A 118,360-nucleotide genomic window follows, 5' to 3' on the forward strand; every position below is an offset into this window, starting at 1 on the left:
TGCCCCAACCTGGGAGATGAAGGGTAAGGGTTGACATTTGTGGAAAATAGAAGCTCCTACTGTTTGCCTGGATGGAATTGTGATCTGCCCTTACCAAGCACTTGGGAGGTGGGCATCCTTGTTATGCCCACAGTATTGCAGGAAGGGGGCCTCCTTTCAAGGCCTGAGAGTGAGGTCTTGTCTAACATTCAGAGATGAATTGTCCAAAGGAGAAGACATGCTAACAAAGCAAGAGACTTTATTGGGAAAGGGGTGCCCCAGCAGAGAGCAGTAGGGTAAGAGAATCCAGGAGAACTCTGCCATGCAGTTCACAGTATTAGGTTTTATGGTGATGGTATTAGTTTCTGGGCTATCTCCACCTTTTTTTTTTTTTTTGGCTGCTCTGGGTCTTAGTTGCTGCATGTGGTATCTTTAGTTGTGGCATGTAAAATCTCAGTTGCAGCATGTGGGACCTATTTCCCTGACCAGCGACTGAACCCCAGCCCCCTGCATTGGGAGTATGGAATCTTAGTCACTGGACCACCAGGAAAGTCCCTCTGGCTGATCATTCTGACTCAGGGTCCTTCCTGATGGCATGCACATTGCTCAGCCAAGATGGATTCCAGCGAGAAGGATTCTGGGAGGTTGGTAGGACATATGGACTGGCGTCTCCTCTCTCCTTTTGACCTTTCCCAACTTCTTCCTGGTTGGTGGTAGTTTGTTAGTTTCATGTTCCTTCCCAGGACCTCCTGTTGTAAGATAACACATGCAAGTGGTTATTATTGGGTCTGGCCAGGGAGGATGGTTTCGGTATGGTTTCGGTCAGAGCTTCCCCTAACAACTGTACAAATAAAAAAAGAGGCTTAAGAGAGGTTAAGTGACTTGGGGCCCAAGGCCACACAATGAATAAACAGCAGAAGCAGGATTCTCCCCCAGCTCTTTCTGATTCTGGTTGGTGAGGAAGCATAGTTCAGTGGCAGAGCAAGTGAGTTTTGGAGACAGGAATGCTTCGTTTTGAATCCCATACTGTTTGCTGATAGTAAATGGATGGACGTGTGTGCTGAGTCGTCTCCGACTTTTTGCGACCCCATGGACTGGAGCCTGCTAGGCTCCTCTGTCCGTGGAATTGTCTAGGCAAGAATACTGGAGTGAATTGCTGTTTCCTTCCCCAGGAGATCTTCCTGACCCAGGGACCGAACCCTCATCTCTCATGTCTCCTGCACTGGTGCCAGATTCTTTACCACTGAACCGTCTGGGAAGCCCAGGTGTTTGCTAAGCTTTCCCTAAAACAGTCCAGGCTTCAGGGCCATCCAGTGAGTGTGAAGCTTGGACAACTGCCACAGTGTTGCTAATTTTCATAGGTCCCCTGAGGTATCACTGAAAATGAAACTTCTAAATTGAGTTTTATTGATGTTTAGAAAAGAGAAGTAAGTCACAACATCCTCTGGCCCCTTACCCTCAGGCAGAGTGGTCCGGAATGTGTGACTTCAGGGAAGTTCCTAAAACTCAATGAGCCTCAGTTCCTCATCTGTAAATTGGGGAAAACATCAGATTAAATAAAATAATATCATTAAGACAGTTTCTGGTCTGTAGGAAGCGCTGGAAGCTGACTAGCTATTATTATTACAATTCTGGTAATTCTTCTGTGCCACCAGGGAAGCCCCAGAGTATTGGAGCAGGTAGACTGTCCCTCTCCAGGGGAACTTCCCAGAGTTCCAGGAATAGAACCAGGATCTCCTGCATTGCAGGCGAATTCTTTACCAGCTGAGCTGCCAGGGAAACCCAAGGCAATTCTTACCTTCCCGATTCAGTCAGGCGCCTGCCTTTCACTGCTCCTCTGAGCACTGGAGTGAGATCTTTGCTTCTTTGGATCCCAGATATATTCTTACTCGGCATCAGGTTAAAATCATGAAACAGATAATTACTGCGACCATCTCTTTCCACAATGGAATAGCTGGTGTTTTCCCAGGTTCTTTAGTGGGGAACTGATTCTTCCCACTCTCTCTCTCTTTCTCTTCGTTTCGGCCACATGGCATGGCTTGCCGGATCCTAGTTCCAGGACCAGGGATCAAACCTGCGCCCCCTCTAGTGGAGCCCTAACCACTAGACCACTAGGGAATTCCACTTCCCATTCTTTTAAAAAATTGAGTTAAATTTTTAAATTATTTGTCAATTATACCTCTTATCGGAAAGAAAAAAAGTCACCAAGTAGTGAACTGAAAAAAAAAACAAAAACCAACAAAAAATTGTATCACATGCAGTTTATATTCAGATAGTACCAAGTGAAGTGAACTGGTGATGAAACACGAGGACTCTAGCAGCTCCTTGCCCCAGACCAGGTCCTTGCCCGCCTTCCTGAGCCAGCTCACTGGGCCTAGGCACCTCTACGGAGCAGGTTTTAGATGAATCTTCTGCTGCTTTTCTCCATTTCTCTTTGCACATCTAGTTCTTGATTTATCCATTTTAGACCCTGTCTATTGAATTCCTAGTTGGCACTGGCAAGGAGTTGCCACCCCCAAACTATTCTTGAGACTTAATTATGTCACTGTCTCCAGATAATAGTGTTTACAGGGAATTCCATGGTGGCCCTGTGGCTAAGACTCAGATCTTTCACTGCCCAGGTTTGGTTCAATCCCTGGTCATGAAACCATGCGACTCAGATTGTGATTTGAACTCAGTCTTTTAACTGATATCATACACCTCATCTCAGGACTTCATGAAGCTCAGTTTCTTGATGTCATCACAGAAAGAATTCGGTGAGAGACAAACTGATAGGTAAGAAGTGAGTTTATTTAGAGAGAAACCCACTCCACAGACAGGGCCATCTCAGAAGGGGAGAGTGGCAGCAGAGTATGGGGTTGTCAGTTCTGTAGGGCTGGGTACTTTCATAGGATAATGAGTGGGAGGAGTATTCCAGCTGTCTTGAGGAAGGGGTGGAGATTTCCAGGATCGAGGCCGCTGTCCACTTTTTGACTTTTATGGTCAGCCTTGGAATTGTCATGGTGCCTGTGGGTGTTTCATTTAGCATGCTGATGTGTTGCAATGAGCATACACTGAGGGTCAACTTCTAGTGGAAGTCAATTTGCCTGCCATCTTGGGCTTAGTTGGTTCTAACCAGTTTATGTCCTGTCCTCCCACTATGTCATTCTTTTAAAGATTGTTCCCTGCCCTCTTCCTGGCTGACCCCCATTCCCTCCTTAACTGACCTGGATGCAGGTTACAAGCAGGATCCCTGTTCCGTGTTACACCAGTTCTCAGATTCATTCGGGAGGCAGGGTGTTTGTAAAACAGGAGGGACGGGGCAAGGCACAACCTTTCAAAGAATGACATCGCTCTTTGAGGGCTTATTTTCCAAAATGACCACATGTCCTGGAGGGGAGTTCATGCCTTTTGAAACATTCTGTCTATGGAATGTGTGTCTCTCTAAATAAATCTACTTTTTACCTATCACTTCGCCTTTCACTGAATTCTTTCTGTGATGAACATCAAGAACCTGAGCTTCGTTAAGTCCTAAGGCCAGTTTTGTGAACTCAACTCAAAGACAGTGGGTTCAAGTCCCAGTGTAGCTTCTGGCTGGGTTCAAGTCCCATCTGAGTTGTGTAGTTTCAGCTGGCAAGAGCAGCCCCAGGGCATGGGGCCATCTCAGAAACTGAGAGCAGCCACGGGAGAAAAACCCCACACAGAGTGTGGGCCATCTCAGAAGGCAAGAGGCTCGAGGTCTACCAGCAGTCAAATCTTCTGCCATCTTGGACCTCACTGGTTCTAGCCAGTTTGTGTCGTATATTCAGGGACTACGTTATTCTTTCAGAGATTGTACCCTGCCCTCTTCCTTCCTGTCTCACTTGGAAGGCGTGCATTGTGCAGAACAATTCTTTCTGTTATAGAACTAGGAATGACCTTATCAACAGGCGCTGTGGCTGCTGTTTATTGATGCAGAATAAAATCATGATCATTCGAATTTATTTCTCAGGAAAAATAATACTGCCAACCAGTGCTTGACAGTAGGCTGTTTTTCCTTTAACATCCCCTGGCTACTTCACGTTGTTGTCTATGAGTTCACAAGAGCAGAGAGATGGTGGCAGGAGCTAAATATTTACACTGTGAAAAAAAATTAAATGTGAAATCATAACATCTATTAGCTTACTTTGTTTTATGCTGATTGCAAAGTAATATCCTGACAATCACTGTCCTGGTATGGTGACCCTATGGTTGTTGCTAATCCCCAGTGTTTGTTGTAGCTTTTAATATAAGTGCTTCATAGAAATACACGACAAAAAATTCAAGAGGTACAAGAGGGAATATGCTGCTGTAGCCTCCAAGTTTCCTTCTCTGAAAGCAACTACCATCTCCAGTTTCTTCTGTGTGTTGGACCTATTCTGTCCCAGCATCATCCAAAAGAACCATGATGATGAAAACAGTCTACCTGTGATGTCCAATATGGTAGCCGTTAGCCACATGCGACATTGGAGCCGTGGGCTCTGATGAACGATCTCATTGTTCTTAAAATTGTCCTTAAGTCCATGTGGATCCCTTTTGTATTATTGCGCTTTTGTATTTATTTATTTGGCCATGTCTCGTGGCTTGCAAGATCTTAGCTCCCCACTCAGGGATTGAACTCTGGGCCCATGCCGGCGAAAGCACAGCCAGGGAATTCCCTAGGGCTGTGCTATTTTTTTTTTTTTCAATCTTCGTCATAATTTAACCAAGGCTCGGCATAACTAGAAATGTACTGTTTTATTTCTTTTTAAAGATTTTTTCATATGGACCATTTTCTTTCAAGTCTTTATTGAATTTGTTACAGTATTGCTTCTGTTTCATGTTTTGGCCCCGAGACATGTGAGATCTTAGCTCCCCGACCAGGGAGTGAACCTGCACCTCCTGCATTGGAAGGTGATTTCCTACATTACCTCCTGCAGTGGACCACCAGGGAAATCCCCAGGATTGTGCTTTTAGACAGTCTCCCTCTTAGGATATCTGAGGCAATGAGCATCTACCCACTTTCAACTGGCATCTAGAGAAAGACATCTCACTACCCTGTTTTAATGTTTACTCTGTACAAACGCTTTCTTCTGTGAGGTCTCTTTGGGCAGCAGTGGATATAGAATTCAGTCTCAGCCAGATCTGGGTACAAAACCCACTTCCAAATGGCATAGTCCCTTTGCAGCTTGTGGAACAAATACGTGCTGACCTTTAGGAGCGCAGTCTGTATTTCACAAGGAAGCATATGGGGAGAGTGAAGAAATGATCTAAAAGTCACTCAAGAATATCCCTGAATCATCGCTGGGGGCAGGGCCTGCTCTTATACATCGGGGATGGGAAGAGGATGTGATTCTTGCCTTGTCAGGGTTCCTGACATAATAGAGAGTGTTTGGGTCTGGACAGTGACTTTCACAATGCTCCATTTATAGGTGACACCTTCGAGAGTGGAAGGTGTGCATTCTACAAAACTCTTCCTTCTGCTACAGAACCAGGACTACCCTTACCAACAGGTCCTATGGCAGCTGTTTATTGATGCAGAACAAAATTGCAGTCATCTGCACACATCCCAAACCGAGACTCACCGCATCCCGGGATGGATAGAATCATTAGCCCTGATCCCTTATCCCTCACTACATCTACACTCATCTCACTGTGGGTGGAGTGGACTGTCCAGTCCCTGGGTTTGGGCTTGGTCATGTGACTTGCTTTGGCCCATGGAATGGGCATACATGAGAGTGTGGCAGTTCCATGCCAGGTTGGAGAAGGCCTGGTGATGCTTCCTCTCATATACGTCACTCGGGCAGCTGCTGCCTCTTCAGCCCGGGCCCCAGGATAAACACGCTTGGAAAAGAGCTACCTCATCTGGTTTGCAGACCAGCAGTGAGGAGCAGAGTGGACCCAGCCAGCAGAGCATTAAACCACAGCTGCATCAGCCAAACTGCAGACTCATGAGAATTGCTATCTTAACCCACTGAGGTTGGGATGGGTTTATTACATAGCATTATTGTGGCAATAACTAACAAATACATATGCACATTCTTCTATTAAATTATAAGTTAAGCCACTGCAGTAAAGACCCTACACAATAGTGAGTTAAATAAGAAAGACGTTGATTGATCTTTTGTGTAAGAATCTTGGTAAGCAGCCAGGGTTAGTTTGGCGGCTCATGCGTTGGGGAGCCAGGCTCCACCATTCTCGCTGTGGCCCTCTCCCACCTACAGCCTTCGTATTGTTTACAGATTGGTCGCAATTTCCCTGCAAGTCCAAACACACCGCAGTGCGGCGCCAAACCCTCTTTCCTACATCACCCTCCAACACCTGAAGCCTCACCCTGAACCATGCTTCCACTTCTGCTCCAAGCCTCGGGGTCTGTCTTTTTCTTGGATGGGTGTGCTCCCACCATGTCTGCAAGCTGCTGCTCCACTGCCCTCCCCCAGGGGGTCTCAACAGCATCTCACTCTCACCAGAAGCCAGGCCTGGTGCTCCCCAGGAGTGAGAGGTCCTGACCTCCCTGGGGAGTGGGATGGGTGGGCAGAAGATGTCCATTCTGCCTCCCAGTCATCCATGCAGCTGACCTCTCCCACCCTCAAATTCCTGCTGACCTCCGGCCCTGAAGAAGCCAGAGAACCTCTGTATCCCACACCTCCCTGGCTCCCTTGCTTCCATATCTCAGCACCTCAGTGAACACTAAGAAGCAGGGGTCCCCCTGCTTCAGAGGCTGACAGAGGCTGGAGGGGTGGGCCTGTGGGTTTGGACAGTGACAGACTCTCTCCTGGACTAAATTCTAGCCAGGCTCCTCTGAACCTCCCTCTAGATTTAACCTTGGCCCATAGAGACTTGAACAAACACCAACATAGTTTCTACCAGTTCAAGGCCGCAGCTCTAGGTTGATGCTAGCCCCGCTTAAAGTGCCTGCCTGGAAAAACTCCAGGCTGCCTAAAGAATTTGCTGTTTGTTCCAGCCAACACCTGAAGCTAGGGGCTTGTCTCCCAGCTGCTGGGACAGGGTTGGAGCCCACCTCTGATGAGCGCCAGTTAGCCAGCACATGTGGGTGTCACATACGAGACCAATCTTTCATCCTTAAAACATAAGCTCTTGTCCTTTCAGTTCTTACTCATCTGCACCCACTGCACAAGCCCTTCAGTTGCATCAAAACCTCTGGTCTGGTGCCCCATTTTCTTCCAGTTCCTACTTGGTCTACACATCCCCATGTGGCCACCATCAAAATACTCTTAATAGAACTCAAGCTTGGTCATGTCTCTTTTCTCTGCTTAAAACATTATAGTCTGTGCTGTTTGGTCAGGCCCATGTGCCTTTGCCAGGCCCTTCAGGACTAGTTCCCTGCTCACCTGCACAGCCTCATCTGCTGCCCTTTCCCCGTTGAGCTCCACGCTTGGGAACACCAGATTGCACATGCTTCAGGCCCACCCTAGATCTCATGCTTCTGACCTCTGTACTGTCCTCCATCGAGAATGCCCTTCCCTCATCTTGTCCTCCTAAGAAGCTTCTATGTGGCTTTCGTCCTCTTCCTCTCCTCCAAGCCACCCTTCACATCTACTCCTTTCCAGTCAACCAGGAACTGAACCACTTCTTGGTCCATCGCCATTGTCTTGCCAACACACTGTCTTCTGCGTGTATCTTCAGGTGTCTGGGCCTCCTGTTAGGCTTAGGGTCCCTCACGGCAGTGACTTTGTCCTAATCAACTCTCTCCCCAGCACCAGGAGCAGTGTCTGGCTTATAGTCCAGGCCCAGCTCAAGTTCTCCCTTTTTCATGGACTCTCCCTAGCTTCCTAATCTTCCCTCCTCTGAGTCTTACAATTTTTCTGTATCTTTTTTGCCCTAATCATACACTGTCTCATTTCATTATCTTTTTAAAAATGGCTAATGTCTCTGACAGATTTCATCAGAATCAGTGAGAATTTTCATTCATTCGGTAGCTATTGGCCTTGTGTCTCCCTCTCTCCTTCTGTCACTCAGCTCTCAATAAGGAGCTGGGCTCTGTGCTGGCTTGTCCATCATGTGATGGTGGCAGAGGCAGCCCTGGGCAGACAAGCTTTGTACCACCTGACCCTGGGCACTCTTCCCACTTTCAAGCTCTCTCCAGGGATGTGTCCTTGATCCAAGGAGAGACATCTCACTCACTCATAGGCTGGCCAGGTGATGTCTCTGGGCTCTGGGAAAAACACTGCCCAGTCTAGGTCACAGGACGAGATGGTTGGATGGCATCATCGACTCAATGGACATGAGTTTGAGCAAGCTCTGGGAGAGGGTGAAGATCAGGGAAGCCTGGCATGCTGCAGTCCATGGGGTCACAAAGAGTCAGACATGAGTGAGCGGCTGAACAACAGCAACCTTTAGGTCAATTTGGGCAAAACAGACCTTAACTCTTGGGAATTTTAATTTAGAAAACTGGTGGTGTAGCATGTGAGACCAATATAAAATTGTGCAAATTTGAGGTAGTGTGATACAAAAAAATGATATCTAAACCTCACTTTATGTACCAACTTTGAAATAATGAAAATGTTCCCAGATAGGAACCTGGAGCTACCGGGAATCCTGGTCCATGCTTTGGGAAGCCCAGCAGCACAAGGATCTCTACCCCTGGTCTTGTCAACTCCCTGTCTTTGTGTCTACCTCTCTTACTGAAATCAACCTCCCTTTCATTACAGAGTTTTGAGCGGACATGGGGACTTTCTGCTCTTGTGAACTAATAGTGTAACCAAAGCCCCTAGGTATAGTACCTGGCACATAGCAGGTGCTCAATAAACAGCAGCTGCCTCTTCCCCCTAATTATTATTGTCATCACTGTTATTGACTCTTCGGTGGCAACCAAAGTTTCCATACTTCTCTCACTCCTATTGGAATCTAGCAGTTCTGCGCTACAACCCCAACACACTTCTGGATGTGTGGCCTGGGGCACTTGAGCAGGTAACCTACGTTCCTCTTTGTTGAATTTTACTTGTTTTTGGCTGCACTGGGTTTTCGCTGCTGCACGTGAGCTTTGTCTAGTTGAGGTGTGTGGCTTCTCTTGTTGCAGAGCATGGGCTCTAGCACGTGGGCTTCAGGAACTGAGTGGCGCACAGGCTTAGTTGCCCCCCAGCATGTGGAATCTTTCCGAATCAGGGATTAAACCTGTACCCCCTGCACTGAGGGATGGATTGGACCCTCAGGGGAAGTCCAGGTTACCTACATTCTTTAAACCCTGTTTCCGATCTGTCAAATGAGGATAATAAGATATGTTTCCATGGATTGTTGGGCTAGATAAGACCATAAACTGCCTAACCCAGGGCTGGGCACCACACAAGCAAATAGAACATGCTAGCTGTTGCTGCTTCCTATTATTAGTATTATTGGTCGTGCACTTTAAACAAAGTAAATACTCGTTGGCTGAAGTCACCGCCCGGAGAAAACATTTGTTTTTCATTCTTGGTGAGAAACTTTGGGAGATGACCTGGGCAGGCACTGGGAGAACAGATGTCTTCATGCAGCATCAGGGAACTCATAAACCAGAAGAAGCGGGTGGGCTGATCACTTTGCTTGAAACCCCACCCAACTAGCAGAACCTGCTGGGCTGTCCCTCAGGCCCACTGCTCCTCTGGGGGACTGTGCGCTCTCATCCCATGGTTTGCACCATTCTTCACCTCGTATAATTAAAGCTCCGGGGCTATCTGTGGTCATTTTGGTAGATTATCAAATCTTGTTCATTCAGAATTTCTGTTGCTTATTAATATATTTCTTTCTGACTTACTAAATGCGATTGATTAGCGATTTTCTTTGCAGGAGGACTGGAAGAGCCTTTGCACTTTCCCCACATGGCACTCCATTACATCATCACTTGGGATCAAGGCAGCCCTGGGCACGTGTTGGGTGAGGCAGGAGTGGGTTGGGTTTGGTGCTGGAAGGCGCCGAGCAGCACCTGACTGACTCTCAGAGCGGTCGAGAGAGGCTGGGGCCTGAGGAGGACCATCTTGGGTACTCTCACGTGTTTTTCTTTATCCTGCCCTTCTGGCTCCTCCCTGCTAGCTATTCAAAGGCTGAGATTTTTTATTTTTAAAGAAAAAACATAACCCAATGTGCGTTTTCCACCAGCTTGAAGGGGTGGAGAACCCCCTGCCAAGACAGGGAACACATCTGTACATGAGTTTGAGAGCTTGGGAGAAAGTCAGGCCTTGGTCCTGTGGTGGAGGGAGACCCAGTGATCCAAATATTCTGTCAGCCCCAGTGACTTACAAGAGGGGCCGGAAGTGGACGGTTCTCCATGAGCAGGAGGTCAAGTGTGTGCTGTAAATAACTTGTACTTGATGAACCAGAAGAGAGAGCACCAGAGAAAACGGTTATTTGATTTAATGATCTATGCCCCCTGAGGATGACCTGTTTTCCAGTTCCCAGGGGCTGGTTATACGGGGGAAACCAGGGATGGAAGCCCCCCACCATCCTTGTATTTATCCTCTTCTGCCCACGTTTCCTCTGGTGGAAGTTCTGGCCGCCCTGAGGGAGTCTAGTTTCAGAGCTTTTTTCTTGCGGGCCCTTGATACTTTACATAAATACTCAACTATTGACATTTTAATTCCTTACCACATGGTTAGAATTGGTTATGGATTTATACATTTTAATATGAGAAAAATAAGTATTTTACAAGTGACGCTGAGAAGCCAGTATTAGAAAATAAAATCTGCACGTGGCTAGTGGCAGGACGGGGCTCACTCTGTGGCAGTGTCGACGGCTGCCTCGCTCTCCTCCCCCGTTGGCTCTTCAGCAGCCGAGTCTGTGCCCGGAGGAGCCTCCTCTGTCGGTGCTGCAGGGGCCCCCCTGGGATAAGAAGAAGAGTGCCAAGCGTTTAGTCTCGAAAGGGGCAATCACACTTTTCATTATTTCCTCATGAGTCAGGAAGTATAAACCGTCCCCTGTAATTTACCCTGCATCCTTATTGAAAATCTCATCCTCTTCTGAAGACTCCTTGTCGTGCAGCTTCTGCGCCATGTTTTTCTTGCGTGTGGCATTGAGAGGCCTGTACATGTCCCGAAGCCAAAGTGGCCGCCGCCTCCAGAAAAAGCCCTCCTGGGACACAGAGAGCGACATGTTAGTTCTGCTCCTCCCCTGCTCCCTCTGGCCACAGCACTTTATCCTTCCCAAACCTACCTGACTCTCACTTGTCCCTGAGCTCCTCTTACGCAGCAGGAATCCAAAAAAGCCCCTTGGAGGAAAGCACACACAGTTAGTGTCACGTGCCGCTTTCCATCTCTCACAGTGTATTTGCTCTGGTCTTACCAGGGCTAAATGGGACTTCAGTCAGCAATCACAGTGAGCAAAGTCACCAGAGACCTGGGCTCTTGAGAATCACTCCATGCATGTTGGCTTCCCAGAAGCTCTCCGGGTCTGTCCAAAATGGCCCCCCGCCTGCATCTCTGGGGAGACCTGCGCATGTGGCTTAGCATGGCCTGCAGGCATGACTGCAGCCCCACTCACATTTCTCGGCCCTCAGCCAATTGCCCTCGAGCAGAGAAAACACTGCACAGCCATGCTGGGCAGATGCACACTCCTTTCAGAAGCATTCCACGCTAGCCCCCTTTGGACTGAGTCTCCTGTGCAGCATTTGCTGGGGTGGGGGTGGGGGAGGGGAGGAGGTGCTTGTTTCCTTAGCTGCTCCATCTGATAAACTGCATCTCAGCAGATAAACCCCTAAGTCCAACTAGCAAAGTTATCTAGCAATCTGACTTGCATATGGCAGGTTGTCACTGCCATATGCAAGGTGTGAGTGAATCGTGAAATCAGTTTAAAGGTTATGACCAGCAGGAAAACGCAAAAGTATTCTTTTTGAAAACAAACAGAATTGAAAAACAAAACAAAACAAAACGGAGAGCACAATGAGTTTGTATCAGAAACCACTTCTCTCCATAAAGTATGTGTGTACTGAGCTGTGACATAAAATGGAGCTCGTAGCCCAAGCACAGTGTGATCATGAGGGGCCCCCGTTGGAAAGGTACCACCTTCTTTTTGATAATCGCTAGCAGCGTGACCATGGGGCCAAATGTTTTCTTTTTCTCCATTTTTTTAAATTATAAAAGGAAAACTACTGTCTAAAGTTTCTTCCAGTTAAAACTGCATGAGGTTTGGATAAAGGGAATACGGAGTTGGGGGCTGAAAACCAGGCTGATGAGAAGGGAAGCTTTCCTGCCCCTTTACAGGAAGAACACATAATTTGTTTTACTTTTCATCAGCTTTGAGTAAGGCTAGCCCTCAAATCTCTAACTTCCCTACCCCAGAGCCTCCAAGAACACCTCTGACCTGGCCTGATGCCTACCGCCGGCAGGACAACCGAAACCTCTCCCCATCCACCCTCTTTCCTTAAAGAACAAGTGAAACCGGATGAATCCGTCCCAGTCCTGTGCTAGGCCAGATTTGGCTGGGGAGCTAGTTCTGCTGATAAATAAATTAGCGTAAAGCACTAGGGTAAATAAAGCTTCTTCCTGCCTTTGGTGAGGAGACTAAAATAGATGAGTTCTCAGCTCTCTTCTAGTTCTGAAATTCTACTTTAAAAGACCAGTGTTTACCTTCTGCTTCCTTCTTCCTCTGATGTTGTTCTATGAGAATAAATCTGTTTTAAAAGAAAACATGATCACAATCATGACAGCCACTTCCAAATCTTTATTCATTACTTTTTATTTTCAGTCTTACCTACCCAGTGAGTTGACAACATTTTTAAGGACAGGAATTCTATCCTGTTTAAGAATCCTTTGACTCTCCCACAGTACCTAACCTTGGGTGTTGCATGCAGCTGGTGATACATTTTATGGACAGTTTTAGATCGTGTTCAACAGATAATTCCTAACAAAAAACTTTCAGAAGTAGGGAAAGAAAATAAAAGTATTGACCAGAAACCTAAGCACTGTTTAAAAATCAAGAACAGGTGGGAGATGCCTATCATTACTGTTACTATTGATCACTGTGGAGAAGGGGGGGTCCTAATCAGTACAGTAAGAAAACAGGAGAATTGGAAAGGAAGAGATAAACATATCAGCATATGAATGATGGACTTTAGAAGACCAAAGGAATCAACCAACATTTTAAGTACTGTAAGCAATACGAGAACTCAATAATACGGCTTATGTACAAAATCAAGAGATCAACATATAAGCTTTAATAGCTTTCCTATATAGCTCAGATAACTAGCTAAAAAATAGAAAAAAGATCCCACTTATAATAAGAATGCATAAAGTAACTAGGAATAAACTCAACCAAAAATGTGTAAGACTTATGTAATGAGAATATTAAAACCTTCCTGAAGGGCTTGGAGAAGAAATACATACATGGCATAGGATTCTATCTTCCGAGAATACTGTAAGGAGGTCAATTCTCCTCAAATTAACCTACAAATTCAATGCAACCTTATTTATATCCAAGGAAATTTTTAAACAAAACCTGGTGAGCTGACATTTGGTAGAGAGTATATGCAAGGACACTCATGAAAAATGCATGAAAAAGAAGGTCAAAGAGCAGGGCCTTGCCCTAACAGATATAAAATTACATGTTACAGAGTGACTGGGGTTAAGCGGTCTGATTTGAAAAGATAACTGGATCAACAGAATAGAATCCAAGTAAAGACAGTATTTTAGACAGGGGAGAAAGAATGAACCATTCAGTGGAAGATTTGAAAACAAGTGGATCTTCACGTACTGGGGAAAAAGTTAGATCCCCTACCTCAACCACACTAAAAATCAAATACAGCAAGTTCTGGGCAGATTATAAAAGTACTTGAAAATGATGACCAGAGATGATTTTTATGTCACGAGGTGACAAAGGCTTGGCTAGCAAAACCCGCTGCACGTGAGCCATGAGGAGAGGACGGCCCAGTGTGGTGGCAGACTGTCGGTGCCTCTCTGCTCTTCTCAGCCCTCACCCGCTTCTCTCCTCGACTGCCTATCTTCTCCCTGTTGATTTATAAAACCCCCTGGAGTTGCCTAGTGCTCCAGTGGTTAGGACTTGGCGACTTCACTGTGGTGGCCTGGATTTGATCCCTGGTCAGAATGAAGATCCTGCAAGCACAGCACGGCCAAACAAACAAAAACAACCCCCCACCACGAACCTCTTTATAATAAACAGAGTTTGGCTTTCATTGAATTTCAGCGTTTCGAAACCTCCCACTGTTTCTGTCTCGGAGACAAGACAAGAGAGCAGAGTAGCGAGCACAGGCTTTGCAGTTGGCTCCTGCTTTTAAAAACTGTTTAAAAGTTTTGGTTCCTGGCTCCTGCTTTTGGTTTGACCATTGGGGCCTCATGCTGATTTCCTTCCTCTATGAGAGCGCGACAGTAATACCATCCTCACAGGATTGTGGCGACTGAGTCAGACAATACACAGAAAATTCTTCATCTTCCACTTGGCATGAATCAGTGCTAAGTTAGTGTCACAGACCAGGTGGTCAGATTCATCAAAGACTCTGCTCGTGGTACCGGGCCCTGAAGCTGCTTTCCTGCCACAAGATTATTAAAATACTGCTTTTCTTCTAATACTTTTATGCAGCATTTTTTCACATTTATGGAAACATGTTTATTTAAGGTGATCTGCTATTATTCCTTCCCCCTCCCCACAAATAGTCAGGCAGCTTATTTGATTATCATTTATTCATTTTCTTCCACTGATTAGAATATTAAAACATGACAAATATCTTAAGAACACATGGGTCTATTTCTGGACTCTCTACACTACTTCAAATAAATATTCCGCTGCATTATTCCTCACTGTGGAAGTGGTATAATGCCTCATCTCTGTAACACCATTAGTGTCTGTCATGGGGAAAACATTGCACAGTCCCTGTCCTCAAAAACCTTGTAAGTGGGGAGAGGAAACAATGAAATAGTATAAATAAATACAAATGCAAGGGTAAACTACATGGAAATTAAAAACAGTAAAAAGAGGATGTTACAGGACCTCCCAGGTGGCACTACTGGTAAAGAACCTGCCCACCAATGCACAAGACATAAGAGATGCGGGTTTGATTGCTGGGTTGGGAAGATCCCCTGGAGGAGGGCATGACGACCCACTCCAGTATTCCTGCCTGGAGAATCCCAAGGACAGAGGATCCTGGAAGAGCTACAGTCCATGGGGTCACAAAGAGTCAGACACAACTGGCGACTAGCTCGCACATGGAGATATACTGAACAAGCAAAGGCCATATGCCACCTGGAGATGCAGAGGGTAGAGTCTGGGCAATGGCCAACTACTAGCAAGCTGACCCCATGCTAAGGCCCCAGACCCCATGCTAAGTCCCCAGCCATCTAGGCTCAGAAATTACTCTTCCCCGTAAGAACTGGTGACAGGCCTCACAGGACTATGGTCAGGAGGGCTGGATTATTCAGGGAAGTCTATTTGAAGAAAATGTGAGAGAACTCACATTTTCCTTTTGTGGCAGCTTCACTTTATCAATAATATCACAGGACTTATCAAAAATCAGAATGCCAAATTCTCACTTGACAACAAGAAATGCATCTGTTTTACAGACAGGGCACCTGTGTCTACACAACCAGAGAATTAAACTTCTGTAGAGACAGGCCTCCAAGGCACACCAAAGCACAACCACACACTCAAAAGGCTACTTGGTGAGAATAGAATTATAACCAAAGGAATCAGCTGAATCCCACATTAAATGGAAAGGCCTGCAGTAGCCAGATGCTCTCAACAGATGCTGCCCGGCGATGGGCCTGACTCTTCAGTTATGCTGCCTCGGGTGTCATCTCTACTCTTGGACAAGGTGAGGCTGGGCACTGCTGGTCCCTCTTCACCTTTTCTGTACGTTCACTACTGACCAGCCCTCCGGCAGATGGACACATTTCTCTTTAGCAGGTAACACATCATGTCAGGTTTTATTCAAGTCTGACAGACCAGGAAGCCATTGGTCCTTATACCGCTCTGCTCCCCTCCACGAGGCTCTTATGGAGCTGCCTTCTAAAGAACTGTTTACCACTTTTGTAAGTTCTGAGGTGAGGGGACTGCTTTGCTGGGGCCCATAAGAACTGGTGACAGGCCTCACGGGACTAGGGTCAGGAGGGCTGGATTATTCAGGGAGGTCTATTTGAAGAAAGATGAACTTGAGCTGGCTTTTGAGAGTCACAGGACTCCCACAGGCCAAGTAAAATAAAGGAATTTGTCTGTGCAAACACGCAGGTAAAAGAAGCAATGGGTACGGTATAACGAGCACATGGTGGGGGGCCGCTTTGGCTGGAATAGAGGGCTGCCAGGACAGAAGCAGCGATAAAGCATACTGACTTGGTAGAGTAGAATCAAGACGGTCAGCTCATTGAAATTGCCCTTTTGGACCTCCCTGGTGGCGCTGTGGATAGGAGTCCACCTGCCAACGCAGGAGACATGGGTTTGACCCCTGGTCCAGGAAGACCCCACGTGCCATGGTGCAGCTAAGCCTGCATGCGGCAACTACTCAGCTCCCACACATAGAACCCGTGCTCTGCAACAGGAGAAGCCACCACAATGAGAAGCCTGTGCACAGCAAGGAAGAGTAGCCCTACCACTTGTCTAGACCAGAGAAAGCCCACACAAAGCAACAAAGACCCAGGGCAACAAAAATAAATCAATAAATAAGGTTATAAAAAATAAAATAAACATGTTAAAAAAAAAACCCCAAATCTTCCTCTTAATGTTAGCAACTGCCTGTTGGGGAAAGTAATAAACCATTATGTAACTGAATGAAAGGTAAAGAGGCTAGCTCCAGGAAGATGCTACTCTAAACAGGACATACTTCAAGGTGGCCTAATACAGGATTCTAACTTGTAGTGCTCTAATGGAACCTGTTTACACAATGCCTAACACACCGGAGAAGACAGCTGCTGAGGAGATCTAAGGCACTTCCATCACCCGGGTCCTTATGGTACCCCACTCCAATACTCTTGCCTGGAAAATTCCATGGACGGAGGAGCCTGGTAGGCTGCAATCCATGGGGTCGCTAAGAGTCGGACACCACTGAGCGACTTCACTTTCACTTTTCACTTTCATGCATTGGAGAAGGCAATGGCAACCCACTCCAGTGTTCTTGCCTGGAAAATCCCAGGGATGGGGAACCCTGGTGGGCTGCTGTCTCTGGGGTCACACAGAGTCGGACACGACTGAAGTGACTTAGCAGTAGCAGGGTGACCGATAGCTACGTGAGGGTGGGAATGATGTATCTCTCATCACTGCAGCCAACAAGGAGAGAAATTGAGGTAGCATGAGACTGACTGTGAGTACATCAAACCCACATGGTGTTCTGAGTCCAAGAACTGTTACTATCATGTCAACTCTGGCTTCTTATAAACTTAACTGGTCAGAATAGTCTAATGGCTTGTTATCTTGGATTCAGTTCCACAGTTATCTCCTGGGAGTGGAGCTCCTATGAAAACCCTGGGAACATACATACCCTTCAGTAAAAGAACAAAGTACATCTCAGTCCTTGTGACTGAAGAGGAGTATCAAGTACTAGCAGGTGGAAAGGTGGCTTTGATTTTTCGGGTTGGGGGTTCTGAATCTGAATTAATAATTGTCCTTACCTCAATGAGACAGAACATTATAATCAAAAACATCACTACTACAGTCACAGATATTGCCAAGATGAGTTTGTTGTTATAGCCGTAACCTGGAACTTCTTTTGTGAGCTAAAAATAAATAAATAAATAACAAGTTTTTAAAAACAGGGAGCTGGAAAGGATGAAAGCTGAGCATTCTTAAACCTATTCTAAACAACAGCTAACTATTCTTAAACTACTAGAAGACTCTATCCTTTTCAGGCGGATAGCTTTTATCAGAAGAAACCAAATTTACAGTTATTGATCTCATCGTTAGCATTTTCTTCTACAATGTATTTATCTTGTGTGTTATGTCCTCTTCTCATCTACCCTAGGAACAGTGACACCTTCTCTGAATGAGCAGAACGGGAGGTTATTGTCTTAGCCAGCTTGGCCGAGACAAGATACAGACCAGGAGCCCCAGGTCTTCCTGCTTGGGCACTTTAGTGGCGTGTCCTGAGCTGAGTGCAAGTCCAGGTCCCATGTTTCAGGCATGACCCTCACCTCACTGGACTCCTGCTCTTTCTGTTCACTCTGGGCTTCTGTGCTCTCATTGATGTAGTTGTCAGTTTTCCACTGGTCCGTATCCCATTCTGCCTTGGACACCTTTATTTCTTGCTGCTCACTGAGAAGCTTCATCAAGAGGCCTGTTCTGGAGATGAGTTTGGCGCAGGCCAGCTGCACGTGGGTCTCAGAGCAGTCCATTTTCAAAGTCCGGATGACGTGAGCAATGAGTTTTCTCACGTCGTTGTTGGGGATGAGGGACCGTAGCTGCTGGTTAAGCTGACTTTCAAACTGATCGCCTGGAGAGAGCACTGGGAAACTGATGCTTGGGGGCTTAGAGGCGAACTCAATGCCCACGTTGTGGTACTCCCATTGTGTTTCGTTGGTGTGCTGAACAGGCGGCATGAAGTCCACAGCAACAGCAGCACGTGCACTGGAGACGTTACTATGGGCGGTGATTCTAGGCCTGGTTTCTTTGGGCAGAGTATTGTTTCCCGAAGAGATAACTGCTTCAGAAACATGTGGAGTATTGTTCACTGAACTAGAGTTTTCTTTAGGAGCGTCTGAAAGAGAATATAATTCTGAAAAACGATTTTCCTGAGGATCCAGTAATCCTGAAGATGAAAATGCCTCTCGTGGAGGGGAATTGATGAGACTCCTCACTGCAGAGAACAGAGGCCTTCTGGCCAGCATCATTCTACTGAGTGAACCTTTCTTTCTCAGCTTTCGGCTAGTTTTGGCCTTTGGTGTTTTGTGGGCCACCCGAGAGCGAGCTTTATGGAAGAGGTATTTTTTTCTGGAATGCGAGACTGGTTTGGAAGACTTCATGTTTCTCACTCTAGCATCGGCATCTTCTAAAATGAAAATGGTGTAGGATAAGTCTTTGGATTTGTTTTGAACCTCAGGTTGGGGTTTTGGAGGGAGGGGGTCGGAAGGCCTGCCCCGAGAGTACTGCTTCAGAAAAGAAGAGACTGCTGCCTTGTGTTCCTTTATGAACGAAGGCTCTGTGTTGAAGGAGTTCCCCACTAACTTCCTGGGCCTCTGCACCATGTCCAGCTTGTCCAGCTCCCTTGGGGACGGCCTCCTGAGCCTTCTTTCTTTGGCAATGTTCTCCACAATTGGCTGGGAATTGTGTTTCTTCTCGCTGCTCTCATCCCCCGCATCTTTGAAGTGCCTTTTCTGTAGGCCCCTCGGGCGCTTGAGGACCCTGTGCACTCTGAGCAGCCTTTGCCCTGGGTTCTCAATCTCAGCTAGGCTGTTTTCCTGTGATTGGGCTGTTTCCAGTTTCTTCGGAAAGATCTGGCGTTTAAATTTGGGACCCAAAAGGTTGGCATGGATAAGCATGGCCGTTTTTTCTTTCTTTTTAACCTCATCAATTTTTTCTTGAATTTCTGCATCTAACAAGTTTTCCAGAAAGTAGAGTTTCCTCAATTTATTTTTATAAGTCGAATTGTTGTATATAGGCTTAACAGAAGGGTTCTTTGTATTGTTTTTGAAATGGCCCAGTGCCATATCTCCCTCATGGGCATTTGTAAAAAGAAGCTGAATGAAGGGCAATAATGTTGACTCAACATCTTCTAGATTTCCCTCTGAGAAATAAGGCAGTATGTAGTTCAGTGCGCTGATCACATCACTTTCGTCGTTAAAGTCCAGCTGCTCATTCATGAAGGCTGACAGACTGACCGCACTTTTGTCTGAGGACGCCCTCTCAGGCTCAATGGTCAGCTCCGTGCTGGTGCTCTTCTTCCGGGCCTGTAACACCTTCATGAACGACCCTTCTGCACTCCCTATAGATGCGTTCTCATCTGTCGAAAGAGAAGAGACTGCTTTTGATAACTGAAGACTGATGGGAGAGCTTTTTGTCAGTCCACAGTCACGCATCCCAGACAAATAAATTAGGCATCAGCAAATGTTTGACGGCCGCTTGGAAGGGAGAGAAAGAAACCCAAACATAAGTCAATGATTGACAACAATTAAAGGTGAAAAAAGATATCTTTTGAAAAAGTGACCATCTACTCAGAAGATTCTGTGGCATGAAATATAGTAATTATATTTAGGATCACTCGACTGGCTCCCAAGGGACTGGCAGGAAGACAAAGAGTCCTCTACTCAGATCTACTGTGACTCCTCACAGGCACGTACCCCATCCTGCCCTGCCTCAGACGCAGAGGAGCATAAGGTCTCCCCTCTCCACCTCTTCAGTGCACTTGCGTTCTTATTGCTATCACAGATGATCATGACCACAACCATGATGGCCGACAGGTCATCATCCGACCGTGTCCTCCACCCACCCATCCTTTGCTCAGTCCCTGCCTCCATATATTCCAGCGCCTAGAACAGAGGGCTCTACGTCCAAAACTCTTACGTCACCTCGGCTCTTTGCTGAAATTCAGGCAGGGATCCATTAGCTAACGTATAGCCAGCCTATATGCCAGAGTGGAATGTTCAACAGATAATAGAATAATACTTGAAGTACTATAATGCAGAAGGGAGAAGCAACTTCTGTCAGTTGCCTACTTTGCTTTCATTTCATTTCACTTCTAATATTTCCAGTGTTTTGGGAAACCATCCAAAGCTTCTGACTGTATATGTACTGTTGTGTAGCTGGGCTTCTCTTCCAAAAGGATTAAAAATTTTAGTGGTGGTGGCAAGGGTCAAAGGAGGACATAAGGGTCATGAGAGAGGAGGGGCATGGGTGTGCAGAGAGCCTAAAATTGGGGACAGGAGATCTGGGTACTAGGCCATTGCACTGAATACCTCGGATCTTGCTTTTCCTCATCTGCAAAAGGAGATTAAAAATGCCTTTCCTGCCCCACTTCTGGGGGAGAAGGGAGTAATATAATTGGTAAAAACAATTGTTTTGAGGAGTTCCCTGGTGGGATAATGGTTAGGATTCAGTATTTTCACTGCCATGGCTCAGGTGCTATCCCTGGTCAGGGAACTGAGTGGCCAAAATAAACATTTTTTTGAAAAATAAACAAAAATTATTTTTATATAAGTAACAAAGTGTTATTATTAATGATGTATTTTAGACCATTGATAGATACCTGTATTCAAGCTATCTGGGCATCAAAGCGCATTTTGGAGGTTATCAAGTTAGTGCCAACAAATCTAATATATAGAAAAACAGTCAGAAGCACCTGAGGATTTTGTGGCTAGAAAAGTTTGAGATTCAGAACAAGTTCAGAGCTGGACAGTCTAAGAATAAAATTGCTCTTCCCCGGTAGCACTAGTGGTAAAGAACCTACTTGCCAGTGCAAGAGGTGTAAGAGATGCAGGTTCAATCCCTGGGTTGGGAAGAGCCCCTGGAGGAGGGTGTGGTAGCACACTTCAGTATTCTTGCCCGGAGAATCTCATGGACAGAGGAGTCTGGTGGGCAACAGTCCATAGAATCTCAAAGAGTCAGACATGACTGAAGCAACTTAGCACACACACAGTGCTCCCACCCTTTACAAGAGCTAGCTGGCAGCTTCTGGTAGTGGAACCAGAAACTCAGGCTCCAAGTAGGCCATAAGACAGCATCACTTATACTCTTTTATAATATTATAAAAATAGACAAAATATCAAAAATATGAAAAAAAATATGTTTACATCTATCCTATAAGACAAAGGATACTTGAGACCTAATGTATAATCAGTTTACAAACTGATGCACTGTATGAATAAGTTCTCATTTGCAGACAGCACAGAATACACTATGTGGCCATTCATGTTAATGCCCTTCCCCTTTTCCTTCCTTTTTCTTGTTATTTCATGTATGTATATCAGTTACCTTATTAAGTTAACAATGTAACTAAGCTATTATTAGCTTAATAATGTAACCAAGAGTCTGATTTTTAGTAAGAGTAGTTCTTAGATATTTAGGGATGTGGAACTCTGAATGAATAAAAATAATGCAATTACATTATTAACTTTAAAGTTTATCATCACTGGTTAAAATAAAAATTAAAGAATTAGAAGAAAATTTAAAAATTACCATCAGGCAATTCAGACTCACCACAAAATGTGACGTTCGTCAGGCAATCACTGTCACAGTGCAGTTTGACTGTCTTGCAGACAACCTCAATAGTATTTTTAAATTGGCAGAGGCAGCAGGCCATTCGGATAGGTAAGATCCTATAAATGGAAATGCAGAGAATCAAATTTGTGGTAAAGGAGTTACTCGAGTAGGTGGAGGAGGCAGGCCAAGGCCACCACAGGCCAGTGCATAAAGGAGTTAATTCTTGGGGCATATGGATTGGAGAACTGGATACAGATCAGTTGGCCAGTTGCTGTTTTTGACTGTTGAAAATAAATATAGAGGCCAGAGGTGCCTAACAGAAGGATTAGGGTGGCAGTGAGGATGGTATGCCTAGAAAAAAGGGAATAGGGACTAGAATTGGTCTACAATAGGGACTACATTGACCTGTAGTTTAATTCAGAAATATCTCCTTCCAACCCAAAAACTTCATTTTGGGTTGACAGTACACAGAAGTAGGCAGACTTCTAAGAAAAATCTGAATAAGTCCCCAACTTCTGGTGTCTCTTTCTCAATTCCTATCTATGAGTAATAAATACATTAGAAATGATTCTAGGAATAAAAAAAAAACACTCTGTGGTTAAAAAATAACAGAGATCTCATTGACCAAATCTGGACAATGTGAACAGTCAAAAGAATAACATTATCATTACAACAAGTTATACTTAAAGAAGAGTACATGGGTTTATAATGATATTCAAAAAGAAAAGTGAGGGAGCTTTGCTTTATAGAATAATAACAGGTAATAAATGAGACAGGAATGATAAAATTAGGAAAGTGTCATTTACAACTATCAATGTAATAGTTGATTCAGACAAGGATTATCACTGATGCACAGATGGCTGAAGAGTTGTCTGGAAGTAGGATCTTTACTGATCCCAAAGTTCAGCCCATATATTATTTATCAACTACCAAGGGGGAAAATAACTTTACAATGGAGACATATATAAGATATCACCTTAATGAAGTGATCAGACTTAGCAGTGGGCCACTTGAAGTGATGAAGTAGGAAGGATACATCACTTATATAGTATTCTACTCCAAAATGTTTAGTTTGAATCTAATGAGGAAACAGACAAATCCAGATTGTGGGGGAAATTACAAAACAACTGGCTTAGACTCTTCAGAAATGCCAATGTCATAAAAGACCAAAAAAAAAAAAAAAGCAGGGAGACATTCTACATTAAAGGAAACAAAGCCATGACATCCAGTGCCTAGTCTCTGATTGGGCTCCATATCAAAACAAAACAGACTTCAAGAATATGATCGGCTTCAGGTCAAGATGAAGTAGTAAGGACCAATTTAACCTTTTACCTGAAACAATGAAAAAAAATCAAACAAAACATATGAAAAACAGTTTTCAAGAAACTGGACCTCAGGCAATAAAATTCAGTGATCCCCAAGAGATGGGAGATAAATGAAGTGACCCCTGTGATTGCCCTAGCTTACTTCTTTAAGAGAATTTCCAGGTCATGGTACAGGGAAGAAAAACGCTGGCACAGACTGGTAGACTCCCCCGATGAAGAAACGGAGCTGAGAATCTGGGAAAACCAAGGTGGTGAGAGTTCGCACAGACTGGTAGACTCCCCCGATGAAGAAACGGAGCTGAGAATCTGGGAAAACCAAGGTGGTGAGAGTTCACCAAGCAGAGTAATAGAGGGTAAAGAAGTACGCAAAGAACTCTGGAGATATACAGAGGGAGCTCTTAAGTATTCAACAAAGTATTGGTCGCACAATATTTGTGTGAGGAATTAACTGATGCCAGGAAAAGAACCACACGAAAGGATTAATAAGAAGAACAACTGAGAAATTCTGGAAAGCAATTATCCTTCAATAAACAATAAATTTTAAAAAATGAATAAATTTTTTTAAAAGTAAAAAAAGAAAAGATTAACTGGATATCACACAGGTTTGGGTGTTCCTATAAATCAGAAGAGAAAACCTCATGGTACACAGAAAGGACTTGTCTCACTAGTTGCAAATAATGAATTCTAGACTAAAGGTTACTTGAAGTGCTACCCAATGAATCTTAAAAGCTAGACCTAAAAGAATAAAATTGTTTCGAGTAACTTAACCTTACCCAAAACAAAGCCCAAACGTTTTATAAAAATATATAGCACACAATAAGCTAAAATTTCACAATGTCTAGAATCATATGAAAAATTACCAGGCATGCAACTAAGCAGGAAAATGTGACCTATATTGGGGAAAAAAGCAATAAATCAAAACTAACTCATTATCTATACAGATATAAGAATTAGTAGAAAAGGACATTAAACAAATTATAATATATGAAAAAGCTGGCTGACTGGGTGACTGCTGGCTGGCTTAAAACTTAACATTCAAAAGACTAAGATCATGGCATGTGGTCCCATTACTTCATGGGCAATAGAAGGGGAAAAAGTGGTAGTAGTGACAGATTTTCTTTTCTTGGGCTCCAAAATCACTGCAGACAGTGACTGCAGCCATGAAATTAAAAGACACTTGCTTTTTGGAAGAAAAACTATGACAAACCTAGACAGCATATTAAAAAGCAGACATACCACTTTGCCAACAAAGGTCTATGTAGTCAAAGCTATGATTTTTCCATTAGTCATGTATGGATGTGAGAGTTGGACCATAAAGAAGGCTAAGCGTTGAAGAATTGATGCTTTTGAATTGTGGTGCTGGAGAAGACTCTTGAGAGACCCTTGGACAACAAGGAGATCAAATCAGTCAATCCTAAAGGAAATCAACCCTGAATATTCATTGGAAGGACTGATGCTGAAGTTGAAGCTCTAATACTTTGACCACCTAATGTAAACAGCCAACTCATTGGAAAAGAAGGATTGAAGGCAAAAGAAGAGGGTGACAGAGGATGAGATGGTTAGATTGCATCACTGATTCAATGGGCATGAATTTGGGCAAACTCTGGGAGATAGTGAAGGACAGGGAAGCCTGGTATTCTGCAGTCCATGGGGTCACAAAGAGTCAGACACAACTGAGCAACTGAACAACGACAACAACATACGTGAAAAAAGTTATAACAACTGTATTTCATTTGTTACAAACCCAGACCAAAGACTGAAGATGTTAGGCAGAGGCATGGAAGATGTAAAACTGATCCAAATTGAGCTTCTAGAGATTATAAAGACAATGTAGAAATGAAAAAGATACTGGGTGAGGTTGATGGCATATTAGACACTGCAGAAGAAAGGATCAGAAAACATTAAGACATAGTAACAGAAACAAACCAAAATGAAACACAAAGAGTAAAAAAAAAAAAAAAAAGGACAAAAATGAACAGCACAACAATGAACTGTGCAACTTCAAGTGACCTAATATATGTATACTTAGAGTCCATGAAGGAGAGGAGACATACAAAAATTTGAAGAAATAATAGCCAAATTTTCCCCACATTGCTAAACACTATAAACCCACAAAGTTGAGATCAGTGAACTTTAAGCATAAGAAACGTGGACAAAACTACACCAAGGCACAAATAATCAAATTGCTCAAAACCAGCAATAAAGAGAAAAATTTTAAAGCCATCAGAAGAAAAAACCATACACTACATATAGAGGAACAAAGATAACAATGACAGCAGATTTCTTGTTGGAAACAATGTAAGCAAATACTAAGTGGATTAACGTAATAACAACTCAAGTAGTGAACTGAATTCTATCAAGCTAGAATTCTATACCCAGATCTTTCAAAAATAAAGGCTATCTCAGACATACAAAAGCTGAAGAACTCATCACTAGTTGATTTTCATTGTAAGAAATGTTAAAAAGTATTTTTAAACAGAAGGAAAATGATACCAGATGGAATCATGGATCTACACAAAAGAGTAAAAACACTGTAATTGGTAACAACATAGGTAAATATATAAGATTTTTCTTATTATTTAAATATCTTTAAAAGATAATCTATTGTTTAAACAAAAAATAATATAGTGTGCTGTTTATGACATAAGTAAAATATATGAAAACAATCCCACAAAGGTCAGGAGGGAAGAAATGGAAGTACCCTATTGTAAGATTCCTATAGTATTAATGAAATTGTGTAATGTCATTTGAAGATAGACTGTGATAAGTTAAAGATGCATACTGTAAACTATAAAGCAATCATTAAAATCACAAAACCTGAGTTATAATGAATTAGCCAACAAAGGAAATAAAATAATAAAATGTACTCAGTCTGAAAGTAGGAAGAAAAAGGAAAAACAAAGTACAGATGGGACAAATAGGAAGCAAATGGCAAGACAGTAGATTTGAATGTAGTAATATCAATAATTACATTAAATGCAAATGCTCTAATCACCCTAATTAAAAGAATCATCACACTAGACAAAAAAGCAAAAGCCAACTATATACAAGAATCATCTTCAGTAGAAAATAAAAGGTTAAAAGGATAGAAAAAATTATCCTATGCTAACACTAATGAAAAGAAAACTGGAGTGGATATATCACTTTAAGACAAAGTCAATGTCAAAGCAGAGAATAATATCAGGGATAGAAAGGTCAACTGATGAAGAAGACATTACCTAAAAAGTTATCCATTCGGTAAGAGCTTCAAAATATATGAATGAAAAATGAGAGTGGCAAGGAGAAACCAAAAAATATCTACAATTATAGTTAGGGATTTCAACATTCCTCTCTCAATAATTAACAGAACAAGTAGGTAAAAAATCAGAAAGGACTAGAAGGCATGAACAACGCTATCAATCTACTTGACCTAATTGACCTTTATAGAACACAGCACTCAAATAAAGGAAATCAGTCCTGAATATTCATTGGAAGGACTGATGCCGAAGATGAAACTCTAGTACTTTGCCTATTGGAAAAGACCTTGATGCTGGGAAAGATTGAAGGCAGGAGGAAAAGGGGACCACAGAGGATGAGCTGATTGGATGGCATCACCGACTCTCTGGACATGAGTTTGAGCAAGCTCTGGGAGTTGGTGATGGACAGGGAAGTCTGGCATACTGCAGTCCATGGGTTGCAAAGAGTCGGACATGACTGAGCAACTGAACTGAGCTGAAGGTGTGTAATAAACCGTCACAATAAAGACCTACAGAAATAGTTTTTTTTAACTGCAAGAAATTAGAACCTGACCCCTTCCCTCACACCATACATGAAAATTAAATGGATCATAGATCTAAATGTAACTATACAACTTCTGGAAGAAAACACAGGAGAAAATCTTTGTGATTTTTGGATTAGGCAACGGGATCTCAGAAGATTTCTTAGGTAAGACACAAAAAAGCACAAACCATACAAGAAAAATTGCTAGAGTTCTTCAAAATTTTAAAACTTCTGGTCTTCAGAGACACTTTAATAGAATGAGGGTAAATCACAATCTGAGAGAAGATATTTACTAAACACATATCTAAGAGAAAGGACTTATTTTTCAGTGCTCTATAAAGTATTCTTAAAACTCGATATAAATATAAATATCCAATTAAAATAGATTTGAACAGACACTTCATTTTAAAAGATATCTGCACATGAATAGACACTCAACAGCATCAGCTATTAGAGAAATGCAAATTAAAGCACAATGAGATTTAACCACACACCTACTAGGAAGGCTTAAGGTTTTTAAAACAAATATAAGGATCAGCTGAAGATGTGGAGCAATCCCAACTCTCAGACGTTGCCAGTGGGAATGCAAAATGGAACAGCCACTTTAGAAACCAGTTCAGCAGCTTCTTAAAAAGTTGAATAATCACTTAACATATGATGAGCAATCCCACCCTTAGGTATTTTATCCCAAAGAAATGAAAATATACGTTTGCACAAAACATATGCTCACACATGCATGTGAATGTTTTCAGGGGTTTTGTTCATAATAGTCAAAACACAAAACAACTCAGCTGACGCTCATCAACTGAAAAATGCATAAACAAACTATGTACCCACACAACTAGAATACTACTCTGCACTATTGCTGAGGGATGAGCTGCCCACAGGTGCATCTGCATCAGTAAATCTCCAAGGTGACTGGCTAAGTGAAAGGGTTAGTCAAAACCAAAAAGGCTGCATGTCACATGATTTCATGTATAAGATACCATGGAAAAGGCAAAATTATAAAGACAAAAATCAGATTGGTGGTTGCCAGAGGCTGTAGTGAGAGGAGGAGACTGACTACAAAGGGACATGAGGGGTCTTTTAGGGGGCTGGAGAAGTTTTCTATATCTCAAATGTAATAGTGCCTACAGAACTATAAGGCCGTCAAAACACATCAAACTGTATATTTTTAAACAGTGAATTTTATTAAATGAAAATTATACATCAATAAACTTCAAAAAATAATAAAATAAACCTAAAAATACACAATCGAGTGAAAATAAATATAACAAAAATCAACTTACAGTGTTTCCAATTCAAGGGTCATCATGAGAATGCTTTCAATTGTTGTGAGTGACACTTGTGTTGTTCCCATGTCTCTGAAGGAGAAGCCCAAACATGCAAGATATAAACATATAATATAAACACAAATTCTAAACTTAAAATTTTTAACATGTGACTACTTCAATTCTGAATTCTTATATGCCCTAGATAATTCCGGAGAACTCTTATTGGAGAAATTTAAATTTGCATCATCAAATTAATGACCCTGGTGCTGAATAGTAAAATCTTTATTACCCTGACTTCTTATTTTCAATTGCATCTACCTCTCTTGATAACTTTTTTTTTAAAAAAAATAATGTACCCCTTATTCCTTTTTGCTTTCTGGGATAAATAATATTCCTACATGCATCTCCATGTCCCGTATCTGTGTGTGTTCTTCAACACTGCTCTCTTCCTCTGCTGGCTGTCTTACTCATATACCATCTTTACCTTTTTTCTTTGCCAATAACTCTTATATCAATAACCTAGTTAAAATTTAAATTATGGCTTTTTCGTCAAAATACTCAACCTGTAACAAAAGTAAGAAAGAGCAGAAATCATCTCAAGGGTCATGAAAATGCTGCAATACTCACAAATATTTTAATGCTGGCAATTTAAAAAGATACGAATCTTCCACTGCTGTCAAAGGATTACGATTGAGAATTCTGAAAAATGGAATGGAATCAAAATTGTCCACACTTTCAATGACATCCAAGAAAGTTTACATGCATTTTTGGGGCATATGGAACTTGGTAAAAAAAATAATCTTTTTCTGTCTTTACCTATAAATCACCCTTAGAATCCGTAAAGCACTATTCCTTTGGGAATTACCCGTGTCTCTAGATGATAAGAAGGAGAAGAGAAAAAGAGGGAAAAAATAGAAAAATAGTGGATAGTAAAGAAAAAATACGCCAAAGAACTTTTCAGGTCAAAAACCCTAGAAGTGGCTATGCTGGTAGGAGGCCCTTGCTCCATAAGAAATACTATTTCTAGAGTCCTCCATAATTCAAGGTGTTTTTCATTTCTAAAAAATTTTTTTATATTTCATAGTTTAAACTACCCAATTAAAGACAAAAATAGGACAGTTCCTTGATTTTGAAGCCAAAGAAGAAGAGATAAATACAAGAGGAACTGGTGAAAGTCATATTCCCATCACGTGGTCCCATGTGTATCCTAGGATCATAGCCTTTGCTACTGTGTATATAATCACCTGTTTGTCAGTCTCACAGGTTGTCAACAGTTTGAAAGCAGTGGCCGCAGTATATTGTCATTGTTATCCCTGTGCCTGACAGAGTGCCTAATATTTACTAGGTATTTAATAAATGTTTGTTGAATAAATAAATAACATTTTATTTATCTATCAAAAAAATGAAAAAATTAATTTTTTGGAACAAAGTTTTATTCCAAAATCCTAGAATAGATTTTCTTCTTAGTTCTTTAAAACAAATAAGGAAAAGGAAAACCAAGAAGAAACAGGAAGAAAGGAAAGAAAATCTGTCTTTAGGGTAACTCCACCCAAGAATCACTAGCATATTTTTGCAGAATATTGTAAAGTTAATTATCACAACTAACATCTGTTGGGTTGCTAGGCATCTGTGACTGGCATTTAACATTTAATCCTCATAGTAATCTTACATGATCGATTTATTACCCCATTTTACAAATGAGGAAACTGAGGCACAGAGAAGTTATATAACTTGTTTTAAGTCATCAAACTAGTAAGCAGAACTGGAATTTGTACTCAGTTCTGACTCTAAAGCCTGTGTTTAACCTGTATGGGAAAAAAAATGAGGGATTAAAAATATCTGTTATGTTAACCTTAATTGTGAGAGCACTAAATATAGAAATACCTTTTCAAACTTCATCTATCCATCTGGGAAAGCCTCTATGAGAATTATACTTTCTCTTTTTCTTTTTTTTCCCATGAGCAAATATTTAATTAGCCTATGGTCACTGAGATTTTAAACAATGTTGCAGGCAAATCAGTAAAACTGATGGAGTAAGGACATCTGAAAATTCGTCCCTCCATAAAAGTAACAACAACAAAACTGGCCAAAAAATGGTCAGAATCAACTTTTCCTGAACTCTGAAAATTTAACCAACAGGCTTGCAGCAAAAAGGACATCTGAAAATTCATCTCTCCATAAAAGTAACAACAACAAAACTGACCAAAAAATGGTCAGAATCAACTTTTCCTGAACTCTGGGAATTTAACCAACAGGCTTGCAGCAAACCAGGGAGCCATTTAGTCAAGGAAAATAAATTAATTTCTGTAAGAACAATGAGATCTGTGTTGCCCCATTTTACAAATGAGGTAACTGTTCACTTGTTCCAGACCTTTGCTCTCCATGCCTTGAAAAATAGCCCACACTTCTGGTACCAGAGGAAGCAGAATGGACTGGGAGGGCCTTCAAAGCCTCACTTCCAAAGCACTATCATTATTTTACATGTTTGGTGGTTCCCTGGAAGACCTTACTTGAAAGGTTTGCCTTTGACCTGACTGGAAGCTACCTAATGTAAAAGGCCTCTTCTCGGGTACTATTTTTGGAAAATATTTTCAGGTAAATATTTTAACAAGACAGTTGTATGAGGCCGTGGATAACAGTTTGAGGCAAAAAACAGCCTAACCAAAAAGCTTAAAAAGAAAAGCTGAGTGACTTCCCTGGTGGCTCATTGGTAAAGAATCCACTTACCAAAGCAGGAGACATGGGTTCGATCCCTGGTCCAGGAAGATCCCACATGCCATGTGGCAACTAAGCCCTGTGCCACAATTACTTAGCCTGTGCTCTAGAACCTGGGAGCTGCAACTCATGAGCCCATGCACCCTAGAGCCACCCTTGTGCTCTGCAACAAGAGAACCCACTGCAATGAGAAACCTGTCCACCACAACCAGAGAGTAGCTCCTTACTGCAACTAGAGAAAAGCCTTCACAGCAAAGAAAACCCACAGCCAAAAAGAAAGAAAGAAAGAAAAGCTGAGGAATGAGATGCCCACAGAGACTCTGTAATGTTCCAACACATTCCTGGGAAACTAGAAGACCACAGGACATATTCTTGGGAATCTAGAAATAACTATTAGCCTTAGTGAAAGAGTTCAGCAAAGTTACAGAATGTAAGATAAATATACAAAAATTAGTTATATTTCTACACAGCAGCAATGAATACTACAAACATGAAATTAAGAAAACAATTCCATAAATAACAGCATCAAAACAAATAAAATACTTGGGAAAAATTTTAACCAAATAAGTGCAAGATTCACACTGCAAAGTATGAAACATTGTTGAAAGAAATTAAAGAAGGTCTAAATAAAATGGATAGGTTTCACCACTTCCCAAATTGACCTAATGTTTCAGGGCAATGTCTGTCAAAATCCCAGTCGACTTCTTTCCAGAAATTGCCAACCTAATTCTAAAATTCGCATGGCAATTCAAGGAAAAAGAAAAGCTGAAACAATGTTGGTGGTATCAAAACCCAGCTTAAGGCTACTGCAGTCACAGTGTGGGGCTGGCATAAGAATAGACACGTTAAATCAACGGAACAGAATTGACAGTACAGAAATAAAGCCTTGTATTTATGGTCTATTGATTTTCAGCAAGAGTGCCAAAGCAACTCAATGTGGAAAGCGTAGTCTTTTCAAATAGTGCTGGGACAACCGTACATCCACACACAAAATAATGAAGCTGGACTCTTACACGTCACACCATATAAGAAAATTAACTCCAAATGGATCAAATATCCAAAAGTAAGAGCTAAAGCTATAAAACTCTTGGAAGAGAACACAGGAGTAAATTTTTATGACCTTGCATTGTGTATATGCTGTGTTCAGTTACTCAGTCAGGTCTGATTCCTTTTTGACCCCATGGACTGTAGCCCACCAGGCTCCTCTGTCCATGGAATTTTCCAGGCAAGAATAATAGAGTGGGTTGCCACTTGCTACTCCAGGGGATCTTCCTGATTCAGGGATCAAACCCACATCTCTCGCATCTCCTGCATTGGTAGGCAGATTCTTTACCGCTAAGCTACCTGATACCCAAAGCATAAACAATCAGAGGAAAAATAGATGAACTGGACTTTATAAAAATTAAAAATGTTTGTGCTTCAGAAGACACTATCAAGAAAGTGAAAAAAGATAGGACTTCCTTGGAGATTCAGTGGTTAAGAGTCCACACTTCCAATGCAGGAGACATGGGTTCAATCCCTGGTCCAGGAAGATTCCACATGCCCCTGTGGGCAACTAAGCCCCCATGCCACAACTACTGAGCCCACGCTCTAGGGCCACAGCTACTGAAGGCTGCATGTTCTAGGGCCCTCGAGCCACAACTCATGAGGCCCTGGGCCACAACTACTGAAACCTCCGCGCCCTAGAGCTTATGCTCCATGAGAGAAGCCTCTGCAATGAGAAGCCTGTGCACTGCAGCTAGAGAGCAGCCAGTCACTGCAACTAGAGACAGTCTGTGTGTAGCAACGAAGACCCAGCATAGCCAAAAATAAAGAAACAATAAATAAATAGAGCAGCGTGTACATGTCAGAAAAGGAAAAATGTGAGTGTCACATGTTTGGTGAGGCACAGTTCCTCAAACTTTTGAGGAGCTGAAAAACAAACTTTTGGCATTAAAACCTATCAGATCACTGACAGGCTCCTGTGACAGTGAATTGCTTCACTTTTGCATCTTCTCCTGTCCACTTTCCCCTAGTCATCACGAACGCCTATATATAAAAATGGAATGTCATAAAGCAATAGGTAGCCAAAACAGTTTGGCAAAGTTTGTTATCCTTCTCCAGAATTATCTCAATTCTCCAACCCTTCACTTTTTCTTAATAGCTTGCCCATGGGCTTGGTTCCATGAGCTCACTGTTTTTTCTTAACCAGGAAGCCCTTCTCTGAGATGAACATCCTTGTGTTCATCCCTAGTGACATAAAAGTGTGCAGCCACTCTAAGTTACCGTTTCTTCCTCCTGCCTTTAATGCAGCCTTTTGTTCACTAAGCTTGTGTCTGGGCAAAGGGGAGAATGAGTGTGAATGAGTCGACAACTCAATGTGGGGGCTCCTACAGCACCGACTTTCCCACAAACCAAAGGACAAATGGTTTTAGATTCCAGCGGACACTGTACTACAGATCATTTCCATTTTGGCTTGATTCCCTCATTTTACACATAAAAGGTATGCCAACTTCTAGTCCATTACCTTTTTGATTCATGAGCTTATCTTTATGGAACAAAACATGGGAACAGTTGTGGTTTTTTTTTTTTTTTTGGCAACTTTTTAAAAAGTTTCATTTGAATAATTTCAAACTTATAAAATGTTACAAAAACAAACAGATCAAGGAATATGTATATATTTTTACCCGGATTCCCCTAGGCAACAGTTTTTATTAGCCTCAAAGACCACCTCAGAGTCAAAGTTTAAGGAATGCTGTCCTAAATGGTTTTGAAAAATGTATCTTATTTGAAGAATAAAGTTCAAATGTTTTCGCATCAGCCTTCTGCTGTAGAACACAAAATAAGGGAACATTTCTTACCTGTTATTTTTTTCTCCAAATTCTTCTATACAGGTCCAGACAGATGGGCTACGTTTCCTTTCTATTAACTGAGGAGACAGAGAAGAATTGAGGACTGAAGCTTGTCATCACTGTCCTGAGTGTACTGAAATCCTAACAGCTTTAGCTGAAAAAATGTCCAAAGCAGGCAGTGAAAACAGATTTCAAATAGGACAAACTCCACAACTATCTATGCTAGAACCCCAAGGCAGGCAGGGCAAACTGGTTCCTTGGAGGAAGGCGGTCAAAGAAATGAGCAGAGTGACCTGGACCCTGTTCCAATATATTTGAAGTACTTGGGGATGGGCTGACCCCCTTTCCTTTATTCATCTACATAGGTCCATGAGCCATGAGAACATGACTCCCCACGTGAGGCTCCTCAATACAAGACCTCCAGCTGCACCACGTAAACCCTTTCTTGGGATGGGGTGGGGGCAGCCTAAAGAATTTGAAGTGGTGAATCTGTCTTTCCGTCCAAGTTCTGAGAATAGCCTTGTAGAAGAGTCCCTGGCAGGGAAGAACAGAGAAAGAAATAAGGGAATTGGGCAGACCTGAGTTTGAATTCTGATTGTCACTTTCTGGTACAGTGACTTGAATAATGAACATCTCTGTCTTACTTAGTACCATTTACCTTGTAAGGCAGCTTGAGGATTAAGTGAAAGAGCGTAAGCAAAGCACCCAGCATAGACTGGGCACAGAGTAGGTGCTCAGAAGTGATGATGTCATATTTGCACCAGCCAGAAACCCTGGGGATGCCCAGAGGTGGCCTGGCTAAGAGCTCCAGAAGTGCGGAATTATCACAGGGGAGCCAGAGCTCTCTGCTCTAAAGGCGCTATTCAAGTTAGAAGCCAACTTCAAGATGCAAGGTACAAAGAGCCAAATTGTCATCAGTTAGTTCTTACTGCAAGGAAATGAAGAGCTGCGTAGAAAATTACTTGCAAAGCTCATAAGCGGTTTTGCCTCTTATTAACAGTGTGAATCTAGGCAAGTTATCCAATGTCTCTGAGTTTCAATTTCCTCATCCCCAAAATGGGGATAATAAGAGTCGTTGGGAGAATAAAAGTGTGAAGTAATATGTATTTAGTATTTACCATGTATCAAGCACTGTGGTAAAAGCTTTAGGTGCACTATCTTACTTGTATAGTAAGTATAGTGCCTGGAACATAATACGTATCTAAGAGATGTAGGTATTAAAGAAATGTTATAGGGCAGAGGAAGAATTACTATACTTTTGACAGAGAGAAGAAACGTTGTAATATAGGTGGTAAGAATAAGATGTAGTTGGGAGAAGAAAAATAGAGTAGTTGCTAGGTGTGACAATCTCAAATTTTTGAACTATTACAAAAAAAAAAACAAAAAACCCACAACCAGCAACCCTAAATCATCCCAGATCCAAGTGAGTTCTTTTTCATTTTTAATGTCGATGCCATTCTGAATCTGAGAAGCTGCCAGGATTCCAGTACATACCAAAAAGTGATGACGACACCCTCCAGTATGCTAATTTTTGTGTGTACACAGCTATCTAAAGGAAACCAAGGCCAGCCGACTGGGAGGCTTGGTGACCACAGCTCAATTTGCCTTCATGGTATGACCGTTTGCCTTCATGGTATGACCGCATCCCTCTCATCAATATTCTCAACGGTGGGGTAAATAATTCAATAGGGATAAGGCTTTGGTTTTCCTCTAATTTTCTCATAATGCTTATGTTCTTGGTACAATATTGACGTACCACAGACAAGCCAGCATGTGAACATGCTCTGTCTGGATAATTAGATAGCCTTTCTACACTGTACAGTCCTTCAGTTTCTAAAATCATGGAGCTTGTATTGTTAAAAACAATGAAGTGACTAAAAGAATTTTAAAAAAAATAAGCCATCAGTCTGGACCTGTGTAGGTGAATGAAGGAGAAGCACTTTAAAGTCAGAAAAAAAAGTATACTTAACATTTAGGATTATCAACCACTGCTGGTGAAAACATTTCATTTCATTCCTGATTTCATCTGAAAGAAATATGATTATTACTGCCATTCACAAAGTTGTACTTAATTAAAAAGCCCTTGGTTCAACTTTGAGGTAAATTTCAGATTCAGAATAGACACTGCTAACCTGGTTATCTGGTGTTTGTCAATAACATACAGGCTTCATTTAAGAAATCTACTGTTATAATTACCTGAAAGCCAGTGAAGAATCAAGTTTTTGTAGGGCCTGAACCTTATCTACTTTGGGAAATTCTAATAAAAGCACACAAAGATAAGAATACAAAAATTGCTAGGACCACTCCCAAGACTTTGGAAGGGACTTATGCAAGTAAGGAGCCCTGAAGCTTAAACTTCATTTAATTCATGATAAATCCACCTCAACTGGGGCCCTTTACCAAACTTACTTAATGCAAGGGAAAATATCTTTTCAACTTATAAACACCCTAGTCATTATAAGTAATAAAATGACTTAACTCGAGGGGTAGCATCTTCTCCTGGCATCTTGCCTTTGGAAAGAGAGATGCAATAAAGTTTATATCTCACCATGGCAAATGTTGCCTCAAGCAAATTAGCTTTGTCTAGTAGAAAGACTTGGCCCCAAACCAAGAGCCCTACCCCCAGCACCCACTTACTGTATGGTGACAATCTTTTGATGGTAAAACTTTGAATGAGTTTTAGGAGTACAGTATTAATTTATTTCCAACACCAGATAGCTCAGATTCTTTCATTACCTTTTCCTGTCATTCATGATAAACACAAAAATTCAAAAGGGACGAGCTGGTGTCTCTTCCCTTACGAATCTTTTCGGACCCACCCCCCCATTTTCTACGTTGTTGCCCCTGCCCACCTTGTTACCCTGCTGCATAGACGCTAGCATGGCTCTCATATATTTTCCCATCAACATCCATCTTCCTCTTTCCAGTGTGAGAGCTTCTTGGGGACACAGTCCTTGTCCTATTCTTCTTTGTGTCCCCAACACAGCACTTAGAACAGTGCTGACACACAGTGGGCATGGCACTCTGTGAATGTTTTTGAATGAATTCATTAATTTTTGTCAACTGTGATTCCACAAGTTATTTTCCTGTTGCCTGCATAGCCACAGTGAAACTCTGATTCTTATCAGGGACTCTTAGCACTATAAAATGTTTAGAAAAGGTGGTGAGTTTAAGACAGTGTATTGACGCCACTGAAGCCTCCTGGTGGAGGGACCATAGGGCCTGCTCTCTGGCTCTCTGGCCAAAGGAAAACTGACCCTGGGTGCTCTTTGCCCAAAGTAGGAAACTCATGAGGGGCGGGGACGGGGGAGGCTACCCAAGGCAGGGATCTGTAGCTCTGGACACACCCTCAACACCTTCATTAACTGGAAAGGAACTGTGTGAAACTGGATTTCTGAGCCACACGACAGTAAGAGTCTTCACCAAAGCCAGGCGTAGACAAGGCTCTTTACCTTGACTCGAAAATCCCCTTCCGACCATGGATGTACTATGATTTGCTTGTATCACAGAGAAACCACAGAATTTTTGAGCAGAAGGGGTGTAAAACCCCCACTTGTTATTGACAAGTAGTCAGGAAAGGCTATAGCATTAGGCTACAGCAATGTATTTTCTTTATATTTTTCACACTACAGCTGAACAAAAACATCAACTTTTTCCATAACTGAAAGATTCCTACCGGCCACAGATCATTCACTTCAGAGGCATACTCTTTGGAAAACAAGGATCTGGGTGATGGGGGAGAGCCCTGTGGTGGATGTTCAGGAATTCCTTTTCCTTTACCGTTTAAAAGAAGCTAATGGTTGAGGAAGCATACACACCTTTTGTTCCATGAAGAAATGTGTGCTAAACTTAGATCTTTGCAGTTTCGCCTTGCATAGCTTTTAAGAAGTTAGGAACTTTGAGCATGAGCAGGAATCAAAGTTAAATTCAAAAATGGAACGTCATGGACCCTTCCCGTATTGGAGCAGGATCAGTGGGATTCCATGACAGTGCTAATTTGAATGTTTTTGCTTGGTGCCTTTTATTGCCTGTGCCAAAGATCAGTACTATGGAAACCAAACTGTTTCATACTTAGGAGTTAGACAAGTCTCTTGACCTCTTTGTACCTTAGTTTCCTCATTTGAGATAAAAAAAAAAAAGGATCTCAGGACATAATTTTCAAGATTCATACTAGGCTTACACCCAGGTAACCAATAACTGTATGATGTTTTTACACATAGTTTTATACATGTATTCATCTTCTATTTCACTTACAACTTGTGTAAAAACTGCATTCCATGCCAGGCCTGAAATGTTCCAAAGCTCAGTTCTGTGAGTAAATTGCAACCAAGATTTCTACAAAAAAAGACACAAGCAAAAGAAGAAGAAAAATATATATTCTTTCAAAACGCTTATCCTTTGGCGGTAAATCTAATTTATATATGATGAAAATAACACCAGTACTCCCTCCACACAGTAAAGAAATGTCAATGTGGAAGATAATATGATTTACACTTTAATGATTATATATGTGGTGCATTTAGCAAATGCTCAATAAATGCTTATGTTGAGTGATCTTTATTTCTCTAGAAAAGCAGCACTAGTGACATTTGAGACTGGATAATTCTATCTTGTCCTGGGGCTTTCCTGCACACTGTTGAATGTTTAGCTGCATCTCTGGCCTCTGTCCACTAGATGTCAGTAGCACATACAGTTCTAACAACCAAAAACGTCTCCTGCTGCTGCTACTGCTAAGTCGCTTCAGTCGTGTCCGACTCTGTGCGACCCCGGAGACGGCAGCCCACCAGGCTCGCCCTTCCCTGGGATTCTCCAGGCAAGAACACTGAAGTGGGTTGCCATTGCCTTCTCCAATGCGTGAAAGTGGAAAGTGAAAGTGAAGTCGCTCAGTCGTGTCTGACTCTTAGCGACCCCATGGACTGCAGCCTACCAGGCTCCTTCCATGGGATTTTCCAGGCAAGAGTACTGGAGTAGGGTGCCATTGCCTTCTCCGAAAAATGTCTCCAGACATTGCCAAATGTCACTTCATGCAAAATCACCCTGGTTGGGAACCACTGTTCTATAACGATTCACTCTGATCCGTGTAATAATTCTCACACTCAATATTTGCCAGAGACAAAAAAGACTTGTTATATAATTTTAATGATATTTTTAAATGAGTAACAAATTAATTTGATAAAAATTAAGTTTTCTAAAAATTCCAAATATAATGAAGTTATATTTGTAACTTACATAAACTGCAAAAAAGGAAGTGGTTCAAATGAACGTCTTTCAATAGACTGTATTTTATTGCAGGATAAATCTCTAGGAAAAGTAAAAGGAAAATATTGCCTCAATTAGCTATTAGATATCTATTTAATAGGAATAACTAGTAGAGGTTAGAATGATAATAATAAATACATAGCTTGGGTCTAAACTCCAAACCTTAGGAATTGTTATTTGAACCTTCCAGAGTCCCTAACCCTGCCTTCACCTCTCTCAAGAAATCTCTATAAATAAAATATATAACTATAGAACTTTTTTAAAGTTTATATCATAATCACCTGGAAGGCAGCTATCACTATGGACTGTTAGTCACTCAGTCATGTCCAACTCTTTGCGACCCCATAGACTGTAGCCTGCCAGGCTTCTCTGTCCATGGAATTCTCCAGGCAAGAACACTGGAGTGGATTGCCATTCCCTTCTCCAGAGGAACTTCTCAACCCAGGGATCAAACCTTGGTCTCCTGCCTTGCAGGCAGATTCTCTACCCTTTGAGCTACAACTATAGATCTTGATAGATTTTGGAGGTAATCTTTCCTGACAGCAGAATTGATTAGATTCCCACCTTTTGTAGTCTCTTCAAATTCTAGATTATGAGCTCAAAGTTTTTATTCTCTAATTACAATTTCTAACATTAAAAGTAATTTTCTTATATTTACACACCTCCCAATTTAGTTCTGTTTTTCTAGGCTAATTCAGTACTAGCAGAAATAAAAGATATATTTTCATACAACCTGAAAGGAAGTTACTCCCCTCATTGATATGTAACTTTACCTAATTCAGGATTATACTTTCTATCATACTGATTTTTATTTGAAAATACCCACTCTTGACTATAGCTGACTATCCTGTTTCCATTGATATCAGCTTGTGTCTCATTCCACCTGGATGGGTATAACTGTCTTCTGACTGGTGTTTCTATCTCTGCTCTCTCCATTCCTAAGCCAGCCTCTACACGATCATCAGTTTAACTCTTCAGAAAGTGAAAGTCGCTCAGTCGTGTCCGACTCCTTGCGAACCCATGGGCTGTAGCCTGTCAGGCTCCTCAGACCACGGCATTCTCTAGGCCAGAATACTGGAGCAGGGAGCCGTTCCCTTCTCCAGGGCCTCTTCCCAACCCAGGGATTGAACCAAGGTCTCCCTCATTGCAGGCAGATTCTTTACCATCTGAGCCAATTTCCAGAAGTAGTCCTTAAATACCAGCACCATTTGTGAACTTACTGAAGATACAAATACTCAGCCCTACTCTGGACGGATTGAATCATTAACTACAGAGGTGGAGCTTGTGTTTCAACAAGCCCTCCAGGTGACTAATTCTGCTGCAGGCTCTCTGTCCTAGAGCACTGCTGTGGTAACACAGTCGCTTGGCATGATATTATGGGCTTGGTCCCCAATGCCCTTGATAATCTGGCTCTCATCTCCTACTCTCCCCACTGGAACTTTATGGGTAATCAAAGTGTTTTTCCTGTGTTTTGTCTTTCTCCCAATTTTCTTTTGCGAGCTTATTCTTCCCAAGATGTCTATCTGATGATACCAATGGCCCTTCAAGTTTCCGTTTGAACGGCATTGCTTTAGCAACATCTTCCCTGATCCAGTTAGAAGTCTTTCTGCCCTCTTCTATGCTCCAACACCTACTTACAGCTCTCATTACCCTTATTCATTTCCTTTTTTAAAAAAAGAAAGCTATTTTTGCATCCCATTTTCTCTCAGCGTAAAACTCCTTGAATGCATGGGTTAGATCCTGTTTATGCACGTTGTCTATCATGCTTGCAGCCAACACATGGACATAAAGCAAACTCAAATATTTATAAAATCAACAAGTAGGGAGTGAATAAGAAGAAAATGACTGTCTTAAAAGAAATGTAGCTTTATTCCTGTGTGGCTCCCTCTTCTGTGCCTCTACAGCACTTTGTCGTTATGGTTTGAGTTTCTATGTTTATTTTCTCTGTGAGATCATGAATTGCTAGGAGGAATCCTAGCTTAACCACCTTTGTGTTTCCAACACTAGGCTAAGTTCTTAGCATATTCCTTTTTAGCTTTTTTATTGACTGGCACTTTTAAAAAAGAATGAGCATATGGATGCTAACATGAAATAATCAGCTTATAAAGTAGTAACGAAGGGCCACAATAAACTGTGGAGAGTTCTGAAAGAGATGCGCATACCAGACCCCCTGACCTGCCTCTTGAGAAGCCTATATGCAGGTCAGGAAGCAACAGTTAGAACTGGACATGGAACAACAGACTGGTTCCAAATAGGAAAAGGAGTACGTCAAGGCTGTATATTGTCACTCTGCTTATGTAACTTATACGCAGAGTACATCATGAGGAACGCTGGGCTGGAAGAAGCACAAGCTGGAATCCAGATGGCTAGGAGAAATATCAATAACCTCAGATATGCAGATGACACCATCCTTATGGCAGAAAGTGAAGAGGAACTAAAGAGCCTCTTGATGAAAGTGAAAGAGGAGAGTGAAAAAGTTGGCTTAAAGCTCAACATTCAGAAAACGAAGATCATGGCATCTGGTCCCATCACTTCTTGGGAAATAGATGGGGAAACAGTGGAAACAGTGTCAGACTTTATTTTGGGGGGCTCCAAAATCACTGCAGATGGTGATTGCAGCCATGAAATTAAAAGACACTTACTCCTTGGAAGGAAAGTTATGACCAACCTAGATAGCATATTCAAAAGCAGAGACATTACTTTGCCAACAAAGGTCCATCTAGTCAAGGCTATGGTTTTTCCAGTGGTCATGTATGGATGTGAGAGTTGGACTGTGGTGAAAGCTGAGTGCCAAAGAATTGATGGTTTTGAACTGTGGTGTTGGAGCGTCCCTTGGACTGCAAGAAGATCCAACCAGTCCATTCTGAAGATCAGCCCTGGGATTTCTTTGGAAGCAATGATGCTAAAGCTGAAACCCCAGTACTTTGGCTACCTCATGCGAAGAGTTGACTCATTGGAAAAGACTCTGATGCTGGGAGGGATTGGGGGCAGGAGGAGAAGGGGACGACAGAGGATGAGATGGCTGGATGGCATCACTGACTCGATGGGCATGAGTCTGAGTGAACTCTGGGAGTTGGTGATGGACAGGGAGGCCTGGCATGCTGCAATTCATGGGGTCGCAAAGAGTCGGACACGACTGAGCGACTGAACTGAACTGAACAAAGGGCCTAATCCACTGAGTAATTATCTTTGTTTTTCTCCAAACCGTGTTTGTAAGGTTTGGAGCCCAGACAGGAGAAAAGAAAATGGTTGCCCTTAAGGCTTTGAAGATTTGATAATTAAAGAACTATTGTTAGGGTGAGGTGAGATTCTTTATATACTCATCTCCCTTAACTCTTTTATATTTGCAAAAATAATCTACTTGTTAAACAGCATCATAAATTGGCTTAATAATGGTTAATAACATACACATCTTGGATGCCATGGACAAAGGACAAAAATTGAGCTTTTAAAGCAAAGAACATGGTATCTCCTTATCCCAAATAAACAAAAACATTATGCAAGCATTTCTTCTTGGATAAAGAAGCTAGAGAGGGTATTCCCTGGAGGTCCAGTGGTTAGGACTCAGCACTTCCACTGCCAGGGGCCTGGATTCAGTCCCTGGTGGACGAACTAAGATCCTGCAAGCCACACAGTGTGGCCAAAAAACAGAGGCTGGAGAGATTTTTGTTTTGTACCTAGTGAAGTTAGGGGCATTTCTTATATGTTTATTTCTGTAAACATTTCTAAATATACCACTTATACATCATCTTTAACATTTTTAATTTCATGCAATTGCTCCATGAAATCCTTAACAACAGTCTGTTCTTTTGATAACTTAATGTGTTCTTGACAAAGTACTGTTTACATAGTTCATCTGTTTAAATATTTAACATTTTAGTGTTTAAAGTTATATATTTAACATTTTCCTGTGTTTTTATCTTTCTCTCACTTTCCTTTCACAAGCTTATTCTTACCAAGATTTCTATGTGATGATACCAATGGCCCTTCAAGGTGCCATTTAAACAGCATTGCTTTAATAGCATCTGATAAACTATGGACAGAGGTTTGTGACATTGTACAGGAGACAGGGATCAAGACCATCCCCATGGAAAAGAAATGCAAAAAAGCAAAATGGCTGTCTGAGGAGGCCTTACAAATAGCTGTGAAAAGAAGAGAAGCAAAAAGCAAAGGAGAAAAGGAAAGATATAAGCATCTGAATGCAGAGTTCCAAAGAATAGCAAGGAGAGATAAGAAAGCCTTCCTCAACGATCAACGCAAAGAAATAGAGGAAAACAACAGAATGGGAAAGACTAGAGATCTCTTCAAGAAAATTAGAGATACCAAGGGAACATTTCATGCAAACATGGGCTTGATAAAGGACAGAAATGGTATGGACCTAACAGAAGCAGAAGATATTAAGAAAAGGTGGCAAAAAATACACAGAAGAACTGTACAAAAAAGATCTTCACGACCCAGATAATCACGATGGTGTGATCACTCACCTAGAACCAGACATCCTGGAATGTGAAGTCAAGTGGGCCTTAGAAAGCATCACTACGAACAAAGCTAGTGGAGGTGATAGAATTCCAGTTGAGCTATTTCAAGTCCTGAAAGATGATGCTGTGAAAGTGCTGCACTCAATATGCCAGCAAATTTGGAAAACTCAGCTGTGGCCACAGGACTGGAAAAGGTCAGTGTTCATTTCAATTCCAAAGAAAGGCAATGCCGAAGAATGCTCAAACTACCACACAATTGCACTCATCTCACATGCTAGTAAAGTAATGCTCAAAATTCTCCAAGCCAGGCTTTAGCAGTACGTGAACCGTGTACTTCCAGATGTTCAAGCTGGTTTTAGAAAAGGCAGAGGAACCAGAGATCAAATTGCCAACATCCGCTGGATCATCGAAAAAGCAAGAGTTCCAGAAAAACATCTACTTCTGCTTTATTGACTATGCCAAAGCCTTTGACTGTGTGGATCACAATACACTGTGGAAAATTCTGAAAGAGATGGGCATACCAGACCACCTGAACTGCCTCTTGAGAAACCTATGTGCAGGTCAGGAAGCAACAGTTAGAACTGGACATGGAACAACAGACTGGTTCCAAACAGGAAAAGGAGTACGTCAAGGCTGTATATTGTCACCCTGCTTATTTAACTTCTATGCAGAGTACATCATGAGGAACGCTGGGCTGGATGAAGCACAAGATTGCCGGGAGAAATATCAATAACCTCAGATATGCAGATGACACCACCCTTATGGCAGAAAGTGAAGAGGAACAAAAGAGCCTCTTGATGAAAGTAAAAGAGGAGAGTGAAAAAGTTGGCTTAAAGCTCAGCATTCAGAAAACGAAGATCATGGCATCTGGTCCCATCACTTCTTGGGAAATAGATGGGGAAACAGTGGAAACAGTGTCAGACTTTATTTTGGGGGGCTCCAAAATCACTGCAGATGGTGATTGCAGCCATGAAATTAAAAGACGCTTACTCCTTGGAAGGAAAGTTATGACCAACCTAGATAGCATATTCAAAAGCAGAGACATTACTTTGCCAACAAAGGTCCATCTAGTCAAGGCTATGGTTTTTCCTGTGGTCATGTATGGATGTGAGAGTTGGACTGTGGTGAAAGCTGAGTGCCAAAGAATTGATGGTTTTGAACTGTGGTGTTGGAGAGTCCCTTGGACTGCAAGGAGATCCAACCAGTCCATTCTAAAGGAGATCAGTCCTCGGTGTCCTTTGGAAGGAATGATGCTAAAGCTGAAACCCCAGTACTTTGGCCACCTCATGCGAAGAGTTTGACTCATTGGAAAAGACTCTGATGCTGGGAGGGATTGGGGGCAGGAGGAAAAGGGGATGTCAGAGGATGAGATGGCTGGATGGCATCACTGACTCGATGGACGTGAGTTTGAGTGAACTCTGGGAGTTGGTGATGGACAGGGAGGCCTGGCGTGCTGCGATTCATGGGGTCACAGAGTCGGACATGACTGAGTGACTAAACTGAACTGCTCCAGTTTTAGCTTAGATTAAATTATCAAAATCATGAGTTAATGGCATTCACACTAATGCAAGTGCTCCATAATTTCTTTCCTGTGGGTGACAATTTGAAGTTAACTTTCATTCCTCTCATTTTAGTAAAACAAGTTTTTCAAACCTTTTCCAAAAAGGCCAGGGAGTAAATATCTTAGGTTTTGCAGGCCACACAGCCTCTGTCACATATATTTCTTTCCTTCTCTCTTTTTTTTTTTTCATTTACAACCCTTTAAAAATCATTTTTAACTTACAGGCTGCATAAAAATGGACCATGGTTCAGATTTGAGTCATGAACAAAATATAAGCAGACAGTATATGAACATTTATATATAATGTTATAGACGTGGGAGTCTATAATTGCTCAGATCCCATTACCACTTTTCCTCTACAACTAAAGGGTTTTTTCCTATCTATAGCTTGCCTAAATAATTAAATTAAAAAATGATTAGGAGGTATTTAATGGTAGAGATGGGCTTGGGCCTTACACAGACTTACAAAATTGTAGAATTGTATAGGTGGAAGAAATTGAAGAGATTATGTAATTTGAACCCTGTAGTTATTTTATAGAGAAGTTCTCATCAATAAATATGATTCACTAATTAACTTACAAATATTGGAGGGATAGCAAGCCTTCAAATGAGTCCTTGTGTAATTCAGTCAAAGAATTTTCACTGAGAATTCTGAAAAATGAAAAGGTTATTTCTCAATCAAAATGCAAAATAACTATAACCATTTACTACATAGTACTCCTGTAAGTGGAGGAAGCTAAGTAATGGTGCCATCTAAACACCCTAATTTTTATTTAATTTAGGGGTGGCAATTTCTGTTCTGTTTTCATTTAAACCTTTCTCTTCACATCCTTTGTGTCCATCTCTCTCCATCTCTCTCTCTCTCTCTCTCACACACACACACACACACACACACACACACACACACACACTCTCTCCATCCACTCTTCCCACCAAATCACACAGATCATTTAGTTAATGCCCACTCTCTAGATCACAGGATTTCTCTTAGAATTCAACTCTGGGCAGCACCAACATTGCAGAGGTGTCCTTCCCTCTTCTCTTTTCCCAAACCTTATTGGGAAGTTCCACACAGAACTGTATCAGGGCTGCAAATGAAGTCATTTGATTTTTTTCCTCTAGTAAAACTTTTTTGAAAATTATTTGCATATTTTAAAAATATACATAAAATATATACAATTGTTCAGTTTAATAATTATGAAACAAATCCCTGTGTGATACCACTCATGTCAGAAAAGAATCCTGTCAACATCTGAGGAGTCCCTGGGCAGACCTTTCCAATCACAGCTCTCTCTCTGACTTTAGCACAGAAGAAAGATATCAGATTCTCTATAAAGATATCAGAGGTCAGTTTCTCTTGCCTGCAAGAATCCCCTTCCTTGCAATATTAACAGTGGTACATCCTTCAGGAGTCTCGGGGATCTGAACACATGCTATGTTGCCTTGTGAATATTTTCACTGAGTGCTGCATTTAAAACATTGTTTTTCACTCACAGTGTATCTTGGTCACATATTCATATTAATTCCACTTCATAGCTTGATTCCATCTCATAAATTAATTCTTTACTCATAGCTTATGAGAATTAAAGTATTACTACCTGGAAACTCTGCAACTCAGTTATAAGATGCTTCATATTATATAGAATACAGGCACATACATTTTTAAAGGCATATACATTTTTAAAGGATCACTAAAACAAAAACACAGAAGACTTCATTCCCACAGAATTCCCACAAAGAACTCTCGGAGTCCTGAAAATGCTTCAAAGATCCTGACCTCAATTTGAAATTCACCATGTTAGAAAGAACAGCAGTGATGGACAGGTGAAGGAGGAACGGTCAACAGCCGGTGCTAAGACTGACTACTCACCTCGGTTAAGTAGTGGTTTCACATTTCCATGGAAATGATTCAAAAAGAAAAAACAAATGGGTATGTCCAACGACGTTTATAGTAACCCTTTCCATAACTTTGAAAGTTGGAAAGAACTCTACCTCCCCATGTCACATAACAAAACCAAGTACACCATAGGTGATATACAAAAGTTGCAGGAAATAATGATATATGAAAAAGGTCAAGACAGAAGCGACTCTACAGACTGTAGGCCACCAGATTCCTCTATCCATGGGATTTCCTAGGCAAGAATACTGGAGTGACTTGTCATTTCCTCCTCCAGGGGGTCTTCCCAATCCAGGGATTGAACCTGCAGCTCTAATGTCTCCTGCATTTGTAGGCAGGTTCTTTACTACTAGCTCCACCTGGAAAGCTCAAATCAATATGCCCAACGACGTTTATAGTAACCTTTTTCATAACTTCAAAAGTTGGAAAGAACTCTACCTCCCCACATCGTGTAAAAAAAACTGTGTATACCATAGGTGATTTACAAAAGTCACAGGAAATAATGATATATGAAAAAGGTTGAGACAGAAGTGAAACTCGTATGTACTAGTTGTAAGTCTGAACACTGACAAGGACTCAATCAGGACAGTGAAGAGACGGGGCTGATCATCAACTCTTCACTGCACTGTCTTCTTTGATTGGCTGATGCCCATATCAGACTAGCTGGAGTTTGAATATTGTGGGAGGACAGAGAGTAACCAAGAATATGTATTTTAAATGAATGGGGTTTCTTTTTGTGGACTTGTTTGGATGACAGGATATTAAAATTTTTAAAAATAACAGTAATAAATTCAACCTAGAAGTAAAGTGTAGACTGAGAATGTCAGTCACCAAAAAGTACCCCCCAAAAGAGCTTCAAATAAGCAACTAACTGAAATAAAGTCTACTGATCTGTAGAACTCCAAATATTCATTCTGACTGAGGCAAGAAATCTAAAACTATAGGGAATCAAGAGTTAAAGCCAGATCGAAAACTTTCTCACACCATGAAAATATTAAAACCAGGCATGAAGTAACGTTTAAGAAACATCCATGTTTTACTTCTGACCAGGGTTCTTATCTAAGGCAATCTTCTAAGTTTCACATTCATTCTTGATTTTATATTTATAGACAATTATCCTTCTTTCCATTCTGCAACTTCTAGAAAACTGAGAGGGCTCAGTGTTTCTTTGACTCAACTATACATATAGTTGAGTGGCAGGCCAAATAGCAGGCCATTCTAGAAGTGATTTACTCGACTTTGTCTGCTTTCTTTCTCTCCAAAGTATTCATCAATACTTAAGATTATGTCTATTTATCTATTATACTTACTTACTTATTTTTATATATTTGTAACCCCCTTAAGAACTGGAATACTTGGTCTTTTTTGTTTTGAGGCCTGTCTTCCAGCATGTAAAACAGTTCCTGGCACATAGGAGACACTCAAAAAAATATTTATTGAATGAATTCAAAAAGTGACGGGTTATCAACTATCTGATACTTTTATTTAAAACAAATCATCCATTTACCATCATTCATGAGGATAAGTACAGGGAAAGAAATATCTTCTCCCCTACATTTGTGACTAAATCTTTTGAGATAAGAATCCGTTGAGAATTTCATTTAAAAAAATGTCCTTTTCCCTAGAAAACTGCACTGTCTGGAACACATGTAAAAGTATACGTGCAATTTTCCGTTTCTGGACCATCCTTTTAGGGCAGAGGTCTATGAACAGAGTAGACTGAATTCAGAGGGCTAAACTTGGATGGGAAACAAAATTACATCTCAATTTTCACAATCTCTCAGTAAAATCAGCATTTCCTTCCATTATGAATATAGGCAACAAATCACAGTAGATCAGCAGTAGTTAACTTGGTCCCCAATAGAAATCACAGGTCATTTCATATCACATGTACATTGCAGATATCTCAAAATATCATTTATTCACATCACTACCCTGAGGTATAACATTTATTGACCTACCACTATCTTGTTATTTAGTGTGCTAAGAGAAGCATGTTTATTACTATATCACTGATTTTTAAACTATTCTGAAAACTAGTCAGTGTTTCAATATAGTCGGTTTCCTTTGTTTTTCTATCTATTTTGACGTATTATACACTTAAAAACATTATCCCAAGAATATAAGCTTCTGTAGATTATACGCCAAAGAGACATACATGGGGGATCAGGAGGGAGATTAAAAAATTCTGCCCTGGGGAACCACTGACACCAAGTTAGGAACCTCTGTTTATAAGGTATAAACCTCAAGCTGGCTGAGAAATCTTCAAATCTTACCAGATTCATGTTATACTGTATCACTTCCCAAACATGGGCTTTTTAACAGTTAACTTTTTAATTCAAATTTATTTTTCACAAAATATGTAGTATATATTCACAGGGCTCAAAATCCCAAAGATATTAGTACACAATCCAAACTTTTTCTCTTACCTCTGTCCCTTAGTCTACCATTGCCCTCTACTCCTCAGAGGAAACGAATGTTAATCTATTTCTTGTGCCACATGACTTTCATTCTTCTTACAAGTTTGGGAAATAAAATCTCCAAGTTAGATACTATCATGGGAAATATAAACTACATTTTGTAGTTACGAAATCTGTAAATTTTAAAAAATTGCCTGGTTCTAGTAGTTTTTCCTTACCAATAAGATAGTCAAACTAAAGGAACATGTCTCTAAGGGTGGTCATAATCCCTATTTTCAGATTGACTGTTATGTCTTTTATTATTAATTCAGAATTCATTTATGACTGGTTTATTCAAGTTGAATGAATGATATGACCACAAACGGTCATGAAAAATACTAGTTAATTACTTTGAATGTTTTTTTTTTCCAAAATCACTTATGTATCTAAGCAGACTTTTTCTACAAATCAATTTAAAAAAACAGTAACAGAAAAATGGACTAAGGGCAGTTTAGAAAGACAAATGTTCAGTAAACATATACAGACATTTAAATTCATAAGTGATCAGAAAAATTCAAATTCAGATCAGACCTCTTTGATTCACCCATCAGATCAGACAAAAAAAGAGCAGGGGGGCGGGGCAGAGAATATCCAATGGTAGAAGGAATGTGGGAGAAATGAATGTCATCATGGCATGTTGATTGGAGTAGAACACGGTCAACACCGAAATCAGATTGATTATATTCTTTGCAGCCAAAGATGGAGAAGCTCTATACAGTCAGCAAAACCAAAACAGGGAGCTGACTGTGGCTCGGATCATGAATTCCTTGTTGCCAAATTTAGACTGAAATTGAAGAAAGTGGGGAAAACCACTAGACCATTCAGGTATGACCTAAATCAAATCCCTTATGACAATACAGTGGAAGTGAGAAATAGATTTAAGGGATTAGATCTGATAGTGCCTGATGAACTATGGACGGAGGTTCATGACACTGTACAGGAGACAGGGATCAAGACCATCCCCATGGAAAAGAAATGCAAAAAAGCAAAATGGCTGTCTGGGGAGGCCTTACAAATAGCTGTGAAAAGAAGAGAAGCGAAAAGCAAAGGAGAAAAGGAAAGACATACCCATTTGAATGCAGAGTTCCAAAAAATAGCAAGAAGAGATAAGAAAGCCTTCCTCAGTGATCAACGCAAAGAAATAGAGGAAAACAACAGAATAGGAAAGACTAGAGATCTCTTCAAGAAAATTAGAGCTACCAAGGGAACATTTCATGCAAAGATGGGCTAGATAAAGGACAGAGATGGTATGGACCAAACAGAAGCAGAAGATATTAAGAAGAGGTGGCAAAAATACACAGAAGAACTATACAGAAAAGATCTTCATGACCCAGATAATCACGATGGTGTGATCACTCACACTCACCTAGAGCCAGACATCCTGGAAAGTGAATTCAAGGGGGCCTTAGGAAGCATCACTACAAACAAAGCTAGTGGCGGTGATGGAATTCCAGGGATGCTATTTCAAATCCTAAAAGATGATGCTGTGAAAGTGCTGCACTTAATATGCCAGCAAATTTGGAAAACTCAGCAGTAGCCACAGGACTGGAAAAGGTCAGTTTTCATTCCAATTCCAAAGAAAGGCAATGCCAAAGAATGCTCAGACTACCACACAATTGCACTCATCTCACACACTAGTAGTGTAATGCTCAAAATTCTCCAAGCCAGGCTTCAACAGTACATGAACCATGGACTTCCAGATGTTCAAGCTGGATTTAGACAAGCCAGAGGAACCAGAGATCAAACTGCCAACATCCTCTGGATCATCAAAAAAGCAAGAGAGTTCCAGAAAAACATCTACTTCTGCTTTATTGACTATGCCAAAGCCTTGGACTGTGTGGATCACAATAAACTGCGGAGAATTCTGAAAGAGATGGGCATACCAGACCACCTGACCTGCCTCTTGAGAAACCTGTATGCAGGTCAGGAAGCAATGGTTAGAACTGGACATGGAACAACAGACTGGTTCCAAATAGGAAAAGGAGTACATCAAGGCTATATATTGTCACCCTGCTTATTTAACTTCTATGCAGAGTACATCATGAGAAATGCTGGGCTGGATGAAGCACAAGCTGGAATCAAGATTGCCAGGAGAAAAAAAAAAAGGTTGCCAGGAGAAATATCAATAACCTCAGATATGCAGATGACATCACCCTTAGGGCAGAAAGTGAAGAGAAACTAAAGAGAGTGATGAAAGTGAAAGAGCAGAGTGAAAAAGTTGGTTTAAAACTCAACATTCAGAAAACAAAGATCATGGCATCTGGTCCCATCACTTCTTGGGAAATAGATGGGGAAACAGTGGAAACAGTGTCAGACTTTATTTTTGGGGGCTCCAAAATCACTGCAGATGGTGATTGCAGCCATGAAATTAAAAGACGCTTACTCTTTGGAAGGAAAGTTATGACCAACCTAGATAGCATATTAGAAAGCGGAGGCATTACTTTGCCAACAAAGGTCTGTCTAGTCAAGACTATGGTTTTCCAGTAGTCATGTATGGATGTGAGAGTTGGACTATAAAGAAAGCTGAGGGCAGAAGAATTGATCCTTTTGAACTGTGGTGTTGGAGAAGACTCTTGAGAGTCCCTTGGACTGCAAGGAGATCCAACTAGTCCATTCTAAAGGAGATCAGTCCTGGGTGTTCATTGGAAGGACTGATGTTGAAGCTGAAACTCCAATAATTTGGCCACCTCATGTGAAGAGCTGACTCATTTGAAAAGACCCTGATGCTGGGAAAGATTGAGGGAGGAGGAGAGGGCGATAACAGAGGATGAGGTGGTTGGATGGCATCACCGACTCAATGGACATGAGTTTGGGTAAACTCTGGGAGTTGGTGATGGACAGGGAGGCCTGGCATGCTGCAGTTTATGGGGTCCCAGAGTCAGACACGACTGAGAGACTGAACTGAACTGAAAAATTTATATCTACATAGTCTTCACCCCAATAATCCCATTTCTAGATATCTATTCTACAGAAATACCTGACCAGATTCACAAAGGTGCCCGTATGAGGATATTCATTGCAGCAATGCATGCAACAAGAAAACTGGACATACAAATGTCCTTCAATAGGAGCATTATTAAACTGTGATACATTTATACTATGGAATATTATGCAGGAGTTGAAATGAATGTGTTAGCACTCTATGTACTAGGAATGAAAGAAATCTAAGACATCATGAAATGAAAGAATCAAGTTGCAAGATGTTTCATTTGTGTAAAAAAGGTAAGAAAATCATACAAGAAACCTATTTGGTTATCTGGAAATATATATGTATTCAAATGTATAGGAAAGAGTCTGGAAGGATATATACTAAACTCAAAGCAGCCTGAATGGGGTTTAGGGAGCAAGGAGGGTTTTTACTATACCTGTTATTTTTACATAATGAGAATATAATCATATAATACTCATATAATGGAAAATAAATTACTGACTTTAAATAGAGCCTGCCAAATTTAATCTTTAAAATAAACACAGAATTTCAATCAATAGGTTGCTTTGGGAGATGAAAGGGGAAATACCTTTTCTCACAGCTATTGACCTCAAAATTCTGGACCAAGAAGGATCTTACAAGACAGTTAGCAGTTTGTATTCACATTTGGACATCATATACTCACAGTTTCTCAGCCCAACGGTATGCCTTCCATATATTTTCATCAATGTAAGAAATATAGTTTCCTTGGAAATTTCTGTGAAGAAACACAGGTTATATCCTTGAACAGGCAGGAAAAGAATGAAGAGAATATGTAAAAGAACCATGGCCACCTTATGGGTAATATTCAAATGCAGAAAAAACCAGATTTTTAATTCCCACAGCTTCCCAGTGTGTGTGCTTAGTCCAACTCTGTGACCTTCTGGACTATAAACCCGCCAGGCTCCTCTGTTCATGAGATTATCCAGGCAAGAATACTGGAGTGAGTAGGCATTCCCTTTTCTGGGTGATCTTCCCAACCCAGGGATCAAACCATAAATGTTTAAAACGGAACTCATCTTCCTCTAACTAGCTCTCCTTCCCAACTGCTGTATTTCCACTTGTTATACCACCATCATTCCCCCCATCGCGCATGCATGCTAAGTCACTTCAGTTGTGTCCAACTCTTTGCAACTCCAGGGACTGTAACCTGCCAGGCTCCTCTCTCCATTGAATTCTCCAGGCAAGAATACTGGAGTGGGTTGCCATTTCCTTCTCCAGGGGATCTTCCCAAGCCAGGGAATCAACCCATGTCTCTTATGTCTCCTGCTTTGGCAGGTGGGTTCTTTACCACTAGCACCACCTGGGAAGCCCCATCAACATACGCGATTTTTCTCTTTCCCACATACCCAAGTCCACCAACGCTAGTCAATGACTACATCTAGTTGGTTTTGCCTTTGTCATGCTCTCATGATTTTCTTTCTACTCTTCTCACAACCACTCTAATTCAGCCCTTTCTCACTTTACCCCTAGATTTTCCTAGACCATTCTATTTGGTCTTAATAATTCTCTTGTTTTAATCATTTGTCTTTCTTGCTTGAAAACTTTCAGTGGCTCCGCATATCTCACATCATCACTTTCAAACCTCCATTAGGGTAGCCAAGGTTTTCCATAATCGTAGCTTTCATTGTTCTCTAACCCAATCTTTTGGGCTTCCCTGGTGGCTCAGCGATAAGGAATTCACTTGCCAATGCAGATGTGGGTTTGATCCCTGGGTCAGGAAGATCCCTTGGAGAAGGAAATGGCAATCCATTCCAGAATTCCTGCCTGGGAAATCCCATGGGTGGAGGTGCCTGGTGGGCTACAGTCCACGGGGTCAAAAAGAGTCAGATATGACTTAGCTACTAAACCACCACCACCAACCCGCTTCTTTTTACAGCCAGACTAATCTATGAAATCCTGATCATCCTCGCAGGCACACATTTGCCTAGACCGTGCTCTCTGTTTTTTCTCTAACAAATCACAGCCAATGTTTTAAGTCCCAGCTGAAATTTTAACTTATCCATACAGCTTTCCGTGACCTCCACAACCTAATGATTACAGGTCCTGGTGAACTACAGCAGATATCTGTATCTCTTTTAATGCTTAACTGCATATTATCTCCCTTTTAAAGCACATCCCCTTTCTTCTCACCTATCATTGCCATGTTCTGCAGACAATGTCATACTTCTGTGGTGCCCACAGTACTTAGCCCTGTGTTGGGCACAAAATGGGTGTTATACATAGAAATCAGGGGACAAAGATGAGTTCTAGATATAACTGAGGAACTAAATATAATAATAGCTAACACTAACATATATGCTAGGCACTGGTGTTTTACATGCATTTTACATGTATTGTGTGTGTTAGTCGCTCAGTTGGGTCTGACTCTTTGAGACCCCATGGAACCTGCCAGGCTCCTCTGTCCATGGAATTCTCTAGGCAAGAATACTGGAAATGGAAATTTCCTTCTCCAGGGGATCTTCCTGACCCAGGGGTAGAACCTGGGTCTCCCACATTGCAGGTAGATTCTTAACCATTTGAGGCACCAGGAAAGCCCATATATGTTAGGCACTGGTGTAAGAGCTTTACATGTATTAACTCATCTAAATCTCACAACAATCCTATGAGATGACAACTATCATCATTCCCACTTTACAGATGCAGAAATTGAGTCACAAAGCTAGCAAATTACAGACATGGGTTCAAACCCAGGCAGTTCAGCTCTGGAATCTCTACTCTTAACCATTTGTTGTTTCACCACCAATGAGGTGGGGAGAGGGACATGTTGCTGTAAAGAGGATGGAGCAAAGATGGGAGAAGAGTAGATGTTGAGGAATTAAATAATGGGGTAAAAATTAGAGAAGGAAAACGAATAGGGGTGATTATAAGTAAAAGACTGGAGAAGAGGCAACAATAGTAAGGAGGAGAATGAATATAAGGAATCGTTGACAAATGAAAGGTTAAAAATGGCAAGTCAGTCAGTATGGGTTGGGGAGATGAGAAAGACCCAGGAAAACCTGGAAGAGGGGCTGCCACATTAGGGAGAATGCAGAGAACAAATAAAGAAAGGCCGTTCTTACAAGATGGTGAAGGTGCCATTGTAGGAGTTGGGCCCTGGCTCAGGCACTCTGTGGAGCTTCTGCTTTGCACTCAGACCAACACATGACAGCGTCTCATCTTTGCAGGTACAGAGCTTACATACATTGATGGTTGTGGTGGCATTCTGTACTGGTTGCTTCTTTCCTAGGATATGTTTTATACCAGGGGGACTTCTGGGTACCGAAAATGGAGTCAAAGGAAAAAGAACCATCCGAGATATCATCTCAGATGACCTTGGTTGTTGAGATATGCTAACTCCCAGGTCCACAGTTGGGATTGTGGCTTGAGTCAGGTTTGGCAGAGGAAGTGTCACCTCTGGGGGAGCCGTGGTCTGCTGCAGGGTGGTAGAATATTCAGACACCATAGCAGGTTCCGGGGTTATGGTAAGCTCCAGGTTTGCATGATGAGTTGTGATGCTGGGTGATGTTGGAGGCTGACTTTGATCCTTGCTTGGGGTCTCCTGAAGGGTTGGAGGAGGTTCAGCCTCCGTATTATTCACTGCGGTAACGTTAACTTCCACGTCCATAGGCTGAATCGTGACTTCAGTCAGGTTTGGCTGGGCAAGTGTCCCCTCAGGCTGTTCTGGAGGAGGAGCTGTGGTCTGTGGCAGGGCAGTAGAATGTTCAGATGTAGCAGGCTCTGGAGTTACAGTAAGCTCCAGGTCCACATGATAAGCGGTGACGCCGGGCGACGCCGCCTCGAGTGCTGGACCTGTCACCTCGGAATACAATGGCGGCTGAGCTACAACTTCCTTAATGGGTTTTGGAGGCTGAGCTTGGGTCTGCTGCGCAGTTGGAGAAGGTTCAACCTCCACAGTGGATTCCGGAGTTAGTGTAAGTTCCAGGTCCAAAGATTGGAAGGTGACCCCACTCAAGGCTGGGCGCTGAGACTGAACTGGCTTTGGATGTGGCTGTGTTAACTCGGGGTATGGTGGAATAGCTGCAGTCTGCTGTAGGCCTGTGGAATATTCAGCCTCTGTCGTAGGTTCTGGAGTTGTGTTAGGCCTCTGGCCCGATGGTTGAACTGTGACACTGGGCAGCAGTTGGCTCTCAGCTGGCATTGGAACAGTCACCTCTTGCTGCACTGGATGCTGAGCTGGGCTCTCCTGCATGGCTGGAGAAGATTCAGCCTCATTCGTAGATTCTGGAGTTATGGTAAGTTCCAGGTCCAAAGGTTGAGCTGTGAATTCTGTCAATTGAGACTGAACTTGCTCTGGATTTGGAAGTGTCACCTCAGGGGGTTTGGGGCGAAGAGCTGTAGAAGATTCAGCTTCTACAGTAGGCTCTGGAGTTACAGTAGGCTCCGGGTTGAGAGGCTGAACTGTGATGCTTGGCAGTGTTGGATTCTGAGCTTGATACTGGCCTGGAGTTGAATCAGCCACAACCTCCTTAGGTGGCTGTACAGGCTGAGGTGGTAGCTCCTGCATGGTTGGAGAAGGTTCTTCCTCCTTGGTAGGCTCTGGCTTTATGCTCAGTTCAAGGTCCAAAGGTTGAACTGTGACCTCAGTCAAGGTTGGATGTTGAACCTGAACCTGCTCTGGATTAGGAATTGTCGCCTCCAGGGGTGTAGAAGGTTCTGGAGTTATGGTAGGCTTCTGGGCCAAAGGTTTGATGGTGGCACTGGTTAAGTTTGAATGAGTCTGATCCTGTCCTGGTGTTGAAACTGTCACCTCGTAAAGCATTGGAGTTTGTGCTACAACCTCTGTAGGTGGCACTGGAGGCTGAGATGGGGAGCCCTGCTGGGCTGGAGAAGGTTCTATCTCTTTAAGGGGTGGGGCTGGGAACTCCTCTTGGTTTGGAGAAGATCCTACATTCTGAGGGGGCTGTAGAAGGTGAGGAAGGGTCCCCTGAGGGGCTGGAAGTGGTTCCATCTTTGCAGGGGGTTCTGATGTCTGAGTCTGAAGCACCTGCTGTGTGGGAGAAGACACCACCTCCTTGGGGGGCTTGAGAGATACAGTTGAGCTCCCCTGGGGAACTGGAGACTGAGCTGGGTGTCCCCCCTGGGCTAAAGGAAGCTTGATCCCCCCAGGGGGATCTGGAGTATGAGCAGCATTCTCCAGCTGCACTGGAGAATGTTCAAGCTCTTTAGTGGGGCCTGGAGTTAGGGCAACCGCCAGATCCACGGATTTAGCAGTGATATGAGGTAACACTGGACCCAGAGGTGAGACTGTTACCTCATTCTCTACTAAAGTTTGAGTAGCAGCATCGTTGGTGTCCTTTGGAGGCTGAGCTGGTTGCTCATGCTGGACCACAAAAAGTTCATTTTCAGAGGCAGTCGGTGGCTGATTTGAAACCTCTTGCTGGACTGACAAAGGTTTTAACTGCCCAGGGGACACTGTAGACTGAGCTAAGGTTTCCTTTTGGGGTGGAGACGTTTTAACCTTATTAGTGAATGCTGGAGTGATGGTGAGTGCAAGATCCACAGGTTTGACAGTGGCGCTGGGCCGCTGCAGAAGCTGACCCAGAGAAGAAACTGTTGTCACATGATGTTCTGGAGAGAGAACTATAATTTCATTAGGGAGCTCTGGACGCTGAGCTGTGGCCTCCTGCTGGGGTGGAGAAGGTACAGTCTCATGAGCCTGTAGATCCTGAGCTGGGGTCTCCTGTTGTTCTGAAGGTGTAATTTGGGTAACAGCTTCTGGAGATGGGACTGGAGCTGGCACTTGAACTGGCAAAGGTTCAGCTTCCTCGGGCAACTGTGAAAGCAGTGTGGGGGCCTCTGGCGGGGATGCAGAAGATTCTGCATTAGTAAGGGGCACTGAGGACTGAGCCAAAGGCATCTGCTGACTTGGAGAAAGTCCTGCCACCGGAGTGGGTTCTGTGGTTACGGTAAGCTCTAGATCTGCAGGTTTGACAGTGACATTGGATATGCTTGAATGTTGAGTAGGTTGCTCCACCAGGGTTGCAGCAGATTCTGTCTCCACTGGAGACAGAGCTAGGGTCTCCTGCTGGGTGGGGAAAGATTCAGCCTCATTAGGGGACTCTGGAGACAGAGCAGCATCTTCCTCCTGGACTGGAGAAGATCCAGCTACTCCAAAAGAGTCTGACAGCTGAGTCAGGGTCTCCTGCTGGGTGAGAGAGGGTTCAACTTCCCCAGTAGGCTCAGAAGGCTGAGTTAGTTGCTCCTGTTCACTTGAAGAAGGCTCCACTTCCTCGGGGGTCTGGCCTGTGGTCTCCTGCTGGCTTGGAATAGCTTCAACTTCCCCAGTAAGCTCAGAAGGCTGAGCTGGTTGCTCCTGCTCACTTGAAAGTTCAGCCTCCCCCAGGGTCTCTGGAGGCTTCTGCTGAGTTGCAGGAAATTTAGTTTTCTTAATGATTGTAGGAGTGATGGCAAGTTTCAAATTATGAGGTTGAAATGTAACATTGTGCAGGTTTGAATGAACCTGATGTTGAATGCCATGTTGAACTATTACCTCATCGCTAATTGGAATTTGGAGTACATACTCAGTAGGGAACCCTGGAGCTTGAGTTGGGGTCTCTTGATGGAGCACAGATGCAACTGTCTCAGGGTGCTTTGCAGGCTGAGATAGGTCCTCCGGCTGGACTGGAGTTTCAACCCCTTCCTGTTGCTCTGGAAACTCAGATGGGCCCTCCTGTTGGGCTGGAAGAGGTTCAACCTCCTCAAAGTGCTCTGGAAGCTGAGATAGGACCTCCTGCTGGACTGGAGAAGGTTCCACCTCTTTAGTAACCTCTGGAGTCAAGGTAAGCACCAGATCCAGAGGTTTAACAGTGACATTATGCAAGTGTGACTGCTGAACTTTATGATGTGCTACTGGTCGAGCTACAGTCTCCTTAGGTGTCTCCAAAGGCTGGGCTAGGGCCTCCTCAGGGCTTGAGGTTTCTACTTCCTCAGGGGCCTCTGAAGGCTGAGACAGAGCCTCCTGTTGAAGTAGAGGTGGTTCTACCTCTTCAGTGGGCTCCAGATGCTGAGCCTGGGCCTCCTCCTGAAAAGATTCAGCCTCCTCAGGCGACTCTTGTTGGGATAAAGATTCCAACTGCTCGGTGGGCAATGGTCGGCGAGTGTGGTACGCCTGCTGAGATGAAGAAATTTCAGCCTCAGGGGGCTCTGGAGGTTGATCTGGGCTTCCCAGAAAATCCGTAGGTAGGCTCTCCTCAGGATAAAAGGCATCCATATTGGAATCTAAATAATCATCCTGCAGTTCTTCTAGACCCTGATTTTTTTTTCCAAGTTGTCTTGTAGTTCCAACAACAACTTTGGCAAGAGGTCGATGCTTAACAAGATCTTTCTTCAGGTTTGAGGGTGAAACAATAAACTTCGTTGGTTTTGAGCTCTTACTACCTAGAGGTGGAACAAGTATTTCAAATGATTGGTGATTTTCAGCCTGATCTAGACCTACAGTTTTAGCCTTACTTTTGTGTCGAGGAGGCAGAACCAAGGCTTGATTCTGGTCCCAATCTAGCACTGGAACCGCTGCTGGGAGCTTTTGATGCTGGGTTAGCTTGTCATCCAGATCCTCGTGTAGAATAGCAAAATTATCTGGCCCTGCCAACAGCTCTCCAGCTGAATCCGAGTCCAGGTATGGAACCAGAGTCTCACTCAGATCCTCATGAGGCAGGGCCAACATGTGGTCTGGAGAGGAGGAAGTCAAGTAATTAAAAACCCCCGGCTCTGCCAGGGGTGTGAGTGCATGGGGCGATTCGGGCGGGAGGTCAGAGGAGTGTGAAGACCAGGGCTCAGTCAGCCCTGGGGGGTCCGAGGTCAACTGGACAGGGCCCTGGGCCCACTCCAGAGGCTGAGCTGCCTGAACCAAAAGCCACAACGGTTGCCAGGTAAGGAGGAGCCAGAGGCGCAGCCGGGACATGACATGCGGAGGCTCCCGGGCGCAGCGACCCAGGCCAGTGGGGCGCCGGCGCCGCCCCTGAGCGGGAGCCGAACCGTTATGTGAGCCCACAACGCGCGCGCACCGTTAGCAACCGCGCGCCCCTCCCCCACCCCGCGTCCAGCCCTTTATTTACGACACCTTTAGTTACGCCACCTTTATTAGGTTCGAACCAATCTGCGCCATCTGAGTGCGCCTTTTTCCCAGAGTCACCAGGGCGTAAACCAAGCCATCCTTTCTCTCGCACAGGTGACAGTGACCTCCGGCCGGGCCCTCTCCCCAGCCTCCCCCAGCCCCTCCCGGGCTCTGCACAACCAGGCAGGATTTGGGCTGCAGACCTAAATGGCCCTGGACGCTGACAGCCCAGGGGTCCGGGGAGGAGTGGAAGGGGATGCGGAGCTTCCCAAGGAAGCCCCAGAGGCCAAGCATTCCGGGCAATTCAGAAGCGCTAGTCCAGCTATGGCACTGTAAACTCTTCCTCCTCAAAGCTGAAGTCCGAGAGGCATTCTTCCTCCCCCTGGCCACACGGCTTCCAGGAAAAGCAGCTGACCTGCAAAATGAGCAGCACTAGTTAGGCTGGCGGCAGGGGAGCACACCTTTCAATTTTAAAGTTATTCAAAAATGTTGCTCTTTCCTCTAAACTTTCAGTACCCAAGTCTGGTCATTAATTCACCACTTTGCTGTTAAGGGTTGCCACCAAATCAGTGATGACTTCAAATTTTTTGTAGGAGAGGCTTTGGGCAAGTGAGCAAGTCATTCTGGGAAAGAATGTCCAACCAAGTGAATGGCCCTTTACATTACCATGGGAAAACTTGCCCCATCCCACCTCGTTTCAACACAGCCATTAATCTAGAAAAAATTGCAGTGTCACAGAGTCCTGCTCTGTGTACACACCTGGAGAAAACACTTAAGATGTTAAAAGTCAGCACGTTTTAGTAATTTTCTTGAAATACTGTAACTAAGCACGCAGTTTACTTTCTTCACAGTCCTTTTAAATAATCTAGTCCCTTTTGTTTGGCAAGACCTCTAACGTTTAAACTCCAAGAGAAAAGAAGCTTCATCTTATTCCCACTGTCCAACCTAATGTTTTTTAAATGGAACTGATTCGAAGATTGGCCTCATTTGGGAACGGATTTGTTTCTATAATCAGGTTTCCAAAATCTTTAACATCAATACCGATTCCTTTCCTCTCTCATTTCATAGGAAGCTAGCCTTCTAAAAGCCCAACCTTGGATACGTTTGAAGTTTCTGTGACTTATTTGATTTAAATTGAATTAAAATAATTATTTTGTGAAGAAAAAACTTTCAAAACTTTTATGTTTTTCAGGACATAACCACCTCTTCTTTCTCTACTTTCTTCTCTTCAAAACAAACTTTGCAACATTGGGGTGGGTTAAATAATCAGAAATCTAGCCCCAAATTAAGTTCTCAATGACATGAAACACATTTTTCGCTTTTTTTTAAAAAATCCTATATGCAGTACATTAATGTTTTCTTTTAGAAATTACTTTGACAACTTAATCCCTGATTTGAGGCATTCATATAATTGGTTTACAGAAAGGTCCTTCAGCAAAATATTTCACACAAAATACATATGAGATCTGGGTAAAACACCTTATTTGAAAGGCATTAACACATTAATACAGTTTTCACACACTGTGGCATAATCACAACAAATTAAAGCCATAATTACTTTGTTCCCAAATGCCCACAATTCTGTTTGAGGGGAGTTCTAAGAGGCCTGTGTCTTCTCCTGTGTCCACAATTGTACAAGTACCTCATGGTCCTCACCCCTGCACTCCAAATTTCGTTTTGTTTTTTTTTTTATTTATGTAAGAAACGAAGTGCCAGTCTATCCAAATTTCAAATAAGGGGTCAGAGAGAAGGCTCGGACATCAGGAAAAGTCCTAGAAACTTCCTGCCTCAAAAGCAGTTTCAGAGTTTCACATTTCCCTAAGGATGATGGAGCTGAGCAGACATGCCAAGAATCTTCTGGCTGTTTTGAATTACGGCTACCCTGGCTTTGAATCCCTTGAGTCTTTCTCTCCACATACTTGAATTAAATCCTGTAGCTCCTCTTCGGTTCTAGCATCTGTGACCTCTTCACAGCATCTATACGCCACAGCTATTTTACCACTTTCTGAAACAGAGTTAACAAATATCAATTCAGAAATTTTGTTCCAAAACTTCCTGTACACAATGGTAGCATCCAATAATTAGACATTGTTTTTATTTCTAAACACAGAAAACAAGAGCATTTTCCTAGCAGTTCCCTCATGTGACACATATCATTACTATTTGTGAAAAAATATTTAAGAGAAGTATCAATTTTGGTTCAAAAACCTTTATGATCTTAAAAATAAGAACTAAGGAATGATGCAGTAAAAGCTGTGGAAACAAAAATGTTCAATCACAATATAATTAAATAGGAAGTCATTAAGGAGGGGTCAAAGTGAGTTCAAACCGGGGATAGATACCACTGGACTATACAGGAAATGTCTTATTAGAAGCGAGGCAAGTGTCTACTACTTGGGACCAAAATTCTACCAGATACAATGAACAAAGCTTTGGAGAGAGAATTTTACTGGCCTATGTACCTTTTGGACTACACAGCTTCCCTCAAGGCAAACTACAGCCACCAGGCTTTTCCGTTTAAGGAATTTTGAGTGCATATAAGGAACACTATTTGCATATTCAGTTCAGTTCAGTTCAGTCGCTCAGTCATGTCCGACTCTGCAACTCCATGAACCGCAGCACGCCAGGCCTCCCTGTCCATCACCAACTCCTGGAGTTCACTCAAACTAACGTCCATCAAGTTGGTGATGCCATCCAGCCATCTCATCCTCCTCTGTTGTCCCCTTCTCCTCTTGCCCCAATCCCTCCCGGCATCAGAGTCTTTTCCAATGAGTCAACTCTTCGCATGAGGTGGCCAAAGTACTGGAGTTTCAGCTTTAGCATCATTCCTTCCAAAGAACACCCAGGACTGATCTCATTTAGAATGGACCGGTTGGGTCTCCTTGCAGTCCAAGGGACTCTCAAGAGTCTTCTCCAACACCACAGTTCAAAAGCATCAATTCTTTGGCACTCAGCTTTCTTTAGAGTCCTACTCTCATATCCATACATGACTACTGGAAAAACCATAGCCTTGACTAGACGGACCTTTGTTGGCAAAGTAATGTCTCTGCTTTTGAATATGCTATCTAGGCTGGTCATAACTTTCCTTCCAAGGAGTAAGCATCTTTTAATTTCATGGCTGCAATCACCATCTGCAGTGATTTTGGAGCACCCAAAAATAAAGTCTGACACTGTTTCCACTGTTTTTCCATCTATTTCCCAAAAAGTGATGGGACCAGATGCCATGATCTTCGTTTTCTGAATGTTGAGCTTTAAACCAACTTTTTCACTCTCCTCTTTCACTTTCATCAAGAGGCTCTTTAGTTCCTCTTTACTTTCTGCCATAAGGGTGGTGTCATCGGCTTATCTGAGGTTATTGATATTTCTCCCGGCAATCTTGATTCCAGCTTGTGCTTCTTCCAGCCCAGCGTTTCTCATGATGTACTCTGCATATAAATTAAATAAGCAGGGTAACAATATATAGCCTTGATGTACTCCTTTTCCTATTTGGAACCAGTCTGTTGTTCCATGCCCAGTTCTAACTCTAACCCCTGAGCTATGGAGCCAACTGCATTTGCATATTAGGGATAGGCAAACAAGCTAGACAGTTAGTTTGGTTCTCAAAGGTTGTTACTGGAATTGACAGTTCATGGAGTTTCTGCCTGGTGACCAGGGAAGTCAAACTTCACTGGAACGACTGCCCAGGCTGGAAGGCTGACAGCAGTCCAAGGCCAACTCTGACAAGCAAATAAGGTCTCTGACAACTTAGCTAGCATTTCTCAGTCCCTAAGCCTGCAGGGCCGTGAAACAGGGGAGCAATTCTGTTCCAGGGATCCACCAACCATGAAGTTTCCTTTGGGCACAGCCTGTGACATTCTCACCCTATATAACTCAATAGGGTACATAATCAAGCTATTCAATAGCATGATCACACTCAAGGCTCACAAAAATGTATATAAGAATCGTATTCACCCAATATATCAGAAATGAAAACTGAAATTGAGTCCAAAAACATAATGCAATCAACTCTTCAATAAAACAACAATAATAATAACAGTCAAAACATTTTGTCTGCTTACTATGTTCCAGGCATGGTTCTAAGACTTACATTCATCATCTTATTTACTCTTACAATATCCCCCCACAAGGTAAGCTGAAATACTAACCCTACTTATAGATCAAGAAATTGCAGCTTAGAGATATTTAATACCTTCAAATCTCTCTGGCTAGAAAACCTAAAATTGCAACAACAAAAAAAATCTAAGAGACAAAGTGAGGACTCAAACACAGGTGTCCAAGGCTTATAGTCACTATACTATTCTGTATGATAAGTCAGCCATCGAGAAAGAAGAACCGGGTCAAACACTTTCTATATGAACTGAGGCAACTCAGTCTACATCTAAACAGTGGGGACAATAATATTTGTGTCATTTTTCTCATAAATGCCACAAAGAACAAATTTGAGACTGTTGCTGTGAAAGCATTTGGTAAATGAAAGAATATGTAGTGTTTTATTTATTTTTAAACATTCTTTTTTTTTACTTTTTATTTATCTATTTACTTGGCTGTGCCAGGTCTTAGCTGTGACATGCAGAATCTTTAGTTGTGGCATGTGGGAGCCACATGCTACTTCGCTGATGAGGGATCAAACCCAGGCCCCCTGTATTGGGAGCACAGAGTCTTAGCCACTAGACCACCAGGGAAATCCCTATGTAGTGTTTTAGATAACCATTATTTTCATCTAATTAACTTTTCAAATAAGTTTAATTGCTCATTGAAACTGAAGTACTTTAAGGACAATCAAAAAAAGTCTTACCTAAAACCACAATCTGCAGTTTCTGGAATGCATCTGCCATAGCCTTCTGAATAGCAAGCTTCTGGGTTTTTTTCCTTTTCATAAGGAGTGATAATGGCCCTAAATCCAACCAAAACAAATGAATTTAAAATGCTTATCTGGATAACTGATTTATAGGTTGTATGTTTAGAAATTTAAAAATGCACCTGTGATTCTTAGATCATTATCTTAGTGATTAAGGGTGAACACAACACTAGGGTGTGGTTGAATGACTATGATGTAGTTATATTCTGGCAGGGCACGTTTTTCCTGCTCACATCTATTCTTGAAGTTCCTGAAATACTGGATGGGAGATGCAAACCAAGAACGTGGCACAAATCTCTCATTACTCACAGATTCCACATGGACAAGCTACAGCCACGCTCCTGCAGACTCCTGCGTTGAGAGGGCTAGAGTCACACAGTGAGACAGATGCTCTGGCCTCTCTCTAGGCATCACTTTCAGGTGGATGGTGGGGCCTCCTCCACTCCCTTGGCTAACAGCCCTGCTTCTGACTGAAGCCCTAGTGCCAAGGGAATCCATACCAGTGGGAATCCCCTCTCCAGGGATCTACATTTGACTTTCTCCACTCAAGCCCCTCCATAGGAGGCAAAGGACTGAACCTTTACACAAGAGTTTATTGAAATCTTTAGACAATGATTTTGTTGGGATAACTGAAGGCCACAAGAGATTTGAAGGACTATTTTAGCAGAAAACACATTATTAACCAAAAATGGAAAAAGAAAAAGAAAACCACCTTAATTTTCCCTCCTCCTTGGCAGTCAGTCAGTTCTAAAACTCTGAAGTTTAAGGTTCTGTCAGGTATTGCCTAAGTTAAAAACCTATGTGGCAAAGGAGAAAAACTCGGCCCAGGACTTTAGCTGCTTGGCAAAGGTGATGATGTATCTAAAAAGGCGAGTTTCAGAAAAAAAGGAAAACAGACCTTCTTCCAAGTTATCCAGAGGTTCCTCAGCCATGCCAACTCCTGGACTTCTGCACTCGTAGGATGGCAACACCACCTCTAAAGCACAGAAGAACTTCAGGCTTTGCCTCTGAAGAGGTGCCACAATATCTTCATTTTCCCTTTCTTCTTCAGGGTCAGAAAGATCCTGAAGCTGTTAAGATTTTGAATTAAAGATTATACTTCAAAATATTCTGTTTTGAAAACTAAAAAACTCCCATCAATCCCAGTTAATAGTTGAGGTGTCCTATAGCTTCAAAATCAAGTGAGATTTGCAAATGAATTACTAGGTACAGAGAACTACTTTTTATTATACATCACACAAATACTGGAGAAAATTATGGACACCACCATTTAAGTCACTGAGATGATCAACGAGTTCTAGGTGGCATGTCCATGCTCAGATACTTCCATGAGGAAGTCTTTCCCATCTCCTCCCTGTAGCCTAGTTCTAGTTTTCTTTCTAAAGTGTAGGAGTTCAATGTTGAAAGGGGCCTGGTTGGTCAAAGAAAATCTACAGAGTTTACCTTAATGATCCTTTTTGACCATCCATTGAAACCAAAGTAGTAATTTGCCAATTCTTGGCATCTGGAGCTGTTTAGGGCAAGGGCGTTGTGTTGAACCGCCTTATGTTGGGTGCCAAGACGAATCTAAAGACATAAGAAACCTGAAAATATCACAATCTGACATAGACTTATTTTGGATATACCTGTTTGTCAATACCAGTTTCACGTTGCTGTGTTGTTTAGTGGCCGAGTTGTGTCCGACTCTTGTGACCCCACAGACTGTAGCCTTCCAAGTTCCTCTGTCCATAGGATTTCCCAGGCAAGAATACTGGAGTGGGTTGCCATTTCCTCCTCTGGGGGATCTTCCCACCCAGGGAGTTAACCCACATCTCCTGAATTGCAGGCAGATTCTTTATCCCTGAGCCACCTGGGAAACCCCAACCAATTTCAGAGTGATTGTAAAGATTATATATGACATTTTAAGTAATGAGTTCACAGTGAGCCCTAAATAAGTGTTCTTTATTATTTTTAATAAGTCAGTACTTTTCTGCATCATTTTCAGAACCGCTGATTCATCAGGTTTCCCTGACTTCTGGTGGTGAAAGTGATGATGAAAGCAACCAAGGAAGCCCAGCAGAAGCCTATTCTAGGGCTGTGAGTAAGCAAAGGAAGGAAACTTTTAGTCATCTTATCCCCATCTTATCCTGCTTGAGAATATGACCTGAAGGGGAGATAAGGTGGACTGGCCACTGAAGTAGGACCTTAATCTGTAGCATCCCCTCCCCAAGTTACTAACCCCTGTTAGAAGAGGGAATACACATACCTCCATAAATTTTATAAGTAACCAAAAGACTTAGAGGTTCATCTACATTGACAAACTTCTTTGAGAGTATAAATATTTCCAGCATTAACTCTCCAAATAACTTACACAGTATCACATTACTGTGGATTTTTTACATCACTAGCACTTTGTTAAATGTCTATTTCCATTTTAAACAGGGTGTAGTATTTAAATATATTAATAAAAATTCAAATAAAGTCAAAGCATTATTAATTCTTTATTGCTCTGTCTGTGGATCTTCCTCTATCACTAGTTTATGAACTTCTTAAGTGCTGGAAGGAACCATATCTTGTTACCAGGAACAAGCATAATTCTTGGCATATAATAGAGGACTGAGGGTCTGTTGACCCAGTGAACAGATGAAAGAATGAGTAAATAAGAAAATGAAATTACTTTCTCCAACTGAAGCTGCCTGCTGGGAAGGAGAAATGAAGACTAATTTTTAAATGTTGAGTGTCTTGTGGGAGGCTAGGCCCTGTATGCTACTACTGCTAAGTCACTTCAGTCGTGTCCAACTCTGAGCCACCCCATAGAAGGCAGCCCACCAGGCTCTGCTGTCCCTGGGATTCTCTAGGCAAGAACACTGGAGTGGGTTGCCATTTCCTTTTGCATGAAAGTGAATCTAATGCATGAAAGTGAATCTAATGCATGAAAGTGAAAAGTGAAAGTGAAGTCCCTCAGTCGTGTCTGACTCTTCGTGACCCCATGGACTGAAGCCTAGCAGGCTTCTCCTTCCACGGGATTTTCCAAGCAAAAGAACTGGAGTGGGTTGCCATTGCTTTCTCCAAGGCCCTGTATGGTGAGTCATAATTCAGCTGTCCTGGACAATGAGAAAGCTTCAGAAGAGCTCTGAGCATAGTAGAGTCTACATCTCAGATAACCTTGCCACAGTTCTCACTGGCAAACAACATATAATTAAACTAGGAAACAATTGGGAGGGGGGTAAAAACTCAAGGTTCTGCATTACATAAAGAAATCTAATATGAATGCCATTTTCTCTCAACTATATAGTGACTTATAGAATATTTCCTTCATTTCTCTATCAGTGATGGGTTTTATGGTGTGTAAATCTCAAAACCTAAGCTTACGGAATGGTCTTAATGTTCAGTATAAGAAAAAGAGCTCATTACTCACAACTGATACCAAGTAATCGTTTCATAATCTTTCCAGTAATATCTAAGTGGGTATATGAAATGGTCGCAGCCAGTAGCAGGCAGATCATAGTCTCCAAATTAAAGAATGTCCGACAGGAAATCATTTCAGTCATAGGGAGGAGAGCCCAGATTGAAGAGGGTGTGAAACAGGGTACAAAAGTGGGAAGCACTGTACCTAGAGTCATGTCTGAGGAGAGTTCTCAGATTCCATCAAGGTTAAACCAGTGAGGAGAGAAATATGGGTTAAGAATAGGCAGCAAGGTCAGTGGGAAGTAGCCAGATCAAAAAACCAACCAGAGGGACTTCCCTGGTGATCCAGTGGTTAAGACTCCACCATGCAAAGCAGGGGACGTGGGTTTAATCCTTGGTCAGGGAATTAAGATCCCACATGCCCCGGTGCCACAACTAAGACTCGACCCAGCCAAATAAATAAATATTTAAAAAAAAGAAGAAGCCAACCAGAGGAGACATACAGTTATAAAGTGAAAGGCTTGGGAAATCTAAACCTTACTCACTTATTCAGAGGAACTGAAAAAATCCTTGGAAAAGGAATGGTGGCTGAATGGAGGCATATAGTGACATGTTCATTCTGGGGCTCTGGCAAAGTAAAACTGGCTGGCATGTTACTATGGAGCCATATTATTAGAATAATCATGCACTAAAGAATATTTTAACCATTTGCTGGAAACTGAAGGGAGTTCTGAATAGGCAGTTTGAAAATGATGATGATGATGATAAAGCATCCTTTATGTTACAACTGACTAAAGACTTTGTCAAGCTCACACATTTAAAATTCATATAAAATGAAAAAGAACTCTTGTGAAGATTTCTTAAATTAAGGGGCAGCATAAAATGACATGGGGTTTAACATCAATAAGTTTGGGTTTGACCTCTAGTTTCCATATTTATTGTCATGAACCTTAAGTAAGTCAGTTAACCATCCGGAGTTCGAGTTTCTTTGAAAAAGAAGAGAAAAGAAATGGGGGTGGGAAGAAGAAATGGGGAGCTGTGGGCGGTAAGTGGAGCAATGCATCTGAAAGCATTCTGTAAAGCAGAGTGCTTTACAAACGTTGGCCTATTCGTTTTAAATTCAGCACTTCATCCCAGTGGGACGAGGAATTCCACATTTGGACCCACCTTCACTGGAGATTTCTGGAAAAGCTGCTTCTGGTCGCATGCCTTTTGGGCTCTGTGAGCATCCCTCGCTGAATAAAACTTGACGATGGCATAAAATCCAGGACCGGCCACTGCTGCGTTTGGGAAGACTCGGACCGAATACAGAAGGCCGAACTGGGAGAAGACTGTGAACAGAGAATGCTGTAGGGTGGTCCCACGCTAAGTAAGAGCAGGAAATTTCAAGCCCAGGAAACCAAATTGCCCATTCCCTTATATTCTCCCCAGCCCTTCGCCACAGGCAACGGTGGTGAGCCTCCAACTCCAAACACTTCTCATTTCACAAACACGTTTCCCTCTGAACTCCTAAGCTTCGAGAAGCATTAGGAGGCAGTGTGAGGCCTGCTGGGAACTATCTCTCAAAAATCTGTAAGGACGAGTTGACTGCTCCGGTCGGCTCTAGAACTAAGATTCCTCTCAGCGAAGACCACAGGCGGGCTAGGTGCTGAAGCAGGGCCCCGGGGCTCCCAATTACTAGTGCGCGAGGCGACTTTCTCCATCCCTCCCTCCACCTCGGCCTGGCTCACTTGCAAGGCCTCGGCCGTGGGTCCAGAGCTCAGTTCCCAAACAAGCAAGGTTTTGTCACTCCCTGTGGGAACCGCAAAAGGTACCAACTCCGCCATCCTACCGTCACCGCGCGTGCGCAGCTCGGGAGAAAGCCGCACTGCGCCTGCGCACGGCGCGCCCGCGCTTTTTTAAAAGGAGAGCGTGAGGAGGCGGGGCCAGCTCTGGGGGAGTGAGACGAGGGCGGTGCTCGGACCTCTCCTTCGCCCCGCCCGCTCCTGGCGGGTCTCCGCCTCTAGTTCCCCTTCCGCAGCTGCGTCGCCGGGGAGACCTTGGAATTTAGTGTTAGAGTACTAAGTGAAAGTGAAGTCGCTCAGTCGTATCCGATTGTTTGCGACCCCATGGACAGTAGCCTACGAGGCTCCGCCTTCTAGGGGACTTTCCAGGCAAGAATACTGGAGTGGGCTGCCATTTCCTTCTCCAGGGGATCTTCCCAACCCAGGAATCGAACCCCGGTTTCCTGCATTGCAGACAGACGCTTTACCGTCTGAGCTACCAGGGAAGCCCAGAGTACTAGGTAGTTAGCAGTAAATACCCACTGAGCTTTAAAATTTTAGATGTCCCGACTCTGTGGGAAATGACCACCAAAGATGCAACACTTGGACCTAAGAGTGTTTGTTTTCATGAGTTTTAAATTATGCAAATCAAGGTATAGCTTACTAAAGCCATCAACAGTCTAGTTTGAAATCCTTAAAAAGCTGGTTTCTAGCCCATTTTCCTAAAGTACCCCCAAATCACCTGCCATATTTCTACACCCCCACCATGACTTTCTCCACTTCAATATATCAGAACTTTAGCCTCACTCATTACCTACTTCTGAGCTCTTTTACTTCAAAAATAGTTGACTTTAGAGAAATAACTTGGATCTTGATACTGTTTCAAACCAATAACTACAGATTTTATTATCCATTTCATTATTTTTGCATTCATAGTATGTGTCCATTTATTCATTGTATCCATTGTTCACAGATGTCTTTGCTTCTGCAGCTGGATTAGGAATACCACATGAACAATAGTTACCATTTATCATCCTTCTTCTAGTACCTAGCACACACTCATAATCTATTAGGTACTCAAATATAGGTGGAATTAATCATGAATAAATTAACACATTCTTTGCACAAGGAATGGTTTAATAATTCCAAACAAAGAGAGAAGCTTCTTTCATCGTGGTCTTCTTGGTTTGCAAATGACAGTCAGGAACCAGGGACCTGGGCCTGGATGGGAACAAGGAGGAAGCCCTAGAAAACCATTTATTCCTGGGGCTCTGGTCAGTTTTATTTGTAAATGGGAAGGGAAGAAAATAACATGAAGTGGAGGCAAGAGGAAGAAGAACTGAAGAATTCCCGAGTGAGGAGAAGAGTTCTGGAATGGCTCCACCACAGGCCTGCTCCCTGCCTCATGCCAGGTGACAGCCTGTCATCCAGTAGGAGAGGGGCCGGCCGGCACAGTGCAACCTCCATTTTACCCTGTGAAGAGAAAGAACAGTGGTTCTTGCTTCCTACTTGGCAGCTGCTTCTTAACACATGACCCAGCGTTACGTGAGTATTCCATACAGAGCAACGCCCAGAAACCCCTTCATTCCCAGCTCTCTACTGGGTCCTCCTGTGGCCCATCTGATTCTTCCTTTAATTTCTGTCATCCATAGTGTTTGCTCTTTCCCCCTACTTAGTATACTTCCACATTTTCAAATCCTTAACTCCTTCTGAAGGGGGGAGCACTTTTTTACAGGGCTTACTAAAAAATAAATAAATAAATAAATAGTAACTTACAGAGTTACTAAAAAGAAAAAAAAATCCCAGGTGTAACTATTGACTTTCCCTTCAGAAAGGGTCAGCCCTAACAGTCATCAATGCCCCCTACTCTCTCCCTCTCTCTAGTTTTTGGTAAAGTTGCTATGTGCATTCATTAAAAAAAATTATTTATTTGGCTGTGCTGGGTCTTAGTTGCGGCATGTGGGATCTAGTTCCCTGACGAGGGACTGAACCTGGGCCCCCTGCTTTGGGAGTGTGGAGTCTTAGCCACTGGACCACAAGGGAAGCCCCAGTGCCCCTTATTTTGCATGGTGTTTTTGGAGCATGCAGGCTTCCCTGGTGGCTCAGGTGATAAGGAATCTGCCTGCAATGCAGGAGACCGAGGTTTGATCCCAGGGTAGGGAGGATCCCCTGGAGAAGGGAATGGCAAACCACTCTAGTATTCTTGCTTGGAGAATTCCACGGACAGAGGAACCTGGCGGGCTACAGTGCGTGGGGCTGCAAAGAGTCGGACATGACTAACACTTCACTTCACTTTGGAGCATGCAAGGCACTTAACTCCTGTTTTCAGTTTTCGGTAGAGGCAGCCATTTACATTGTTTATATATCCAGTTTGAGGCTTAGAAATGTTAAATAATCAACTCAACATCCGCCATAGTTAAGCTGGATCTGCAACACTCATCCAGCCGATGAACAATACTGTTTTTTTATAGAAATGTTGCTGCCAGTTATGGAGAGAGGGTCCCATGGCAGCCATATTTATGTTGCTTAATTGCTTCCATCCCGCAGTCCATGGGGTTGCTGAGGGTCGGACATGACTGAGCAACTTCACTTTCACGCATTGGAGAAGAAAATGGCAACCCACTCCAGTGTTCTTGCCTGGAGAATCCCAGGGACAGGGGAGCCTGGTGGGCTGCCGTCTGTGGGGTCACACAGAGTCGGACACGACTGAAGTGACTTAGCAGCAACAGCAGCAGCTACAGCTGAATGGAGCTGGGTCACCAGGTCCAAGTTGAACCCAACAGATCCTCTATCTGAATTAGGACTAAGCCTTGTGGGTCTCTATGGTCACTTAGGACATTAGCCCATAGATTCAGGGCAGACATAGTCTTTTCTGGTGGACTGTAGATTAGAGAAAGCTGGTCTGCAGAGGGAGTAGTGAGGCCAAGGCACCGAGAGAAGCAAAAACCTGCCACGGAAAGTCCCCAGCCCTGCTTCCATCCCTTTCCTGAGGCCTAACTGCACCCCTCGTGTGGGCCCAGCAAGACACCTTGTCCTCTCAGCCTAAATCCACCGCCCGCCCCAACACACCCCTACTCCCAGCTAGCTAAAGTCGTTCTGTACTGCAACCAAAAGAGTTTTGCTGGATATAGCATCAAAGAAAGCTAGATAGCTCCCTGCTGCTGCTGCTGCTGCTAAGTCGCTTCAGTCGTGTCCGACTCTGTGCGACCCCACAGACAGCAGCCCACCAGGCTCCCCGTCCCTAGGATTCTCCAGGCAAGAACACTGGAGTGGGTTGCCTTTTCCTTCTCCAATGCATGAAGGGGAAAAGAGAAAGTGAAGTCGCTCAGTCATGTCTGACTCGTAGCGACCCCATGGACCAGGCTCCTCCAGCCATGGGATTTTCCAGGCAAGAGTACTGGAGTGGGGTGCCTATCCCAGGTGCTACTGAGTCAGAGTTCCTGCCACAGCCCGCATTTTTCTAGACTGTAGAGAAAGTCCTGACCCCTTCTCTGTCACCACATCTTTCTTAAGGCTCTGCCCACTAACTTCGTCCCAAAGTGACCGCCTCACCAGTTCTTCATCCCCCCCGCTCCGGACACAATCTTTTTTGCACAGTTGATAATTGCGAGAAGATTGGGGCTCAGCAGTTCTGAAAGAAAAGGAGAAAGAGAATATCCATGAAAGTGCCAGGGACAGTCCCAAAGACTGGCTGTTCCTGCAAGGCACCTCCCACCCAGAGGCTGAGAACTTCCAGTGGAGGCATGGCCTCCTTCTCAGAGGCCCATTTGGGCATCCATACAATGGCTGGTGGAGGTTGGGGGTGGCTGGGGAGTAGGGGCAGGAGGGTCAGGAGGACAGAGATTTGGGTTTGTTTACTGCCGTACTCCCTAGTGGATGGTGGTTCACCCCAAGTGCGGAGGTTTCTAGGGAAAGAAGAAGCCAAAACAGGCTGCACAGAGAGCAAGGTGAAGTCCTGCCAAGGAAGTGAGGCTCTTCAGGTGAAGGGCCGAGGGCCATTCATCAGAGTTCAAAGGAGGAGATGAGGTCTCCTCCTCATCACAGAGTCATGGACCTGTGGAATCTTCTGGACTAGCCCTGAGGTGGGGACTTTGCACTTGACCTTCGGTCAGACCATTAGCCAAGGACAGCACTGCTTGCTGACAAGAGCTGAGCCTTCAGGGCCATCAGTGTGGCATTTGGCACTGGTTCTATGAGCCTCAGTTTGCTCATCTGTAAAGTGGGGATCATTTTCGTCTCTATCACATAGCAAGTTGGGTAAAATGAGCCATGTGTGCAAAGCACTGAGTATGTAATACACTCAATAAATGTTGGCTGCTGCACTGCTCTGCTCTACTGACTGTGCAGAGCCTTTGTAGATCCTGAGAGCACCCTGCAGAACCTCCTGTGGGCATCCAGTGACACAGTCACACCCCCTGCTCAGTAAAGGAATTCACTGATTCCTTGAGCCATCCCTCTGGGGGCGTTCCCTGGCTGTGCATGGGAAGGGAAGTCCCGTGAGTAGAGCCTGGTCATCTCTCTCACCTCTCCCACCCTGGGGCCCCTGCCAGACCTTGACAGTCCACTTGGCAGTTGTTTTCCGTGTGACTCTGGTAATCGTTGCACCAGTAGTGGCTGTTGATCTGGAAGATGCCATAGTCAAAGCTGCCATCTGTGTTTTCATTTACCTTTGTTATGTTGAAATCACTCTCTACGAAAGCCAGGCACAGCCCTTAGAACAGGGAGAAGAGGGTTTTCAGAGGGGGTGGCCAAGCTGAGGGAGAAGGAAGACGGAGGAGAAAGGGATGAGGAATCAGAAGAAAGGAACAAGGACTGAGAGGCTAGATGGGGCTGGCAGGCCAGAAGCATCCATCAGCTTCTCCTCTCATTTTTCAGTCCGTTCAGCCAGCCACCCATCAGTACAACCACTCATGCATCCCTCGGTCCATCCAGCCTTTCTGCACTTAATGATCACCTACTGTGTGCTAGAAGCTGTGCAAAGCTCAGCGAGGGACATTTAGCTGGGTCAAATGCAGATGCTGCCTTCAAGGAGCCTATAGAGTAAGAGTGAAACTATGGACCTAAAAAACCCACAAGGCAAAATAAAAGGAGAGAGTGTTGTAAGGCAGATATGCACAAATTCTGGGCCAAAAGGAGCTATCTCTATTGTGGAGCGGGATAAAGCCTTTGCACTGGCTGTTCACTCTGCCTGGGATGCTCTTCCCCCAGACGTCTGGGGGACTGGATCCTTTTCTCTATTCAGCACTTCTCAAAGTCACCTCCTCAGAGAGGCCTTCCTTGACTTCGCCTTCTACAACAGTGTCTCCCATCACTCCCCCTGACTTATTCTTCTGCATAGCATTATCACCACCAGGAGGCACTTCATATATTTGTATGTTTCTTGCTGCCTCTTCTCCTAGGATGTGAATTCTGTAAGAGAAGGAGCTATGTTGAAGTCTGCACCCCCAGCACCTAAAATCATTCCTGGGACATAGTAAGTGCTCAGTTAATAATGGTTGAACAAATATGGAGTGTTGGGAAAGCCTTCTTGGAGAGGGCTGCTTTGTTCACTTGACTTTGAAAAAAACAAATAAGAGAAGAAAGAAAGATGGCCACCAAGGGCACGACCGTGGGAAGAGGGAGGAGGGAGTGAGAAAATGTCACTCACAGTCAGTCAGGGAGTAGCCCTCAAACCCATCCAAGTCCTCCTGGTGCAGCACCTTGGCCAAGTCACAGCGGCCGATGAGGCTGGCTTGATCCACAGCAACGAGGCAGCTGACCAAGGAGATGAGCAGTGGGCTTGTCATCCTTGGAGGGGAGGAGGCACGGTGGAGGGTGAGCGGCGCAGGCCCTGCGGGTCCTGGAGTCTCCCAGACTGCCTGCTGGTCTTCTCCCGGGGAATCTGGAGAGGGCAGCCAAACGTCCTCACTCACTCACTGCTCCACTGCTGGCTATTTCTCTTTCCTTTCACGTATTATTCTGTAAATACTTTTTTTTTTTTTGGTCTCCTCTTTGGTTTTTTATTCCCAATTTAAAATTAACAGTGCTGGGGCATGTCAAATAGACCCGTGAGCTGGCCTAAAGGGGTACCCACTAGCCAAATCTGGAATAACATTTTTGAGGTAACAACTTTACTGAGATATAATTGACAATATATAATTCATACTATATACTTAATTCAGTTAAAGTGTGTAATTCAGTCATTTTCAGATAGCAGAAAATCATTTTCAGAATGCAGTACTGTGTGACTCTCACCTCAGTCAACTTTATGCTGTTTTCATCAACCCAAAAAGAAACCTCATATCCATTAGTTGTGACTCCCTCTTCCACTTCCCTCCAGACTCTGGCAACCACTAACCTTACTTTCTGGGCTTCCCAAGTGGAGCTAGTTGTAAAGAACCCGCCTGCCAATGCAGGAGACATAAACGATGCGAGTTTGATCCCTGGGTGGGGAAGATCCCCTGGAGGAGGGCATGGCAACGCACTCCAGTACTCTTTGCCTGGAGAATCCCATGGACAGAGGAGCCTGATGGGCTACAGTCCAGAGGGTCTCAAAGAGTTGGACACTACTCAAGTGACTTAGCATGCACGCATGCAATCTGCTTTTTATTTCTATAGATTTTCCTGTTCTGAGCATTTCATAGACATGAAGTCATACACTATCTGGTCTTTTGCATTTGACATCTTTCACTTAATGTTTTCAAGGTTCATCCATGTCATAGAATGTACCAGTATTTATTCCTTTTTCACGGCTGAATACCCTTGAATGGTGGCCCACTCCAGTATACTTGCCTGGAGAATCCCGTGGACAGAGAATCCTGGCAGGGCTACCATCAGTCCATGGGGTCACAAGAGTTGGGCATGACTGAGTGGCTAAACCATGGCTGAATAATATTACATTGTAGGGATATATCACAATTTGTTTATGTATTCATCAGTTTATGGACATTTGAGTTGTTTCTATTTTTTGGTTGTTGGGAATAATGCTCCTGTGAACATTCATGTACAAGTTTTTGTGTGGACAAATATTTCCATTCCTATGGATATATACCAAACAGTGGAATTGCTGGGTCACATGGTGACTTAAAGTGTAAACTTTTGAGGAATTGCTAAACTTCCAAAGTGGCTGTACCAGTTTACATTCCAGTCAACCATGTATGAAGATTCCAACTTCTCCACATCCTCACCAATACAGTTATTAACTGTCTTTTTGAGCAAAGCTGTCCTAATGGATGTGAAGTGGTATCACATTGTGGTTTTGATTTGCCTTTGCCTGATGGCTAATAATGTTGATTGTCTTCTCACATGCTAATTGGCCATTTGTATGACTGGCAAAATGTCTTTTCATATCCTTTGCCCACTTTTTCAGCTGGGTTTCTTGTCTTTTCATTATTGAGTTGTAAGTGTTCTTTATATACTCTGAACCTTATCAGATATGTAATTTGCAAATATTTCCCCATATTCTATGGGTCACTTTTCACTCTCTTGATGGTATTTCTTTGAAACACAAAAGTTTTAAATTTTGATGAAGACCGATTTATGTGTTTTTTTCTTTTGTTGCATGTGTTTTGGTATCATATCTGTGAAACCAATGAATAACGGTTTCCATGATAATCTAGAACAGTTTGGCCATCAAAATAAATGATGATAGTTATTACCTGTGATAACCTTCACTCTATCAAATGATGATAACCCATTGAGTGAGACAGGAATCCATGAGTTCATAACAGTAATAGATAGACAAATAGGTACTTAATGGGGATCAAGGCGGTGGAGGGGGGGGGCTCTTTCTGACAAGAAAACGCTGACTGATAAATGTGGAGGTAAGCATGAAGTTGAAAATCACCATCCTGAAACCATCATAGATTGATCCGAGCAAGAAAGAATCAACAGTGGGTGCATTTAGAGGGAGTGGGAAGCTTAGTGAAGAACTGAGTATGTTCATGGTCCTAACGTGTCTCCCCACAGACTGCATCTTAGTTGCATGAGAAAAACAGTAGCAATACAGTGGCGAAACCAGACAGCATTTGACTTCAGTCATATTGAGTGAAGTAAGTCAGAGAAGGGGAAATATCTTATGATATCCGTTATACGCAGAATCTAAAAAGAAATGATAAAAATGAACTTATTTACAAAACAGATACAGCTCACAGACTTAGAGAAAGAACTTACGGTTACCAAGGGGGAAGGATGGTGGGGGGGCGGGGGGTGCAGAAAGGGATAGTTAGGGAAGTTGAGATGAGCATATACATACATATACACTGCTCTATTTAAAACAGATAACCAACAAAGGCCTACTGTATAGCACAGGGAACTCTGCTCAATGTAATACACAAGAGGGGAATTTGGGGGAGAATGGATACATGTCCCTTTGCTGGAAATGGAGAAGGAGGAAGGGAAAACGTCTTGCCCTGTGATCATACTGCTGCTGTCTTGTTTAGACCCTAAGTCGTGTTCAACTCTTTGCAACCCCATGGACTTAGCCCATCAGGCTCCTTCATCCATGGGATTTCCCAGGCAAGAATACTGGAGTGGCTTGTCCTTTTCTCCTCCAGGGGATCTTCCTGACTCAGGAATAGAACCCATGTCTTCTGCATTGGCAGGTGGATTCTTGACCACTACACCACCTAGGAAGCCTCGTGTGTGTGGGGGGGGTTTCCTTAACTAGATGCATGTTCCTGAAGGTTCCTCCATCCACTGGCTTCATGAGTCTGGCAGTTTCTTGGACAAGATGGCTACCCTGACAGTCTGCCTCCTCACGAATGTTTTATTCTGTCTCCTGAGACTCATTCCTTAGCAGCCTGAGCTTGGGACCATTCTTTTGCTTCTCTCTCCCACCCTACAGTTGCCAGATTTAGTAAATAAAATCACAGCATGTCCTGTTACGTTAGAATTTCAAACAAACAATGGTTATTTTTTTAGTGTAAGTGCGTCTCCTACAACCTTACTTGGCCCTGACTCAGTAGGATCCTTCAGAGACAGATATCACTGAGCCTTGGAAAGCAGGGAGCTCCATCTCTGCCCCTGAAAGCCCCTCTTGGGGTTCTCCAGGGAAGATGGTGGTTTGGGCAGGTACACCCCAACCTCCCCTCCTGAAGCTTACCTCTCACCTATCCCTTGCTGACCCCAGGTCCCAGCCTGCCCAGGGCTTTCCGTGAGAATCTATAGAACAATGCCTTTTGGGTGGGAGCCTCCTCTTCCTCATGGACTATCCTTTAGCCCCGCCCAGCTCACTGCTCTCCATGTTCTAAAGAAGATGGGAGCCCTCAGTCACCCCCGCCTTCTGGAACCCCAGTTCTGTGATGTCATCACTCTCCTGGAAATACTCTGGTCTTAACCTTGCAAACTGGCTCAGTCTTGAGGCAGAAGTGGCAGATGGGCCTGGAGGGATTGGTGACAGCTGTGATGAGGACCACTGGTGGGACAGGGTAGAGAGGGCACATTGTTTCGTCTGACCACCTCCCTTCCCTCTGGGCACAGTAACACCTTTGAGGGAACTCCTTCCCCTATGGGTTTTAGGCAGTCTGCTGGTCACAGAGCCCTGCCCTCCAGGTGAGAGGATTTGTTCGTGCCCCAACCCGTGTATCTTGAACTGAAACTAAGTGGCGAGGCTCAGCTTCTCACAGGAAGCCTTCAGGTGTGGGGCCTGAGGCTGCTTGGAATCTCATGGATACAGCCCATCTGAGCGAATAAGTCTCCTTGAACAGGGAGCAGAGTCCAGACTGGACTCTTGTCCAGCATCCACCACTTCTGCAGCCTAAACTCACTTTTGCCCTTACTGCAACCCTGTGATTCAATAAATGTCCTTTCTTGTATAAACACATTTGAGTTGAGTTTCTGTCACCCATACAACCAAAAGAGACCTGCTTAGTACAGGTAGGATGGAGTTAACCATCCATGGAATGGTGACCTGACAACCTGTCACCTCCCCATGAAGGACACACATCTTTAGTATCATTTGTCACCAAGGAAGTCTAGGAGACATTTCCACCAACTATAGCAAAAAGGAAGGGCTTCCCAGGTCGAGCTAGTGGCTTAAAAAAAAAAAAACACCACTTGCCTGCTAATGCAGGAAACATAAGACACAGGTTCGATCCTTGGGTTGGGAAGATCCCCTGGAGGAGGCCGTGGCAATCCACTTCAGTATTCTTGCCTGGAGAATCCCATGGGCAGAGGAGCCTGGCAGGCTACAGTCCATGGGGTTGCAAAGAGTCAGGCATGACTGAAGCAACTTAGCAGCAGAAGCATAGCAAAAAGGAGGCAAGAGAAACTTTTGTTACTGATGCTCACTTCACCCTTGAGACAGGGTGATAGAGTCTACCAAAAAGGAAGTAGGAGGAGTTTTCTAAGTGGGCAGTGATGCCCTGTACCCTCCGCCTCTGGACTCGTCTCCCTAGTGGGGCAGCAGCGCATTGCGTCTTAGGATGTAAAGACAGCAGAAGCTCTGTTGTTCGGTCGCTCAGTCGTGTCCGACTCTTTTTGACCCCATGGACTGCAGCACGCCAGGCTTCCCTGTCCTTCACCATCTCCTGGAGCTTGCTCAAATTCATGTCCATTGAGTCAGTGATGCCATCCAACCATCTCATCCTCTATCATCCCCTTCTCCTCCTGTCTTCAATCTTTCCCAGCATCAGTCTTTTCTAATGAGTTGGCTCTTTGCATCTGGTGGCCAAAGTTTTGGAGCTTCAGCATCAGTCCTTCCAATGAATATTCGGGACTGACTTTCTTTAGGATTGACTGGTTTGATCTCCTTGCACTCCAAGGGACTCTCAAGAATCTTCTCCAGCACCACATCTTGAAAGCATCAATTCTGAAGCTCTGGTGGAGGTTGTAGCCTGGGAGGAGGGCATTCTCTGGCTATCACTTTATGCAATACCATTTGTGGCCAAAACGGGTGACCCAGATAACTTCAGATGATCCAAGTAACTTCACCTGTGCAGAATTAGAGCCCTGGGTGACAGGAAAGGCTTCCAGGACCACATGCTGGGAATTGGACCTGCAGGCAAGGGTCTCCTTGCAACATGAAGTCTTAGAGGAAATGATGGCAGCACTCCCAAGGGGACCATAGGGACCCTCCAGCCCCACTCACCCCCAACCACGGCACACGTGAGCCCTGGATGGATTCCTACCCATTCAAGGAACTGGCACATCCAACCTGGGACCCATGAATAAAGTCTGAAAGTAGTAGCCTGGGGCAAGAAGACATGGCCTCCACGTATCACTTGTCTAAATAAACATGTTCAAGTTATAAATCAAGCGACTTCACTTTCACTTTTCACTTTCATGCACTGGAGAAGGAAATGGCAACCCACTCCAGTGTTCTTGCCTGGAGAATCCCAGGGACGGGGGAGCCTGGTGGGCTGCCATCTATGGGGTCGCACAGAGTCAGACACGACTGAAGCGACTTAGCAGCAGTAGCAGCAGCAACAAGCTATTAAATAAAATAATTTCTAGCCTCATATTCTGACAAACATTCCTTTAAAAGAATAAAATTTTAAAATGTGTATAAAGCTGTGTGTGTGTGTGTGCTCAGTTGGGTCTGAGTCTGCGGATCCAGGGACTGTAGCCCCCAGGCTCCTATGTCCATGGAATTTTCCAGGCAAGAATACTGGAGTGGATTGCTATCTCCTACTCCAGAGGATCTTCCTGACCCAGGGCTTGAACCATGTCTCTTGCACCTCATGCATTAGAAGGTGAATTCTTTACCACTAACGTTGCCCGGGAAGCCCATATGAAGCTATGGCTTATATTAATATATGACTGAAAGTTAGCAAAATGTCAAAGATCAATGAATTTAATTTTTATTCCACATGTCTGGAGGCTGTGCTAATGGACTAATAATGTTGGGATGAATAATAAGTGTATACATAATTCATAAAGGATTAAAATCTTTTATGAAATTTATTTTCTTATCTTCCTTTCAGCACAAACACTAGTTATATTACTATGATCAACTTTTAAATATATTTAAGAATTAAAAGCATAATTATATTCAAAGTATATGACTTTAAATATATTTTCATCAAAAATATAAATTTATGTAGAAAATGTACTAATTTTTTCTGTTTTCCAAAAAGTTCGTTTCTTTAAAATATTAAAAAGTATCTAGTAATTTGAAAGTCAAGGGCTTTCCTGGCGGCTCTGTGGTAGAGAAGCCACCTGCCAATGCAGGAGACACGGGTTCGATCCCTGGTCCGGGAAGATCCCACATGCTATGGAGCAGCTAAGCCTGTGGACCACGACTACTGAGCCTGCGCTCTGCAGCCTGGGAGCTGTAACTACTGAGCCGTGTGCCACAACTAGTGAACCCCCCACACCCTAGAGCCTGTGCTCCCCAACAAGAGAAGCCACCGCAAGGAGGAGTCTGTGCATCACAACCAGAGAGTAGCCCCCGCTTGCTGAGACTACAGAAAAGGCTGAGCAATAACAAAGACCCAGCACAGTAAAAATAAATAAATAAATAAAATTATTTTCTTAAAAGTCAAAATACAAATTAGAATGACTACATATTAAATTTTTATATCAAAATTACAGAGATCCATTTTATTTCACTCTTTGAAAGTTTAACTACACTTTACTAAGTAACTTTGAATTTTAAAATTTAACTTAAATTTTATTTAAGTTATAAATGTAATTTAAAAGTTAAAGTAACTTTTCAAATTAAAATGTCAAAATTCATAAGTCTAGCATTTAATGTCCATCTTGTTGTCAATGTAAAGAATTAGTATTATATTATGTCTAAAGTTTAGACATATATGAAAACGTAAGAGTAATGTGTAATGTGAGTTTTGCAATATTACAAACATTTCCTCAGCTTTTTACAGCTGAGGTAAATATTGTACTAATTCATGGATACTTCTAGAACCAAGAATAGGAACACAAAAATAAGAAACTGTACACTCAGCACTATTAGCAAATGATCTCTCATTGTGTTCAAATCTATTGCCTTCAGGCTACCTGGGAGGGAAGCTCTGAAGAGTTAATTTATTAGTCTTTCCTCTTACCTAAATACTTTTCCGCTCAAAGCCTCTCTCAACTTCAAAATAGTGCCTTGCAAGAGCCCAAACATAAAACAGGAGCTATATTGTAGCATTCACCAAAACATAAAACAGGTGCTATATTGTAACATTCAATAAAGCTTTAAAAATGGTCCCTATAAAAATATCTTAAAAAAGGCTGTCATCACACAGTTGGAAGTCCTCCAAATCCTGAGCAGAAAGGCATGTGGAAAACGATGAAACCGAAAAGGATGGAAAGGATGGATGTGGATGACAAAGATCAGAGACAAACTGGGAAAAGACAACAAAGCTGAAAAAGGTGAGTTTGCAGACCTGACATGAAAAGGCAGTCACCAGTGAGACACAGTCAAACCAGACGTTCATAATCGAATTTTAAAATTTATTTATTTGTGTATTTTTGTTTGCGCTGTCCTCACTGCGTGTGTGGGCTTTCTCTAGTCGCAGCGAGTTGGGGCTGCTCTCTGGTTGCGGGGTGCGGGTTTCTCATGGAGGTGGCTTCTCTTGTGGAGCACAGGCTTTAGGTATACGGGCTTCAGCAGCTGCCCTGTGGCATGTGGAATCTTCCCAGACTAGGGATCAAACCTGTGTACCCTGCATTGGCAGACCGATTCTTATCCACTGGACCACCAGGGAAGTCCAAGACTGAGTTTTTTATTTTATTTTTAGGCTGTACTTTACCCCACAGAAAAGTATACCTTCTCAAACACTTCAGGAATAGTTACAAAACTGATTATAAACTAGGCTAAAACTACTACCTCAAATTGTCCCAAAAGGAGGAATTATATCAGCTCCATACTCTGGCTACAATTTAAAAACCTCAATTTCTTATAACTTTAAAAGAAACACATACACAGACACACAGACACTTTCTCCCCTGCATAATTATTGGGTCATTGGCAAATTATTAATAAAATCTAGAGTAACAGCTTTCTAAAATGAAAATGACATTAATATATTGTGTCTGAAATTTATTTAGAAGTAAATTCATAGTCTTAACTGCTTTTATTCAAGTAAAACAAATTTGAGTGTTTGACTTAAGAAGTTAGAAAAATTAGAAGAAAAACTTTCCCAAGGAAAACAGAAGGAAGCAAAGCATAAGCATAAAAGCATAATATATTTAATTGAGGGGTTCCCTAGTGGCTCAGATGGTAAAGAATCTGTCTGCAATGAGGTAGACCCAGGTTTGGTCGCTGGGTGGGTAAGATCCCCTGGAGAAGGGAATGGCTACTCACTCCAGTGTTCTTGCCTGGAGAATTCCATGGACAGAGGAGCCTGGAGAGCTACAGTTCATGGGGTCACAAAGAGTCGGACACAACTGAGTGACTAACACTTCTACACTTTCATATCGAATCAGATTCAGGGGAAATGTTGGGTGACGAGTTAAAAATGGAGTTAAGAAACAGCAACGAGAGAACGTGCGTATCTTGTGTCCCACTTTGGACTTTGGATTCTTCTCTGTGGCACTACTGCGGTGTAAGCTAAATTCTTCAAAGTTTCTGGAGTGAATTCCTTGCAAGGACAGGTCACTCTGAAGCTACAGGTCACCACAAAACTCAGTAGGTTGATTATCCAAGAAGGTAGAATAACTGAAGGTTCTAAAGCTTTGTTACTTCAAAATCATTGCCAAACATTTTCTCTCATAAAATCATGTTCTGACTCAAGAAGGCCTCCAGTGGAACAGAGGTACCGTTGCCGGAGGCTGGCCTTGAGAGCGTGGGTAACAGAAGGAGACTTCCGTTTCTGCTCAGGAACGTGCAAAGGAAGCTTCTAGATTGCACTGTAAAACACAAGATGAATCAAATACATGCCTTAAAAAAAATCAAGTATGGACCTCAGTGAGCTCATAAGCTGGAGTAATTAACATTTCTTTACTTACTTGGCTGCACCGGGTCTTAGTTGTGGTATGATGGATCTTTGATCTTCTTTTCAGCATGGGGGTTCTTTTAGTTGTGGCATGCAAACTTAATTGCGGCTTGCGGAATCTAGTTCCCTGACCAGGGATTGAACCTGGGCCACCTACATTGGGAGTGTGGCGTCTTAGCCACTGGACCACCGGGGAGGTCCCTGAGTAATTAATAGACTGGAGAAAATTCCACAGTGGTCCACACCGAACACACCAATCACATAATTCAAAAAGTAACATGCCACCCTAATGATCAGTCCTCTGAGAAATGAATCCACTGAACTAAAATCTGCCTGTGTCCACCTTCTCTGCTCAATCTCAGCGCCCATGTGTGATCCACACAGCATGTACCCTCCTGTATGGAGTGGCCTTTGAAGCCAAACCAGCCAAAGTTTCTGGCAAAGAACTGGGCTCATGTAATTTCATGTATAGGTAAAGCCTGGGACCACATCATTGTATGTTTTACTGTTCTCATGAATGAGCATCTACTTGGGACTTATCTATTATTTTATTACTTTCCTTCTGTTTCTTTTCTATATGATAGTTAGGGCATAATGCTGCTTTTTAAATTTACCATCACTCTGAATGGATAAACACGTCAATGAAAACAGAACTATTGGTTAATTAGTTGAATGGATAAATGTCAGAATAATTATGCTGAGTAAAAGAAGCCAGACCAAAAAAAGTATATACTGATTTCATTTATAGAAAACTCTCAAAAATGTGGACTAATCTATATATATTTTTTAATTATAGAAAGCATGGGGGGAATTCCCTGGTGGTTCAGTGTTTAGGGCTCCATGCTTCCACTGCAGGGAGCAAAGGTTTGATCTCTGGTCAGGGAACTAAGATCCCACATGCCTTGTGGCATGGTCAAAAAGATAAATAAATAAAAACTTTTAAAAATTATAGAAAGCAGGAAGCAATCATTAGTTGCTTGGGGACGGGGTAGAAAGGGGGACAAGGAAATTTGGGGGGAGTGATGGAGATGTTTACCATCTCGATTGTGATGATGGGCATGGAAATTCACATAAATCAAAAATTATCAAATTGCACCCTACAAATATGTCATTTATTAGCATCAAAGACTTGGCAGGCTACAGTCCATGGGGTCACAAAGAGTCGGACACGACTGAGCGACTAAGCACAGCACAGCACATCACTGACTCAACGGACATGAATCTGAGCAAACTCTGAGAGACGGTGAAGGACAGGAAAGCCTGGCATGCTGCAGTCCATGGGGTCACAAAGAATCGGACATGACTTAGCGACTGAACAACAACCTCAATAAAGTGCTTAAAATCTTTAAAAACTATTATCATTATACAAAATGTATTTTATGATGGAGGAGTTATGGGTCTGTCATGGTTGAAACCCCCAGCATCAGGAAAATTCAGAAATGGGGGAAAATTTTTCCCACACTCCGATTTTCAGGGCAACTCTCTGTGCAAGTTATCCAGTGGCCACTAGGGGCCAGCAATGGCCCATGTACAGGAAGTGGGGCTGCAGGGGTACCAAGTTAATTGATTGATTCATTAATCAATCCATGGGGTCCTAAAGAGTCTGACATGACTGAGAAACTGAAAAACAAAAAAACAAAATTATTTATTAGCTGTACTTTTTCTTTTGTATTAGCTGCATATTCTCAATACATCTCAGGAACTGGCTGCTGTCTGCCCCCTGGGGAAGGTACAGCACGCATTGGTCCTGCTGTAGATGTCCAGAGAGCAGCCAGCCTGTCAGGTACAGGGCGGGAGCCACAGGTAAGAGGATGAGAGGGAAGAGGGAAGTGGCAGGGCTCACTCTAGGAAAGCAATTGGAGCAGCAGGCTGTAAGCCACTCTGGCCAACACAACGTGCAGGCAGCATGGATAGGGAGCACCAGCAGGTTGCAGGGTTCAACCATTCAGGTGGGACTGGGGCAGAACTCCAGTGCCCAGGGGGAGAAAGGCAGGACCCTCATCCTCATATTGGGCAGGTGACCAAGGCTAGAACTCAGGCCAAGGATCAAACTCAGAAGCCCTGGGATTTACCTGGTAGTTCACTGGCTAAGACTGCACTCCCAATGCAGGGGGCGGGGGTTCGATCCCTGGTGGAGGAATTAAAACCCACATGCCGCAACTAAGACCTGGCACAGCCAAGTAAATCAACAACAAGTATATATATTTGTTTAATCAGAAGCACTGAGTGTTAGCTAGGCTTAAATTGGGGTTGAGAGGAATGGAAAACGCCAAGTATCACTGGCTCAAACAGAGTAGAAGCTCATTTCTCTCTCATGTTAAGAGACCCCCAGGGAGTCAGTCTACTACCAACAGGGTGCCCCATAGTGCAAAGGAGATGAAAGCGAGAGAGGCTCTAGTTTCCCCTGTCTTGTTCTCCTATCTTCAGTCATGACTTTGCTCCTTGGCCCAAAATGGCTGCTAGCACTCAGCCTTTCCTTGCCATATTCCAGGTAACAAGAAAGGAGAAGTACAGTTTCCTTTTTTAGAGCATTTCCTAGAATTATGCAGACTACTTCACTTACATTCTGGCCAGAACCAGACCTAGCTGCAAATGACAACGGGAAATAGTTTCACACATTCACGGATGGGCCCAACTAAAAATCAGACAGTCTATAAGTGAAAATCAGAGAACGTGTTTCAGGGACTCAAATTATGATATAAGGCAGAAGTGAGCAGGGGGCTTACCCTTAGACCCGGGTGCTAGGGTGTAGCTGTTTCCATGTCTGCTGCCCTAGGTCCCAGGGCTTGGGTGGAATGGGGTCACATGAATTCAGGTGCGGGGAGGGAGGAGGTGTTGAGCCCAGCCACAGGGCCTCACTGTCCCTGAGTACCTGCTGCTGCAGCAACAGTGGGCCTTTGCCAGCTAAGTGCAGCATCAGCCCTGGAAGAATTGTCTGCTCATTGTCAAGGACAGGCACAGACTCAAAGGCCAATAACTGCTTGATGCTGTGAAAGGAATTCTCAAGATGAGTCCAAGGGTCACAGACTGCCTTCTCCCAGGAGGCGGCGATGTGGTTGAGGACAACTGCCTTTTTTTTTTCTTTACTTAAAAAATAATTTTTAAAAATTTACTATGGAATAAATGGACAAAGAAAAGTACACAAATCCTAAGTGATCTTCACACACACACACAACGAACACACCTAAGCACCCAGCATCCAGATCAAGAAGTAGAACCTTACCACAACCACAGAAAACCTGAAGGGTCCCTTCCAGTGACTCCGCATTCGCCCTCCTCCCACCTCCACCCTTCCCCCGCCACACCCTTCAGTATCCACCCCTATCATTAGCATTTAAAAATCTCTCTGGGAGATTCCATAGTTCATGTTGAGAATCACTGCTTTTGTAAAACCAGTTCTCTAACTTGGCTGTTCATTAGAATCCACTGGGATAGAAAAGGGAACATAAACAGCTGCTGGAAGGCAGTGTGGCAGAGTGGGGAAACCTGGGGACCAGACAGACCTGCCAGTTATCAGCTGTGTGAGCTTGACTGAGTCCCTCCACCTCTCTTACCTGTGAAATGAGGATAGCATCATCCCATGCCCAACAGAGCTGAGGCTGAGAGACAGAGGATGTAAGCATGGGCAGATGTAGGGTCCAAATACGGCAGCTACAATTGTCATTTTTATTAAAGGTGAGCAGCCCCAGGAAAATTGAAAGCCCTTCTTTCTGTATGCAGATGGGACTCCATCTGGGGATGGTGGAGACAGGCTATGTTGATAAGAGGGTCAACAGGTTGGTAAGAAGCCCGGGTCATTCTCGGGAGTCCAGGAAAATTCCACAGGCAGCAGAGATTCCAAGCTAAAGCCAGTGAGAGGTGGCCCCCGGTTAGCACAACTGCAACAGCACCGGGGACCAGCAACTGTAGACGAACTTGGGCTAAACTAACCCCTCTCCTTCAGCAGGATGAGCAAGGAGCTGACTGGCTGCAGGCTGACTCTGAGAGCTGCTTATGGAAAAAAAATGCAATGTTGTTGAGCACCTGCTTTGTGCCAGACGTTGCACATTCATGTCTTCCATCTCATGAGGTGGACAAACTCATCCCATTAATCTTTTTTTTTTTTTTAAGATTTATTTGTTTATGGCTGCGCTGGGTCTTCATTGCTGAGTGAGGGCTTTCTCCAGTCTCGATGAGCGGGGACTAGTCTTCTTGCAGTGCTTCTCATTGCTGTGGTTTCTTTTGTTGCAGAGCATGGGCACTAAGGTGCCCGGTGCACAGGCGTGGTATGTGGAATTCTCCAGGACCAGGGACGGGACTCATGTCTCCTGCATGGGCAGGCAGATTCTTAACCACTGGACTACCAGGGAAGCCCACATCCCATCTTGAGGGCCCTGAGGCTTAGAGGCAGCAGCGACTGCCTAACTCACAGAACCCAGCTGTCACCAAGAGGCTGGGACCTGCCTCTCCACTGGGCTGCGTCACCCCTATGGGTGTGGTGTGTACACAAATGACCTGTGAATACCTTGATTAGATGCTCATTTCTCTTTTTCTCTTGAAATGAAAAGTATATGACTTTTTAAGCTGATGACTTTATCTCTTTTTTGGTACTTATTACAAGATATAATATTCACATTAGAACATATAGGAAATACAGATAAAAATATTAAAATATCTTACACAGAGATGAGCACATCTATGTTTCACACCTATTGTTCACCTGTGTGAGTCTGTGTGCATGTGTGTGTGTATAGGCAGAAATTTACCAAAAAGGAGTCATGAGGGATACTCTGTTAGATAATTTGCTTCTCTTCACTTAACAATACAGTTGACCTTGAACAGCACAGGTTTCAACTGCGCAGGTTCATTTATTGCAGATTTTTTTCAAAACAAGGCAGGTTCCGTATCTGTGGATATGGAGGACTGGTTATGGGACTTTAGCATCTGGGGATTTTTGTATCTGAAGCAGGTTCTGGAACCAATTCCCTATGGAAATGGAGGGACGACTGCAAACAGTGGGCGTATTTCTATGTCATCGAATATTTTTCTCCAACAGTGGCTCTTGTTAGAAGCCTCAAGGAAAGCTTAACAAATATTCATGTCTGGGTTCCACTCTCAGGGAGATTTAATTGACCCTGGATGGGGTTGGTTCATGGGACTTTTAAGACTCCCCAGAGGGTTCCAGTGTGCAGTCAAGCTGGAGCGCTCCTTGCCACAGCCTCACTTTCTCATGGTGGCCTTGCATTTTCTTTACTGAAGGGATATGCTGTAATTTGACCAACTCCCTTCCTTGGACATTCACTTTGGTTCCATTTTTTTCAATATTAGAAACCAGGAGTTAGCAAACGTTTTCTGTAAAGGGCCGAATAATGTTTTAGCCTTTATAGGCTATAAGGTGTCCGTTTGACCCTGCCTTTGTAGCACAAAAGCAGCTACAGACAATGCATAAAAGAAGGAGTGTGGCTGTGTTCCAATAAAACTTCATTTACAAAAACAAGCAGTGGCCAATTTAGCCTCGGAGCCATAGTTTGCTGGATCCTGCTATAAGCAGTGCTGTAGTGAGTATCTTTGAAGCTACACCTTCTAGCATAAAATGACTATTTTCTTGGGATGGTGATACCATTTACTTTTAGAAGTAAGACCCTTTCCAAATAAAACTTGAACTAGAAGTCATATAAACAACAGGTAAGAGGGGCACCTTGTTAGCTACATATATTTTATGAATTCAAATGTACATTTTCTTTTTAAAAAGTCGGGGTTGTAGATCATAGTTATTTTTGGTTTTGTTTCTGATCAGCACCTGTGGCATTCAAGTCAAAGTTTTGTAGAACCAACCAAATGTCTCTATGAAACCGTAGTGCTCCACGAGGAATACAGTTTGAAAACCATTGCAATGTGATAAATTCTTGGAAATATAGCTGGTGGAAGGCCTGAACCATTTCAAAGCAGCTTATGGAGACTTCCCTGGCAGTTCAGTGGTTAAGACTTGTCTTCCAATGCTGGAGGTGCAGGTTCCATCCCTGGTCAGGGAGCTGAGATCCCACATACCTTGCAGTCAAAAAACCAAAACATAAAACAGAATAAATATTGTAACAGATTCAATAAAGATTTTAAAAATGGTCCACATAAAAAAAAATCTTAAAAAAAATAATAAAAGCAGCTTGTGTATGTCATTTCAGCTGTCAAATGACCCTGAAGAAAAAGACAAAAAAAGAGACATGTTTCTAACATTCAAACAGGTGTGAACAGCTTCCTGTTGTTTAATTGGCTTTGCAGGGTGAATGTTTTAGACACTGGTTCCTAGTGTGGTATGAATCACTTCTTTCCCTGTCTCATTCCTTTCAAAGATTTGTAGAAGGTTCTCCAAGGTTCTCCCATTGCACATGCTCATTATGGCTTTCGGAAACATCAATAAAATGATCATCTTATTCTCTTTTTTCTTCTAGACTTACTGAGATATAATTGACATACAGCACTGCATAAGTTTAAGGTATACAGCATAGTGATCTGACTTACATACATCATGAAATGATTATCACAGTAAGTTTAGTGAACATCCATCATCTCACATAGATACAAAAGAAAAAAAAAACTTTCCTTGTGATGAGAGCTCTTAGAATTTATCCTCTTAACAACTTTCACATATAACATACAGCAGTGTTAGTTATATTTATAATGTTGTAACTACATCTTTAGTACTTCATTATCTGTTTTTTAATATTTTTTTAATATTGTGTGTGTGTGTGTGTTTTTAAATATTTGCCAGGTCTTAGCTGTGGCATGTAGGATCTATTTTCTGACTAGAGATCATACTCAGGCCCCCAACACTGGAAATGTGAATTCTTATCCACTGGACCACCAGGCAAGTCCCCTCCTTGCCCACTCTTCAACCTTCTCTCTCGACACTCTGCAGCGCTGCAGCCTCACCCCGGGTCCCTGCGACCACAGCCCTGGGCTCCCTCAGGTTTCAGAGCCGCAGCAGATGCTGCTTCCCCTGCAGATTGCTCTTCCTGCCCCTTCTGTCTGAATTTTCCTATGTACCTTTTCTGACTCAGTTCTCCTGTCGCTGTTTCCCTTAGCACATCATACAGAACTGTAAGTGGCCAAGATCACTGTGCCGAGACAGTGGGAAGGGGTGGCTGACTCATGTGGGATGCCGTGGGGTTCTTCCACTTGACCCCAAAGCAGCCCTGGTCCTCCCCTTCTCCTCTCCACAGTCTGCGCTATTCCCCACAGCATCTGAACTAAACAGGGAACCACCGACTCCCTAGAGCCTTGTCATTAGGAGCTGGCATTTTGCTGCATGCCCCCTGTTGTGATGACTGGCATTGAAGCTGGTGCCAAATGGGCAACCCAGAAGGATCTTTCTCTTCCTTTTTTCCTTCCTCCAGGCTTGTTCTTTAGGCTTGAGAAGCCAGATGCTTTGGGGTTTAATTACACGCTGCAGTTAGAAGCACAGAATGTCAGAGCTGGAAAGGAAGAACCTTATTATAAATAATCGCTGCCAGCATTTATTGAACACTTACTCTGTGCCAGGCCCTGTGCCAGGCCTGTTTCCAGGCATTACCTCGCTTACCCTTCCCAACAATTCCAGGAGGCAGAAACCATCATCACCCCTATTCTTCAGGGAAGGAAACAAAAGGTTTTCGGGAGATTACAGGGCATTTCCCAAACTGTGCTGAGCGGTACACAGTGGCAAAATTAAAAAAAAAAAGTTTATTCGGGTTTTTCCACAAGATGGTATGGAAAAGTCCAAATGAACTATTTGGCCAACCCATATTAGTTGCTGGTGAGGAAAAAAGCATCCCGCTGTTACACAGCACAACCTGCAGGAAAGTCACAATGCACATCAGTATTCTAAAGGCTCTGAGAAGTCCTGTAGTGAAGAAACCTCTTGGGGTCAGTGTCACTTCTGTGGGCACCTCGCTGGGACTGCTGATCCAAAATACAGTTTGGGGAATGCAGATCTTCCCCTTGCTTCTCATCTTACAAATGGGGTAAGAAAGGCCTAAGATGATGGCATCTGGACCCATCATATGGCAAATAGGTGGGGAAACAATGGAAACAGTGACAGACTTTATTTTCTTGGGCTCCAAAATCACTGCAGATGGTGACTACAGCCATGAAATTAAAAGACACTTGCTCCTTGGAAGAAAAGCTATGACCAACCTAGACAGCATATTAAAAAGCAGAGACATTACTTTGCCAACAAAGGTCCATCTAGTCAAAGCTATGGTTTTTCCAGCAGTCATGGATGGATGTGAGAGTTGGACCATAGAGAAGGCTGAGTATCAAAGAAGTAATACTTTTGAACTGTGGTGTTGGAGAAGACTTGAGAATCCCTTAGACAGCAAGAAGATCAAACCAGTCCAAACTGTGCTGAGTGGTACACAGGAGTAAAAAAAAAAAAAAAAAAAAAAGGGTTTGTTCAGTTTTTTGTTAGTATCGATTGCCAGGTGGACCTATCCGAACTAAAGTGTTTAAATCCAAAGGTATTTTAGATTGTCAACCTTTCCAAAAAGGTTAATAAAGTGCTCCCTGCATTTTATCAATTCTGTCAAAACTATCAATCAAACTATCAAAACTATCAGTCCTAAAGGAAATCAATCGTGAATATTCATTGGAAGGACTGATGCTGAAGTTGAAACTCCAATACTTTGGCCACCTAATGCAAAGAATTGACTCATTAGAAAAGGTCCTGATGCTGGGAAAGATTGAAAGCAGGAGGAGAAGGGGACGACAGAGGATGAGATGGTTGGATGGCATCACTGACTGAATGGACATGAGTTTGAGCAAGTTCTGGAAGTTGGTGAAGAACAGGGAAGCCTGGTGTGCTGCAGTCCATGGGGTCACAAAGAGTCAGACATGATTGAGTGACTGAATAACATCAACAAGAAAGGCCTGGGTAATGCTTGAGGTACAGACCAGGCACAGATTTTGGGCCCCATGCTCTCTGCACATCCACCCCACCCCTTCCAGGAAAGAGAGAGTGGAGAAACGCAAACCATGACCCATCTGGCACCACTTCCTGTTTTTATAAATAAAGTTTTATTGAAAATGATCAGATTCAGTTCCCTTGATTTACAGATGAGCCAATCAAAGCCCAGAGAGGATTAAGTGATTTGTCAAAGGTCATGTAGACAATTAAGGCAGAAATAGATTCTAGATCTAAAACCAGAAATAGATCTCCAAAAACCAGGTATTCTCTGACACTCAAATCAGACAGGTGGCAGATTCATTGTGAAGTTCCTGATACCTGTGACATCTGCTCACAAGTTCTCCACTGTACAGTACTTAAAAAAATACTTCCCACTTTCTGCTATGGCACGAACACCCCCCAAGGCATTTCTCTCACTGCTTTGGGCAAAGCCACCTTTGCATGAACAGTCAGGCTCCTCTGTCCTCCACTCTGCGTGCATGAACAGAGTAGGGGCCAACCTCGAAATCTCTGGAGGGGCAAAGGCTGAACAGGGCAGTCCATGTTTATTTAAATTCTGTACCAGATGCAGGAAATCATTATTAACTTCCCCTCTGCCAATGTGAAACGTGAGATCATTTGGACAGGACCTAGGCATAAGGCAACCTTTGCCCGCTCCAGGAAGAGTTTGCCAAATGAATGACTAGCATAAACAGGAGCCCCAGGGCAGCTGTTTGAAACCACTTCGGAAAATAAATTCCTTTCAAGGGTTCTTGGGCCTCCCTGAAACAAGCCATGGTACAAGGGTCACCTATTGATATTTCGTGCGTGTGTAGCCATATATAGATGTGAGAGGTGGACCATAAAGAAGGCTGAGCACCAAAGAACTGATTTCAAACTGTGGTGCTGGAGAAGACTCTTGAGAGTCCCTTGGGCAGCAAGGAGATCAAACCAGTCAGTATAAAGGAAATCAACCCCGAATATTCATTGGAAGGACTGATGCTGAAGCTGAAGCTCCAATACTTTGGTTACCAGATGCAAAGAGCCAACTCACTAGAAAAGACCCGGATGCTAGGAAAGATGGAAGACAGGAGGAGAAGGAGATGACAGAGGATGAGATGGTTGGATGGCATCACCGACTCAATGGACATAGTTTGAGCACACTCCAAGAGGTACTGAAGGACTGGGAAGCCTGGTGTGCTGCAGTCCACGGGATTGCAAAGCGTCAGACACGACTGAGCAACAACTGAACAACATGTTCATCTGTACAGTTGAATATGCAAATAAAATCATTCTGACCTCTTCATTAAAATGCAGGGAGCACTTTAGTAACCTTTTGGAAAGGTTGACAATGTAAAATACCTTTGGATTTAAACATTTTAGTTCGGATAGGTCCACCTGGCAAGTGATACTAATTGGGGAGGTTTGATTAATCTCTGAATCGAGGGGAGGAGATGTCTCACTGATCTTGGATGGCCAAGGCAGGCCTAAGAACTAAACGTTCATCTAGAAACAGCTGCGGGGACAACAGTGGCCTCTGGGTGGAGGTTCTTCCTGGGGCAGCCAGACTGCCCAGATGGCCTTTCCAGATCTGGGAGAGGCAGGCTTGTCACTGAGGTGGAGGGTAAAAATAGTGCTGTGTGGGAGGCAGCTGGGCCCAGAGGCACTGGCTTCCTGGTTCTAGGGCAGGAGACAGCCCGCAGACAGGCACCTTCTTGGGCTCCTGAGTCCTGGGGCCTGGATGAGGGGGGAGTTTTTCTCCAATATCAAAGCACACTCCTATATTCACCATTCGTCCCCCTGCCCTCCCTGCCCCCATGAGCAAACAAATTGCTGGAACTGGAATGAGCTTGGGCTGGGTTATAAGGTAGCTAAGGGCTGAAATTCTGGCTGTGTCAGTTACCAGCTCTGTGACCTCAGGCAAGAATTTTCTCCTTTCTGAGCTTCCATTTTCTCATCTATCCAAAGAGGCTCATGGTTTCTCTCCGTAAGGCTTGCTGTGAAGATTAAATAACAATTTCCACTATCCTGCAGCCTCATTCTTCCATCTCTCTCCCTTCCACCAGGTGCTCACCTTCCTGCACGTGCTTTTTCTTTGTTTCTTTTTGACTCCACCCTGTGGCACGTAGGATCCTAGTTCCCGGACCAGGGATGGAATCCACACCCCCGTGCATTGGAAGCGTGGAGTCCTGACCACTAGGACGCAAGGGAAGTCCCTCCAGCACCTTCTTCAAGAGTGGCTCTGAGGCAAGCTAACTGCGTGTCATGAGGACACTCAAGCAGCCCCTCGAGAAGGTCTACACAGCCGGGCACTGAGCCTTCGAGACAACAGCTGTGTTGAGGAATCACGTTAGAAGTCAATCCTCTACCCCCCACCATGGAGCTTTTATGTGACTGTGACCCCAGCCAACCCCTTGACTACAACCTCATGAGAGACCCCCAACCCAGAACCACTCAGCTAAGCAGCTTCTGGTTTCCTGGCCCTCAGAAACTATTGCAAGATAATAAATATTTGCTAAATTTGAGGGTGATTTGTGATGCAGAGATAAATAAGTAACGTACTTACCTTTCAGGGTTATTGTATGAATTAAGAGTTAACGCAGGACTGCCCTAGTGAGTGGCTCAGTGGTACAGAATCCGCCTGCCAATGCAGGATCCCTGATCTGGGGAGATCGGTCCCACATGCCACGGAGCAGCAAGGCCCGAGCCCCACAACTACCGAAGCCCAGGCGCCTAGAGCCTGTGCATTGCAACAAGAGAAGCCACCGCAATGGCAGCCCGCGTCCCACAGCTAGGGAGCAGGCCCCGCTCACTGCAGCAGAGGAACAGAGCCTGTGCAGCAGTGAAGACCCAGCACAGCCAACAGTTAATTAGTTAATAATAAAAAGAATTGAGGGCCCCAAAGAGCTTAAAAAAAAAATGTTAATGCAAGGAGTTCCCTGGTGGTCCAGTGGTTAGAGCTCTGAGCGTTCACTGCAAGGGCACAGGTTCAGTCCCTGATCAGGGCACTAACATCCCACAAGCTACATGGTGTGGCTTTAAAAAAAAAAAAAAAGCCAATCAAATGGCAACCAGACTTTCTGGGACCAGTGCCTCCAGAAAGGGCAGAGGGAGAAGCAGAAGGAGGGAGTACCTGGCTGGGTCCAGGCTAGGTAGGTCCCCACTCCTGAACTCTGGGGAGGAGTCTGACACACTGAATATACATACAGTGGCCAGACTGTATATAAAAACAGTGCTCTGACTCACTACCTATAGCAACAGCCCAGGAAGCCAAATCACAGCCCTTGTAGCAACCAGCCCCAAACAGCCAGACATTGATCAATAACAAGCTTCTCTAATTTTGCCCCCACTTTCAACATAGTACAAATTGGAGAAAGTTAAATATGCTCCCCTAACCAATCACACGGGACGCCCCTCATCTAGTCTGCCCACCTACACCTTTTCCAAGGCAGCAGTCTCCAATCAGGGCATATACGAAGGCTACCATCACCCCCCTCGCCCCCACTATAAAGCTTTCCCACTCCTCTGCCTGCCTCTGTGTGTCTGTCAAACTCAAGTAAATATGGCTGACTTCCTCACTGTAGCAAACTCTGGAAAAATAGAGTGCTCATTCTCCTTTGGGTGATCTTTGCTTATTTCCACAAGACCAAGTTCTCTCCCTTCCTTCTCCCAGGTCACAGACGTCTTTCTCTCCCTCCAGGTGTCCAGAGAAAGCTGCTCAGGGATGATGGGGGACAGTTACAATTGAATGTAGCTTTGGATGTGGTATATACACACAATGGAATATTACTCAGCCATCAAAACGAATGAAATAATTCCATTTGCAGCAACATGGATTGATCTAGAGATTATGATATGATATCTATGACATCCCTTATAAGTAGAATCTAAAAAGAAATGACACAAATTAACTTACAGACAAAAAAGAAACAGACTCACAGACTTTGTGAAGGAGCTTGATTGCAGAGTGGGAGAAAGATGGGGGGAAAGGAGAGTAGGGAGTTTGGGATGGACACGTACATGCTGCTATATTTAAAATGGATAACCAACAAGGACCTACTGTATAGCACACGGAACCCTTCTCAATGTTATGTGACAGCCTGGATGGGAGGGGAGTTTAGGGGAGAAAGGACACGTGTAAATGTATGGCTGAGTCCCTTCGCTGTTTGCCTGAAACTATCACATTATTAGTCAGCTATACCCCAATACAAAATAAAAAGTTAAAAAAAATACTGTATGATATAATATACACGTGGAATCTAAAATAGATGATGCGAACCAATATATCTACAAAACAGAAACAGACTCACAAATGTAGAGACCAGACTTGGGGGGGATAGAGGAGAGAAGGAATGGGAATTTGGGATTAGCAGACACAAACTACTATATAGAGGATGGATAAACAAAAAGGTCCTACTGTATAGCACAGGGAACTATATTCAACATTCTGTGACAAACCATAATGTGGATGAATATGAAAAAGAATATATTATATATATATGTATAACTGAGTCACTTTGCTGTACAGAAGAAATTAACACAACATTGTAAATCAACTAATTTCAATAAAATTAAAAAAGAAAAGTATAGCTTTGGAACAGGATAGATCTAGGCTCAAACTGTGACTCTGATGCTTAACTAGTTGTGTGGGCTTAAGGAAGTCAACCACTCTGAGCCTCTATTTCCTCACATCAAGGACACAGTCACTGCAAGAATTCAGTGAGGGACTCCCTGGAGGTCCAGTGGTTAAGGCTCTGCACTTCCACCACATAGGGTATAGGTTTGATCCCTGGTTGGGGAACTAAGATCCCACATGCATGCTGAATGGTGTGGTCCAAAAATAAAAAACATTCATTCACTGAGGTAATATATTTGATGCACTGAGCATACAAAAGGTGCTTAATAAAGGAAAGGGCAGACTTCATAGATGGCATACGTGGTAAAGAATCTGCCTGCCAATACAGGAGACATAAGAGACACAGGTTCGATCCCTGGGTCGGGAAGATCCCCTGGAGGAGGAAATGGTAACCCACTCCAGTATTTCTCACCTGGAAGATTCCATGGACAGAGGAGCCTGATAGGCTACAGTCCATGGGATGGCAAAGAGTCGGGCACACAGAAAAGGCCAGCCGTCAGCCTCCTCACAGCCTCTTCCTGAAGTAGGCAGGACCCCGTGCCTCATCTTTACTTACCCTCCCCCACCTTTCTGCGCATCTGGCAGCTTGACTGACCAGCTGGATGGAGTCAGTCATGGGCTAAGTCCGGGGTACATCAAAGGTCAGAGGTTTGTCTCAGAAGAAGGATGGACAAAGGGTATTAAAGTATTTCTCCAACTGGTCAAAAGCAGAAGAGAAAGTGTCCAGGCCGGATACCGTTCTCATTCTGTTCTGTCCTGGCCCTGAGGGGTAGTCAGGGCAGGGAGACCCCTGCCCAGAAAACTCTTGAGTGCTCTTGTGCCAGACTGTGTTCCTAGGACTGCAGAGGTGATCTGGGTCTTTCTCTAATTTCTCCTCTGTGTGTGTGTATGTGTGTCTATGCATATGTGTCAGTTTCATCTTTAAAATGAAAAATTCACTAGCTTCACAGGACACACACACACAAATTAGTGTTCTGCTAACAATGAGGGGGTAATTTTGAGATGCTCACCTGCTGGAGACAGCCTGAATTCCCTCCCTCCAATTTGCCAGACTCTTTCTTTCCATCCATGTTTCTCTCCTTCTCCTGCCATCCCTGGAATCCAAGCCTCCAGCCAGCCATCTTTTGCCTAGACTGTTGCAACAAGTCCTAAAGGCTTTCCATTTTTTCTTTTGATTCAGCAACCAAAGAATACAAGGGTGAGAAATTATCCCCTATCCCCTGAATTCACACAATGATTTTTTAAATATTGACAATGACCAGGCCTGGGAGCAATGCACTCTTTCTCCCAGTGGAAGACTGGAGTGGAAACTGGTACATTTCTGGAGGGCAATTTAGTCAGATGTAATTTACTGATTCTGCAGGTCCATTTTTCAAAATATGATAGAAATAAAAAATTACAGGTCCTGTACAAAGGTATCTCACCAAGTTCTTTATGGTAATATTGTTTCTGATGAAAGAGAAAGAAAAAAGAAAGAGAGAGAAAAAGGGGAAAGAAGGAACAGAAACAAATCAAATATCCAAAAATAGAGACTTTGGTTCAATAAATTGTAACAGTATAACAGTCTATACTTTGAAACACAACTCCTTCTCTGAAAATGATATCGCAGACCAGTAATTCTCAAAGTCAGTCCAGGAAGAGCAGAAAGAGCATTTGTTTGAAATGCACAGATTTACCGATTGGGAAACTCTGGGCTGGGCCCAGGAATCTGGGTTTTAATAAGCTCCTGTTGTAGATGAATATTTATCACCACGAAAGAATAAACTGTTAAATGACAAAGGATTACAAAACAGCATGTACAAAACAGTATGTATGAGCAGTGCATCCTTATTCTGAATACATATCTAGAAACACATAGAAAAAGGCCAGGAAGATTTTGAAGCAAGGCGGTAATATGGACACTCCCTGGGTAGTAGGATTATGAGTTTTTAGATTTTTCTCCGTTTTCCGAATGTGTACTTTCTAACTAGTTTACAGTAATGTGGCTTTGTAACAAGGAATACAGAAAAAACGCAATAACCTATTTTTAAGTTAAGAAAAACCACGTGGGGAGGGGTGGGGACGAGGTGGGAAGGAGGCCGAGAGTACTCCTCATATTCATGGTGGAGGCGAGGCTGGGGCGACCTGAGTCGGGGCAGTGGGGTTTGGCGGCCACCCACGGCCACGGCCACGGCCCATTGAAGAGGGGAGGGGGGATACGGCGCAGAGGAAAGGAAAGGCTGCGCTGCAGGGAGAGGATGGGGGGCGGTGTTCTCTGCAACTCCTCTGACATGTAGGAAGGCTTACCATGACCTCAGTAAAGAGCGGAGAAGAGATTTACGGCAGACTTCAGGAAGAACTTAACTGCAGAGAGCATCAAATCCCAGAAGGGGCTCCTTGGGGCGATTTTTTCCGGCTGGAGCAGACCAAGGATGCCTTGAGGGTGTCGAGCTTCGCCGACTGAGGGCGGGGCTGCCCTGATCTCCCGACCCTTTCCAACCTTGGGACACAGGCGGAGATGCGATCGCTGCGGGATCTCCCACCTCCCCCTGGACGCGGCGGGGCCTGGGGGAGCTGAGGGGGAAGGCAGGAAGGAGAGGGGGCGGGGCCGTTGCTAGGGGAGGGGCGGCTGGGCGGGCGCCGAGCGCAGTCGGTGCCTAGAGGCGCGCTGGGCTCTGCGGCTCCGGCTCGCGCGAAGCCTGTTGCTCGCCTCTGCGGGCCGCCGCTTCCCGCCAGGTGCCCCGGGGCCGGCGGCCGGAGGGGGTGAGGCTCGCCGGCAGCCCCCAGCCCTCTCCCTCTCCCCGCGCTTCTCCTAGAGCGGGCTTCTAGAGCGCCGACGCCGGAGAGCCTTCCAGTGCGCCCCGGACTGCGCGCCGAGACCCCCCGGGCGCCGAGCGGCGATGAACTCGACCTTCCTGAACCACAGCGGCCTGGAGACAGCGGGTGGCTTGGGCGGCGGCGGCGGCGGGGCTGCGCTGGGGAACCGCAGCCACGGGCTGGGCACGTGGCTGGGCTGCTGCCCCGGGGGCGCGCCGCTGTCCGCCAGCGACGGGGTCCCCGCGGGGCTGGCACCGGACGAGCGCAGCCTGTGGGTGTCGCGCGTGGCGCAGATCGCCGTGCTCTGCGTGCTGTCGCTCACTGTGATCTTCGGCGTCTTCTTCCTGGGCTGCAACCTGCTCATCAAGTCCGAAAGCATGATTAACTTTCTGATGCAGGAGCGCCGGCCTTCCAAGGACGTGGGCGCTGCCATCCTGGGGCTGTACTGAGCGCCGCCTCTGCCCGCCCTCGTCAGCGCGACTGGAAGACCGAGGAGAGCTCAGGACCCTAGATCCTCCTTCCCGAGCTCTGCCGCCGCCGCCTCCGGGAGGGCAGCTCGAGGGGCTCCCACCATCCCCGACCCGCAAAGCGCCACGGGGCGCCCACCCCCAGGACACTGCAGGACTCCAGGCGGCGCGGGAAGGGACTTCCACACCAGACTGCGTGCGGTCCAGCCTTGGTGGGCAGGATGGGGGTTCTTAAACTGTTTTTTTTTTTTTTTTTTAAGTTCTGGACAGGGTGGTGGGAGAGGCTGTGGGAAGCAGCTTGGGGCTGAGGTCACTCGCGTGGGAATTTTGTGTGTATGTAGGTGGGGTGGGGTGGGGTGGGGGCCAGTTCCGAGCAGCATGGCGAGGTGGGGGAGAGTGCAGTTGTGGATGAATCTGAGTCACTGAGATTGTTTGGCTTGTTGGCCTGATTTCGCATTTGAGAAGAGATCTTTTAATAAAGCTACAGCCGTCGGGGGCTTCCTCTGTGGGGTGTTGTGTGTATGTTGAGGCGTTTGTTGGCGGCGGGGGCGGTGTGTAACCTAGGAGCACGTTAAGCAGGTCACAGGACGCCTGGCCGCCGGACTGGGCAGCTATGGGGGATGGTCGGGGTCTCCTGAGACCCCACTCCAAAGCCGGGAACGGGGCGTGGGGTGGAGGGGGGGAACTGCCCGTTTTCTACTGCTGCCAGCCCAGGCAGGCAGGTCCTGCAAGGACGGCTGGACAGCTGGTGAGGTAAATTAAATCACTGGGAAATTTGAATCTATTCTGTGAGATGGAAAAAATAAATAAATCAACGACTTGAATTCAAAAGGGAGAAAATAGCAAAAACAATACATCAGGAGAGTGGACAAATGAAATGTAATTGGTGTGTGGGGAGAGGTCTAGATGGAGGTAAAATTTTCATGATAGGGCCAAAAGCCCCAGCTCAGGGCTTGTTTGACTCACCCTTGTAGAGGGTAGGTGAGCAGATTCTGAAGATTTGCCTTTGCAGTGTGGGGAGGGAGGGTGTGGGGGAAGGGGGATGTGAACTTGGGAGAGGGTGTTGTGGTTTGAAGGACCCAGGATGTTTATTTATTTATTAAATTTTTTGGCTGCAGCCCTTGGCATAGGGTGGGACCATAATTCCCCCGGCCAGGGATTGAACCCACACCCCCTGCACTGGAAGGTGGAGTCTTAACCACTGGACCGCTGGTGAAGTCCACACCCATGACGTTTAAAAGGGAGCAGATGGCCTCCAATGCAGCTGGGTTGGGAGAATTTGGAACCTGCCATTATGAGATTTCCCCTGCTGCCTAGAACCCTGGCATCTTTTACAGGTGCAGAATTTCCATAAAGCCACGTTAAGCAGTTCGAACCTTGGCACTCACTGGCCAAGGGGGAATGAGTGGCTCTACTGTCTGCAAGTGTCTGGTCTGGGGAAGAACTGAGCCTGGGGTCACGGGGACAGAAGGAGAGAAAGCTGGGCTTTGTGGCCCATGTATCCCCCTGAACCCTAGTGCCAGCCTGACTCAGGCACCCTGGTGCTTGGAAGATTTGAGGGGAGGGCTCTAGTTGATTTCTCTCTCTCTCTTTTCCCTTTCACCATGTGTGGAAGTGAAGATGAGTGAGATGGAAGGGGACTGAAGCCTTACTTGGCTTTGGGAAGATATGTATAGGGCACGACTGAAGCAACTTAGCACACACACACACACACACACACACACACACACACACAGAGGGCACAAGGCCTCATGTCTTCAGTACTAGTTCCGTACGGGGTTGGGGGAGGGCAGGGTATCTCAACAAAAGCGTAGATGCTCACTGATTATGAAGGACCCAGTATTTTCCTGGTCCTGAGACCTCCTGTGTAACCACAGTCATCAACATCAGGATATGTCGCCTTCCCATCCACCCCCACCCCACCACCCCAATCTCAGACCTAGGAGAGTTCAAGTTCATCCAATTAGGCCAATCCAGTAGAGGCTAGGGGCCAGAAACTATTTATAAAGGATAGTTTATAAATAGTTTTGATCTATACTTTTGGATGGATCAAATTTGGATGGCTCCATTTGATCCACAATGTGGAGAATGTTCTGTTGTTGATGGCTTGGGGTGATTAGCACGCCTGATCTGGGAAGAGCAGCCTTGAGTGATGGGGGCAACCTGAGTATGTAGCTTTTTGTAGCACAGGTGCCTGGAGCCCAGTGTGATGAGATGACCTGGAGAATGTGGTTCAGAGAGCTGCAGGCATTCGTGGGAAACCCAAATGACCGGAAAACGGTAGTTTCAGGAGGGACACTGAAACTTAGTTTTCTGGCTGACCAAGTTGGAGCAAACAACTATGAGAACTTCCTTCTAATGAAATGGATCTACGACTAGGGCAAGAGGAGGGGATTTAAGAGTTAAGTTTCCTGAATTTGCTGAAAAAGGAAAGCCTTAGTGGGGAAGCTTTGCAGGCTTTTCTCACTGTAAAGAAGAAAAAGGACAACGAAGACATCCCTACCAACATGCCTGTTTGTCCCTCCATAACTGGCATGCCCCTGTGCACAAGTAGGGACACACAAAGCCAGGCTCAAGCCCCAAAGAGAAAAACTGCAAGTGTGAGTGGCGTCCTGGGAAGGAGTGGAGGGTAAGATCTCATTTTTTGTCCATCTCAGTTCTCCTGAAGCCCTGATGCCCTGCAGCGTGTTTACCAGAGTTGTCTTATATAAACCTCGGGGGCGGGCACACTTGGTTACGTAAGAGGAAGCATCACGCTCTGGGGGAAAAGCAGGACTAGATCAGAATCCTGAGGCTGGGGCACGGGGTGCTGGATCGAGAAGGGGTCTAGTTCTCCAATGCTGTCCCCCCACTCCCCATCGCTGGGCAGAGAAAGATCTTCCAACAAAGTCTGCCCAAGTTTGAGGGGCCAGGTCTCTGGGGATCCTGGGTTCAGAAAAGAAGTCCTGGACTATTCTTTGAAATCCTAGTCACCCTGCTTCCTAGCCCTGTGACTCTGGGGAAGTAACTCGACCTCTCTGTACCTTAGTTTTCCTTAGTTTCCTCTGTGCCTTAGTTTCCATTTGTAAAGTGGAAGCCAGGGACTTCCGTGGGGGTCCAGTGGTTAAGAGTCTGCCTGCCAATGCAGAGGGACACAAGTTCCATCCCTGGTCTGGGAAGATTCCACATGCCTCAGGGTAATTTGGCCCATGTGCTCCAACCACTGAAGCCCACACACCCTAGAGCCTGTGCTTCGCAACAAGAGAAGCTACCGCAATGAAAAGCCAGCACACCACAACTGGAGAGTAGCCTCTGCTCAGGGCAACTAGAGAAAACCCACGGGCAGCAAGGAAGACCCAGTGCAGCCAAAAATAAATAATAAATAAATAAACATAAAATGGAAGCCATAGAGCCCATAGCTCCCATGAGATGATGAGTTTAGGTAGCCAACACTGTGCCTAGCACGGAATAAATAGCAAATAAAGATAATTACTGTGACTGTCATGACTTTTGTTTAGGGTATGAACGCTTCCCCAGCAAGATATATTTGGTTCTCTGAAAAGGGATCCTGGACAGAAATCCAGTAACTTATATCTGCAATGTAATTTGTTGTTTTCAAAGCACTCTCATAAGCAGGATAAAAACAATGTATCACATGTCTAGCCTGCAGAGCTAGCACGGAGTGCCCACCCCGCAGAGGACGGTTTCATCACTGCTCCCATTTTGCATGCTCTTGTTTGCTGTCCACAATAGCGTGGTGAGTAAGAGCAAACACTCTCCCGTGTGCCAGTTTAAGGAGTGGAAACTAAGGTTCTGTTTAAGGGCCTTGCCCCAGTTCATCCTTTGTACCTGTGTCTACTGGGAATCTCCAGGGCCAGGTACTGTGTGGGCACCAGGGTGAGCAAGTGGGTAGCAGAGCTGGAGTCTAGCCTGGCCTGCAGCCCCGGAAGCCCCAGATTCTTGCTGCACTCCTCAGGGCAGCTAGCCCTTGGGTACTAAGCTAAGGGTCTCGCGGATGAGGTCAAACCCTTCACTTTCCTCCTTCCTTTGAGTCAGGGCTGGAATATTTGGGGTCAGTTATGCCCTAACTAGTACGAGAGGTCCCCTGGAGTGGGAGACAGTAGGAAGGGCTTACATCACAGCATCCACTCATCTTCCCACTTGTTTGTCTGAATCACATTCACACAGAGCCAGGCTGGGCTGACTTCCAGGAGTTGCCCTGCCTGATCTCTCCCGAGACACCCACTCGGCAGCAGACCAAGAGCAATCTGGAGTGTTAGGGAGGTTTAGAAGGGAGAGGGAAACATGAGAAGTGGTGGACACAGACGAAAATGGCCACAGCCAGCATTCCAGTGCTGGGGGAAAAGGGGTGTGTGTGTAGTTTATATTGGGTTGGCCAAAAATTTCATTTGGGTTTTCCATAAGATTGTATGAAAAACCCAAACGAACTTTTTGGTCAACTCAATGCAAAGGAATTTAGTAGGATCTCTGAGTAGCATCCCTTGAATGCAGCTCACAGTCCTCTCTTGTCAATCAAGATCTAACCAAGTACATGGGATGTCCAGAACCCTGAACCCCAGCTCAGGTCATGCCAAACCAGGCAAGTGCCCAGGACTCTGAGTGAGCAGCTGAAAAGTGAGGGGGCTTTCCTGAGGCAGTACCTGCTCACCCTTGCAGCTCCATGGTGTAACACAACTGCATCACTACACTACCCTTGAGGATCGCAGCTGTCTTCTCTGTGTATGTATTTTCTGTGGCAGCAAGCATGATGCTTTATTTTGTTTAGGGACATCACAAAACTGGGTTGAACTGAAGACACAGCCTCTGCTTTCAAAGAGTGTCATGGCTCATATGGATCAAAGACATATAATCAAATAAACAAAACACAAGGCGGGTGAGCGCTCACTTCAGTTAGACGCAAAAAAAATTTCACAGTAATGATTCCCCTTTTAGGTGCTAATATTGCCATTTAGTGAAGATCTTCCACATGCCAGGAATAGTGTGGAGCACTTTTCATATTTGATCTCATAATCCTTTCTGATTTTTTCATAACCCAGATCTAATCATTCCTGCAAGGCAGAGATTGCTGTCATCTCTGCTTAAGAGAACAAGGCTCAAATTGTTTAGGCCATTCCTCTGAAACCACAGTTAAGAATCCATAGAACCAGGGACTTTCCTGGTGGTCCAGTGGCCAAGACTCTGGGCTCTCAATGCACAGGCCCTGAGCTCAGTCTCTCGTCAGGGAGCTAGATCCCACATGCCACACAACTCAGAGTTTGCGTGCTACAACTAAGACCCAGCACATCTAAATAAATAAATCTTTTTTAAAAAAGAATTTATAGAACCAGAGTCCAAATTCAAATCTGGTGGTGGTGGTTTAGTTGCTAAGTCATGTCCAACTCTTGTGATCCCACAGATTGTAGTCCACCAGACTCCTCTGTCCATGGGATTTCTCAAGCAATAATACTGAAATGGGTTGCCAATTCCTTCTCCAGGGGATCTTCCTGACCCAGGGATTAAATCTGGGTCTCCTGCATGGCAGGTGGATTCTTTACTAACTGAGCCACCAGGAAAGTGGTGGTAAATTCAAGTCTATCAAGATCAAAAGATATTTGACAGGTTAAAGGATAGTTTGGGAGTTTGGGATAGACATGTACCCACTGCTATATTTAAAATGGAAACCAACAAGGACCTGCTGTGTGGCACATGTAACTCTGCTCAGTGTTATGTGGCTGCCTGGATGGGAGGGGAGTTTGGGGGAGAATGGATACTTGTATATGTGTGGCTGAGTCCCTTCACTGTTTATCTGAAGGTACCACAACATTGTTAATTAGCTATACCCCAATACAAAATAAAAAAAAATTATAAGGAAAGATATTTAAGGTGAAGAACTGGCATATTTCAAGATTTTGATTAAAATTCTGAAATTAAAACATGCCTTGATTTTTCTGTTTCATTGTTCAGGATATGAGGATTTTCATGAGCACTTCTTACTTTTGTTTATTGCAGAATGTGATGGTGACTCCTTAGTCAAGAACTAGTATTGTTACTGATGATGAAAATAATGAGGAAGTAATGAATGACTCATGACCATCATTAAACATTAAGTTGGCAAGGAAAGCTACCCAAGACACTAAGAGTAGAAAGAGAAAGAGGGTTAGGTCTTAATGGTGCCCTAGATACTCACTCCAGCCAGCTCTGTGTCATCATAAACATCAGGATAGTAAAGCAAATCCATAGCATTGCTGGGAAACAGAAGGGGTGTCCTCGTGGACTAGAAACCACAAAGATCTCCTGGGAGATAGGTGGCAGGTTAGGTCATGTTGAAAGGAGTGCCCACAACCCACAGATCACGCAAGTTAAGGTCTGCCACCAAGGAGGGGAACACCTCTAGGGGTGCCCCAAACTGGGCGGCATGGGCAAGGGAAACAGGAGGACACTCTTGGGGTACTGCAGAGGTTGCAGTCAGAAGAATCAGCTCCCTCTCTCCTTGTCCCAGCATTTCTTGCAATCAGAGGCAAGTCTGAGGCTTTGTCATTCACAGGACACTAGGGACAATACAGAAAAGGAGACTTTTTTTTTTTTTAAATGGCCATGGTGAGCCTAAGATATACTGATCTGTGAAGTTTAGAAGAGGTTTGCAATGACAGTCAGAGGGCATATCTGCCCCCAAGACTGCTCTGGGTCCTTGATGCCGTGGCCCATCTATGCTGAAACCTGCCTTGTTATACTCCTGACTGCATACTCAGAATATGAGATGCTTCTAAAAGTGTGGTTTTACATTAATTTTTCTGCAATGTATGTATTGGCAGTCACATGTGTACTTTCCCAGAAGAGTGATCTGTAAAGTGATCCAATGAAATGCCATGGAAATGAAACCTGGAATGAGGTTGCCATGGTAACAAAACTGTTTCTAAAAGGCCACATCACCTTGGGGAAACAGTGAGCTCCCATCAAAGACTTGAAGTTTAGAGGCCAAATCACAAACTTTACCATCAGGGCCGGGTGCTCTTTCAGTTCCTTTTTGCCTCTCCTTTTTTCTTTTCTTTTCTTACCATCCCCAAAGACAATGGACTTGAATTGTCCATTGTCCAGACTTGGATTCAAGCTCTGGTTGTATCATTAGTAAGTCATGAGAATCAGGTATCTGAGGGCCCTGAAGAGGTATGAGGAAGTGGGCTGCTGGCGGTCCTTTCTATTGACCTGTCATGTGACCTTGAACAAGTCATTCTATCTGTTCCTGGGTTTTCTCCCATGCAAAGTGAGTGGCTGGACTCTAAGATCATTCCAACTCTTTTCTCTCTCTCCCGTGACACTCTGCCTTGACGGGCAACTGATCTCTCAAGTAAATTACTCTATAGGTCCGAGGAGCTGTCTGTGGTGCTGAACATCTGTCCGTTGAGCTCCTGGGTCACATCTTGTTGTCAATAGTTCCTGGTTATTCTCAGCACTTCCAGGGACTCAGGAGGCCTCTATCAGGAGTTGGGAGACCTGCTTGCAGCTGGAGAGAGACTCCAGAGAGTCTTGGTTTTCAGAGAGCACTGGAAGAGGAATCTGGAGAGGGTCCTAGCCTGATTCTGGTATTTGCTGTCAGTGGATTTTTTATGAAGTCACACCTTCTCTGTGGGCCTTTATTTTCTCATCAGTGAAGCTAAGATGGGGACTAAGATGATCCCTAACACCTGATGGGCCCAGAAGCTTGCCTGGGCTACCGGGGAGAGGACAGCCCATAAAGATTCAACCCTTCCCCATTTGTCCCAAGGCTTGGGATTCTCTAGTGGGGCTGAGGATGAGGAACAAAGCACACTCCCTTGTTAGGAACATATTTTCTTTCATTTGGAAGAAAAGACAGGCAGTGAGCAGATGTAGCATTTACATTTTCTCAAGTGACAACTGAACACTGAGGATGATTAGTGCTTGTTATGTGTCAAAACTATAATAAAATCTCCAACTTATATCCTCTGCCTACTTATCTGATCATCTTTCCAGAGTCTGCTTCACTCTACAGTAGCACAGGATGAAAAAGACAAAGAAAGGAAAGCTCGAAGCGAGCTCACCCTCTAAGGGACACAGACACCACAATTTGGTCTGAAACACCTTGTGTTTTTCACTCTTCAACGCCCCCACTTGTCAGCATAAAGGGATGGTTGGGAGCGTGGAGTCCATAATCAAGAAGGGCCCTTGATACAAGCCCTGCTTCTGCTCCTTATTAGCTATAAGACACACTTTCCAAGCTTCTGTTTCTTCATTGGTAAAATGGGGGTTAACGCCACAAACCTCTAAGTGTTGTTGAAGGGATTAACATCATTTATGAAAATGATTAGCAAGCACAGTGTCAGCACACATTGAAAGTTATTGTCTTGATTATTTATAGCAGCATCAAAAACTACCCCCAAAACTTCATGGTTTAAAATGACCCCTGTTTTGGGACTTCCCTGATGGTCCAGTGGTTAGGAATACATCTTACAATGCAGCGGACAGGGGTTCTACCCCTGGTCAGGGAACTAAAATCCCACATACCATGTAGCACCTGAACCCACACTACTGAACCCACATGCCACAACTAAGATCCAATGCAGCTCAATAAATAAATACTAAAAATAAAATAATTGTATTATCTTTCATGGTTCTGTGGGTTGACTGGGCATCCGCGGGTCAGCTGGGAAGTTCCTCAACTGCATGTGACATCAGCAGGAGCTGCAGCCATCTAGGGGTCATCTGGCTAGAGTGTCCAAGTTGGTGCCTTGGTGGGGACAGATGGAAGTCAGGGGTCAGCTGGGATGGCTGAGATGGGATGGGACTTCTCTCCTTTCCTAATAGTCTCATGGCATCTTCTTTTCCATGTGGTTTCTCCACATGGTCTCTGCAGCAAGATGGCTATACTTACTATTGACACATAGCAGCTTTCTTCCCAAGAATGTAGAAGCAGAAGATTTCAAGCCCTCATAAGCCTTAGGCTCAGAATTGGCATATTTTATGCCACATCCTACTTGTCAGTCTGAGTTCCAGGGCCAGTCCAGATCCACTGTGGGAGAAGAGACTATATAAGGTCATCAAATCTGGGAGGTACGGCTCATTGGTGGATGTTTTTGGAAACCAACTACTACATTGATCAATAAATGATTTTTGTTATTGAAATTCCAAGTATGCCACTACCTTATCTCGTTCTCAGACATATCACCTCTTACTGGGTTTGCAGAGTCATTGAACAAGTATTTGTTAACTGTATCATCTAGAGTCATGTGGTTACCGCCCTAACTAGTCCCCTAGGACATGCATCACATTTCTGCTTCTCACTTATCACCCCACAGGCCTAGGACAGGGCTCTGCATACAGCAGGTATTAAATAAAGGCTTCACACTTTGTTGGGTATTAATATTTTATTTATCAACTTTATTTTGGTTAATATTTTCTTTGTGTATCTTTTTTTCTATCCTTTCTTTGCAGGTTTCTCTAGCAATATATTTTAGGTTAATAAAATACAGCCGGATTAAAACATATATGATCTTTTTACGGGTGTGTTTTCTCTGGTTTCATTTCTTGTGATAACCAATCTATTTGGATTTATTTCTATCATCTTATTTAGTGTTCTGTTTTCATTACTCTTTTTATTTGCTTCCTTTCCCCCCTTCCTTTCATGCCTTCTACTGGGTTGGAAGTTATGCATTTTATTCCTGTTCTTATAGCAGTTACCTTCAATTTTTAATAGCATCTTTGATGAAAGAGTCTAAAATTAATCAATATCTCTGTCTTCATCCTGGACAAAACAAAGACTTCAAATGTTTGATTACCTCACCCATCTACCAAGTTTTCTTCTCTAGTATTTTATTTCCACCCTATTTTTTTTAATTCTCCCCAAAGTAGTCAGAAATATGTCTCCTTTTTTTTGGCCACACTATATAGCTTGTAGGATTGTATCAGGGATTGAATCAGTGCCCTTGGCAGTGAAAGCACAGAGTCCTGACCACTGGACTGCCAAGGAATCCACACAAATATGCCTTTTTATTTTTAAAACTACATACAGTGAAATTTATGGGTTTTTTGGTGTATAGTACGAGTTCTGACAAATGATTCAAGTTGTGTAACCATCAACACAACCAAGATACAGAACAGTTGTACCAAACACACATCCTCCTCCTGCTGCCTCCCCCCCTCAACACCTGACAATCACTGATTTATTCCCTGTCCCTAAGGTTTTTCTTTTCCAGAATGTCAAATCGATGGAATCATATGATTATGTGGCCTTTTCAGTCTGGCTACTCACACTTAGCTTACTGCATCCACATTGCTCTGCGCATCAGCAGTTCACTCGTTTTTACTGTTGAGTAGTATTCTACTACATGGACTTATCAAAGATTGTTTCAATCAAATCTTGAATTTTATCTGTCTTCCGTTGAAGTACATTTGGGGTGTATCAGTATTTGGTGATTATGAATAAATTCAATATAAACAATCATGTACAGGTTTTGGATGTGTGGATGAGTGAAGCTTCCTTTTCCCTTCTCAGTACCTAGGAGTGCTGGGTCTTATAGACTGTGGGGTCATAAATGTTTTCAGCTCTGCAAGAGGCTGCCCAGCTCTTTCTCACACTGGCTGCCACGTTTTGCGTTCCCATCAGGAATGTGTGAGCGTTCAGGCTGCTCTTCATTCTCACAGCACTTGGTAATGTCAGCGTTTTATTGGTTGCTTGTTTTTGTATTTTGTTTCTTTGTATGTGTGTTCTTTCTAGTATGTAGGTTGAGATATCTCACTGTGAGTTAAATTAGTATTTTCTAAGGAAGGATGGTGTTGAAAATCTTGTCATGGGGTCGTTTACCATCTGAATATCTTCTTTAGAGAAGTGTGTCTTGCTCATTTTTTAAAGTTGGGTTGTTGGTTTTCATTATTAATTTTTGAGAGTTCATGGCAGATGCGTGATTTGTGAATATTTTCTCCCAGCCTAGGCCTTGCCTTTTCATTAACAGTCTCTCACAGAGTTCCACACCTCTCCCATCCATTGCCCACTCTCACCCCTACTGCTGTGTCCCCAGTACCTAGTTAGCGCCTGTGTAGTAGGAACACCACAAATATCTGTTGAGTGGATGATGCAATGAGTGAATGGGGGAGCTGAGCCTTCTGGTTACTAAGGAGGTGATTCACTTTGGTCCAGGTTTACATCACTTAGGTCTATTGCATTTTTAAAAAATAGAATTTCCTTAAAGTTAATTTTTATTGAAGTATAGAAGACTCTTGAGAATCCCTTGGACAGCAAGGAGATCAAACCAGCCAATCCTAAAGGAAATCAACCTTATGTATTCACTGGAAGAACTGATGCTGAAGCTGAAGCTCCAATACTTTGGCCACCTGATGCGAAGAGCTGACTCATTGGAAAAGACCCTGATGCTGGGAAAGAGTAAGGGCAGGAGAAGGGGGCAACAGAGGATAAGATGGTTGGATGGCATCACTGACTCAATGGACATGAGTCTGAGCAAGCTCCAGGAGATAGTGAAGGACAGGGAACCCTGGCGTGCTGCAGTCCATGGGGTCACAAAGAGTCGGACACAACTGAGTGACTGAACAATAGCTGCTTTATAGTGTTAAGGTAGTTTCTGCTGTATAGCAAAGTGAACCCGCTACACGTATACATGTATCCCCTCTTTTTTTGATTTCCCTCCTATTGCCTTCTCTCTCTGGTTCTCTGTTCTACAAGTGGCTTCCTGACCTTTATTTTGGTTTCCCTGGTCTCCTGACTCCAAGAAAGGGAGCTGCTAGAGCATGAGTCGGAGAAGGCGATGGCACCCCACTCCAGTGCTCTTGCCTGCAAAATCCCATGGCTGGAGGAGCTTGGTAGGCTGCAGTCCATGGGGTCGCTAAGAGTCGGACATGACTGAGCGACTTCACTTTCACTTTTCACTTTCATACACCTGAGAAGGAAATGGCAACCCACTCCAGTATTCTTGCCTGGAGAATCCCAGGGATGGAGGAGCCTGGTGGACTGCTGTCTATGGGGTTGCACAGAGTCAGACATGACTGAAGTGACTTAGCAGCAGCAGCAGAGCATGAGTAGTAGTCCAGTGACTGAAAAGGCAGCCTCCATACCGTCCATCCTGAGTTTAGAAGTGGCATTTTGGTTGCTCCTCATTGAGTTTGGTCAGTCCTGAGAGACTGGCCACTTTTGAGTGTCCTGGGCAAATAGGGCCTAGGACCTAGGGACCCTTCCTAGGGTCCTGACCCTACTGAAGCCAGGACCTTGGTGAGCACTCTGAAGTCCACCCTGTAAAGTCCTGCCTGAGGGCCCAGCCAACACTTCTCGGATGGCCTCACTCTTGCATTCTCTTCCCTGCTCAGTCCAGAAGGCGGGATGTGTGTGTGTGTGCGCGTGCGCGTGTGTGTGCGTGTGCACCCCAGAGTGGAAAGATTGGCTTCTGGGGACCTCCAGGGATGAAAGGACTTTCCACAGGTAGGAAGATAAAAAGGGAACAGAAAAATTTTGCAGGTGGAAAGGGGGATGGCAAAGGAGAAAGCTGGAACCAAACGAGGGCTCAGGAAATACTCTGGCTTAATCCCTTCTCACCATAATTCAGTGTAACAGAACTGCTATCCATGGGGGCTGGGAGACAAGTCCAAATGCAGCGCAGCCTTCTTGACTCTAGAGATAGAGCCAATTTGTCTCTTTTCTTTGTTCCCAGAAGAAAGATGAGGAACCTGTCCTTTCTCCAGGGTTTTTAGTGCAGCCTGACCTATAGGATCTGATAGTCAGTGGCTATCAGAGTCAATGGCTCTTGAGCACTACCAGACAAAGAGAAATAATCTTAGAAGTAGGGGTGGGTGTGGGGTGCTACTAGTGGATTTGGTTTTTTTCCAAAAAGCAGGATACTTTTCCTTTTGATCCAAACCTCTTCTTAAAAATTTAAAGATTAGAGGTCACGCACTTTGCTGCCTGCCCTTAGTCCATCTGTCCACCTGTCTGCTGGTAGGAAGCAGATGATGCTTCTGTTGCTAAGATACCCTCTGCTCTCATCTTCCCGTCAGCTCCTGATGCTGCTCTCTGACCACACTTAGGTGCCCCCCCTTGCATTCCTGATACTGACTCCCTTGCCCTAGGATGCTCTGCCTGTGGAGGAGAGTCTCGGTCAGATTTTGTTAAGCTGTTCTGCATGGATACGTGGAGAGCTCTTGTCTCTGCACTGGACTTGACTTTGGTAAAGCATTTCCCATCTCACTTGACTCACTCAGTCTTGTATTGGTTCTTCAAGGTAGATTGTACATTCACTTCTGGGGAAACAAGGAAGAGGGGGTGGAGTGAGCTAGATCCCAGTCATGTGTGGAATCTTCATGGATTGGACTCAGTCCTCAGGCAGGCTCAAACTCCCTGGAGCCCCTCACTTCCCAGGAAGTTGGGTCCACCCCTTGTCCCCATCCCACAACCTCCGGGAGACAGGGAGAACTCTGGGCCACCGGAAGTGGGCGGTGGGAGGGATGATGCACTGATGGCCCAGCCCTCACCCCTGAGCTGACGCATCCCCTGCAGGACACTGAGGGTGCTCTGCAGCCAGGCCTCATCTTTAAGGCTCCTTCCAGCTCCCCCTTCCAAGTGTTCTTGGCTGAGCCAAGCTCTGAGATGCCTTGGTTTCTGCCGTCAGCATTTCCTTCAGTTCAAGAATAAAAGGAAGCCATCCTCTGAGTCCCCACGCCTGTCTCCCACCCCCAGAGTCTTCTTTGCTAGTTCCTGCTGTTGCGACTGTCAGGAGTGGATTTTTGGGTAATTGTTGCCATGGAGACCCTGTCTTGAGTTATTGGGCAAATGCTTCCCATCTTTATCCTTATTTGGTATGTGATAGGAATGCGGGTAAACGGTGAGGCTGAAGGTGCTTCACCTCTCTCCTCTGCCATGGAAGTTGGTTTACCTGGGCCCAAACTTCTTGGTAGCCTGTACCCCATCCCTGCCTTCTTCAAGGTCCCTTGAAGGCCAGTTGCTGCTAAAGGAAAGGAAGTTCTGGGCAGCTGAGGACAAGGAGACCTGCTCTCCAAGGATTGAATGGGATGGTCCAGATCTGGTGAGCTCTGGCAGCAACTGATCTCCAAAGCAGTGGCCCAGGCTCCTGGAGCCATCATCCCCTTGGGGAATTAAGCCTGAGCTCCTAGTACCTTCGTCCAAGAGATGAAGCCTGTCTAAAAGTCAAGGAATCACTCACCTTGACCCCAGCTCCAACCCACTGCCATAATCCTCACCACGCACGCCTACCCCGCTGTGGCACCCAGGCTTAGCACCTCGCCTCCGCTTCCCCCAGCGCCCGGCTTCCCACGTGCAGATGACTGGATCACCAGCACTATTTTTATCACATCTCTTTCCTATTCAAATGCGGCCTCGTCTCCTCGTCGCTTTTTCCACCCAGTACAGACTTGACTTGTATTGAAGGGCTTTCATCAATTCCTTCCTCTCCCACCAAACTAACCAGCCCTTTATGTCCTCTCTGTCTCACCCCTCCTCACCTCGGCTCCCTGCTCTCTGTAGTTCCAAGTCAGTTCTCCGAGGGCAGCCTCTTCCACCCCCTGCCCTTCCCCGCCCACACACTGCCTTTTCTCAGGTTCTGTCCTTCCCCAGTGACTTTCTCTGACTCTCACTGGGAATCCATCACCTTCTTCAAGACCCTACCTTAGCATCCTTTCTCCATCATGGTTCATTGCACAGCTGCTGCTAAAAAGGCTTGAGTGTTGGGATGGGGGCAGGGGGTACCAAGACAGAAGGGCGTGTTGAAGAGAGCAGGAGGGTGGTATCACGTCCCACCAGCACTGTCAGCTACACAGGCTACTCCAGGGCTGCGGTCCAACAGGAGCCACGAGACGGAAAACATATGGCCGCCCCCTCGGTGTCTACGCAGATTTGACAAGCTTCCCAATGAAGGCTTCATTGTTACCCAACAGTCAAGGAACAAGGGAAGCAAGAACGTCTGTAAGGCAGAATTCTGGCCTCGTGTGGGGAGACTTCTGTTTACGTTGCTACACAGGAGGGAACAGGATCTGAGTTAGAATAGAGCAGGAGCTGGTGAACAGCAGATTCTGCTCTGGGACTAATCTTGTGGACTGTTCTTCAGTTTTCCCTTGAAGGTTAAAGTGGATCCTCCTGTGAATGAGGAGGGTCACTTACTTGTCTTCCTCCCACTCTCCATTTATAATATGATTCAGACTGGATTTTTCTTGCCTTGCTGATGAGGTTCATGAGGCATGGAAAGATGATTCTAAATTGTGCAGTGCCTCGTCTGCTGTGAGAAGCAGCATCTGGGTTCCCAGACTAGCAGGGGAGTTCTGCCCGTCTACTAACCCCTGCCCCCAGAAGATTCCTAGTCTGATGGTAGAGACACAGCCCCTGCCCTGAAAGCTCTGAGTCAGTTGGCAAGGGGTGGGGCAGGAGGGATCACACACACACACACACAGAGCTATGCTCAAATGATACATCTAACCAAGAACAACTGGAAGAAAATGTTAGCAAAAGCAGGGAATCGCAAAGGTAGGCAAGATGACGATGTTAAGATCTGGTCTGGAAGGCTTCCTGGAGGAGGTGAGTGCTGAAGGAATGGTTTGATGACGAGGAGAAGGGATTCCAAGAGAAGAAGGCAAGCATGCGTGGCCTGAGACATCTACAGAGGACAGATGGGTGTGTGTCTTTTAATGAGTTTGGTTCAGAAATCAAGTCCTTCCAAGCTCTACTCTGAAGCTTGATGAGATAAACAATTGGGGTGGGAGGCTCAAGGCCTACTTGAGTTAATGTTTATTGTCTGCTAGCTTTGCAGGTAGCATCTTATAATGTAAATACTAATAGCTTGGGAGGCAAGAACGGAGACAGACAAAGGCATGGCTTTGGTCTTGTATAGGATTTCCTTCTGAGCCTTCAGTGAGACAGAAACCCAATGTAAACCTGCTTAAGTAGGAAAGGGATTTCCTGGCTCATGAAATTAGGAAGTTTTGAGGGCTCAATCCAGGGGCTTAACTGACATTGTCCTCTCCCTCCCCTCTCCCCATGTCTCTCTCCCAACCTCTCTCTCCCTCTCAGCTTTGCTTTCCTCTTGGAGGGCTTCGTTCTCAGGCAGCCTCTCCACATGGCTGGAATTCAAGCTCCAGGTTAAGATGCCTTGCTCCCACAGAGCCAG

General features: G+C 44.0%; 4 protein-coding genes and 1 non-coding gene across 12 annotated transcripts; 1 reads left to right on the forward strand and 4 right to left on the reverse strand.

Annotated features, from left to right (window-relative positions):
- Positions 1–10,602: 10,602 nt before the first annotated feature.
- Positions 10,603–60,437, reverse strand: LOC138415488 (leucine-rich repeat-containing protein 37A3-like). Its single transcript, XM_069544107.1, has 17 exons — positions 58,443–60,437; positions 57,789–57,857; positions 56,380–57,437; positions 56,054–56,280; positions 55,597–55,759; positions 53,181–53,252; positions 45,790–45,861; positions 39,142–39,213; positions 38,167–38,247; positions 28,994–29,065; positions 28,382–28,456; positions 22,006–22,124; positions 19,536–19,813; positions 18,009–19,271; positions 17,490–17,594; positions 10,874–11,016; positions 10,603–10,767 (listed from the first exon to the last, which is right to left on the reverse strand). Exons 1-17 carry the CDS (start codon positions 60,435–60,437, stop codon positions 10,659–10,661), a joined length of 5,973 nt encoding a protein of 1,990 aa, XP_069400208.1. The 3' UTR covers positions 10,603–10,658.
- A 160-nt stretch (positions 60,438–60,597) lies between these two features.
- Positions 60,598–70,741, reverse strand: RDM1 (RAD52 motif containing 1). The gene is made up of 7 exons (XM_069543691.1): positions 70,566–70,741; positions 70,003–70,182; positions 66,892–67,014; positions 66,347–66,518; positions 65,386–65,484; positions 62,510–62,595; positions 60,598–61,005 (listed from the first exon to the last, which is right to left on the reverse strand). The coding sequence occupies exons 1-7, from the start codon at positions 70,659–70,661 to the stop codon at positions 60,913–60,915; spliced, it is 849 nt and encodes a 282-aa protein (XP_069399792.1). The 5' UTR covers positions 70,662–70,741; the 3' UTR covers positions 60,598–60,912.
- Positions 70,742–71,475: 734 nt separating this feature from the next.
- LYZL6 (lysozyme like 6) lies at positions 71,476–101,543 on the reverse strand. Of its 8 annotated transcripts, none has more exons than XM_069541630.1 (6): positions 88,683–88,733; positions 85,284–85,373; positions 76,246–76,479; positions 75,151–75,309; positions 74,151–74,229; positions 71,479–72,071 (listed from the first exon to the last, which is right to left on the reverse strand). In XM_069541630.1, the coding sequence occupies exons 3-6, from the start codon at positions 76,382–76,384 to the stop codon at positions 72,002–72,004; spliced, it is 447 nt and encodes a 148-aa protein (XP_069397731.1). In that variant the 5' UTR covers positions 76,385–76,479; positions 85,284–85,373; positions 88,683–88,733; the 3' UTR covers positions 71,479–72,001. The 8 variants fall into 8 exon arrangements, with proteins under 8 accessions (XP_069397734.1, XP_069397730.1, XP_069397731.1 ...); XM_069541634.1 differs by lacking the exon at positions 88,683–88,733 and adding an exon at positions 88,186–88,431; XM_069541627.1 differs by lacking the exon at positions 88,683–88,733 and adding an exon at positions 85,473–85,612.
- On the reverse strand, positions 85,583–85,655 carry TRNAG-CCC (transfer RNA glycine (anticodon CCC)). Its single transcript has one exon. It is a non-coding gene; the product is annotated as a tRNA-Gly (tRNA).
- Positions 101,068–102,760, forward strand: RPRML (reprimo like). Its single transcript, XM_069541636.1, has one exon. The coding sequence runs from the start codon at positions 101,871–101,873 to the stop codon at positions 102,234–102,236; it is 366 nt and encodes a 121-aa protein (XP_069397737.1). The 5' UTR covers positions 101,068–101,870; the 3' UTR covers positions 102,237–102,760.
- The last annotated feature ends 15,600 nt before the right edge of the window (positions 102,761–118,360 follow it).

This window comes from Ovis canadensis, chromosome 11 (assembly GCF_042477335.2).
Source record: "Ovis canadensis isolate MfBH-ARS-UI-01 breed Bighorn chromosome 11, ARS-UI_OviCan_v2, whole genome shotgun sequence".
Lineage (NCBI taxonomy): Eukaryota > Metazoa > Chordata > Mammalia > Artiodactyla > Bovidae > Ovis > Ovis canadensis.

Excerpts from the sequence above, each read along its gene's own strand:
- LOC138415488 (XM_069544107.1), bottom strand. The coding sequence starts at position 60,437 with ATGTCCCGGCTGCGCCTCTGGCTCCTCCTTACCTGGCAACCGTTGTGG. Across the intron at positions 57,438-57,788 it reads AAACTTTAGTAGAGAATGAG|CCCCCTCAGAATGTAGGATC; the intron begins GTAACAGTCTCA and ends CACCTTCTACAG. Across the intron at positions 56,281-56,379 it reads CAGACCCAAGCTCAGCCTCC|GGACCTGGAGCTTACTGTAA; the intron begins AAAACCCATTAA and ends CGCTTATCATGT.
- RDM1 (XM_069543691.1), bottom strand. The coding sequence starts at position 70,661 with ATGGCGGAGTTGGTACCTTTTGCGGTTCCCACAGGGAGTGACAAAACC. Across the intron at positions 65,485-66,346 it reads TCTGGATAACTTGGAAGAAG|GGCCATTATCACTCCTTATG; the intron begins GTCTGTTTTCCT and ends GGTTGGATTTAG. Across the intron at positions 61,006-62,509 it reads AGCTACAGGATTTAATTCAA|GTCAGCTGCTTTTCCTGGAA; the intron begins GTATGTGGAGAG and ends CTCATTTTGCAG.
- LYZL6 (XM_069541627.1), bottom strand. Across the intron at positions 75,310-76,245 it reads GGGCTACTCCCTGACTGACT|GGCTGTGCCTGGCTTTCGTA; the intron begins GTGAGTGACATT and ends CCCTGTTCTAAG. Across the intron at positions 72,072-74,150 it reads GCGGGGGGGATGAAGAACTG|GGTAAAATGGAGGTTGCACT; the intron begins GTGAGGCGGTCA and ends TTCTCTTCACAG.
- RPRML (XM_069541636.1), top strand. The coding sequence starts at position 101,871 with ATGAACTCGACCTTCCTGAACCACAGCGGCCTGGAGACAGCGGGTGGC.